Source organism: Metarhizium acridum, assembly GCF_019434415.1.
Source record: "Metarhizium acridum strain ARSEF 324 chromosome Unknown scaffold_564, whole genome shotgun sequence".
In the NCBI taxonomy this organism is placed as follows: domain Eukaryota; kingdom Fungi; phylum Ascomycota; class Sordariomycetes; order Hypocreales; family Clavicipitaceae; genus Metarhizium; species Metarhizium acridum.
In genome coordinates this window covers 1-119444 of record NW_027094040.1, presented here as the reverse complement: position 1 = coordinate 119444, position 119444 = coordinate 1, and the positions used below count along the sequence as shown (strand labels likewise).

Here is a 119444-nt window from a genome sequence, read left to right as displayed (position 1 = left end):
TATAGTAATCGCGTTCAATCGCTAATAGTCCACTACTAACCGCAATTTCCCGTTCTTCTTTGGAACAAATATAACTAGGTATCTAGCTTCTAATATAGATACTCTAATATAGCCTTTCGCTAACATCTCGTTAATATATTCCCGTAGCGTTTCAAGTTCTTTCGCGTTTAGGTTGTAAATCTTATAGAATGTTATCGACTTTCCATTTACCAATTTAATTTAATAATCCCATTAACTGTGTTCTAGTAATCCGGTATCTAATTCTTCTACAAATAATTTCTCGTATTTCCGGTATTTCTTAGGGATATTTTTAAGTCTTTCTTCTTTTATTATTAGGCTTTTATTATCTTTATCGTTTTTATTCTTTTCTCCTTTAAGCTTCTTATTTGTGTTTACGAGGTCTTTCCGTAAGGCAGTAATAACCTTTCGGATCTTAGCTCTTATCTTTTTATTATTTATTATTGTTCGTATTCCGGTTTATAGCGCTATTAGGGTCGTTACGGTGGATCTAATCGTTCGTTTCTCTGTATTCGTTATTTCTGTACTGTTCTTTTATTATTATTGGTCCTTAGATAACTTGCTTGAAGGTTCCTTTTCTTTAGAACTCTATTTATGAGCTAAGCTATAACGAAATTTCGTTTTTTTCTTCCAAAATCTACTAATTCTATTAGCCTAAAGTCTTGTTCCACTTTAGTTAGCCTGTCCTCCAGTTAATTAGTGGGTTACTCTCCCATAACCATGAGTACCCTAACACTAGGTTGTGTTCCAATACGTCTATAACATTAAGTTAAATCACTTTTAAATAATCTTAAATCTGTACTTTAAGATAATTAGTCTCTCGGTTAATAATCCCGTTATTATAGTTAAAAGGTTTTCCTTTAATATTAGTTAACTCGTATAGTGCCTCTTTGTGTTTCCACGGTAGTTAGTAACAATTCATAACTCTAGGTAAGATATAATTACCCATTACGCTACTATCCACAAGTATGCGAACGCGATGTCCTATAACTTCGGCGTCTAATACTATCTTATCGCTTCGTCCGTTCTGGGTTACGTTAAGGGTTATTAGCGTCTTTCTTTTCATACTAGCCTGTAGCCCTTTTACAGATAGCGTGCCTCGTTTTTTAAGTTTTCTAGAATAGATTCTTCTGCGATTTATTGCTTCATTTCCTAGTACCATTTCGTAGGTCTAGTTCTATTTTATAGGTGTTTAAAGCAAAATCTATCGTTAAACATTTAATATAAGCGGTTGTAAATCTGGTCTTTCATTTCTCCATGCTTCTCGTATCTTAGATTATTGCAGTTTACCGCATATTTCTTATTACACTTAAGGTTAAACTTTTATTTATTATACCACTTATCCAGCTATTGTTCGTTATAGTATATTGATTCTGTGGTTCCCCTAGGGTCTTTTTGTTCGAGTATATCTAATGCTCGTTATACCCGTTTGTATGCTACTAGTATGCCACATTGCCACTTATACTATTCCCTAGCCTTATCTACTATATGTTCCAAACAATTGGGTAGTAGACATACCATGTAGTCTTTTATTTCACACCAAGGTAACTTAAGTAACAACTCTCTTCTATGTATTAGGATTTTTCCCTTATACACATACTAATACCATTGCCTATTCTTCGTATACACGTGCAACTAGCATGTGTCTAATTCACATACATTCATAGGATCTATATAAGCTCGGCATTTAATAGGTGTGTTTAAATTGGGTTCCAAGATCATCGTTTAATCGTTATTGATTATCTTTACTCTCCATTCTAGGAGTTCCTATTTAAAGTATAGTGCTTTAATCGGATATCCTCTCATCCTAATCGGAAATGCATCTAGTCATGCCTTAGTTATAAAATGTGCCTAACACATCATAAATATGCATGATACCCATGCTAATCGTGTATGGTCCTTATATCTTAGTGAGAGTCTAGGGTCGTCCCCTTCTTCCCTCTCTAGGTACTATAGTGTTAGACTTCTTAATATTATGGTAGTGTCTACTGTAATAATAGGAATTGCGAAATACTTTCCTATTAGTGCGGGAAAATATCATTGTATAGCTTATTTTTATGTGGCTATTAGCCTTACAGGCGTTTCTTTCTCGCTTTATTTGTCTTTAGACGCTTCTAGAGTATCTAGGATTACGTAGTCGTTATTAACGCTTATTTCCTTTACTCTATCTTCCGGTTTATTAAGGGTGGTAAGGATTTACGCGTCTTGTTCCTCCTTATATTATTGTTCCCTTTAAATCTTCCTTACTTTTGCTTGTTGTCGCACCTAATTAAGGATTTCTTAGTGCGAGTCTTCGTTTAAATATTCTAGCGATTTTGGTTCATGGAGTTCTTTTCGTCCTGTTATTATAAGAGTTTTCTTTTTTATTGATTATTCGTTTAGGTCCTCTTATGCCGCTTATTACGCTGCTTGGATTCCTACGCGTATTTCCTTAAGCTCTAGCGTTAGTATCCTTTATAGCTTTTCGTATTCTGGTTTGCGTGGGGGTAGTATTATGATTCCTAATGCCTAGTTTATCTGTCTTTATGTTTTCTTTAGCTTCTTAGGTTCTTTTAGAAACTATCCGGTTCCTTGTTTACTATTAAGGTGGATATAGTAGTTATTATTATAGTAGAAGGTTTAGCTTAGGTTTTTATGCTTTACCTCTGGTTTAGAGATTTTAAGCTTCTATTAGTTAGTAGTATTAAGCTGTTTCTTACCTCCTTTTAGTACTAGCTTCCATTCTTTCTTAGGTTTCTTATATTTATTAGCGAAATGTCCTAGTTTTCCGCAATTATAACACTTCTTTTCCTTTTTATTATCTTTTTTAGTAGCGTTAAGCTCTATTCGTCTAGGATTAAAAGTGTAACTATAGGCAATAGGTTCGTTACGCTTTCTACGTTAATTAGCTTAGTAACTCTTTCCTTTAGTAGGGTTCTAGGTTCCTTTACCCTATTTCTTCTATATACGTTGCTAATACTATTTATCGTCGATTTATACCGCTATAGCAATGTAGTCTAATAAGTTATCTAGTCTGTTTTCTCTATAAAGTTCATCCTTAACTTCTTCCTTAAGTCCCTTATAAAAGGCTAATATAAGAGGTTCGTCCTCCTAGTTAAGCTAAGATGCGAGTTATTTAAAGCGAGCGGCATAATCGGATGCTAATCCTTTTTGCTTGAGTCCGTTAATATGGTACTTAGCAGCTCTGGCTTCGTTAATAGTACTAAAGGCTTTCTTAATGGCTTTTTCAAACTTATTATAACTTTCAAAAATGGTGTTAGTTTCGTTTTCGCGGTCGTCTTTTTCTTTATTAAGGTAGTTCCTCATAATAGGTTTAAACCATGCTAGTGCTACTCCCGTTATACATCCTCCCGCATGAAGTACCTTAGCAGAGAATTCTTGCATTTTATTTAGGAATTATCTATAGTAGGCCCTAAGTTAAGTGAGGAATTCTTAGAGAGTACCTAGGGATTCGTCGTACGGTCCTAGCGTTCTGGGTTTAAGGATCTCTCCTAGATCTTTTCCATTTATAGCAGCGGCCGTGGCTTATTCCTGTCGTTCTTCTTCCATTTATTAAACCCGTTCGCGGAGGCGTATAATCTCAGCAAGCATCTCGTGTGCAAAGACGGTTAATAGTCCCTCCCGAGTTTCATTCAATTCAGATGCGATAATAGTTTCGCGTGGTGCTATGTTTAACAGTTATTAGATATTGCTTAGAGTGACGCAATAGTAGTCTAAACAAGAGCTTTTAACGTGTAACGACTATTACATGGAAGGTTTAATAGGAGTCTTTAACGTGTAACGCTAGGTTCCTAAGGGATAAATTAGGTCGTAGTTTATGTTGGTAGAGCTACTAGGGCAGTTAATCTAAGCAGTTAGGTGTTACGTTAGTAATAGGTCGTAGACCGTAACCAAGTAATTAGAGTTAAAGAGTTATAAGCGAAGCTTAGGTTAATATAATGATCTGTGTTAAAAGCTAAGGAGCTAGAGTTTATCTATGAAGCGAACCTAGGGGTCCCTATATACTATAATAATCATTTATCCTAGACGTGAGCAACAGCATTACTCACGTTGCTTTTATCGTGATCACTTACACTACTCACTTCGTGTATGGTGAGCACCTTCTTACTGGTAGCTCGTGCTAACCATTGTTCCGTGGTCCCTCCTGCCTGTGCTGCGCGGCAGCTCATGCAGTTTAGCCCACTTTTGTGACCTACACCGCAGCCTGCGGCTGGGTCGTAACACTTACTTTCTCCTTAAATTTATTAATAAAATAAGTAATAATTATTAGACTTATAGTAATTACTTAACTTACGTAAGCTAAATACCTCTCTTTTAAAAGCCTTAAAACTTTATATATTTAATTAAACGTTAGCTTTTTATCATAATTTTTATAGTTTCTTAGAGTATTCTTTACTTTTTCTTAGGTAATTATTAGCTTCTTTTATAAGTTTAATAATAGCTTTCTATTAAATATAACTTTACCTTTATAATTAGGTTACTTTAATAGCTTATTTATTAGGTTACTTTTATTAAATTAATACTTAATAATAAAGTTAAAGAGTAATAAGAATATATATTAATAAGCCTAGCACTTATTTAACTTAAGTTACCTTATAAATATTTAAAGGTTATAATAATTTAATAGAACCTTAATTAAGTTTATTACCTCTTTTATATAATATTACTAGTATTTAAATAATTCTATTATAATAAATAGTTTTTAGTCTAATATTCTATAATTTCTTTTTATATTAATAAACTTTTAAGATTAGAATATAATAAGGTAATATTACCTTTTATTATTTAATTATAAGAGAATTTTAATAGTATATTTAAATAATATTTTAATCTTCTTAAAAATAAAAGAGAAATATACCTCTTATATTACTTAAATATTAGAATAAATAAGGGTAATTAAGCTATTTATAAAGCTATTTGAGTGTATCTTTTATTAAACCTTTATAAAATTTCTAGGGTTTATTCTATTAATTAATAGCCTTTTAATAGATTTAAAATAAGTATAAATTATTTAAGAATAAAAAGAATTAATTACGTATTATAAGGTATAAGTATTTTTAAAGTTTTATAACTTTTATTAATAATTTATATAGAGTTACTCTAGAATAATAGTACCCTTAAATACCTTATTAAAGGAAAGCTAAAATAGTAAGAAGCTTAGTTACTTAATCTTTATAAGAGATTTAAAAGGCTATCTTTCACTTATCTCTCTCTTTTATTTATATTCTATAATAGGTATTCTTAATATTAATCTTTAAGAAGAACTTAGCCTCTTAGTATTTATTAAGTAGCTTTAAAATTAAGGGTAATATATAATAATTCTTTTAAGTTATCTTATTTAATCCCTTATAATTTACATATAACCTTAAGGTCTTATTTTTCTTAGGTATAAATAGAATTAATACCTTAATTAAGCTTTTTAAGGTTCTTATTCGTTTATTTACTAGGTTTTCGTTAATATACTAATAAAGCTCCTTTAACTTAGCTTAAAATAGCGGGTAAATAGGTTTATAAGATAATATAATATTAGGTAAAAGGTTAATATTATAATTAATATTCTTATATAATAATAAGGTCTTAAAATAGCTATTTATAAAGATATTCTTAAAACTATAAAGCTCTATTAAAATATTATTTATAAAATTATACCCCTTTATTAGCTCTTTACCTTTTAGGGTAAGAAAGTCTTTCTTAAATATACTAATAATAACGTAAATTTAAGCTATATTCTAGTATTTCTTAGCGAATTTATAGGGGTTATTTAATAAAAAGCTCTCTTTTTAAAACTTATATTATTATTTCTAGCTATATATAATTATATGTATTTTTTATTTAGCTAGGGTATATATCTCTATTAAGATAAGGTTTCCCTTTAGGTTTAAGTCTCTTTTAATAGTAATATATAATAGTTTTAAGGTACGTTTATACTTATAAAAGTTAATAGCTTAAACGGGTACTTTATATATATTATATTAGGGAATTATAAGGGTTTTAATTAACTATAAAATAAAGGTTATTACTCTTACTTAATGTAATTCTTATTACCTTATAAAGTTAATATTAATAAGGTTAAGTATTATATAATTATTAAGATTAATATAGGTTTTTATAATATTATACTTATATATAATAACCTTTATATTAAAGTATTAACCTATTAATACTTCTTAGCTTAAGGTTAAAGTAAGGTAATTACTTTAACCTTTAAGCGTTTTCTTAATTATTTAGGTTATTTTTTAATAGTTTATTATAAGTAAGTTAAAGGTAATTCTTACTTTTATAATTATAATAATATAGCTTTTCTTATTTAATTAAGTTTAGGTTTTAATTATAGTAATTTAATTATAAGAACCTTTTATTATTAAGGTAAGCTTTTAATAAGTTACTTTTTTTTTATTAAAGTATCTTTAAAGAGCTTTTTAATTAAGATAAGTTAACCTTTCACTTATTTCTCTTTAATATAATATCCTAAAATTATTAGGTAATTTAAATTACTTCTTTTTAAGTTTTTTTAAAGATAAAGGTATATAAGTTTATATAATCTTAAAGTTTAAGTTATAGCTTAATAAAAAGAGTAAGTACTTATAACTTTTTATTAACTCTTTTTAGGTATTTCTTTAATAAATTTAAGTAAATATTAAAGTTTATAAGGCTTTAATTTTCACGTTACTTTACTTATTTTAATTATATAATTATTTAAGCCTTATAATTTTTCGCGTTCTTTAAAAGTATAAGAGTTTAATCTTAAAACGTATTTTAATTATTCTTAAGGTCTTTCTTTTAATTTATTAATTATTTATTAAGGTATTAATTTTATTTTACCTTATATCTTAAGTTTATATAATTTAAGGTAAAGAGAATTTTTTAATAATTCCTATAATACTTACGTTTTACTTTATGAAAAGTATAGTTTAGGTTATTTATTTAAATTTTATACTTTTAAGGGTTTATTAAATAATAAAGAGAGTTAATATTTTTAACCTATACTTTTTAATTATTACTTCTCTTTAAATTATAAGAGTTATACCTCTTTTTTACTATTAAGTAAGTAATTTTAAGAATTAATCTTTATAGCTTTTTTTTCTTTTTTTAAAGCTCTTATAACTTCTTTAATTAAGCGATTTAATTTTAAAGAGCTATAATAGCTTTATTTAATTATTTAAGTGTTTTCCCTTTACTTAAAGCTATTATATTCTCTTAATTACTTAATAATTTTATTAGGTTCTTTATTATTAAAGGTAAAGGTACCTATAAAATAAGAGTTCTTTAAGTACTTATCCCTATTATTTTAATTAAGTAACTTTTTAAAAGCTTTAAAAATTATAAGATTATAAGAGAGATTAAAAGTTAGGTAGCTAAGTAAGGGTAATTATATTATAATAATCAAAGCTTATTCTATTTTCTAGTTATATAAGATATAGGGGATATAGTCTTAAAGCCCTCGTTCCATGTAACGTTATTAATCGCGTTACAGGTAGGCGGGGTTTCCTAACTACCTTACAGGTAATATCGTGAAAAAAAGCATTAAAAAAATTAATAGCTAAAAAGGCACCTAAAAAGGTAGCTAATCAAGCTAAATAACACGCTATATTAGTTTATTCTAATTCCTTATTTTAGAGGGTTATTATTTAATATAATTTTGTTTTTATTAATCGAAATTTAGATAATAAGGGTAGCTATTAACTAGTTAGGCCACACAGCGAGCTTCTAATAAGCCTAGCACTAAAAACCAGAGTATTAGAAGTAGTGTAGTTTTGTAGTTTTATAGTTTTTGTAGTTTCTAATATAATAAATAATATTAAATCTAATAAAATACTTATAAGATTATAAGTTTTACGGATAAATACTATGAATTTTATACTATAAGCTAACATAAAAAAAGTGGGTCCTTATAAGCTCTTATAAGCCTAGAACTTTAAAAACTACAAAATGTAGTTTTTATAGTATAGTATAGTATAGTGTGTTTTTAGAAAATTACATAATCTAGTTTTTAGGCTTATAATTAGTTAAAAGGACCCACTTTTTTATATAAGCTAATTGGTTATAATATTAGCTATTTTATGTATTTATTATTATAATTCAAGTATTTTATTAGATTTGTTATTAATTATTTAAGCTTTTTTAAAAAATGAAAATGTAGTTTTCTTGTTAATGCTCTGCTAAAAACCCCTATATTTATAGTGAGTTAAAGACCTTATAACCCGAATTACAGGGAGTTTTTAATTTAATATAGCGCTTATTATAGCCTAGCACTTAATATAGGTCTATTATAAAGGTTATAAAAGGGTATATTTCGTATTATGGAAGAGTTACACGCTATTACTAGCTAAAATACAATTAAAATAACCTTATAAGACTAACTAAATATAGTTTAATATTTGGAAACTAAATATCTAATATTTTCTAATATTTTAGTTATATATAGAGGTAAAATTCCCGTTTAAATCGTTTAGAAGAATAAGCTTAAACTATACTCTTTTATTTATCTTTTATTATATGCCTTTTCTAGCTAGCTTTTAATAATAGTTTACTATAAACTTAAGCTACTAGCTTAGGCTTAGGCCGAACCTATTATAAAGGTAGCTTAAACCTAACCTAAATAATTTACGGGTAAAGTAAAGATATAAAGGGGGGTAAAATAAAGGAAATCTTTCTTTTTCTTCTTAAGTTTATTCTTACTTTTTAAAGATATATACTTATAATAATATAATATAATTAATTCTTAATAAAGAATAAACTTTATTATAAATAACCTTAATAAAGTAATATTTAATATAAAATAAAACTTACTTACACTTAACGCTTTTATATTAAGTAAAAGTATTTTATTTAACTTTATAGTATTATAAGAGATTATAAATATTTAAGTTAAAAGACTTTATTAACTTTTTAAATAATACTATAACCTATAAAATTAAGTAATATAAGCTATACCTATTATAAGAATACCTATTAATAATAATACTTTAATAAAATAAAAATTAATTTTAATAAAATTCTCTTTTAATAATAATAAAAACGTATTTAAGGCTTAAAAGAAACTTATAATATATAAATTAATTAAAGATATATAATTTACTAATAGCTCTTATAATTAATAGGTTTTTATTTACTAAAGGCTTTTTAATAAAGTAAAGAATTATATAGCTTTATTCTTTAAATTAAGTAAGGTAAAGAGCTATAATTTATTTTAGTTTTTAAAATACCTATTATTTATATATTTAAACTCTTATTAAAAGAAAATTACACTTATTAAGTTAAATTAAATATAATATTATTAAAATAAGTTATTTATTAACTTTTTTATTGAATTTAAGAATAAGCTTACACTTATTAAAAAGATATTATAAGCAGAGCTCTTACGAATATAGTAAATACAAGTATATTATGTATTGTATTTTGTATTATATTGTATTTTCGTGTATTATATTTAAATACATTACATTACATAACTAAAATACCTATAAATGTATTATAAGTAAAAAAAACCCCTGTTTTTTTAAACTTAAGATTATAAGGCTAATTATAAGGGTTATAAGGGAAAATTTTATATCATTTAAAAGAGCTAAATTAGCTTTTTAAAATGCTTTACTTCTTATTACTATAAGTTATTATCTTTAAAAGTTATAAGTAATTGAAAACTCGCCCCGCTTTACTTACTTTTTATTTTAAGATATAACTTTAAAGCTTAATATCTCGCTTAATCTTCACATTTTAAGGTGAATTTTTAAAGATTTAAAATCACGTGATTTTTAGCTTTATTTTAATATATAATATGCTTATGTAAGCATTTATTTCTATTATTAGATATTTTATAGCCTTATAATACATTTATAGGTATTCTTATCTTATAATGTATTATAATATATTATAATATAATACATTATAATATAGTATAGTAAAAAATACAAAAAATACAATACATTTAGAGGTCTAATTATAAGTAGATTTCATAAAACTTATAAAGCTATAATAAGCTTTAAATAAGTGTATATAAAAAGAAATTATAAGTAAAGAAATATTACGCTTTAAGTATAATATAATAATAGCTTAACTTTATAATATAACTATTAATATTAAATTCTTATAATTAAAAGAGAAGTTTTAAAATAAGTAAAATAAAGTAATTTCCTTAAAAATAAAATAATTAATAAATAAAAATATATTAATAATAAACCTAATAAAAATAAGGTTTTAAATTAAATTTAAAAGAGACGTAAGTTAAAATTACTTTAAAAGTAAAAGAAAGAAAAGAGCTTATTAGATTTTAAAGAAGGTAATTAATTAATAAAAGAAGAAAAGAAAATACATTTATTATAAATTAATAGGGTATTATATATTTAAATATACTCTTTTACTTATATAATAATTATGAACGTTTAATATAAAAGATATTATAATAAGAGATATAATTAATAGCTTAAATAAGAATAATAAGTAATTAAAAAATAATACGCTCTTATAATAAGTTTTTTAATAAAGGTATTATAATATAATAATAATTATAAAATAAAGAATAACTTACCTAAAAAATAAAAGTTAAAGGAAATTAAGTTAAGAATAAATATATTATCTCTTTTAATTCTTATATTAATTAACTTCTTAAAGTTTATAAATACTTAAGTAAATATAAGCTATAATTATTACGTAATAATAAGCGAAAAATTTATATAATATATAAGCTTTAAGTAAATTCTATTAAAATAATAGTAATAAATACGTATAATAATAAAAATTAAGTAACGTAAAGTAATATATTAAAAGTTATACTTTATAATCTCTTATTTAATATAATTTATAATAAATATAAGTAGCTAGAAATTCCAAGTAATAACTTATATAATATTAGGCCTTACTTAAAACGTAATATTAAAGATACCTTAAATAATACGTTATAATATATACGTGTAATTAATTAAAAGAGAGCTTATAATAAGCGCTATAAGTAATCTAATAATTAAAGAATCTAATAATTAAGTAACGTAAAACCTTATAATAATAGTATTAAAATTAGTATTTATAAAACTTATTTAATAAGCTTAAAGAAAGAATAAGAAGTATTATCTTATAATTATAAGCTTATAAAAAATAATAATAGTCTTACACGTATAAGAGTTTAAGGTAAATTAAAAGTAAAAATAAGTATTATAACTCTTTAATAAGCTATAAGACTTATAAGACTTATTTAATTAAGAAAAAGTAAATAAACTTCTCTTATATTAAAGGTAATTAAACTATTATATATAATTAAAGAAGCGCTTAAATAACTTTAACCTTAAGTTATTATAAGTATTACTTTATAATATATTATATAAATATCTATTAAAGATTAAGAAATAAGTTATAAATTTAATAAATAAAAGCTAAATTCACGTGAGCTTTTTACTAATAATAACTTTAATTTTACTTATAAAGAAGCCTAATAAAAGCTAATAATTTTATATTAATTATTATGCTTTAAATAAAGTTATAAAGTAAAACTATTACTTACTCTTATTAATTAAGAAAATATTATAGTCTCTTTTTAAGGCTAAGTAATTTATAAAGTTAAATATATATTTAATATTTTATAAGCTTTAAATTACCTTAAAAGAGAAGTACTTAATAGTATTTTAAATTAAATTTAAATTATTTAAGTAATTAATATACCTATTTAAACTAATAAGTACTCTTATAATATTTTAACGTTATATTAATAGTATTTTAAGAAAAATATAAAGGGATTTTATAATAGCTTATTTAAATAATATTTTAATTTACTTAAGTAGCTTATAAAAAGATTATATATAAAAAGTATATAAGATATTAATAAGACTTTACGTAATAAGATTATACTTAAATATTAAGAAATACGCTTTTTACGTGTAAAAGATAAAATATCTTAGGTTTATTATTTACGTAAGTAAAGAGCAGAGCATTAGAAGTAGTGTAGTTTTGTGGTTTTATAGTTTTTGTAGTTTTAAATATAAAAAATTATATTAAATCTAATAAAATACTTATAAAATTTCAAGTTTTACGGATAACTGGTATATATTCTATACTATAAGCTAATATTAAAAAAAGTTGGGTCCTTATATAGCATTATAAGCTTAAAACTTCAAAAACTACATTTTATAGTTTTTATAGTATAGTATAGTATAGTGTGTTTTTAGAAAATTACATAATCTAGTTTTTAAGCTTATAATAAGCTAGAAGGACCCACTCTTTTATGTGAGTTAATTGGTTATAATATTAGCTAATTTATGTATTTATTATTATAGTTCAAGTATTTTATTAGATTTATTATTAATTATTTAAGCTTTTTTAATAAAATTAAAAATGTAGTTTTCTTATTAATGCTCTAGTAAAGAGATTTATTTTAACTTAAAGAAGATAAAGGTAATATATAATTAAAAATCTCTTATATATTAAAGAGAGATTTAAGAATTTTTAAGGTTTATAAACTTTTATTAAAACTTTATATTAAATTTCTTATCTCTTATAAGCTTACTTTTAAGATTATTAAAAAAAGATATTTAATTTAAATAATTTAAGAAGTATAATATTACCTTTAAGTCTTTAAAAAACGCATTTATATTATACTTAATTTTAAAGTAATAGAATTTTATAAAGAAAATAATTATAAAGGTAAATTACTTAATTAATACTCTTAAAAGATATTTATTATTATTTAATAATAAAGTTCTTTACTTAATAATATATTACTTTATAAAGCTTATAGCTTTAAAAAGAAATTATATTATTTATAATAAAAAACTCTTAATTATTATCTTTTACTTAAAAGCTTAATTAATAAAACTTTAAAGTATTATATAATTATTTATTATTTTTATAAATTATAAAAACCTAAAATACTTTATCTTATTATAGAAAATATTAAAGAGATAAGCGTATTAAGTAAAAATACTTTTCTTATTTAACTTTTATCTTTATTATAAACCTAAAATATAAGTATAATACCTTAATATACTCTCTTAAAAAGACTAAAATTAAAATACCTTTTTATTACGCTTTAATAGTATTATTTAATTAATAAATATATTACTTATATTACTAGATAATTTAACCTTAACTATTAATAATAAAGAAAAGGCTAATAAAACTATTAACTCTTTACTAAAAATAAAGATATTTAATAATTATTACCTTTAAAGCTTATAAAATTAAGGTTAATATAAGAATAAAATAATAATATATTAAATTAAAGCTATTTAAGAGAATACTTAAAGGTTCTTTAAAAAGATAAATATACGAGAATAAATTATAAATTATACTCTCTTTATATATAAAATACTATTATTTTAAAGTTACACTTAAGTCTTAAAGTAAAAGCTACTTATAATAACACTTATATAACGCGTATATAACTTTTTAATAATAGATTTCCTTAAAAAAAATGGTACCTTTAAGTTACTTGAATAAAACTATTATTAAAAGAGAATATCTTAAAATATTACGTAATTTATATATAATTATTATTATTATAAGAGATATATGTTAGGTTAAACTAAGGATATAAGACGATTAGGTAAGGAACTAGAAAAGAACTTTATTCTTAGGTCTTTGAATAATATAAGACTAAATCTTATTTAAATTATTTAATAATCAAATTAATCCTTTTATACTTATTTATTAAGGGTTTTAGCCCTAATTCGTGTTCGCTTCTTACGTAATAATACTTATAGAATTTAAATTAAAATTAGTAGGGATTTATACCTCGTTTTAGTATATAAGCGAACCTAATTTAGTCTCTTTTTACCAGAGCATTAATAAGAAAACTACATTTTCATTTTTTAAAAAAGCTTAAATAATTAATAATAAATCTAATAAAATACTTGAATTATAATAATAAATACATAAAATAGCTAATATTATAACCAATTAGCTTATATAAAAAAAGTTGGGTCCTTTTAACTAATTATAAGCCTAAAAACTAGATTATGTAATTTTCTAAAAACACACTACACTATACTACACTATAAAAACTACATTTTGTAGTTTTTAAAGTTCTAGGCTCATAAGAGCTTATAAGGACCCACTTTTTTATGTTAGCTTATAGTATAAAATTCATAGTATTTATCCGTAAAACTTATAATCTTATAAGTATTTTATTAGATTTAATATTGTTTATCATATTAGAAACTACAAAAACTATAAAACTATAAAACTATACTACTTCCAATGCTCTGCTTTTTACAGGTAACTTCTTATACGTGGTATTTAATTTAGTCTCTCTTTATAAATAACTTTATATACGCGTTATAATTATCTCTCTCTTTTAGTATAGTTGTCTTTAATTATTATTAATATAGGTGGGTTTTAAAGGTGTATTATTCTCGTTAAAACCTAATAGAAAAAAGAGTAATAATACTATTCTCTTTAAGTTCTTATAGTTTTATTTCTATTCTTATATTTTAAGGTATTATTTTAGGGTTTTATACCTTTATTTTATTAGGTTATAATTATTACTCTTAGTCGCTTAATTATAACGTTTACCCTATTAATACGTGTTACTTTTCCTTATTTTTATTTTTAATAGAGCTTTTAATTAAGGTTTAATACTTTTTAAGAAAAAGCTTTATAAGTTCTTTTCTTTACCTTAATAAGTGTAATTACTTTAAAGGTTAACTTATAAATTTAAGGTAAGAGTAATTATAAGTTTACTTTAATATAAATTTTTAATTTTATCCCTTATTTTTTCTTTCTTATTTTAACCTTATCTCTCTTCTCTTTCTCCTTTTAATAGCTTTATTTCTTATTATTAAAGTATAAATTCTTTTTTTAATTTTCATATATTTTACATTTTTATTATACTTAACTATTATTTAACCTTACGTTTATAATTTATATACGTTCTTTAGCTTATAAACTATAATAATACTTATTAAACTTAAATTTTAAATATACACTTAATATAATACTTTGTTTATATTTTCTTCTAGTATAATAAAGCGTTAACGTTATAAGTTATTATTTTAACTTAAAGTTATATTAACGTTATAATTAATTAATTATTTTATTATTAGGTTAATAATAGTTTATTTAAGTGTATTAAGCTAAAATATATTTTATTATAATTAGTAAAACTTTAACGCGAATTACAAGTATATATTTATTAATTTTAACCTATTTTTAGCTTAAATCTTACTATTATTATTATTATTAGGTTTCTTATATTAACCCTTATTACTTTTAATTACATTTTATTTTACCTTTTAATTATTATATTTAAATACAGCTATTTTAATTCGTATAATATAATATATTATTAAGGGCCTTCTTATAATACCTTATTTTAGCTTTCTTTACGCTTTTCTTTACCTTCCCTAATACGTACTTTTACATTTAACTTTTACCTTATAAATTACAGCTAATTTAAGTGTGAGTTATGTTCTTATACCCTTATACTTAAAAAAGCGCGTTTAGTTTAATAGTAATACGTATTTAAACCTTTAAATGTATTGTATTTTTTGTATTTTTTACTATACTATATTATAATATATTATATTATAATATATTATAATATATTATAAGATAAGAATACCTATAAATGTATTATAAGGCTATAAAATATCTAATAATAGAAATAAATGCTTATATAAGCATATTATATATTAAAATAAAGCTAAAAGTCACGTGATCTTAAATCTTTAAAAATTAACCTTAAAATGTGAATATTAAGCGAGATATTAAGCTTTAAAGTTATGTCTTAAAATAAAAAGTAAGTAAAGCGGGGCAAATTTTCAATTGCTTATAACTTTTAAAGATCATAGCTTATAGTAATAAAAAGTAAAGCATTTTAAAGAGCTAGTTTAGCTCTTTTAAATGATATAAGATTTTCCCTTATAACCCTTATAATTAGCCTTATAATCTTAAGTTTAAAAAACAGGGGTTTTTTTTACTTTTAATATATTTATAGGTATTTTAGTTATGTAATATAATGTATTTAAATACAATACACGAAAATACAATATAATATAAAATACAATACATAATACACTTGTATTTACTATATTTGTAAGAGCTCTATACGTATTAACGTTTCCCGCTTATTTCACAGGTATATTTTTCCTAATAAAGCGAATTTAATCTAGTATTAAATTACCTTTTTAAATAGTTTTATTAAATAAGATAAGTAATTTATTATTATTCTCTTAGGTTTTAATTTTAACGTAATTCTCTAAAGAACGTTATAATTATTATAAATATTATACTATTCTTAAAGCTATTAACTATTATACTTATAGTTCTATTAGGTTAAACTTTAACTTATAACCTCTTTAAAACTTTAATTAAACGTAAGGCCTTAGAGAGAAATATTATTAAAGTATTTAATATTAAATTAAAATAGGTTTTTACTTAAAAGACTTTATATTAGCTTAATTTTACGCCTATTAATATTATTATTTAAGCTTAAATAACCTAAATAATAAGAGATAAGTTTAGCTTATCTTATAAGAGTAATAGTATAATATTAGAGATTTAAGCTTACGTTAAAGCTTAATAAAAAGATTCTAATATACGTGGTAATAATTAATAATACTATTATTATATAATCTAATACTTAAGTAAGTATTTATCTAAGATTAATTCTAATTTTAACTTTACTCTCTTAATTAAAATTAAGCTACGTTATATTTGCTTTATTAAAATAGTTAAGAATAATTATAATTATTATACCTTTTAAGAAGGTCTTTATATTCGTGTAAGTATTAGATTTAATTTCTTTTTAATTCTATTATTAATTAAAGATAAATATTACGCGGCCTTATAGCTAAGGATTTATTTAATTTAATTTAAGTCTTAAAGTTTATTTAAGCTATCTTCTTAAAAGAATAGATTACAGGTAATTTTAATTATAATTATAATATTTATACGAAAATCTTTACTCTTTTACTTTAACTTATATTTAAGTTTTTATTAATTTAAAAGGCTTATTAAAGTAATTATAGCTTATCTTTAAGTAATAAGTTACGTAATATTATAAGTGATTCTTAAGTTTATACTTTCTTAAAATTATTTTTAACTTAAATTATAGGGTCTTTTTATTTTTATAAAGAAGGCTAATAAAATTAGGTTTAAATTAAAAAAGTAGTTTTTACTTTTAATTAATACTATATATATAAGATTTAAATTTAATTTCTTTAGGATTTTCTTATTAACCTTTCTTATTTTAAAGTGCTAAGCGTTATTTTAAATATACCTTTAAGCGTATTTCTTATTTTCTTTTTAAGAATATTTATTATTACTCTTAATATATTATCTTAATAGATTTTTATAATAGCTTACTTTTATACTTAAAGAGGTTTAAAGGTACTAAAAAGGCTTAATAAATTATAAAAACGGTTTTAATTAAATTAAAATAAAATAATATTATTAAGGGTTTTAAGAAAAAAAAGGCTTATAAGAGCGCTAATTTTAATATTAAGGCCTAATTATTTAATACCTAATTTCTTTATCTTAGGTTTAATATAGCCTAGAATATTTAGCTTATTTTAAAGAGAGATAAGCTTTAATATTATACTTCTTATTTATATTATTTAGCTAGTTTAATTAATATTTATTTCTTATACTTTTTTAAGCTAACCTTTTCTTTAGGGTTCTTACGTAGTTTCGTTTCTTTTTATAATTAAGAGTAACGTAATATAATTACGTATAATATTAAGTGTATTTATAAGGTCTTTACTATTAAGCTATTAGTTATACTTATATAGTGTGTGGTAGTATTTATGCTTATAAGTTAAAGGAAGTTAAATAGTGCATTTAATTGTAGCTACGTTATTAATATAAGAGGATAAATACACGTATAAGTCTTTAATTTAATAAGTTTTACCTTTATAATTAGTTTTATAAGGTCTTTTATTAATATTTTATTAAGTCTTTTAATTAGTATTATATAAGCTTATATTACGTAATTAAATTACTTAAGTTATTTAAGTACTCGTTTATACTTATAATAGGTTATAGCTTATAATACGTGTAATTAAAATTATTAGTATTTTAAAAGCATTTAATTACTTTAATTAAATTAATTTATTACTTATTTAAAGATCTTATTATTCTTAAGAAGTAAGTTATAGAAATTAAAAAGTAACTAGATTATAATACTATATATAAAGTTATAGGTATATATATATATTACGTTTAAGCTAATAAAAATAGTGGTTTTACTTAAGTAATATTTCTATTAAGAAAGAATTATTTAATCTCTTATAAAAGGCACTTTTTAACTATTATAAAAATAAATTTAAATAGGTATAAAAGCTTAATAATATTTACGTTTAAAAGAATATAAAAGGATTATAATTATAATAAAATAAACTAAAACTAAGAAAGAAATTATAAGTAAATTATAAAGATAATTTAAATTATTTAATTAAGTAAAGAGAAATTATAATAAGATAAAAATTACTATAATTAAGCTAAAAATAAAGAGTTATCTTAAAGGTCTTTAATTAAAATAAAGATATACTTACCCTTTAAATATTAATAAACTTATAATTAAAAAGAAAACTTTTATTAGAATAGCTTAAATTAATTAAAAAAGAACTAAAAAGAGAAAAGATTAATTAATTAATTAAAAGAATATAATATTTCTTATAGTATCTCTAGTAACTATAATCTTATAATTAATTATAATAAATAATACTATAACGTTTATTATCTTAGCTTATAGAATTATCTTTATAATAAAATTATCTTTAAAAGAGATATAAAAGGTTATTCTTAAGTTAAGTAAACTAATATAAATATTTCTTAAATATAATTAATTAAATAATTAAAGAGAATTTAATAAAAGAAAAGATTTTATTAATTTATTTACTATTAATTAATAAGAAGTTATTAAGAAGATCTTATATTCTTATTAATAATATTCTCTTTAAGAATTTAACTTAAAGAAGAAAGAGCTTATAATTAAAAAGCTAAACGTTCTAAGATTAATTAATTTTATTATAACCTATAATAAGAACTTATTTAAAGCTATAAGCTAATAGAATCTTACCTTATTTATTAATATAAGCTTTAACTTTAAGAAATTTATTAAAATTCTTAAAGAAGCTTTAAGTAAATAAAGGATTTTAATTACGTTTTAAAAAGCCTTTAAAGTTAAACCCTTTAATAAAGAGAATATCTTTAACTTCTTAAAGAAATTTAAGAAGAAGATAATTACCCTAATTATTTTAAAGAAAAAGTAAATAAAGATATTAAAACGTAATATTACTTCTCTTAAAAGAACGCGCGTTAAAACTCTTATAATTATTAGTAATTAAAACGAAGCTAAAAAGAAACTTCTCTTATAATATAATATAATTAACTAGAATTAAATAAAGATTATAATAAATAAGCTAAAAAGTCTTAATATTTAGTATTTAAGAGAGATTTTTAAGACTCTTTATTAATTATACCTTTATTAAAGCTTATAAAGTAAAGCTAAATCTTTTACGTAAATAAAATCTATCTCTTAATTAAATATACTATATAAAGCCTTACTTAATTATTTAATTATAAGCTTTATAAATAAGAAAGAGTATTTATAAAGTAAGATTATCTTAAAGAAGTATATTATACTTTAAAGTAAGTTAAATAAGCATATATAAGGTAAGCTTAAGCTTATAAATTATAACTTAATTATATTAAAATTAAGGCACTTACTTTAAGATTAAGAGTATACCTTAAAGATTATTTATAAATTAATAAGGGGTATTTTTAAGAGTAACTTAAATAATTATAAGAAGTAAAGCTAATATTAAAATAAATCTATAATTAAAGAAGTAAATAAGAATTAAAGAGAGAGTAAAGAACCTAGCTTTATTATTAGTTCTTCTTTTAATTAAATAAATAAAACTATAAAGTAACTTAAAGAGATAAAAATCGCGTTAATTAAGTAAGTTAAAAGGTAAATTAACCTAAAAGAATAATTTAAGTAATATTAAAAGAACTTACCTTAAGAAAGTAATAAGCTTAATTAAAGTAATTAAAAATTAATCTAATTTAATTATATTTAATTTAAGAATAAAGAATTAAATAATAATAGCATTAATAATTACTTTAAAATTAATTATATTTATATAAAGGGACGTTAAAAGATTTAATACTATTATTATAATAGTATAGAATATTTTTTTAAGAAATACTCTTACTTAAATTATAATTAAATACTTAGCTTTACTTAATATAACGTAAATGCGCGTGTTCTTATAATTAATATTAAAGTATAAGAATATATTATATTATTATAACTCTTATTTTAATTTCTTACTATTAAAGGCTACGTAAAAAGGCTTATTATACTTTAAGTTAAATTATTTTTAAATGTATATATTTATATATACTTAAATTAAGTGAAATGCTTTAAAGATACCCTATTAAAGAAATAAAATATATTATAAGAAGAGATTAAAATACTATAAAAGAAGTTAAAGTAAATTAATATATTTAAGTAAATATTAAAAAAAAGTAATTCTTATAATTTACCTTTAATTAAACTCTTATTTATTATAATAATTATAACGTTTAAAATATATATAATAAAAAGCGCTTAAGCTTATAATTTTAAATTTAAAGTTAATTTTTTAATAAACGTAAATACGTGTAAGTAAGTAAAGCTTAAAAATAATTAAAATAATACTAAGAATAAAAATAAGAAGAGTAAAATTATAGCTTAAAATAATAAAGTTAAGTTAAAAATAATTAAACTTATTAAAAATAAGGCTAATAAGTAAGCGTAAATAATATAATTAAAGGAAAACCGTTTAATTAAGAGAATTATAATATAATTATATAAAGAAACGCTTTTTAAGAAGATTAGCGTTTTATTAAGAGACTTATATTAATTACTTTTAAGCCTTATAACTTTAATAAGAAATAAAATTAATAATTACACTAATAATATTAATAACGTTAAATAATATAATAAAAAATTAATAACCCTTTTAAAGAAACCTATTGAATTTATAAATAAAGATACTTTAAGATTAAATAAAGTAATCTTAATATTTAATATAATATTAATTATAAAGAATTACATTAAAAATAATTAAAACGTAATAAGAACCTTAAATAAAGAAAATAAAGTACCTTTAATAAGCGTAAACGCGAAACTTTAAGTGTTACTTATAAAAAGGCTTTAAAATATACTTAAATTAATTAATTATTAAATTAACTTTTAAGTGAATTTAATTTTATAGCTTAAAGGGATTTTTAGGTATACGTAAAAGTTATTATACCTATAAGTATAACTTAATTATAAGAGAGTATCTCTTATATATACCTTAATAAATGATAGCTTATAGGGAAATATTATTAATATAAAGTTTACTCTTTAAGTAAGTTTTAAGATATATACGCTTATAAAGAATATATTTATAACCTTATTTTCTAGTAAGATTATATATATATATAAGAAAATAAGAACTTACTTTTACCTTAAAAACGTATAAACTTTAATTTATTTATATATTACATTAAATATTATTTATATTTTATTAAACTTAGGTATATTATTTATAAGACTTATTTAAGTATTATTTAATTATAATAAAGAGAGTAAAGAGTTACTTATTTAATATAAATTTAATATTATACGTATTATATCTTAAGTAATAGAATTAATAATATAAGAAGTACTTAATATAATTAATAAAATATAATTAAAGACTTACTTACTAATAATAAAAACATTAAAATTTTTTAAATTATTTAATTTTAATAATTAAAAGACGTTAAGAAGATAAGAGAATACGTAAGTAAAAAACTATTATTTACCTAATATAAGAGTATTAAATAAAGTTAAATATAATTAAATGCTACGTATATTACGTTAAATATAAGAAATATATAATAAGATATTAGCTTTATTTAATTTAAGTAAGTTAAACACGTTAAGATAAGTGTTAAATAATAATTAAATAGTTATAATATAAGCTAGAATAAACCTAATAATAGTTAAATATATTAAAGATAAGTTAAGTTACTTAGCTTTTAATAGTTAAGATAGATCTAAGATATATAAAAAAGGGTTTATATTAATTAATTTATAAGCGATTTATACTATTATATAAACTATAAATAATAAGGTAAACTTATTCTTAAATTTAAGACTTTATAAAAGTAAGGTTAAACTATTAAACGTATCTTATAGTTTTATATACGTAAATATATAATTTAATTATTATAATTATAAACCTAACGTTATTAAAATCTTAATTAAAAACCTAAATAAAAAGACTAAAAAGGTAAAAATTTATAGTAAAAGAAATAGTATAATAATACTAAAAGAGATATTAAAAGAGAGAAAAGAGAGAGTTATTTACGTGTATTTAACCTTTAATAAAGAATTTAATACTTATAATAAATTCTATAAGCTATTAAAAGAAGAACTTAAAGAAGAGTTTATTTCTTTATTTATTAAGAAAGAAAAGAAAATACTAGCTTTAATAATTAAGAAAGTATATTAAAAATAAAGTAAGTAAATAAAGGTAATAATAAAGAAGCTTTAAAAGATATAAGTAATTAATCTTTAAGTAAATATTATATATAAGAGAAAAGCTAATAAAGTATAATTAAAAGATAATATTCTATTAAATAAATTAACCTTAAAATGTAACTATAATTAAAAAACTAAGAAATAAAAGTAAGTTAAAGATTAAATTAAAAAAGATAATAAGTACTTAACATATATTATAAGAAGGTTCTTTAAATAATTAAGGGGATTTAAAGTAAGTTAAAAGATATTTAATTAAGTGCTTAAAGGGGTTAAAAGCTTCTTATAATTAAAGAAAGCTTATATTTTTAAGACTATTCTTAAAAACTATAAATTAGCTTTTACGTAAACCTTATTCTATTATAATAAAGTAAATTCTATTATTATACTCTCTTAAGTTATTAAGGTAATTAAATATAAAGTATAAAGGGTAAAATTAATTTCTATACTATTAAAACTTTAAGTTAAATTAATTAAATTATTAAAGAAAAAGATAAAGTATAAGTATTTAAAAGAAAGCTATAAGTTATATTAAAACCCTTACTTTTTAATAAGAAAAAAGAATAAAAAAGTATATCTTATTCTCTTAATAATTAACTATAATAAGATTATAATATAAGATACTTATATCTTATTAAAAGCGAATAAATTTAATAAAAGATTTAATATATATAAGATTCTCTTTATTATAAACTTACTTTTAAGCTATAATTAGGTAACTCTTATAAAAGTAAGTAAGAATATAACTATAATCTTTACGTTAATAGATTTATTATAATTATATATACTATTATAAGAAGCTATAAACTTAATAGCTTAATTCTTAAGAATTATAAAAAGAATTCTATATAACCTTATACTAAATATATACGCCTCTTTTATAAATAATATAATAATAAGAGAACCTATAATTACTTATAATAATAAAAAGATACTATTAAAAGTAAGAAAATTCGTGTTAAAATATTTAATTAATATTAATAAAATACTTATAAACTTTAAGCTAATAGGTTATATTATATTAGCATTAAAATTAAAGTTTTATTATTAAATAATTATTATAATAGAATTTATTTATAAAACGTATAAATAAAAGCCTATTAAAGTAAGAATACTTAAAATTCTAAAATAAAAGACATATAAAGATTAAAAGAATATAAGGTTCTTTTAAGAGCTAATAAACTATTATAAGATATAAATTAAAAGATACACTTAAATAATAAGCTTAATTATTAAACTATTAAGAAAGAATATAAAATAAAAATAAGATAAAGCTTAATAAATAATAATAAAAACCTTAAAAGATATAATAATAAAAACTTTTATTCTTATAATACTTAATCTCTTAAAGAACTATAAAGAGATTATATTAATAGTTAATATTAATAATATAAGATAAGAATACGTTTTATTATAAATTATTAAAGGGAAACGCTATTTAATAAAATATAAAAGTAAAACGTAAATAAAACCTAAAAAGAAGTATAATATTATAAAATAAGAGTATAAAGCTATTATTTATACTTTAAAAAGGCTTAAAATTTATTTATATAATATTTACTTTATTTTAAAGATTAACTTTTAAGTTTTAATTTATTAAATTAATAGAGTAATTAATAATGTATTAAGCTTATTAATTATTAAATAAATTAACTATATCTTATTATTTAACTTTATAGCTAAATATATTCTTAAAGTAACTAATAAAATCGCAAATAAACTCTTAAAAAAAGAGCCTAGCTTATTAAATTAAATAAATTAAGAAGTTAAAAGAGATATAAAGAATTTTATTAACCTTTATTTAAACGTATTAACGTTTAAGTTAAAAGACTATAAAGATTACTTATTAAAATACCTTTAAATTATAAAATTCCTTTTAACTTTAAAAAGATTAATTAATCTTAAGAATAATAAGTATAAGAAGCTAAGAATAAAGGCTAAGTAATTCTTTATAGAAAATAGCTAGCTTTAAAAGAGATTAATTAAAATAATAAAGAGACTAATATTAGTAATTAATAAAGTAAACTATTAATAATTAATAATTAAAAAGATTTATAAAACTATAAGCTATAAGAGTATTAAGGTAATCTATTAAGTAGCTAGATAATAGTATTAATAGCAAATAATATAAAATATAATTAAAGAAATAATAAAGTATTATAAGACTTATTAGTAATTTATATTATAATAACTATAAGAGATATTAATATTAATAGCTCTTAAAAACTTTATAAGTAAAATATATATTAACACTTAATATCTATTATTTAATTATAGTTTTAATTACTTACTTAAAGCTAAGTATAATCTTATTAATTAAGTTAAAGTAGAATTAATTTATAAAGTAAACGTATTAATAATAAGAAAGTTTTTAAATAAAATACTTATTAAGTTTAAAGTTTATAGGTATATTATTTATAATAGTAGCTTAAAAATATAAGATAATTTAAGGGAAGCTCTTAAGAATATTAAAGCTTATAGAATTTAAATATTTAAATATAACTTAAAAGCTAATATAATTATAAAAGCTAGGTATTAGTCTTTAATCTTAGCTATATTTAAGATAAAAGAATTAACTAGAAAATAGTACTTATATTTAGCGAAAGTATTACTAATAAATAAAATAATTATTTAAGTATTTTATAGAAAATCTACGTTTTATTTTATTTATAAATAAAAGCTTATATTACCTTTAAAAGTTAAGTTTTTCACTTAAAGGCTAATTAAATAAAATTAAATAAAATTAAAATAAAATCTCTTTAAAGTAAAAGTATACTTATTATAATAAAAAGTAAAAGATATTATAAAAGCTAAGAAAAAGGTGTATAAGTTTAAGAGAAAACTAATTAAATAAATTAATTACTTATAAGTTAAGTTAATTAAAAGAGATAAAGATTAATTAAATTTAAATAATTTTATTCTTATTTATAATATTTAAAGAAGTATTAATATATTTATAATTAAAAAGCTTATTATAAGATAAAATAGCTTATTTAAAATTATTAATTACGTTATTATTTTAAAAGCTTATTAAATTAAAATATTAAATAAGGTTATATTAAGTAAAATAATCTTAAGTAATTATTTAAAGAAGTTTACGCCTAATAAGAATAATTAATAGTTCTTTATAATAAATAATTAGCTATTAAAGAAATAAAAAGAGATAAACCTAAACGTTATAAAGAGTAATAAGAAGATTAAGAGACTTTACTTAAGTTAATTTACTTATAATATAAGTAATTAAATAATTAAGATAAAAGATAAGATTAATTTAATTAAAAATTAAGTAAAAAAGCTTAAAGATAAGAAGGTAAAGATTATACTTTTACTTAAATAATACTTATAATAATATCTTAAGATTAAATTACCTCTTATTATAGCTAAGAAAAGAGATAAGTTTATCTTAATAAATATATTAATTAATTAAAGCTAGGAATACTTATTTTAAAGATAAAATTATTATTCTTAATTGTTTTATCTTAAGAAGAAGATTATAATTAAAGTAAAAGATAAAAGCTAAAAGAAAAAAGATTAATAAATATATTAATAATATTTAAGTACTCTTAAAAAGTAAGAAAACGTTAATTAAAGAAGAAATAAGCGCTTAAAATAAGAGATAAGATATAATACTTATACTAAATATAAGTAAGCTAATAAAAGGACTATTAAAATAGCTTAAAAACCTAAAAACTTACCTTTATTTTAACTTATATAAATTAATATTAAAAATCATAAAAGTTTAATAAGAAATATGTAATTTTACTTTAAAAACTATATAATTATTATATAAAACTTATATAAGTATAACTTTAATATAAGTAATTTTAATTCTTTATAATTAAATAAAGCTTAAGAGTATTAGGTTTTAGCTTAAAAATAAAAGCTATTTTATTATTATTTATAATTAATAGCATTAATTATTAATAGACTTAATTATCTAATAATTAACTCTAATTATAAGTACTTAAGGCTAAGATAATTAAGAGTATAAAGAGATTAAATAATCTAGTATATTATAAGAATAATTATAGGTTAAAGAGGTAATTATTAAACTAATCTATTATATTAACCTTAAAGAGAGAAGTAAATAAGCTTTATTATCTTAAGATAAAACTCCTTATTAAAAAGCCTAATATTACCTAAACCTCCTATAAATTACGTCTAATAAAAGGTATTATAGAGTCAATTAAGTAAGCTAAGAGAAGTAAAAGGTATTAATATTAAGAAAAGATAATATAAGCACTTAAAAGAGAGATAAAAGTTAATAAAACGAGATATAAATTAATTAATTATATAAAGTAAAGCTAAAGTATTAATAAAATATAGCTTTATTTTACTTATACCTTAAATTTAATATTCTTCTTTATCTTCTTATTATGTTTTTTAATAACTTTACGAGTAATAGCTTTAATAAGCTTCTTATTACTATAAGAATAAGAGTAATTAATTATAATACGTAAAGCGTTCTTTAAAGTAATATAAGAAAAAATATTTAAATTAATATATACCTTAATAATTAAAAATAAGTAATTCTTTTTAAGAAAAAGCTTAAATAAGAAACTATAATTAAAATTATAAGGCTTATAAGCTAAGTATAAGTATTATTTATAAAAAGTAATATAAGAGTTATTTTAAACGTAATTATTATAAGACTTATATAAATATATCTTAAAGAACACGTAATTATAAAAAGAAGTTATAATATATTCTTTAAATATAATAATAATTTTCTTAAAGAAGTTAAAATAATTAAAGTATAAAATACAATTTAATCTCTTATATAATAAAATAAGTAAAGTATAAATACGCTTAAAATAATCGGCTATAATTAAGAGAAATTAACTATTTAAATAGGCTATTTTAATAGAAATAAAAATCACGTTATAAGGCTAATAATAAAGTGTTTTTTAGTATAAGAGATTATTATTCTTAAGCTTATTAAGAATAATCTAATAAAAATAATTAAAGGGTCTTATTTTACTTTAATAGCTAGCTTTATTTAAGAGAGCGCTTTTTAAAGGCTTTATACGAATAGCTATTTTAATATATATAAAAGCGTTACCTTATTTAAGGTTATACTTACTATAAACCTAAAAGTAAAAGGTATATTTAAGTTAAAAAAGATTAATATATACCTAAAAGAAACCTTAATTAAATAAAGAAAAGTAAAGTACCTAATAAATAATAAGAGAATTAGCTTAAGGGTTATTATTATAATCTTATTAAATCTTAATAATAATAAAAAATATAAATTTATCTTTAAGAATTATCTTTAAGATAATTAAAATAACGTTTAAAAGGTTCTTATAAATATAATAAACTTAATTACTTATAATTAAATAATTAAGAGATAAAAAAGAGAGATATTAAAAGAAGAGAGTTATAAAAGAGAAAAACTAGTAATTAAGTAATATTAAGTAAGAAATTATATAATAATTTATTATAAAGTTTAAATAAAGTACTTAAAGCTATAATACTATATATTATAAATATAAAAAAGTGCTTTTTATATCTCTTAAGCATTTAATTTTCTTACCTTTTATATATATTAATATCTTTTCTTCTCTTTAATATAATATAACCTTTATATCTTTTCTTTTTAAAGCTTTATAACCCTTAATATTATTATTATTAAAAGTATTATAAAGCTTCTTTACTTACTATTACATGTAATATTAGGTTTAAGCTATTAAAGATTAAATCTTTTAGCTTACTTACCCTTTAAGTCTCGCTTATAAGGTATAAGAAACCTTATAAGAAGATATTTAAGTATTAATTAAATTAAGTATTTAAGCTTTTTAAGTGTTTTTAATTAAAAAAGATACCTTTAAAGAAACTAAACTTATAAAGTATTTAATTATAATCGCTTAAATATAAGTATAAGTTAACGTTATTAAATTAAAAAAGAATTAAGTATACTTATTTTTAAAGACTAAGAATATAATTATTATTATATATAAAAGAATATACTTTATATATATTAATAAGTTTTATATAAAAAGAGAGAAACCACTTATTAAATAAAATCTTATTAACTTTTACTTCTTTTAATTATTATTATATTAACCTTAAAAGTAATAAAATTATAAGTGTTAAGTTTATAAGAACTTAAAAATCCCTAATAAGTATTATAAAGAATTATTACCTATATTTATAATAGTATTTAAAGAGTTATAAGATAATTACTTAATAAAAATTTATAAGTTTATAGCTAAAAGCTACGCTAAGAAAGAGTTAAACTATTAATTAAATTAATTTAAATTAATAGTAATAGGTTATATTATAAGAAGAGAAATTAAAAAGGTTCTTAACGTTATATTACACTTATTTATTATATAAGTTAAGTAACTTATTAAGTAAAAATTATATAGATTAATTAGTAATAAGGTTAAAAGACTTAATAATACTCTAATAAATATTATATATAATATCTAATATAATTTATAAGATATTTATATATACTAAAAGAAAATATAATTCTTTATAAAGTTCATATACTTTTTAGGCTATTAAGTATACTTTACATTTAATTATAAGCGTAAGATATTATACGTATTTAACTCTTTTATAAGAGGTAAAAACTAATACTTTAAGTAGTTTATTAAGAGATAATAATAAGTGCTTTAACTATTAAATTACCCCTATAAATTTAATTATATTTTAATATTATATATATTATAAATTAAAAACTAGAAATATAATTACGCGTGCTTAATATTCTTAATTAATTACTTTAAAGGACTTATAAGCTATTACTTAAACAAAATAATAGGAAAATAAGTTAAATTAAAGAATATTTATACCTAAGAAATAATAATACTTAAAGAGAAGACTTTAATTAAAAGTAATTATAAGTTATACTTAAGAGATTAATTATATTTATTAAAAGAGAGTCGCGTTATAAATAATAAAAGAGTAAATAAGATTCTATAAATCTTATAAGATATAGCTGTAAATAAGCTTAAAGTATACCTTAAAGTAATAAGAGAAAAAGATAATAACCCTAGATTCTTAGGTTAAAGTCTTTATAAAAGTAAAGGTAAATTACACGTACTTATAATAAAGAAGAATATTATTACGTTAATTAAAGGCTTTATTCTAGGAAACACTTATATTAACTAATAAAGATATAATTATTTAAGATTAATTAAATAAACTATAATTAATAAGAATATAACCATATTTAAGATATAATATTATATAAAAAGAACGTAGCTTAGAATTCTAAGAGAATACTTAATTACTTATAATAACCTATAATAATTAATTATTAAACGTAAGGTTAATATAATTATTAAATACTTTAAGGTTATAAGAGATTAAATAAATAAGAAAGTTATTAATCTTATAAAAGTCTTAGGAAAAGTTAAGAAGAATATTATTATATTAGACCTAAAAAAGACGCTTTAATAATAAAGTTTTAATAACTTTAGCTAAGAGAGTAATAATAAAGAGAATAATATTTAAGGTCTTATTACTTTAAAGTCTTTAAGATTAATATTAAGGAAACTAATAAATTAACTCCTATTATTTAATATTAATTTATTTCTCTTTTTACTATTATCTTATAAAAGTTCTATTAAAGAAGAGAAAATAATAATATTAAATTAGCTTTTAATTATTAAATAACTCTTTAATTACTTAAAGAACCTTAAAGAAATTAAAAAGGCTAAGAAGAAAGTAAAAACTAGCGTTATATTATTAGCTATAAAAAATAAATACTTTAATTATAAAGAAAATATTTAAGAGGTAATTTTAAATATAATAACCTTTAATTAAAGTAAGGCTCTTATAAATTAAGTAAGATATTATTATCTCTCTCTTACTTAAAAGACTATATATAATATAATAAACCTTTTATAAGGGCACGTATAAAAGTAATTAATATATAATAGCTTACTTATAGGTATAAGCTTTATAAACTTAATTCTAAAAGAACTAATATAAAAAGAGTTCTAATATAATATTATTAAACTCTATTAATTATTCTAAGAGATAACTATTAAATTTATAAAACGTTACTTTATAAAAGCCTTTAAGAGATTAAAACGTTTTAACGTTATAAAGAAAGAAAAAGAGAAAATTAAGCTAATAATATTAAAGATCTTAAAGCTAAGTAAAAAGATAAAAGAGCTAAAATTATAATTAAATAATTAATTTATAAATTAAGGGATTATATAATAGATTTACTTAATTATTACCGCTTATTATTAACTTATAAAAGTAGTAAGCTTTACTTATTTAAGAAGAATTTATATAATAGTATTTATACTTATAAGTTAAAGAAAGTTAAATAATACATTTAATTATAGCTATATTATTAGTATAAGAGAATAAGTACACGTATAAGTCTTTAATTTAATAAGTTTTATCTTTATATTTAGTTTTATAAGGTCTTTTATTAATATTTTATTAAGTCTTTTAATTAGCCTTATATAAGCTTATATTATATAATTAAATTATTTAAGTTATTTAAGTACTTATTTACACTTATAATAAGTTATAGCTTATAATACGTGTAATTAAAATTACTAGTATTTTAAAAGCATTTAATTACTTTAATTAAATTAATTTATTACTTATTTAAGAACCTTATTATTCTTAAGAAGTAAGTTATAGGAATTAAAAAGTAACTAGATCGCGATACCGCGTATAGAGTTATAGGTGTATGTGTGTGTCGCGTTTAGGCTAATAAAATAGCTATCCCTTTTACTTTATAAGGTAATATAATTAGGCTCCCTTTTAAATATAATTCTTAATGCTTTTTACCTTCTATTTATTCTTATTATCTTTTAGCTCTAATATTAGAAGTGTTTTTAACTTATTTATAATACCCTTACACTAATACTATTATTTTAATAGGCTTATATAAAAGACATTATAAAGTTTCTTATATTAAATTAAAAGTATTAAATAATATACTTATTATTTAACTTAATTAAGGATTTAAAAAGGGTTAATATACTTTAAGATTACTTTATTCTTTTTATACTTAAATCTTATATTCTTAATTTAAAGTAATATTAGACTTTTATTTTAAAATTATATTAGTTTATATTTATTATTATAATATTTTACTTAAAATACTATTACTTACTTTTAATATTCTTTTATTTTTTATCTTATTTAAAGCATTTTTTTAACTTAATTTCTTACTTTTAACACTCTCTCTTCTATAATATTATCCCTAATATTATAGTGTATATAAGGCTTAAACCCTATTAAAAGTTAATTTAATAAGGTATTAATTATTAAATTAATAGTATTATTACACGTGAATTATATTATAAGTAATAAAAGTAATTAATATAATTAATTCTCTATTATAAAGGCTTAAAGATAATAATCTAATATTTAATTAACGCGTTTTATTTATTTATTTATTTAAGAGTAATATATAGTAAAGAGTTATCTTTAAATCTTTATTAAATAATATAAGTTTAACTAAAAATAACTAATAAATAAAGATTCTCTATTAAATATAATTCTAATAAAGATATTATAGGTGTATTTAACCTATTTATAAAATAATATTACTAGTTTATTAGCTATAATTATATTTAATATTAGGTAAAATAATAAGTACTTTATATAATAGTCTACTACTATTAGAATAATATTAACATTTTATTTATAATACTAGATCTCTAGTAATCTTATTATAAAGTCTATTAATAATTTAGCTTATAAGCTATAAGAAATTAATAGTAATTTTAGTTTATTATAAGGCTAATATCTTTACGCTATAATTCTTTAATATACTATATAAGACTTTATATAATCTTTTATATTTATATTTATATATATTTAATAGAATTTTCTTTTTAATAGCTTAGCTATTCTTTTTATATTAAAGTATTTAATTAATAGGTTATTATAATATAACTTAAGTAATTCTTAAATAATACCCTTATTTAATAGAATTTATATACGTTATTAATATATTAAGATTTCTTAATTATTTAGGTGTTATTTATTAATTAAATCTTAATTAAAATAAATTCTTATATATTTAGCTTTTATTTAAGAATCTCTTTTTTATATAATTAAGATTATATCTCTTAAAGGTATATTTACGTTTATTTTATAAGAGTTCTCTCGTTTTATAGTATCCTAGATTTTCTCTTAAAGTAAGGGTAATTATAACCTACCTCTTAATTTTAGGTTAAATTAATAGCTTAAGAGAGGTAAATCCCCTTATAAAAGCGTTTTATTACACCTATTAGATTTTATAAAGACTTATAAACTTTCTTTTAGTAAAGGCTTTTTATTATATCTCTTTTAATTAAGTGCTTTATTTAAAAATAATAAATTATATTTTTATATTTAAATAAATTTAATAAGCGCTTTATTTACTTGCGTTATCTTTATATAAATTCCTTTAAGAATTATAAGATTTTTATATAGTCTTTTTATATAGTTTAATTACCTTAATAGCGTATTAATAGGATTTCTTTTCTTTACTTAATACTTAATTATAAAGTTAAAAGAGATTAAGTATAAATACTATTAAGATTATCTCTTATTTAACTACTTATTACTTATAAACGTTTATAGATTATAATAGTTTATTAAGACCTTAATTAGCTTTATTATATCATTTATATAATATTATTAATATTTAAATACGTTTTTAATTACTAGTATCTCTTCATTAAGCGTATTATAATAGGTCTTTATATCTTATAATTTTTACGATTAAAAGGTAATAAAATACTATTTCCTATTATCTTTAAATTATAATAAAATTATAGTAATTATAAAGATTTATACATTTATTTTAATTTAAGTTTATTAATTAAAATTAAAATGCTATAATCAGACCTCTAAATGTATTGTATTTTTTGTATTTTTTACTATGCTGTATTATATTGTATTGTATTGTAATATAATACAATACAATATATAAATGAAATACCTATAAATGTATTATTAGGATATTTAATAATAAATTTTAAAAAATATATAATAGTAATAGATTTTTTTCTCATTATAATAATATAAAAATTATACTTAAAAGTCTACGTATTAATGAAATATTTTACTTTAAAAATAGAATAAATATAAAATATTATATAACTTTTTATATAAAATAAATAAAAAAATAAGGTTTTTTTAAGCTTTATAAAGACTTTATATTATGTAAATTAAGTAAATATTTTTTAAATAATTTTTTTTACTTATATTATATATAAAAAACTAAAAAAATATATAATATATATTAATTATTTTAAAAATAATATTAAATAATAAATAAAAATATATATATAATATAAGATAACTATATAATAGTATATTCTTAATAATATATATTTTTTTTATTTTCTTTTATTTATTACTAATTTAAATTATTTATTATACTTTATATTTTAAATATTTTTATTAATATAATATAAATTATATATAAATTATATATTATAAAATTCTCTAGCTTTTTTATATTTATTTATATATTTTATAATTATAAAATATTTATATATACTTATATATATTATAATATATATATATATATACATTAAAAATAAATTCTATAACTTTTATTATACTATATATTTAATCTATTATAACCAGAGCTCTTACAAATATAGTAAATACAAGTGTATTGTGTATTGTATTTTGTATTGTATTGTATTTTCGTGTATTGTATTTAAATACATTACATTACATAACTAAAATACCTATAAATGTATTATAAGTAAAAAAAACCCCTGTTTTCTTAAACTAAAGATTATAAGGCTAATTATAAGGGTTATAAGGGAAAATTTTATATCATTAAAAAGAGCTAAATTAGCTCTTTAAAATGCTCCACTTTTTATTACTATAAGTTATTATCTCAAAAAGTTATAAGCAATTGAAAATTCGCCCCGCTTTACTTACTTTTTATTTTAAGACATAACTTTAAAGCTTAATATCTCGCTTAATATCCACATTTTAAGGTTAATTTTTAAAGATCTAAAATCACGTGATTTTTAGCTTTATTTTAATATATAATATGCTTATATAAGCATTTATTTATAATATTAGATATTTTATAGCCTTATAATACATTTATAGGTATTCGTATCCTGTAATGTATTGTAATATATTACAATACAATACAATACAATACAGTATAGTAAAAACTACAAAAAATACAATACATTTAGAGGTCTGATTATAACTCTATAAAAAAAACGAATTTTATTATAAAATTAGTATTATTTAAAAGCTTATAATCTTAGCTATTTAAAAATAATATTTATATTTATTTTTAATTAATAATTATAGAGATATTATATGCGGTATTTAGTGGTGTAAAGAAAGTAGAGTATTTAAGTTACCCCGCGTAACCTCGCTTTAGTAAAAACGCTACATTATATAAACTAGAATATCTCTACTAATAATAGACTAAAATAGATAAAAATAAAACTAGTTAATAGCTCTTAAAAAGCTCTATCTTTACGTACTAGGTGCATCTTTATAAGTCTAATATTTCTAAAGTTATCTTAACTTAAAGTTTAAAAATGTAAATACTTCTTATAGTATATATATGTATGTTTTAGGTGAAAAAACGCCTTAACGTAACACAATAAAAAGCCCTCTATACATTGTAATTACACCGGTATATTCTACTATTTTATAATAGTTGTATTTTATCTTGCAAATGTTTCACCGATTTCTGTACGAATATACACGTTTTAGGGGTAAGTTAGGCATTAAAAAAATGCCTGAAATTTAAGGTTTTTATAACATCTTTCATTATATTTAAACTCTATATATTAACTATATTATCCCTCTTTAAAGTTTAGAATTCTCTTTTTCTATACTAACACTTAAACACCTATAACTTAACTAATATCTTACTTTTAATAAAACTTTTTTTTTCACTAAATAACCCTACTTTTAGGGTATATAGTAACTACTTTTTTTACCTTAAAAACCTATCTTATTTATCATTAAAAATAGCTGAAAATCCCTTTAATTCTAAACCCGATTTATCTACGAATAATAGCTCTACTACGAGTCTTCTAACGCTAAATTAATATTAAAATAACCCTAAAAATGATAAGAGCTATTAATTTAATTTAAAATTATATATCTTTTAATATAATCTCTTTAATTTTCGATTATTAGAGATTAATTTTAATAAAGAAAGATTAATTTATTGTTTTTGCACTTAATAAGACTATTTATTTACTTTTTATAGTAAAGCAAAGCGTTTTTAATCTTCTAATAGTATTACACATTATAAAAAAAAACATTCTTCTATTATAACCTTAAAAAACGAAGAAAATTCTAAATTAACGTGTAAGTTATTATCTTTAAACTATTCTTTTAACATATTAATATAATATTATAATATTTTAAAGATATTAATTACTAATTTATTAATATATAGTGCCTATTTATACGAAATCACCTTTATTATCCGAAATATCAGCTTAATCTAGTATATCTAGCAATAAAAGAGGCAATAAAAGACCTAGAAATAATACTATTATTAGTGAATTTTCTAAGGATACTGCTTTTATGCTAGCTATTAAGTTTATGCTTTAAAATAACCTATCTTTTACTACTATTACTAGTAAAAGCTTTAAAAAGCTAATAAGCTATTATATTAAGTAAGTTTATAATATTATATTATATATTTAATAATATTAACTTATTTTAGTTAAGATACGAGCTTTTTTCACTATTGAAATATACTTTCTCATATAGATATTTTATATCTAAAAATGAAGAAGAATATAATTAATATAATTTAAAATCAAGTTAATAAATTAGGTTATATATCTATTTAACTTAATATTTAGACTTCTATTAATTCTAAATCTTATTTAGGAGTTATAGCTAATTAGCTAAACTCTAAATTTAATTTAGAATACTATTTAATTAGTTAGTTTATTATTTTTCTTATTTTTATTATTTTTATTATATAATATTATATTATTATTTAGCTTTTTAAACTAATTATATTTAGGATTTAAATATTTACCTAATACTTACACTAGAAGTTCTATTAATCTTTGTTTTAATCAATTATTATTAGAATATAATATAAAACTAGAAAAAATATTAAGGTAAGTTAATTATAAGGTTATTTTATGATATTTTATTAACTTATTTTAAATTATAATTTTACTAGAGATAATAGCTCTAATAATAACACTTTTCTTACCTCTTTTTTAAACTTTTATACGGAAAAAACCCTAAAACCTTTTAATATTCGTTGTACGGCTTATATTTTAAATATTATTACTAAAGATATTATATCTACGTTTATTACCGAATTAATAACATTCGAAAATATTAAAAAATACAAAAATAGCGAGCTTTTATACTTTTTAATAGAAGAATTTAACTAATTATCTTCTAAAAAACAAAAATAATTTTCTAATTTACTTCCAGGTATTTTAAGGTTTTTTTTTATTATATTTATATATATTTTAAGCTAATTATTATATAGGAATTATTAGAAAAGTTAAAAAAATAGCAATTCTTCTTAAAAATAACTAATAACTTTATTCTTAATGGATTAAAGCTTTAAAAGAAGCTAAATCTAAGGGCTTTATAGCTAAAAATAATAATATTATAAAAATACTATTAGGTAAGTTATATAATATATTTAATAGCTTTTATTTCTATTATTAAGACCTTAAAAATCTATTTAAAACTATTAATAATTATTACTAACTATTTTTACTTAACTTAATAAACGCAATAAGATGGAATTCAACTTTTAGAATAATAAATACGACTATTATACTTAAAAAAGCTATTATATTATTACAAAACGTTACAAATATAGCAGCTTTTAAAGATGCTAATTTAACAACGTAAGAATAGCTTAATTTAGAGACTTTATCAAGCATTTTAGAGGTTTTTAATAAGCCTACAAAGAAATTATAAAGCTAAGCTTATAATACTATAAGCTTAGTATCTTTTTATATCTTTAAAATATACTTTCTTCTTGAAAATATATTAAAAGATTAAGAAAGTTAGCTTAAAAACGTAAGTTTTTATATTTTTAAACTTTTTATATTAAGCTTTTTATATTAAAATAAATTATAATAACTATTTTAACTTATTTATAGAAAAACGCTTATAATCCGTTAGCTAGAGCTTTTATTTTAGCTTTAAATATAGGTTTAAAGAAACTAAATTACTATTTTCCAAAAAATATTAATAGTAATTATAGTTTTTAGAAGCCTTATTTATTTACTGCTATATTAGACCCGAGATTTAATATTAAAACGGTTAAAACTCGATTTAATATAAATTTAATTACTTTACATTTATTATTAAATAATTTAAAAATAGAATATTAAGAGTAAGTATAAATAATTATTAAAAATAACCTTTTTTTAATATCTTATAACTAATTATATCTTAGAACATATGAATTATATATAAAAGACCCTAAAAATAAGCTTATTCTAAATATAGAAATAAAAGAAGATTCTTCTTCTAGTTCTAATTTAAATAATAATCGAGTAATAATTAATTTATAATAACCAGCTAAGAAATTAACATCTTATAAAGATTCTAGGCCTAAATTAAAGCCTAGTTTATTTAATAACTTATTTCCTAAGCAAAAAAATAAAGCTATTAAAGAAACTAGAAAAAACGAGATTTCTAGTTATTATAAGCTTAACTTAAAAGATAATAAGGTATTTTTAACTTTTATTATAATAACCTTAACTTTATAAGCTTAATTATATAAAAATAAATACTAACTTTTAATAGGAAGATATATTTATTTAGTAGGCTAATTCTATTAAAGCTTTTCTAATTCTTTTAATAATAACACGAAAATATTTAGCTATTCCAGCTACTTTAGGAGCTATAGAAGGGAATTTTAACTAAGGAGGTAACGTGATTAGTAAGCGAAGAACCTCTTTAATGCATTCTAATATTTAAAAAATTTTATTATTAAAAAACTAGGCTAAAAATAAGGAAAAACGAGTTAAAACAAAGAAATATTATAATTTATTCTCTTATTTTAGCTTAGATTTAAAAATATCTAAATCAGATAAAAATTCAGCTTTTTCTGGTAGTAATAAAGCTATTTCTAAAGTTAAATTTGTAAATAGTACTAAAAATAGGGAAGAAGAGGAAGATAGTAATATTTATAATGTATAATAGCTTTATATTAGTATAAAATAAAGCTTTTAATATTTTTTTTAAATTTTATAATAATAAGAAGAGCTTAAGCTTTATAAAGATATTTATATTAATATTATAAGTTATATATTAAAAAAGTTACTTGCATTTATATTTTTTTAAATTTAATATTTACTCTTAAGTCTTTTTATAGTATATTTTTAGATATATTATTAAGAATTAATTATATAAAAAATAGTATTATATTAATATAATATTAAGGTTTATAATAATATATTATTTATTATTATATTTTTAATAATTATTAAGATATTAAATAATAAAGCTTAAAAATTTAAGTTTAATACTATATAAATTAAGAAAAAAGGACTTAAAAATAATAATAATTAAGTAATATAATTAATTAACGCGTTAATACCTTTAAAGTATTTAATTTTATAAAATTTATATATTTAAAGTTTAAACTTTATATTTTAAATTTTTAATAATATATTTTAAATAATAAAAATATAAATAACTCTCTTATTATATAACTTATAATAATATAAATTAATGCATTTTAAAGGACTAAAATAGCTTTATTTAACTATATAAAAATATTTCTTATAAGCCTTATAATTAGCCTTATATATATAAGTAAAAAATTTACTAGCGTTTTTCCCTAATAATACATTTATAGGTATTTTAAGAATGTAATGTATTGTATTTAAATATAATACATGAAAATACAATACAATACAAAATACAATACACAATACACTTGTATTTACTATATCCGTAAGAGCTCTAGCTATAATAATAAAGCTTTTATAAAGGTATTCTTTAAGGTATAAAACGCTTTTATTTCTTTTTAATTAAGTTTTATACTTTCTAGTTTTTACCTATTTTTACTCTCTTTTAATAAAGCTATTAGCGGAGCTATTATATAAGAGTATACTTTAATAAAGCGTTAATAAAAGTTATAAAACCTTAAGAGTACTTATATATTATAATAGCTTTTAGGTTTTAGCTAAGACCTAATAGTTTTAATTTAAGTGGAATTTATAGAGATCCCTTTTACTAATAAGATAAACCCTAGGAGTTCTACTTAAGGTTAAAAGAATTTACACTTAAATAATTTAGCGTATAACCTTACGTTTCTTATTTATTTTTAGACCTCTAAATGTATTGTATTTTTTGTATTTTTTACTATACTATATTATAATGTATTATATTATAATATATTATAATACATTATAAGATGAGAATACCTATAAATGTATTATAAGGCTATAAAATATCTAATAATAGAAATAAATGCTTACATAAGCATATTATATATCAACATAAAGCTAAGAATCACGTGATTTTGAATCTTTAAAAATTAACCTTAAAATGTGGATATTCAGCGAGATATTAAGCTTTAAAGTTATGTCTTAAAATAAAAAGTAAGTAAAGCGAGGCGAATTTTCAATTGCTTATAACTTTTGAAGATAATAGCCTAAAGTAATAGAAACTAAAGCATCTTAAAGAGCTAATTTAGCTCTTTTCAATGATATAAAATTTTCCCTTATAACCCTTATAATTAGCCTTATAATCTTAAGTTTAAAAAAACAGGGGTTTTTTTTACTTATAATACATTTATAGGTATTTTAGTTATGTAATGTAATGTATTTAAATACAATACACGAAAATACAATATAATATAAAATACAATATATAATACACTTGTATTTACTATATTCGTAAGAGCTCTGTTTATTTTAATACTTATATTAAGTGTTTTTTATATTTCTTCTTTATCTTAAAGAATACTAAGATATTATTAAGGTATATAATATAAATAATATTATTTAGGCCTTATAACGCTTAATTATATAACTTTAAAACGTAATAGGTATATTAGTTAGCTTAAAAGGTATTATTAAGTATTTAAAATACCTATATTATATTTAAAAAGCGGTCTTTTATTTATTCTCTTCCTTAATTTTAATTGAATAATAAGCTTTCTTAATATTTAGTTTTAAGAATACCTTAGCTTCTTATATTTAGTCTAGTATCTTAATAATTAAGGGAAGTAAATATTAATTCTTAATATTAACTTTATTTAATTCTTAATAGTTTATATAAAGGTAAAGCGTCCTATTCTTTTTTAATATAAATAAGATTAATACCTTTATTAGACTTTTAAAGTGTTAAATTTAACTTACCTTTAAGTTTTTATTTAAATAATCTTATAGTATTACTAGCTTCTTTAATAAAAGTAAGTATATAGGTTTATATAAAGGTAATTCTTCTTTTACTAGGTTAATTATATAATTAATTAAGTAATATAATAATAATTCTCTTACCTTTTTATCTTTAAAAACGTTAATATATTCTTATAATATTAATAGTAAGAGCGTTACTTTTAGAAAGAGTTTAATATCGTTTTCTTATAATAGTATTACCTCTTTTACTTTAAATATAGTAAAAATATATACGTGATTTTACGCTTTTCTTTTAAACTTATATATTAAAATTACCTTATATTTACTCTTCTTTATATTATATTACTATTATTATAACCCTACGTTTATAATAATATTCTTAGTCTTAAAAGCTAGTATTTTAAGTAAAAGAAGATTCTTACTTATATTTAATATTATATAATAGATTTAAGTAAACTCCCTTTATTTCCCTTATAAATTTATAAGAGTTAAAAGTATCTCTTATACTTTTAGCTTTTATAAATAAATATTATTAAATACCTTAAGGCTTAATAAAATCTTATTTAAGCGGTATAATTTTACACGTTATATTAAAGTAATATTAATTAAGTTTACTTTAACTTTAATATTTAAGGTTACTTTAATAAGTATTAATTTTTATTCTTAAATTATAGCTTATATTATAAGGCTAGCTTTTACTTAAATATAACCTTTATTAATTATAAATTAAGTATTATTTATAATTAATTCTCTTTTTTTATAATATTCTTTTTATTTTCTCTTTTCTTCTCTTAAGCTTTTATATTATTAATCTTTTCTCTTTTAAGGTATTTATTTTAAAGATATTTATTATTATTATACTTTTAATAAGTGAAATTCTTTTTCTCTTTATTATTAGCCTTCTTTTTATCTTTATTTTAAAATAAGTTTTAATATAAAAAGCGCTTTTAATTAAATTCTAAGAATCTTTTTTAATTACTTTCTCTTTTAAGAGAAAAGTCTTTAAAGTTTCTTTAAGATACTTTAAAGAGCCTTTTATTTAAGTTTTTATTTTAAGGTTACTTATTATTTTACTTATCTTTTATATTATTTTAAAAATAAGTAATAAAAGTTATAATTTTCTTTTAAGTTTTTAATATACTTAAAGTATATATTTTAATAGAATTTTAAAGGTAAAAGTAAAATTTTATAAAGAAGTTAAGTACTTATTATACCTTTAAAATATAAGAGAAGTACTTTTTTAATAAGTTTAAGTATATATAAAAGTTTTAAGAAAATTAATCTTTTCTTTAATATATATCTTTTAATTATTATATTATAATTATATTTTAATTAATAGAATCTTAAATAAAATTTAAGGTTTATACTTTAAATTTTTTTTAATTAATATTTATATTAAATTATATATCTTTACTTTCTTAATATATTAATTTTATTAAGAGTAATATTTATTTTTTATTTATATAATTATATATAAGATTTAAAAGTAATTTTTCTTAAATTTCCTTAAAATACTCTTAAAAGTATATTAAAGGTTATTTAATGAGTTATCTCTTTTTTTTTAATTTATATTAAAAAAAATAACTTAAAGAGATTCTTAATTTAAATCTTTAAACTTTAATTTTCTTTTAAGAAGAAAAAGTCTTATTATTAAAAAAATCTTCTTTTATTATTTAAGAATAAGTTTTAAAGTAACTTTTACTTTTAAGCTTTAAGTTCTTAAATTTATTTAAATCTATATAAGTACTTCTTTAATTATACTTTTTATATAATAATAATAAAGTACTTAATAAGAGTTAAAAGAGTAAAAAATTTACGTATAAGAGATATAATAAGTATCTCTTCTTTTAATATATTATTATATAATATATAGCTTTATTTTTAAGTTTTTATTATCTTTTTAAAGATAATTATATGAAGAAGTTTCAAGAATTATTAAAATAAACTTAAAATATAAAATAATTAAGTAAGAAATTAAAAATAACCTTTATTTTTAAATCTTTTAATAATATAAGATTAAAATTTATTTAAATTATTTAATATTTAAATTAATTCTTTTAGACTTATTTATTAAGGGTTTTAGCTTTAATTTATACTTACTTTTTATAAGATAATACTTATAGAATTTAAATTAAAATTAATAAAGATTTATACTTTATTTTAATATATAAGTAAACTTAATTTAATCTCTTTTTATAGGTAACTTTTTATACGTAATACTTAATTTAATCTCTCTTTATAAATAACTTTATATATATATTATAATATTATATATAAGAGTAAGTAACTTTAATAAAAGCTTTTATAATTGATTTTAATTATAAATAAGTATTAATTATAAATTTTAATTAACTTTATAATAAATCTTTTTACTTATAAAAAGAGAAATATTAAATACTTAATAATTATTATAAATTAATTTTTTAAATACGTGTAATTAAAGATTATAATATAATAAAAATTAAAGTATATATAAAACGTTTTAAGTAATATTAATAATAGTTTTATAAATTCTTAAAATAAATTATTATAAACTATAAGTTATTTTTAACTTAATAAATTTTAAATAATACTTTATAAACTTATTAAAATAATTTAACTTCTCTTTATAATATATTACTTATAAATAAATAATACTATAAAATATATAAATAAAAAGATATAAGTAATTCTTTAAGTTATAATTTTATTTAAGTAATTTAATTAAATAAAATATCTTATAGCTTATTAATTAATCTTAAATAATTAAAACTTAATTATAATTAAAATAAGCTTAAATAAAGTCTTATATAAATTTAATATAATTATAATTTAAAAGTTATCTTATATATAAAAATTAAAGACTTTAATAAAAAGAAAAGTAATAATATTTATTAATTACTTATAAAAAGAAATAAACTTAACTCAAGTTATAATTATATTTACTTAATAATATACTTAAAACTTAATAAGTAAATAATAATATTTAATAAAAAAGTTTAAAATTAAAGATAATATTTAATTAAACTTATAAAATATTAAAATAAATTAATTAAGTAAAAAGTTAAATTAAGTTATAATAAAATATAAGATTATAAATATATTAATATTACTTATAATAAAGTTAAATGTTTTAAATAATATTTATTTAATATTTTATATTAATCTTTTAAAATATATAACTTATAATTTACTTTTATTTTAAAAGTTATAAAACTTTAAATTAAGCTTTAAGTTAATATAAATAAATAAAAAGATAAGTAATTAATTAATAAAAGAATTTAAAATAAAGGAAATTCTTATAATAAAAAATATATTAAAAAGAGATTAAAAATAAAAAGCTTATATAAAATAAATAAATTATATATAATTAACTTAAAAGTTATTAAAAAATATATAAGAGATAATAATATTAAAGTATTTTAAAAATTAATAAATAAATATAAGGTAAAATAATAACTTTATATTACTTTTATATTACACTTAAATTATTATAATTATAATAATATTTATATAAAAAAAAAAGATAATAAAAGCTTATAATAAATTAAAATAAAAGTAATAAAAATAATGATATAATTAAAAAGCCTTAAATTATATAAGTAAAGCGATTATAAAGAGCTAATAAATCTTTTTAAATTAATTAATTATAAATATTAATATAAAATAATAAAAAAAAACATTTTATTTAATAAGTAATTAATATAATTAAAAGAGATAATATATAATTAATTTAAATATAAAATACTTATATAAAGTAGCATCTAAATTATAATAAATTAATAATATAATTAATATTAAAGAGAAGTAATTCTTATTAATTAAAAGATAAGATAAAGTAAGCTATTAATAAGAAGTAATAAAGACTTTTATTAAAGTAAATAAAAGTAATATTAAAAGAAAACTATTAAAGTTTTTAGCTTTAAATTAAGTAAATAAAAAAGAGCTTAAAATAAAATAAGTTAATAAAATTAATATACTTAATAAATAAGTAAATCTTTAATAAAAGACGCGTAAATTAAAATTAAATTAAAAGCTTAAAGTAATATAATAACTATTAATATTAATATTATTAATATATAATAAGAAATCTTAATAAAATAATATATTATAAGTATAAAAGTTAATTTTATAAGAAAAAAAGCTATTAAATAAAGCTTAATTAAAGGTATTTTAAGAATAATTATAAGCTTTTCTCTTATACTTATTCTTACTTTTATTTATTAATAAAAAATTATTAAGATATTAATTTTAATTAATATTAAATCTCTTTCTCTTAAAAAAATATTATAATTTTAAAATAAGTATAATTAATTATTTAATTATAAGAGATAAAAGTATATTTAAGTAAAAAGTAAAAGTAATTAATAATTAAGTTATAAAAGATAAGAGTATAATTAAGTAAAAAATAAAAGTAATTAATAATATAATAAAATTAATAAAAGAAAGATTTTTAATTAAAATAAGCTTATTAGAATTATTAAGAGATTATTTAAGAAGTTAATAATAAGTAATAAAATTAAAAAGAATAAAAGAAAATTTTAATAAAGTAATATTATAAGTGTAAATAAAATATTAATTATAATTAATAAGAGATAAGCTAATAGATTTAATTACCCTTTTAAAATAAACTATTTACGTAATATCTTAATCCTATAACTATTAATAGGCTTAGTCTAAATCTTAAGTTTATATAACCTTTCGTGAGTTAGCTCTTCGGTTACATAATACCAAGTGCCATTTCGGGCCCCTTCTTCAGCCAAGACGAGGATCCAGTAACGAGCTCCGCCGTTATCTTTGCAGATGGTGAGGTAGAGGTTATAGACGGCCATTTTTGATTCCCGGAGGTGGTGTGCAGGGTTTGTATGTGTGTGGTTGTTTGGCGCGTTAACAAAGTGATATTTTTTGGGGTTAGGACAAATGAAGGAGATATAAAAGCGTTGAAGTAAGGAGATTTTCAAATAGGATTCTTGATGGATTGATGAGTATTAAAGGCAGAGGACGGGAATCATGCTTCCTTTATACTCAAAAGCTCCCGTGTATGCCTGGTATACATAGCCACCATCATCAAGGCAATGTCACCACCGACCAACAGATTGACCACAGCCTGCTCAAAAGTCCTCCGACACAACTTGACTGGATGAGCCAGTGAGTTCGATAGCCACAGAAGGGGCCAACAGCGCGGTCCGAGGATAGTGGGTGAACTGTCTGCCTGAAGATCCTGGTCGGGTGTTGGGCCTAACTTTTTATCATGCTACGGAGTGCAGTCATCATCCCTAACTTGTCCTTTGCTGGTCAATACCCAGCGGGCAGTACACCATGAAAGGACCATTCCTAGATTTCTAGGTCTTTCTACTACAGGCTTTAGACACAGGTTTTTGGATGCACATGTGGATAAGGAACTATGACAGGTGGCATAAAAAGGCGCCTCAAGAGGGGACAACATGCATGGGAGTCTCTCGGTTCAGGAAAACGATTGCCTACGGCGAAAGCCGAAAGGAGACACGTAAGTTGGGAACCCGAGGCTAGGCGATGCTAGGAGACGTGCGTTGGTCGTGATCGCAGCACTTGAGGCGCTAAATCAAACAAAAAGGGCTGGCCGCATTTGCCAGGGCCACTGTCCCAGCGCGTGCGGGGTAGGACCTCGAAATTGGCCTCTCTATCCTAGGCAAAGTAGTGTAGTTTTGTGGTTTTATAGTTTTTATAGTTTCTAATATAATAAATAATATTAAATCTAATAAAGTACTTATAAAATTATAAGTTTTATTAATAATTAATATTAATTTTATATTATAAGCTAATATAAAAAAGTGGGTCTTTATATACTCTTATAAGCTTTAAACTTAAAAAACTATATAATATAGTTTTTATAAATTATAGTATAGTATAATATAATAATTTTTTTATAAAATAATATAATCTAGTTTTTTAGCTTATTAAAAGCTAAAAGAACCCACTTTTTTATAAGAATTAGTTATAATATTAGTTAACTTATATATTTATTATTATAATTCAAGTATTTTATTAAATTTATTATTAAATATTTAAGCTTTTTTAAAAATTCGAAATGTAGTTTTTTCGCTATAGCTTTAAATAAAAGTAATTAAGCTATTATATAAAATAATAAAAGCTAAGACTTACTAGTAAATAATTACTTTAATATTACTAAAATATAAACTAATAATACTCTTAATCTTTATAATAATAGATTCTTTAAATAAGAAAAGAAAGAGCTTTAAAAAGCTAAATTTATTATTAAGATAAAGTAAAAGCTTATAAAAGAAACCCCTTTAATTTTTAATAAATATATTCTTAGAATATACGCTAATAATATAATAGAGCTTTATTAGATAGAATACGCTAAAAAGCTTTATTTAATTAACTTAAAATTATTAATACTAAAACTATATTAAGGACTAGCTATACTATACTACTATAAGTATACGTCTTTAAAAAGTAAGAATAAACTTAAGAAGAAAGAGAAAGAAAAAGAAAGGTTTCTCTTATTTTACTCTTCTTTATATTTTTATCTTACTTATAAATTATTTTAGTTAAGTTTAAGTTACCTTTATAATAGGTTTAACTTAAGCTTAAGCTAATAGCTTAAGCTTATAATATACCCCTTTACTTATTTAAGCTCTTATAATACTTAATTAATAATTATATAAAGCGTATTATACTCTCTTTTTACTTCTTATATTTATTTATTTTTATTACTTTATAAGAGTAATATAAGTTAAGTATAAATTAATTCTCTTATAATATCTTTTTCTTATTCTTTATAATTCTTATTTTTACTTTTACCTTAAAATAATTTTAAACCTTATTATACGCGTTTCTTTATAGTATTTATTTATTAAACCCTTAAATTAATCTTATATTAATTTGAAAGAAGAAAATAATAATATAATTAATATTATTAACGCTCTTTTACTCTCTTTTACTTTACGCTTTAAGTGCTATTTAAGTAATTTTATTATAAAGAGTAACTCTAATAAGAATAAGATTTCTAATAGTAAAAAGCTTATTAATTTTTATACGTAATATTATAATTAACTCTTAAATACTAGCTATTATAAATACGTATTTAGTTTTAATTTAGCCTATTAATCTTATTATAATACTTAAAGATAATATAATTAAAAGTTATATATTTACGCTATAAACCTTAAGCTTTATTATAGACTAGCTATACTATACTATTATAAGTATACGTCTTTAGAAAGTAAAAATAAACTTAAGAAGAAAGAGAAAGAGAAAAAAAGGTTTCTCTTTTTTTACCTCTCTTTATATCTTTACTTAACCTATAAATTATTTAAGTTAAGTTTAAGTTACCTTTATATTAAGTTTAACTTAAGCTTAAGCTATTAGCTTAAGCTTATAATATATCTCTTTACTTACTTAAACTCTCTTAATATTTAATTAATAATTATATAAAGCGTATTATACTCTTTTTTTACCTCTTATATTTATTTATTTTTATTTCTTTATAAGAGTAAAGTAAGTTAAGTATAAAATAAATCTCTTATAATACCTTTTTCTTATTCTTTATAACTCTTATTTTTACCTTTTTCTTAAAATAATTTTAAATTTTATTACACGTATTTCTTTATAAAATTTATTTATTAAGCTTTTAAATTAATCTCTTTATTCTCGTATAAATTTAAAAGAAAAAAACGATAATATAATTAATATTATTAGCGCTCTTTTACTCTCTTTTACCCTATACTTTAAGTATTATTTAAGTAACTTTATTATAAAAGGTAACTTTAATAAGAATAAGATTTCTAATAATAAGAAGCTTATTAACTCTTATATATAATATTAAAATTAGCTTTTAAATATTAACTATTATAAGTATACCTTTAGTTTTAATATAATATATTAACTTTATTATAATACTTATTAATAGTATAATTAAAAGTTATATATTTACGCGATAAATTTTAAGCTTTACTATTAATAAAAGAAAGTTAAGTGTATTATTACTTATAATAATTATATTATTATTAAGGCTATTAAAAAGAGTATTAATATTAAGGCCTCTTAAATTAAGTTCTTACGTAAGTTCTTCTTTATAATAAAAAGTTTTTAATTTATACTTACTTATACTTACGTTAATTTTAATTTAATTTAAATAATTAACTCTCTTATTAAATTTAATTAAAACTTTTTATTTATAGTCTAATAAATTATTATTCTTAGTATATCTCTTACGCTTATTATTTATTATAAGAGTGCTATTATTTATTAAAATTCTAGCTATTAAGTAATAATTATAGATTTTTATTATAATTAAGCTAATATTACTTAAGCTTTTAATTAGCTTATTAATAATTAACGTATTAATTATAAAGAGTATATTACGTAAATAGTTTATTTTAAAAGGGTAATTAAATCTATTAGCTTATCTCTTATTAATTATAATTAATATTTTATTTACGCTTATAATATTACTTTATTAGAATTTTCTTTTATTCTTTTTAATTTTATTACTTATTATTAGCTTCTTAAATAATCTTTTAATAATTCTAATAAACTTATTTTAATTAAAAATCTTTCTTTTATTAATTTTATTATATTATTAATTACTTTTATTTCTTACTTAATTATACTTTTATCTTTTATAACTTAATTATTAATTACTTTTACTTTTTACTTAAATATACTTTTATCTCTTATAATTAAATAATTAATTACACTTATTTTAAAATTATAATATTTTTTTAAGAGAAAGAGATTTAATATTAATTAAAATTAATATCTTAATAATTTTTTATTAATAAATAAAGGTAAAAATAAGTATAAGAAAAAAGCTTATAATTATTCTTAAAATACCTTTAATTAAGCTTTATTTAATAATCTTTTCTCTTATAAAATTAACTCTTATACTTATAATATATTATTCTATTAAGGTTTCTTATTATATATTAATAATATTAATATTAATAGTTTTACTTTTATTAATATTACTTTAAGCTTTTAATTTAATTTTAATTTACGCGTCTTTTATTAAAGATTTACTTATTTATTAAGTATATTAATTTTATTAACTTATTTTATTTTAAGCTCTTTTTTATTTACTTAATTTAAAGCTAAAAACTTTAATAGTTTTCTTTTAATATTACTTTTATTTACTTTAATAAAAGTCTTTATTACTTCTTATTAATAGCTTACTTTATCTTATCTTTTAATTAATAAGAATTACTTCTCTTTAATATTAATTATATTATTAATTTATTATAATTTAGATGCTACTTTATATAAGTATTTTATATTTAAATTAATTATATATTATCTCTTTTAATTATATTAATTACTTATTAAATAAAATGTTTTTTTTTTATTATTTTATATTAATATTTATAATTAATTAATTTAAAAAGATTTATTAGCTCTTTATAATCGCTTTACTTATATAATTTAAGGCTTTTTAATTATATCATTATTTTTATTACTTTTATTTTAATTTATTATAAGCTTTTATTATCTTTTTTTTTTATATAAATATTATTATAATTATAATAATTTAAGTGTAATATAAAAGTAATATAAAGTTATTATTTTACCTTATATTTATTTATTAATTTTTAAAATACTTTAATATTATTATCTCTTATATATTTTTTAATAACTTTTAAGTTAATTATATATAATTTATTTATTTTATATAAGCTTTTTATTTTTAATCTCTTTTTAATATATTTTTTATTATAAGAATTTCCTTTATTTTAAATTCTTTTATTAATTAATTACTTATCTTTTTATTTATTTATATTAACTTAAAGCTTAATTTAAAGTTTTATAACTTTTAAAATAAAAGTAAATTATAAGTTATATATTTTAAAAGATTAATATAAAATATTAAATAAATATTATTTAAAACATTTAACTTTATTATAAGTAATATTAATATATTTATAATCTTATATTTTATTATAACTTAATTTAACTTTTTACTTAATTAATTTATTTTAATATTTTATAAGTTTAATTAAATATTATCTTTAATTTTAAACTTTTTTATTAAATATTATTATTTACTTATTAAGTTTTAAGTATATTATTAAGTAAATATAATTATAACTTGAGTTAAGTTTATTTCTTTTTATAAGTAATTAATAAATATTATTACTTTTCTTTTTATTAAAGTCTTTAATTTTTATATATAAGATAACTTTTAAATTATAATTATATTAAATTTATATAAGACTTTATTTAAGCTTATTTTAATTATAATTAAGTTTTAATTATTTAAGATTAATTAATAAGCTATAAGATATTTTATTTAATTAAATTACTTAAATAAAATTATAACTTAAAGAATTACTTATATCTTTTTATTTATATATTTTATAGTATTATTTATTTATAAGTAATATATTATAAAGAGAAGTGTAACGGTAGCTTAGGTTCTAAGGCATAGTAGGTCTATTTCTTAGAAAGTAAGTTAAGTTAAATGCTATAAAGTAGCTTTTTAAGCAGTATTATAATAAGGCCGTTAAGAGTATAACTCTTAATAGTAAAACTATTACTTAAATTAATTAATAAAGATCTAAACTATTTAATTATAAATATACCTTCTCCTTAAGTACTCGTTTATCTCTCTATTATAGTTTTAGATTAATTAGCTTAACTATTAATCTCTTTAAACCTTAATTAATTAGCTTAAGGTTCGGTTAATTTAATTCTTCTTAGTTAATATATTTAAATATTAACCTCTTTAATCGCCTCTTAGATTACGTGGCTAGTTACGTGCCCTTACCTTCTTCTTATACTTATAGGTTATACCTGTTTTAGCTAGTGCGGTCTTATTTTATGTCTTATATAGTGTTATTTATAATATTATACCCCTTCTTTATTAGTCTTATCCTTAAGGCTATTAAAATAGGCCGGCTTAAGTGTTATACGTTTTCTTTCTTCTATTATTATATACTATTATATTAATTAATTGTATCTTAAAATAGCGGTTTAAAGCTTTATTTACTTCTTCCCTTTATTAAAATAATCTTCTTTTTACGATAATTAATAATTTATCTTTATCCCTTATAAAGGCTTATACTTATTATACTTGTATAGGATTTTCCTAATATAAAGCCTTTATTTCTAATTTAAGTTATTATATAAAGTGTATAGTAAATAAGTAAGGGAATTATAATATTATAAGAGTAACCCCTTAATAGCTTTATAGTATTACGAATTAATATTATAAGCTTAAAAGGGAGCTTAAAGAAGCTAAGAAGCGTACCTTAGCTAAGAATTAAAAGGTCTTACATTTATAGAAATAAAAGAAATTATAGTTTAAGAAAATAATACGTGCGGTTACGCGTGGTATTAATAACGTTAAAGAGTTAAAACGTGTGAAACGTAAGAAAGTAAAATAGCTTTAAAAGACTATAAGGGTTCTTTTTACTCCTTTTAAGAATTTAAATCCTATTTTAGTTTATTTCTTAAATACTAAGTTTAATATTAAGTTATTAAGTAATACTTAAAAGATTAATTAAAATGCGTTTCTTAAAAATAAAACTATTTAAGTAATGTTAAGTAATTTATAAGATTTTTTACTAGTTTTTAGGTTTTTTTAGAGTTTAAATATCCCTTTTATTTAATAAAATAATAATAATTCTTTATATCTTCTCGTGCTTTAAGTATTCGTTTAACTTTATATTTATTAGTATCTTTTATTATAATATTTATAGTAATTATAGATTTATCTAGTGCTTTCTTTAATAGTAATATATAAAATATAAAATAGATTCTTATTTTATTTAATAATAATAGTTTATAGTTAATATTTAAGATTTTTCGTTTAATAAGAAATAGTTTAATCTTCTTTTAGTTAAGCTTATTATTAGGTCGCTTAGTTTTAATATTTTTACGAATAAGGTATACTTTATATCCCTTCTTTAGAATTAGCGCTAGTAATCTCTTTTTATTCGCGTAGTATTTTATTTAGTTCTATAAAAATATTTATTTCTATTATAAGTGTTTTTATATTTCTATTATAGTTATTACATGCGTTATAGCTATTAGCGCGTTTATATTTTATATTATATATGTTTTAATAATAGGGTTAAATCCGTAATTTACCCTAAATAGTAATATCTTTATATTATTAATCTTAGAGCTATTATAAGCCTATTATACTAGTAATAGCTATTCTACCTAATTATTTTATTAGTAGTTAATATAGCTTTACAGATATTATTCGAGTATTTAGTTTAAGATTTCTATTTATTTATTTAATTATAAGTGAAATGCCGTTAATAAGCTTTATTTAATCTTTATAGTTTTTATAAGGTATTTTTAAAAGTTTAAGGTAAATAATTTATTACGATCTAATATAAGCTTTATTAGTAATTTATATTATATAATAACTATTTTAAAGAATATATACGCTAAGTCCTTAGTATTACTTAATTTCTTATATAAAATATAGTAGGCGTATTTTGAAAGTTTATTTATAATAATTAGAATATTATTATAAGCTACTCCTATTATAGGTTCTTTTAACTTTAGTAGTTTAATAATAAAGTCTATTATAATAGTTTACTATACTCTTTTAGGTGGTAATATTAGTTATAATTCTTTGTATAGTGCGTGTTACGCTAATTTTACTTTATTACACGTGTTACATTTCTTAATAACTTCTTATACTATTTTTTTACTTTTTAGGAAGTTATATAATCTTCTTAGTCTATTAATTGTTTTCCTTACACCCTAATATCCGTATAGTAGGTGCTTATATATTTCTTTAATAAGCTATTCTTAAAGTATACTAGGAATATACTATTATTTATTATATAAGAAGGTCTTACCTTTCTTAAATAAATGCGTTTTCGTTTCCTAATTATTTAAATAACTATTATTATTAATATATAATATAATTTAATACATTTATATTTTATTTAACTTAACTTATTATATTATATTAATTTCTTAGGTACCTAGTATAAGGTTTTTATTCTTAATAGCGCGTAGTAAAAGTATATTACTTACTTACTTATTTAATTTTAAATTCTCTTTTTAGTTAAGTGCGTTTACTCTTTCGTTTTTAAATCCTTTATAGTATATAATCTTAAAGTTATAATTTATAAGAGTTTTATACCATTTAATCTATCGTTTATTTAAATCCTTTATAGTTAAGAATAATATAAGATTCTTATAATTAATATAAACCTTAACTTAATACTTTACTCTTATAAGGTAATATCTTTATTCTTTAAAGCACTTAATAATAGCTATAAGTTCTTTATTATAAATCTTATAATTAAGTTTAGGTTCGTAGAGTTTCTTTAAGAAGAATATAATTAGGTGTAATCTTCCTTAATTATCTTATTATTTAAGCTATTCACCTAATATAAAGTTTAAGGTATTTATTTTAAGCTTATAAGGTCTATTTTAATTAAATACTCTTAATATAGGTTTTAACGTAACTAAATCTTTTATCTTTAAGAATACTATAGCTTTTAATTCGTTCTATTAAAAGCTAACTTCTTTCTTTATTAGGTTTATTATTTATAAGAGGTTATAAAATATCTTTATATTCGCTTAAGAACTTATAGTAAAAGTTTATAAATACTATAAATTCTTTAACTTCTTTTAAATTCTTTAGTATAGGCTATTTCTTAATAGTTTTAATTTTATTTAAGCTTATTTGTATTTTTTCGTGTATAAGCACGTACCCTAAAAAGTGTATAGTATTCTAGTAGAACTAGTATTTTAAGGCTTTAATTAAGAGTTTATTATCCTATAGAGTTTATAATACCTTATATATATGTTATTTGTATTTCTTAAGGGTATTTAAATAAATAAGAATATTATTAAGGTATATAACTATAAACACTTTTAATTGTTTTCGTAAGATTATATTAATTATTCTTTAAAAGGTTATTAGTGCGTTAATAAGCCTAAAAGGTATTACTAGATATTCGTAGTATTCTCTACTAGTTTAAAATACTATTATCCACTTATAGTCTTCTTTTATTCGTATAAGGTTATAGGCTTCTTTTAAGTTAAGTGTAGTAAACTATTTAGCTTTTTTAACTTTATCTCTAATTTCCGTTATAAGCGGTAATAGGTATTAATTTTTAATTATAATCTTATTTAAGTATTAGTAATTAATGTATAGTTATAATTTCCCGTTTTTCTTTAATACCTATAGAATTAAGTATTCTACTAGAGACTTTAATAGTTATATATATCCCTTTTATAGTATATCCTTTAAATACTTCTTAAGCGCCTTATTTTACTTAGGGTTTTAAGAATAAATTTTATTAAACGTTAGTTTAATACTAGGCTAAAGTCTAATCTTATAGTTTTAGTGTAAATACTCTAGTAGTCTTATTTTTAGCTCTCTATTAAATAGCTTATTATATTATAAGTATTTCTTAGAAATCTCTATTATCTTAGCTTTTAGCTCTCTAGTAATTACATATATTTCTAGAGGCCTATTATAGTTTAAATAAGATGCCCTTTATAGGCTACTCTTAGCTTTATAATCGTATTCTAGTAAATTCTATTAAAGTTAACTAGTTCTTTAATTAACTCGTAAATTACTTGCTTATAACTAGAGTATTCTTAATATAATATCGTGTTTTAAGATTATTATAATATTTAATATAACTTGGTGTTTCGTGCCTTATATATTAATAAGAAGTTACGTTACTTTTATGTTAACTACTTCTTAGCTATACTTTACTATAGTTTCTTCTATAATTATAAGTTAGTAAGGCTTATCTTTAGGTATTTAAGGTAATTATAATCTATTAATAAGATTTAACGAGATAAAATTTCCTTATACTCTACTATTAATTATTACCTAAATCCTTTATCCTATTATAGTTATATTAATTATAAGGTATACTATACTACTAATATTTGTAGTATATAAAGACCTATTAGATCTTCGTTAAGAAATTAGTTTTAATTATAATAATAGCTATTATTTCCCGACTTATTAATCTTATTCTTATATTATTCTTTAGCGCGTTATTTTAGGCGCTATTATTAGCGGTTATCTTTTAACGTATTATTAAAGCTTTCTTAGTAATCGCTTAATTTACTATTTATATTAATTAAACTTAGGCTAAGCGAGTTACTTATAGTTATATAGTTCCCTTTCTTCTTATATTATAAGGTTATAGCTTAGGTAGTATATACGTTATTCTTAGTATAGTATAACTTCTCGTTTAATATCTTTAAATTAATTTATTGTAATTTTAGTTATATTATAAGGGTTATTCTTCTTCCCTTTTATTCTTATAGAAACTATCTATTACCTTACTTACTACTAAGATACGTATAGTAATTATTATTATAATAGAAGGTTTAATTAAAAAGTTTATGTTTAATTTTAAGTTTATTTTTCTTAATTAAATAATTCTCTTCTTCTTAAATCCGTTCTAATAAAGGTTCGCTTTTTAATAAGAGCGTCTAATATTTCTAAAAGTTATTAGGTATTAGTTAGGTTTTAAATTTTTAATCTTTATTTAAACTAATATTATTTATTAACGTGTAGTTTCCTTTATTGCTTATTATACTAAGATTTCGCGTAGGTAAGTCTTCTTTATTTATAGTATAAAGCTTCTTACCTTTAGGGATTAGCTTTTATAGCTTTTTTAGAGCTTTACATTTATTTATAAAGTATTTAATCTTACTATAATTATAATAAGTCTTCCCCCTTTTCTTATTTATAACGTTAAGTTTTATAGGTCTAGCGTGGTACTTATATATTATTAATATTTAGCGTAGCTTATTATTATTAGGTTTATTAAACCTAGTATATAATTCGAATTTCCTGTGACTTTTTTCGTAATATTACTCGTATAAACGATTATTTACCTTAATAACTATTTTAATAAAGTTATTAAATAACTTAAAATAATCTTCTTAATAAATGTTATTCTTTACTTCTTCTTTAAGTCCTTAATAAAAGACTTTTATTTTAGGTTTAGTATTTTAATTAAGTTTTATTATAATACGTTTAAACTCTCTAGTATAATAAGCTATAAATTCGGTTTACTTAAGTTAAGTAAGCTATTATATAGCTTCTTTATACTTATTAGGGTTTTTAAATATAGTAAGAAGTTATTCTTTAAAGGTTTCGTAATTAAAGAAGATATAAATAACTTCCACTTTAGCTTTAACGCTATACTTAAAATATACGCGAAGAGTTAGCTTCTATTATTCTATTACTTTTTTAGTTAAGAGGTTACTAATATAAAGAATTTATAACTTAAGTGTTATATAGATTTTTTCGTTAACTTATAGGTAAGCTTAGGCTTATATAAGGAAGTTCCTTATATTACCCTTATAACTATTATATAATTTAAGCTTAGGGAATTTTAGTATATTATTATTATTAATAAAGAATATAAGTGTAAGATTTTAAACTACTATAAGTTTCTCTTCTTATACCTTAAGTTTTTTATAGAGATTATTTTATTAATTAAAAAGCTATTAATTCTACTTCTTAAACTTAGTAATCTTATTATAAAGGTACTTTATTATCTTCTTAGGGTTAATAGTCTTTCCACTTAAAGTAAATATCTTAGAAGTTATTACTACTTAAAGTTTTAAGGTAACTTATTAAATAGAATTAATTAAAATATAATAGTAGCTTAAGTTTTAAGGTATAATAGGTTTATTTCTTAGAAAGTAAGTTAAGTTAAATACTATAAAGTAGCTTTTTAAGTAATATTATAATAAGGCTATTAAGAGTATAACTCTTAATAGTAAAACTATTACTTAAATTAATTAATAGAGATTTAAACTATTTAATTATAGGAATACCTTCTCCTTAAGTACTCGTTTATCTCTTTATTATAGTTCTAGATTAATTAGCTTAACTATTAATCTCTTTAAACCTTAATTAATTAGCTTAAGGTTTAGTTAGTTTAATTCTCTTTAATTAATATATTTAAATATTAACCTCTTTAATCGCCTCTTAGGTTACGTAGCTAGTTACGTGCCCTTACCTTCTTCTTATACCTACGGGTTATACCTGTCCTAGCCGGTACGGTCTCGTCCCGTGTCTTATGCAGTGTCGTTCGTAACAAGAAGTTAAATTATTTTAATAAGTTTATAAAGTATTATTTAAAATTTATTAAGTTAATTTAACTTATAATTTATAATAATTTATTTTAAGAATTTATAAAACTATTATTAATATTACTTAAAATGTTTTATATATACTTTAATTTTTATTATATTATAATCTTTAATTACACGTATTTAAATGTTTAATTTATAATAATTATTAAGTATTTAATATTTCTTTTTTTATAAGTAAAAAGATTTATTATAAAGTTAATTAAAACTTATAATTAATACTTATTTATAATTAAAATTAATTATAAAAGTTCTTATTAAAGTTACTTACTCTTATATATAATATTATAATATATATATAAAGTTATTTATAAAGAGAGATTAAATTAAGTATTACATATAAAAAGTTACCTATAAAAAGAGATTAAATTAAGTTTACTTATATATTAAAATAAGGTATAAATCTTTATTAATTTTAATTTAAATTCTATAAGTATTATCTTATAAAAAGTAAGTATAAATTAAAGCTAAAACCCTTAATAAATAAGTATAAAAGAATTAATTTAAATATTAAAAAATTGAAATAAGTTTTAATCTTATATTATTAAAAGACTTAAGAATAAAGTTCTTTCTTAATTTCTTACTTAATTATTTTATATTTTAAGTTTATTTTAATAATTCTTAAAACTTCTTTATATAATTACCTTTAAAAAGATAATAAGAACTTAAAAATAAAGTTATATATTATATAATAATATATTAAAAGAAAAGATACTTATTATATCCCTTATATATAAATCTTTTACTCTTTTAACTCTTATTAAGTACTTTATTATTATTATATAAGAAGTATAATTAAAGAAGTACTTATATAAATTGAAGTGAATTTAAGAACTTAAAGCTTAATAATAAAAGTTACTTTAAACCTTATTCTTAAATAATAAGAGAAGATTTTTAAAATAATAAGACTTTTTCTTCTTAAAAGAAAATTAAGGTTTAAAGATTTAAATTAAAAATCTCTTTAAGTTATTTTTTAATATAAATTAAAGAAAAAGAGATAATTAATTAAATAACCTTTAATATACTTTTAAAAGTATCTTAAGAAAATTTAAAAAGAATTACTTTTAAATCTTATATATAATTATATAAATAAAAAATAAATATTACTCTTAATAAAATTAATATATTAAGAAAGTAAAGATATATAATTTAACGTAAATATTAATTAAAAAAAATTTAAAGTATAAATCTTAAATCTTATTTAAAATTTTATTAATTAAAATATAATTATAATATAATAATTAAAAGATATATATTAAAGAGAAGATTAATTTTCTTAAGACTTTTATATATACTTAAACTTATTAAAAAAGTACTTCTCTTATATTTTAAAGGTATAATAAGTACTTAACTTTTTTATAAAACTTTACTTTTATCTTAAAAATTATATTAAAATATATATCTTAAGTATATTAAAAACTTAAAAGAAAAGTATAGCTTTTATTACTTATTTTTAAAATAATATAAAAGGTAAGTAAAATAATAAGTAACCTTAAAATAAAAACCTAAATAAAAGGCTTTTTAAAGTATCTTAAAGAAACTTTAAAGACTCTTCTCTTAAAAGAGAAAGTAATTAAAAAAGATTCTTAAAATTTAATTAAAAGCGCTTTTTATATTAAAACTTATTTTAAAATAAAGATAAAAAAAAGGCTAATAATAAAAAGAAAAAGAATTTCACTTATTAAAAGTATAATAATAATAAACATCTTTAAAATAAATACCTTAAAAGGGAAAAGATTAATAATATAAAAGCTTAAGAGAAAAAGAGAGAAAATAAGAAAAATATTATAAAAAAAGAGAATTAATTATAAATAATACTTAATTTATAACTAATAAAAACTATATTTAAGTAAAAGCTAGCCTTATAATATAAGCTATAATTTAAGAATAAAAATTAATACTTATTAAAGTAACCTTAAAACTATAGCGCTATAATAGTTTAATCCTTATACATATATACCCTATAAATGAGCCCGACAATATCTCTGAATTTAGCGAGCTCAAGAAGTGACCTTCACGTCGTGCTATTGTTGCTACGGAGTAGTTAGTTACTAACTAGTTAGTACGCCATTCAAACAAGAAAAACGGAAAAAGGTTTATCCCTTTAATGTCTTATGTAAGCAACGTAGACAATGAGAGGTGCTAAACTCTGACCAAGCAGCAGCCCATCCACCGTCTCTTCTTCCCTTCTATTGTTGGATTCTTCTATTCCGAATAAACCCACTCCCGTCATACTACGACCTGTGCACTGCCACAATGGCGCGGAGAATTACCAAGCACGATCTAGCTGCAGCTACTCGGGTTGGGCCATTCTGTGGTGTTCATTTCTTAGCAGACGGCAAGACTATCGCCAAAACCGGGCAGAACACTCGTCTGGCTGAAGCCAACACCATGAGGTTCATTCGTGAGAATACGAATATCCCCGTCCCAGAGGTTTATGATGCATATACGGATGACGAAACCGGCCATGTATGTATCGTTATGGAGAAAGTTGAGGGTCAAACGCTCCATGAGGCATGGCCTAGCTACAATGATGCAGATAAAGAGACAGTCGTCCAGCAGCTTCGAGGGTACTTTAACGAACTGAGACGCTTCAAGAGCCCTATTATTAGCTGTACTGATGGATCGCCGTGCGATGATCAATACTTTGGTGATGATATCGGGGGCTACGGACCGTACTCTACGGAAGAAAGTTTCAACCACGGTTTAGTGCGGGCATGGACGAAGGGGCGGGAGGACGATGCCTTCATACGATTTCTCTGCAAAATTCTACTTCACAATATGCAGGGCCATGAGTTCGTTATGACTCATAATGACTTTGCGCCTCGTAATATTCTTGTCCGTGGATCTCAAGTTGTTGCTATTTTGGACTGGGAGCTCTCTGGTTATTTTCCCGAGTACTGGGAGTTTGCAAAGGCAATTTGGAGACCTAAGTGGGATAGTCCTTGGATGAAAGATGATCTTGTTGAGAGGGTACTTGACCCATATTATCAACAAGCTTCTCTAATTCTGAATACTTCATATACTATTTGGTAAAGCGGAGGTTAGTGGAGCAGAACTGTGACCCAATTCTTGGCTGCGACTGAGCTGCCTGAGCTGTGGCAAAGTGAAGCCCTGAGCAAGCCTGGCACGGCTGAGCTCAAGCTGAGCCGAGGGCAAATTTGTCACGCCGAGGTCACGTTGTGGAGGCACGGCCGACCCCTGAAGCTGACGATGGTTAGACAGAGGCGCGATACCAAGTTAGCTGAGGCCTCAGACCCAAGGCTCGCTTGCTCACCGCTGTCATGTATGAACGAGGGTTGTCTGTTCTAAAGGACTTGAAAGAAATATAATTTTTTTTATATTAAAAGATATTTTTTAATAGAAAATTACATCGTGACATGTCAGGTATATTGGCTGAAGAACTAGCAAAAAAATAAACACCCCAAGCTAGTTTATCCTCATTCCAGAGGGATGCATAGAACTATGAAATGCAAAGGACAAGACAGCGTTCGGGAGCATTATTCCGGGTTCTGGTGTAGGTCTTCCTGTTTACACATTTGCCCCCGTGTTCTCTTGCAAATGCAAACTTAATCTTCTATTGCATTGAAGTCTGTGCCTGCCTATTGTCCCTATAAGAGAATCATGCTGGCTTCAGCTACAATGAATATGGGACGTCTTGCCAACCCGTTAGAGATATACGAATCAAAGGAAAACCCAAAAATACCTTGTATCTGGTAGTTCTACTCTCTAAAACTAAAAGCTAATCACTAGAATAGCAGGTTTTGATGTTAAACAAATCAGCGAAATGCAATATCTTACCTAGATGAGAGAGCAATGCAGGACCGAGCCTTATCTCCATCAAGTCCTTTGCAAATGAATCATTATTAGGTCTGTATGCCGGATGTCACCGCTATTCCTTCGCCAAACAGATCCTTTTGACATGGTATATTAATATATACTAAACAAATGAAGGTGCCAGATGCAGTCTGCCTAGTATTGTCCTAGCACCATGCGTAGCACTCATTGTTGACCCAAGCTGGAGCCTCGTCTGCGCCATCACCCTCTTCGCTTACCCACTGCGCAGACGCGATGCTGTCCTCCTGTCGCTCAACCCAGGTAGCGTCGAGGCTGCTCTGCTCGAGAAGTCTCTGCAGCAAAGGGGACGGCTCCCACAAGTTCACCTGGTCTAGACGCCACTCCGCTGCTTCCGCCTGGGCGGCCTCGAGTACGGCGTTGAGCGCCGCTGCCTGCTCCGCGTACGCATCTGTCGGCGGCGTCATTTGATCCCCGTGAGGCTTGTTGGCAGTTTCATCGCCTTCTACCACGAGACGGAGGATGTAAAGAACATTTCTCGCATCCTCTTCCGCCTTGTCGTGCTGATCTGGGTGCCTGTAGTAACGACGCACCCAGACGGCCCAAACCTGCTTTCCAGGGCTCCCGGAAATCGCACCTTTCGCCTGCGGTATTTTCCCAAAGATGTAGTTGGTGGAAAAGTCTTCCTTTCGGATATGCCATAGCATGTGGTCCAGGTCCGGCAGGACCACCACGCGTTTCCGCGCCGTGCTAGGTGTTGCCATGGCTCTACGGATCATGGCCTCGTCTCTGAGGCAGAGTGCTTCAAGTTCCGACTCGGGGACTATCCGTGCCATCGCCGGCTTCTTCATCTTGGCGGGCGGCAAGACAACGTGCCCGTTTCTGGGATTCGGCAGCCAGCCTAGCCCAGCATAGAATTGCCTCCCAATGTCCGAGTATAGGATGCTACCAATGCTCTTGCCGTAATCAGACTGCCATCCTGGCAGAACCCGAGCTAGCTCCTTCATATGACGAGTTGCGTAGCCGCGATGCCGGAGCCCCGGTGGGCAGAAGACGCTGGCGATGCCGTGAATAACACCCTCCTCGACGTTGCCATCGCTGTCGCTGGTGAGAGACCGCTTCCGAAAGCTCTCACATGAGCAGAAGATCTGCCGCTGATTGGGGGGCAGGTTTTTTTCCACGAGAGCCCACGTGGTCATGCCTCCGTCCTTGACAAGAGGTGCCGTGGCAAGGTACTCAGACTCGGCGACGTAGAGAGATGTGGTCAGCGAGTCCTTCCACGAGACCGCGGTGTTGGTCCAGATCTGGGTGCATTCTTCCGGCGTGGGTTGGGTAAGGTACAGATCAGGAGAGTCGGAGTTGGGGAGTCGGCTGGTTGACCCCATGACTGCTCGTAATGGCGTTTATGGAGTCGACGGATTCCAGCTGCCCTTGCGGCAGTTCTTCGAGGGCCTTCAATATAGGCTTCGAGTGAAGTTGGAGATAAAGTCACTTCTCGTGAAAGGTTAGGGTCGGTCTATTCACCCAGTATCCGCGAGGGGTCACACAAGCTGATAGAAGGTCGGGCAGGTAACCTGACACTAGACCCGCCTTTTACAAACGTGAGGCCTCTAATCCGCCCTTATAACCTTGTCATATCTTTGCGGTGTGAGTCACGGGCACAAACTATATTCTACTTCACTTAGTTAGTGGCTGAGGCTATCTTGAGATAGCCTTCGCCGGCGGGCGCTGCATCGGCAGCAAAACATTGGATAGGTGTAGCATGGGTGAGATGGCGGAGTATGAAGGACAACCCCATGGGGAAGCCAATTCCCGTAATTGCCACGCTAATAGAGAGAAGTATATTTGCCTCGAGCGACGTTGATAGGCCGCTTGCACACAATTATTAGCACAGATTATGCAGATATAACAGACCTTATAAACTACTAGCAGAAGTCCAAGGTAGCCAAGTTAGACAACGAGATGCTCTACCTCTGCACCAAGCCATTTTGCCCCTGGTGTTCCCCAAGCAACACCCACAAAGACTTGACCTAGTAGACTACAGTACACTGCTCTATCTAGGGCTTAATTAACAATGTTGAGAAGCAAAGGGAAGGCTAATTGAATAAGAACTGTCGCAGTCCCGGGCTCGTAATACGGCAATGAAGCTGGTGTGCGAGATTCCTGCATAGTGGGGAGTGGTTAAGGAGGTTAAGGTATTATCAAGAGCGAGACTTTCCTTGGTAATGCAAATAGACAGTGGCGTTCTCTAATAGAAGAGATACGCGACATCCGGAAGCAGGTCGTCCTCGAGAATTATGAAGAACGAAGTGTTCTCACTTCTATGCATAGTGGAAGCGGCCTTGGAGATATTTCCGACGACATCTGTCAACATCTGACAAGAGTTTTGAAGCAGTGCTGGAATCGTGACCCGTTAACAAGACCCAACGGCCGTGCAAGTCACCAAGTTGCCCCAGGACGCCTAGCTGTTCGTTAACAGGACCCGGTCCAAGGTCTCAATCAACTCATGTCTAATAGTGATCCTATTGGAAAGGCAAAAACCAGGGCACTATATCCTAATCGTTTTTGCCGTCGGAGAATGCAAGTTCTCACTGGTGAATGCATTGTGACCATGCCAATTCTACAAGTCAACCTCTCAACAAGCCACCGCTCGGCTCGGTCGCCAACTAAACACGGCACCGTTTGGCTCCCCGTCTTGTCACGGGAAAGCGCAGACAATGCATAACTACAGGTTGATGTATTCAAGGCTGTGGAGAGGCAGATAGCCCCCGACCGATGGGAAATAACATTCAAGGCAGAGGCAAGTCAACATGTCCATGACGATGGACGGTTGCACACCCAATGGAGGAGACCACGATGCAACTACGGCAGAGCCTCGGGGTCATTACATCATAGACCAGGATAGGGATCCTGGAATTCAGGTTTCTGCATCGTCCCCCGCATCAAACTTCAGCCAGATCTGTGGCTCCAAAGTCTTCCGCGTTCCCATTTATGAACCTTCGGCTTAGTTTTGCCGCTGGGGCCGTCGCCGCCACTCTGTTAACCTTGTGAAACCCGACCTTCCTCGTAGCAGTAGTAATGATGCTCTCGGAAATAAGTGTCTTGGACAAGCCAACAGTACCTTCGACAGACGTCAGGTCAACAATGTGATTCTGCCGTGCAACATGCCGCATTGGGATATGACGTAACTTTATGACGAAACGGCCTCCAGTGTGGCTACATTACACGGTTTGGGCAGAGTTTGCATCTCGTCAATCCAATCCAATCCCTGCAACGCTCGCATTGAGTTTGCAAAATGTAAAGGGACTAACTTATGGCTGCCCGGCTGTCTGTGATCTCCAGAAATCCTATAGCCGTAGGATTCAAGGTGGCTCTCATCCAGCGAGGAATACGTCGGGCAGAAAGGTCGCACGTACAAGCTGCCGGCGCTCAAGTCTTATAAAAACCCTACTTCCACCCGGTCCACCAACTTTTTTTGCCTATCCATATGATGATATTTTTTTGGTCAACCTTAATTATATCAAGCTGAACAAATACAACATGAAGCTCAATCTCACGTACTCGTTTATTCTGGCCAGCGCGGCTCTTGTGAGTCGGGGTCTTGGGCAAGCGCAAGCCGTGGGTTGTCTGTCCCATGTAAGTCTTGAATCTGGATCAGACAAAATTGGTAATATTAAGCTTATAGCCGTGGATTTTAGGGCTCTAAATGTGGAGGATGGTTCGATTCTGACTGTTGCGCGCCGTATCAGTGCCTCAACTCTATCTGCAATGTAAAGCTGTCCCCAGGGTGCATAAGCATGAAATTACTCGTGGTATGCTAACATGGGAGGAAATTCTAGCCGAGGTAACTTGACGTCTCAATGCTGCACACTCGTGGCCATGTCTGCTTGTGTGGGAGAAAGCTTTCGGTCGTTGCATGGAGAGTTCTCAACTAGAGTTTAAGCTCGGCCGGTCGTTAGCGGGTTAATTACAACAAGGTTTAGCAAAATCATAGTACAGCTTTTTCTGTATCAAAATGTCTCATATGCAACAAGCTGATCCGAACTCTGTATTCAGCTATTTTCCACGTGTAATTTGATTGCTTTGCTGAACAAGTACTCCGTATGCCAATACAGGAGACCGGCCAATGGGGGTGTCATTGCCTTGAGGAGCGAACTCGCGCGGGAAGAACAGCTGCAGGACTCGTCCTATGTGGTAGCGGCATCTAAACAATAATTCAGAAGTGTTCTTGGTACCTTGCCTAATACACTATTATATATGGCTCATGGTCTAAAGAGCGTAGCAATAAATAGTTGGTAATGACTTTAACCACCAATCCTGTCAACGGAAATATAAGGGGGAAAGTTGCGCGCGTCCTTTTTGTGCCAAATACAAGTTCATAGCATAGAAACATATTGTATATATACGCTAATAATTTCAAGCGTTGTTATTTAAATTCTACAAAATGGCCAAATTCCTCGATTGTCTTCTATGCCCAAGCGATAAAGCACAAACAAATACACGGTTAAAAAGGATAAATTGCCATTAGCCTTTACATAGCCAGATAGCTTAGGCTGGCTAATTATTGCCTTGCGATTTACTTTTCCAGGTCAAGTCTATGTGTTGACATTGACACAGAGATAACGCTCCAGGCTCTTGAACAAGACGCGCCCTTTCCTGCAATATATATCTGTTTCAAACTTATGAGTACTAGGATGGCAAGACAAACTCGAGCTGAGGCAGGCTTTATGACACAGTTTAGCCTCGCACAATCCTACCAATATCAGGCTTCCAGGGTCCTGACACTGTTCGTTGGCACATGGGCCGCTTCGCAAAGCACGGGGGTGTCGTAAGAGAGGCTTTGGTTGGGCAGACAGGACAAGGTTTACCTCCATCCTAGGCCACTGTGAGGTCAGCAATTACGAGCACCCGCCGCTTTTATTTGAGGGACACGAGCTGATTGCCGAAATCGAAATGGCGGAGAGGGTGGGCTTGTGATGCCGCCCGAATTGGTCTATAAGTAAGCAAGTATTAGGGCGTCGAGAACGCATAATGCATGCTGCCATGCTGTATGCGTCAGCCTCCTCTATGAGAACACTTGGGGGCGAGACACTGGGGTATATTTACTTCTGCACACGAGGCAGGCAACGGATGTCTCGGTTGGTGAGAATCTTTTTATTGGCTCATGTTAAACGACTGCAACTGGTATCCGGTTTGTGACTATGAAAGATGAAAGCATCACGCCAGTCCTAGAGTAATGTAGTGATCAATATTTCCCGCAACAGGGCATTGTGCTCACGAGACCTCTCGGCATCGCGTATCCCCGCTGTCAGTTTCCGAGTTGCCGATCCTCTGCGCCAAAACATCACCAAATAATTGCATATTGGTGTCATGGCCCCGCCGGTGGTGTTGAGGTTTGATCCATGAACATCAAAGAATGAACGCGAACTCTGGCTAAGATATGGAAACAAGGTATTACATAGACTATTATTGACAGCCTCTGTTGATCAATGCTCAATGGAAGCAAACTCATCATTATCTAATGTTCACACAATAAAGCTCACGAAGCCGTATTGTGATTCGAAACTTGCGGAATATCGGACTTTTGCCAACGGCTAACAGACGGCAACGATACACAACCAGATATTTTGAACGTGGCGCAAGGTAGCAATCCGATGCAGGTTTCAGTTTGCCGTCAGCAATCCCCCGGCCAAGCATATTCACTCAGGATACGTCGTACGATATATTATCAGCCACAAGAGTCCACCAATAATCTGTTATATTCCACAATTTACTCGGCAGTAAAGTCAAAAGAATTGCCCCTATACGTGGACGCAGACATTTTGCCGAAAAGAGTTAAACGGTGGCCCCCCCCAACATGGCATGATTACATCCTTTGAGGCCATGTTTACGTTTACATATGCCGCGGCAGGCATCCAAGCGCTTATCCGGTTCTCTCGGATTGCTCGTGCAACCCACCCCGGTTCCCCATGCTTGCCGAGTGTCAGCAAGCTGTAAGACATTGGAACCACGGGCCTGTCAATGGCCACATGGTCCCAGCTGCGTTGAAGCATGCATAGGACTCAACCTCCATTTGTCACCGTCAGCTAAATGAGCTGGCTGAGTGTGGCTAGCTGAAAGGGAGGCCTGATGAATACCCGAGCATGCGTGCCGTTTGTTACTCCGAATAACGCACGGGTTGTCGGGCGTATTGTCTCTTTACTCTGCTCTCAGCTCGCCCATTCCCGGTCCAGCTGCCATTTACAGCCTGCCAATGTCTCAGCAAGCAGAGATATCCAGTGTACACTGGAAATCTAAATGGCTATGCGGCACAGCGGAGCTGTCAATTCTCAAGGATCAAGATCATCAGCTGCCGTGGTAGAGTATGATTTCCAGATCTGATTGGCTTCGACTTCAAGCGCAATGGCAATCGTTCAGAAAAGGCCCCCGCCTCGAATATTATTGATACCTGATCTGTCACGTATCGTTGGGATGAACAGGTTAAGCTAAGGCTATAAAAGACATGTCAGCCTTCCGATTGATGCACTTGAATGGATATTTTATTTCCCACAACGCTTTCTAGGACTTCATTCTTGTCCTCCTACTTGGTTTTGACAGTATTCTCGCTGACCAGATCATCTCGTCATGAGGTATCTGCAGCTTGGTCTGGCTTTTGCCGGATTTCAATGCCTGCTCGTTGGGGCCGTCGAGGTTGTCCAGGTTGGCCCCAATGCCAAAATTGACCACGGTAAAATCAAATATACGAGACCTGGCTCGGACTTTGAGGAGAGCTTCGGTTGCGCCGAGGGCAGCGGCAAAGGCCTTGCTTTTAGCCGTGACAAACAGTACGTTGCTTGCTGTGCTCCTGGTCAGCATCTTGGGGGCAGCCAGTCCACTCAGTTCATTTGCTGTGGCGAAGGGCATGACGTTTCTGGCTCAGGTAGCCATGGCTATCACTGCTGCCCAACTGGGCAGAGTTATGACGGCAGAATATGTCACGAAAGCCATGGCCAGGGAGGTAATCGTGACCATTCCCACGACAGCCATACCCAACCACAGACGATACTAACTAGAGGCGGAGGCGGCGGCGGAGGGGGGGGGAGGAGGAGGAGGAGGAGGAGGAGGAGGCGGTGATAAGAATAGCGGCGGTGGTGGTGGTGGTGGTGGAGGAGGAGGAGGAGGCGGAAATAAGAGCGGCGGCGGTGGAGGGGGAGGTGGTGGTGGTGGTCATAACGGCGGAGGCGGCGGTGGAGGAGGAGGAGGAGGTGATGATGGAGATAAAGGAAACGGTAATGGCGGAAATCCCCCAGGAAAGGGACAGAATCCCCCTGAGAAGAGAAACCCAGGCTGGTGCCAGAGTCCAGAGACCTGCAGCTCGGGAGTCGATACAGGTATGCCACAGCTGGACAACTCGTCTCCATTTTAGGATAATCAAAGAGACATCCATATTGAGTTTCTTTCTCTGACATATGTATAGGAAAATGCTATCTTTTCAAGATGGAAAACGGGCAGTATCTCGGGTATGATAGCAGGCCTGCCGTCAACGCCTACACGGCCGGCCAAGACAGTGCCACTCACCACATGGGAAAGTTCCGCTTCTGCAAAGATCAAAACTGCACCAAAGGCTGCAGCGTGAACCCGGGAGAGGGCTTCGCTATTCTCGATATTCACGGGGCATCCAACACCGGAGCTGGGTCCAACACCTTCCTCGACGCCAAGCCCAACGGTGGCCACATCGGCAAGACGCCAGACTATAATACGGCCGGGCTCTTCACCATCACCAAATGGACATGTGGCAAGTACTGTCTCGGTGGCTTTGATAACAAGGGAGTTGGGCCAACATGCCCGAGCCTGGAGCCGGCGCTCACATTCAACACGCTCGACCCGCAGTCGTGTCTACCCCTGGAACTTGTCGAAGTGCCATGCGACATCCGTGACCGGAAAAACAACTGTCGATGGAAGAAGACTCCGGGGAGCTGCGGTCCCGGAGACAGCCGTCACTTTCATTGTAACAAGTCGTAGACTATCTGACCAAGATGGTCCTGTCCTGGCACAGATGTAAATGCCCGATCGAGGTGTGGCCATGTCTCACGTTGATATCTTTCATAGCTCAGCTGTATTTCGTCACTCGGGCAGTAACCTCTCTTGTGCCTTTGGAGAAAGGGTGTAATGATCATAGCTGGCTATAGTTTGGAATACATTTATTTATCTAGCCTTTTGTTTTTCGCTCTTATTATATCAGGAGCTCGATCGTATCCTTCCATAGCATGCTTCCAGATTGTCTTGGCGTTGAGTAACACATTCGACTGATGTAGATACAAAGTTACAAGCGCGCAGCGGTGCCACGCCATGTCTTTGCTATGGATCACAGCTTTTAGCGCACTATGATACGTGTATTTTACTATATGACGTAGTTTATTACACATTTTTTTGGTTTAGTGCACTTGACAGTCTGCTAGGTGACTTGAACAGACCTTTCGCCAAACCCTAAAAAGGCTACACGTTATATGTGTAATAGTTATAAATACTCTCCACGCCAAATACTGATAGATGGTTGGTTTTATTCCTCTAAAAATACACTACAACACAATCTTACCGCTTTCATACACGCAGCTTCACTACTCTTTTTTACAACTGAATAAATTACTACCAAGAGATACTATGGCTATAATGAGCATATTACCCATCATTCTTTTAATTATACGAGGTTTTTGTTTCTATATTCTCCCTTTAATAACCTGGATATATCATCAACATATGTCATCCCTTCTCCTGCCGGTATCCTCACCTCTTGGGTTGCCCTCTTGGCTCCTGCCGCCGTTAATATGTTTTACCCTGCGTTCCTGCCTCCTGTTATTATCATCACCGGGAAACCACGGCAGTCCATCTACGTGGCTACTCGCCATTTCTGGGGAATTGTTTTTTTCTTTTCTTCTTCTCTGTCATTCCCTAAAAATGAACATGTGAGTACATGACGTGGTCATCTTATATGATTGGCTTTCTGGCTAACACGATGTGGTGTTATAAACTCCGTCTTACAGTTTTACTCGGTTCTTCTTGTCGTGGGCTTCGTGGGATTGATTGCCTTGCACGTCAGGGCAACCGTCCTCCGCCCTCCTGGCGAAAGGTGGCAATTCTTTCGCGACAAATTCTTTCGGGGGTTTGTCGCGCCATACCTTGAGCTAGTAGCGGCGTTGACGTACGGTGCAGTCTTGCGCGTCAAGGCAACCGTTGGGAGTGAGTACGCCAGCATGACTAGGCACCTCAAGGAGGGCTAGACTGCGAGTACCGTCTCTGTCAAGGTCGTCCCACGTCAAAAAAATTTCGTCAAGCCCCGACGCCCGGTTACTTGGGCTCCAGCGGGGGACCCCCCTTCTAATTCATGTGGCCTTGCCGATTCTTTGTGGACAGCCAAAGCAATCTATTCTCCCTGGAACTTCATTCCGTCTCCCTTGGAAGTCAGCGTCAGGGTCATTAATGTCATGACAGGTTGGCTATCCTGATGTTTTGGTTAGAATCGACAGCACGAGATCGACAGCACGACAACAGAGCCTCTGAGCCCTATCGATTCGTATACTGGTCAACTTGACGGGCATTGTACACGCGAAGCCATGCCACGAGGCCGAGAAAGCCAAAAGGGCTTACTTATAAGCTGGATATCAGGGGTACTGTCAGACCGAGGTCACACACTCTCGACGTACTGGCCGAAGTGGCCGCCATAACAGACGACCTCCAGTGCCATAATGCTGTCAAGTTCGTCACAGATGCATGGCTGGAAAGGCTTCAGAGAGCCCACCCGACAGAGATATGCCCAGACCTTTATAAATGGATTCTCATCGCGTCAGTCTTTGGCCAGCCCGACTGTTTCCGATCGACAACTCGCGTGGCAATCATGCAGTGCACTGGCTCCCTGTCTCCAGGCGACACTCCTATTCATCCTTCAATTATTGGTAGCGTCTATTCCTCCTCACTCACATGGTATATTCTGGGCTAATATGCGGTAGAATCCATTGAGTCAAACAGGAGGGATCTCCTGGGTGACTTGATCGCGGAAGCAGAGCAAGTCGTACAAGGCCTGAGCCGAGGCAATGGACCTTGCACATTCGATTGCCGGTCCATGTTGCTTGGAGCCTTGATGCAAGAGATGCGCCGTGCCGGATAGTATTCGCCAGGTCCGTCTGTACCATTGCCGAGCATCTCTCTAAGCACTGCACTGCATCGCATGCGCAGCTTTCGGTCGCCATCAGTCAACACGCCGCAGTCCGATGTTGACGATACTAAAGATGGGTACGAAAGCTACGAGCCCAATTTGGTATGGGTACCGGAACAAGTCCGTCCTGACGATAAGTTTGGATATAGCCACTCGAGGAAATATGAAAAGCATCGTAGAGCTGTCTCGGTGTCCCGTGGCAGGGAAAAAGAACTATACGGTGGTCCAACAACCCTATATTTGCACGAGTGTTCTTTGCAAAGGCTCCTTGAGCCACTCATACACGCAATGGAGGGGAAAATCACTGGACTTGATGTCAAGGACTTCTCCAGAGTGTGTCAGACAAGAAAATCCGTGTAGCTATGGGTAGCAGCTCACTTTCCTGTCTATAATAGTCGTGGCTCAATTGTGTTGATAGCGATGCTCCCGTATTTCTTGGGCTTGTTAATCTTAAAGAGATTCTCCATCTTGACTCGAAAGACGTCGATTTAAGTTGGTGTGCATCTTTTGCAACAAGACCATACTATGGATCGGATAACACCGCGTCTGCAAGGGACATGCATTTCGTAAGCTGCAGTACGTCGCGTTCTGTCTTTGAGCCGTGTAGATGAGACAAATCCCGCCCTACGTACGTTGCGCAGAAGCCGATTTTGGAGGTCTTTTCTGTCCCTCAATGACTCTGGCCCAAAACAGCGAGAGATTTTTGAGATTGGTGGAAACCCACCACAGCAGAGGCCCATTTCAACCGGGAGTCGGTTAAAGTCACAAAAGCGCGGGAGAGAGAAATGATCAAATGTTCAGGCTATTGTTTGTGAGGGCTTTGATCGAGTGGTTTATTTCGCTTCAGAGTCGACAACGTTGGACACCTCATTTTGCTGATTTCCCCCTCTCCCAGGCTTGTGGTACACTGGTAGCAATGAATCAAGCTCGTGCGTCGTAACATGTCCAATGATTGTATCCGATTGAGTTGAACAGTGATATGGAATATTATACCAAAGACCAGGGATATAGCAAACAACTTGTAAAGAAAATAAGCTCTTTATAGGGTAGGCCCAAGGAAGTGCTTGAGGCATCCCTCACCGCCTAATTCTGCCTGACAAATATCGGCCCCACTATTTCTTTCGTCTTGACTCTTGCCTCCAAACCTGCAAAGCAAAAACACCAAGTCGAGGCAAACATCGCAAATCGATCCAAAAATCCTATACATCTCACACCGCCAACATGCCTCGCGAAGAATACCAAGTCCCTTCCGCCGGCGCTACCGCCGGCGCTACCGCCGTCCGCGGCAACACCCGCGACGACCACGCCTCCCGCTCAGTCATGACATATCTCTGCGGTGACTGCGGATCGAGCGTCTCTCTGGGCAAAGATGCGCTGGTTGCCTGTCCTCACTGCGCGGGGAGAGTGCTGTACAAGGAGAGGACCAAGAGGTTTGTTCTCTGCTCCCTACTTGTTCTCTGCTCCCTACTTTTTCCTTGTATATTTTTGGATACAGATGCTGACAACTTCGCAGAATGGTGCAGTTCGAGGCTCGATAGACGGGCTGTCCACAGCCGATGAGGGGAGGATTGGAATCATGACTTATGGTGTTTGGAGTTATGGGTAGAACATAGGCATCGCGAGTGCACGAGGCAAACAAAAATGCAGTGGTATTAAATCTCTTGAGGTAACATCTAGCCGTACCTAAACTCCGTGACCCTTGTTTTTGCTTGGAAATCATTCGTAGCCTCGGGCGAGCCCAAAACTACCGTTGCTTATGGAGATATTTGGCAAAACTGGCATCTGCCAAGATTGAATCCTCATTATCGCCCATCGCGGCCTGGTAGCGCTCCTGCAGGCCTTGTTTGGCTGCTTCTTCGTCTTCGTCCGAGTCGTCATCGTCGCTTGCCACCTCGACGTCAGAGTCGTTTCCTGCGCCGCTCTGTTGAGCCGCTTGACCGGGAGCAACAGACATGTCGGACATCATCTTGTCCAACTCCTTGTCGCGCGACTTCTTCTTTTGCTTCTCCCTTTCTTGGCGCCGCTTCTCTAGCTCCGGCAGGTAATCTCGTAGGAACTCCTGCTTCTTCTCCTCCACCGCCTCAAAGAACTCATCCACGCCAGTGCCCACCCTTGAACTCACGCCAACCATGCTCAAGTGTGAATAAAATTCTTCCAACATCAAACTCATGGAGTTGAGCAAACTGCCCATGTATCCGCTTCCTCCGTGCCCACCGCCCTCAACCCCGCCCAGCGCATCCGACTCTTCATCCTGGCGAAGCGCTTCCTGGAACGCCTCGAAATCTGTCATCCATTCCTTTGCAAAAGATGCGTCCTTCACATCCGTCTTGTTGAACACCAGAATCATGGGAAGTTTCGTCTTGTATAGGATCGAACAGGCGTATAGCATGTTGGACATGAATGTAGATGTGGACGCTGTTCTCGGCGTGTCGATAACATAAGCGATCACGGTTGGGAACGAAGACGCTAGAGACTCTAGCAGAATGGTTCCCGATGCAGACCACACAAAGGCTTCGATTTGTCCGGGAGTGTCGACAATGATTCTGTCGATGGGTTTGCGGTCGGGATTTTCCGCATCAGGCTTCGCTCTCTTCTCTAATAGGTTCACAATCTGGTCGACCTTGGTGGCGAACAAGTTGAGAGACGTGAGAATGCCTCCATTGGGACCAAGGTTGTACTGCTTCATGACTTCTTCGTAGTTGACCGAGTCGCGGATGTCAATGTTTGGGTCGAAGGGGACATTGAGCACTGCCGGGTCGAGGTTGATGACATAGGGAGGCTGGTTCTTGCCGTGAAGATGCGCGTTAATGCGCTGCATAAAGGTCGTTTTGCCAGAGCCTGCGACGTCAAGTTAGGGCGAGCTACTCGATGAAATACCCATGTAGGCAGGGCGAGGCTTTGATAATGTACCTGCCATGCCGACGCACACGATCGCGACGGGCGGCGATGCATCGTCTGAGGATGCCATGGCGGAGCGGGCTCTGATATTACTGCGGCTGGAGGGCAGATGGGATGATTCGCAGTGGCAAGGTTCCAACAACTACTATTGATGGAGGTTTGGAAAAAACGTTTAATAGTTGGGGCTAATGCTCGATGCTCGATGTTCCGACTTGGAAATTTTGACGACGTCGGAGCTGTCAACTTGCCCCGCACCCACTGAGCACCAGACCCCGCCACTACCTGACCGACCATCAAAACTACCAAGTTGACGTCTCAGTAGGACACAGGTGAGAGGTGCAGACTCTGGAAAGTTTCCCATGAACACCCCCAGCGATCTCCTCACTCTACCTTAATTTCTGTCTCCATTTACCCAAAACGTCTCACATATACACGCATGCGACGGTATGTAACCTACGTACGGAGGAGTCATGGAAGTTAGTATTGAATCCGTCGACCACCTCCAATCGACGCCTCTATGCACAGCAAGCCAGGGTAGTAACCCTTGAGCTACAGGTGCCTGCAAGAAAAGAGAAACATTACATTACCCCTATCTGTTCATCCTTTGATTGCTGTCCGCTTTTTCCATCGTCCGCGTATTGGCATGTCTAACCATCAGTTCCGCTGCTGCGAAACGTAGCACATAACGCCGCGTAGTGGTGCGTCAAGTCTAGCACGGTCTGAGGCAGACTGGTCGCCTGAATGATGCTCCTGACCTTGACTGCACCTTCATCTTCGATCAGAGTCCGAATGGTGTACAGAAGTTCCGGGCTGAACTCGCTGTACCATCGGTACTGCCACGTTACCAACCTGATCACTGCTGCTACAGTATCCCTTGTGTTCTTAGTCTTTTGAAAAACCCTCAATACACCAGCAAGGGACTTGGGGCTGAATCGCAGCGATAGACACGCTCGGTAGGCCTCGACAGCTTCGTCAAAATGCTGCAGACGTTCAGCAAGGGCCCCGAGAATTTCCCACTCTTCTGCCGACTTCTTATACTGCATTTGCTGCGCCCGATATTGGGCCATTTGTGTCCGCCAGATAGTGTACACACGCAGGTCTTCATACAGAACCATAAACAGGCTGTCCAGCCATCTCTCACAGAGACGCTTGGTGTTAAGCTTTGATAAGTGTTCTTCATCTGGAGTGCTCTGCGCCGAGATGTTACCAAGAATGTTTATCTTGTGGTACGCATGGCATAACAGTACAACTTACGTGGTCGGAATCAGCCTTTACTTCTTTTGGATCAATGGCGTGAGGCGGCTTCTCGACGCTGTTGGTCTCGCCGTTGGTTGCCGTCTTTTCTGCAGGATCTCTGTCGCTCGGGTTTTCGGCATCTTCATTCTCCGATTCACCTTCACCATTCGTTATCGGATCGGGAGCACCTCGGAGACCATCTATGCTGGCGTTTCGTTTCGAGGGACCAGAGTGTGATGATTCTTGTTTCTCCGTTCGATACTCATCCTCCATGACAAACACATTGCTGCGAATCTTGAGCAACTGATCCCAGCCAATCTTGGCGGTCATTTCTGTTAGAATGTTATATGCCTGCTTGAAAGTGCCACGGTAACCCGCAGCTCGAAGCCCCAGCAAACTGGCGTCGACTTGTTCTGAAAATCTGGATTCCGGTTCGCTGTCGATCTCGTCGAGTCGCGTCTCGGGGAGCGTTGGCAGATGAACATCTCTCGGTTCGGGCATGATAGGAGTATCCTTGTCCTGATAAGTAAACATTGGGCATGAGTTTAACGTGGTAAGCGCGTTCTCCCAGTCCTCCATAGCAACATAGACCTGTGCCAGCCGTGCCCATGTGCCAAACTCGCTTGGAGCGGCGACAGTACTGCGATCTGCACAGCCAAGTGCCATCTTTAATCTCTCTTCTCTCGCTTCCGGCGTTTCGGCCTTCTGCGCCTTCTTGAGCAAAATTCCGCTTGTGTGTCGAGCATGACATAGTCCATGGGTGTCTCCTGTAAGGACTGATACAAGTTCTTGACGCCGGAAACCTCCTCGTTACCCATGAACATGACTTTTGACAACAATGATGACACCTCAATGCTCTGTGTGCGAAGCTTCTCGAATAGGTTGATGCCCGATGCGTATCGGCCGGTAGTTTCAAGGTATTTGAGAAGTCCCGTGGTGAGGTGGTTAGAAACATTTGTGGGAACTTGAACAACGGAATCGGATCCCAGCTGCCAGCCTCTGAAAAAAAGTTGCTCTGCTGCATTGAGAAAGCGTTGCTCTGTCTCGGTGTTGGTCACGGGGTTGAATCTCCTGACGCCCATGATCTTTCGAATCGTGTCACCACTGCCGTCATCCGCGTAGGAGTATGCTCTCAAGACGCTGCAGAGATATGTCTCCAGCCACAGCTCGTCTGAGGCCTTTCGCTTCTCTCCTCGCTCATCGACGCAATAGCTCTCGACGGTACCGGGAATGGACACGTGCACGCGCATGTCCAGCCGAGAAAACGCATTGTAGCAGCTATAATGATACAAATATATAAGTTGCTACGTCATTTCGTAACTCATAACAACCTGAACGCACCAGTATACGCCCTCTACAATCTTTGAAGTGGCATTCGGGCCGTTGTCCTTGTACGTGAGCGTGTTGATGTAGGCTGCAAGACTGGCGGACGAGGAAGCATCGACACCGGTGACATGATGGTAAATACCAGTCTAGACATGTTAGTTATTAACCACAAGAAACCTCTTCAGCTACATACCTGCTTTCCTGTATTGCGCACACCTTGCTTCAGGAGATGTACCAGGTCAGGAGGCCCAAGCTCTCGCAAGGCAACCAGGGATTCGGTTCTGGCATCAATCGACTCGTGGAGGACCTCCTCAGTAACCCTACAGTCATATTAGAATCCGTCATGGTCAATGTATTATATTCTATTCCATACTCTGGCACAGCCGGGGCGACCATGGCTGCGGGAAGCTCGTGAGAGCTCGATTTCAGGGACTACCGCTGGCTTCTGGGCGGGAGTGGTCAAGGTGGCTGACAGACCGGCGGCTGCGTGTCTGCCCGGTTAACGTCGACACCGAAGTCGTATTTGAGTGCAGTCGATCGTCGCCGTTGAAATGCGCGAGCCTGAAGCGACTTGCAGGGCGTGAGCTGGGGAAAGGGACGAGAGCGGGATGATGCAGGATATGCAGTGTGGCCAGTCGCTCGAAGCTCTGAGCCGCCAATCTGCCCACACTTGTGCATTCAAGCCACATCCCCATCCAATTCAAGCCGCTGGCCCTGAACCGCGCCACTATTACACGTGGTTTGACCAAACCAAGAGTGGGGCTCTATGCCGGCTAGCCAGCCAATCACGCCTGGTCTCCAGAAAACGCCACACGCTAGTTAAGTGACAGGGATACGTAAGTAATTGAGCTGGCGCGACGCGATGGCAAGCAATTAAGCATTCCGCCATCTAGCTTGGATGCTTCACCCCGACTGCTATCACAACCCTAACAATGACTCCTCTGTGCCACAACTGAGGCCATTTTAAACAACAGCATCATCATAGTCATCTGAAAAATACCGCTACAATGGTAAACTGATTTGAAAGTGTATGCAACGTAACCTCTAGCTAATGCCACTCTTTCAGCCCGCCTTCCAGGCGATCAATCTTGAACCCGAAGAAAACGAAGATGAGCAAATCGACACAACGAAGGAACTGCATGTATGCCGCACAACTCCCTCACAATAAGTCAGCCATGTACTGATGCATATTCTAGGTCGACAAAGCTCTGCAACGGTTCCAGGCTGCCCTCAAACTCCATGCTCAGGGCCTGAAGTCGCGAGACGCCGCCGATGCTGCATATCAAGAACTCTTCAAATGCGAGATATTCGAATACCGCGAAGCAAAGACCGACTATGAACGGGCGGAGCGACAAGCAGATGGCCGACCTGAAGCTTCTTCTGTCGACTCCTTCTCATCCGCCTTGGGCATGGATGCCGGCGGAGCGGATGGAGTTGCAGCAAGTCTCGCCCAAGCCTTGTACATGTCTTACAAGAACTATGGTCAGTTTTTCTTGGACAAGTTGAAAGACAAGTGTGAGGCAGACCCAGAATGGGATAAGAAATTACGCATCAAGTACTGGGCCGACAATAGTGACAAAGTCCTTGACAACTGGACAGCCGCCCTTGACCAAGACCCGTCAGATCCAGAACTCTGGAGAAAGATGGCCCGTTTCGCAAGTTCTTTGAATTCTGGTCGTGTGAAGCGATATTGCCTGGAGTCCGCGATCGAACTTGACGATGATCCTGCTATCATGGAGGTTAATCCTCCGTCTCTCGCAGAAGGCTTTGCTGGCCAACAACTAAAGGAGTACCTACAAGTTCTTGATGATGACATGGCGCTATCGCATCCCATTATGGCGCCTTGGTTGAAGAGAGAAATGCCTGCTCTGTTAAAACGTCACTTAGACCCGATTCCGTTTCTCCCTGACCCCGTTGCCGTTTTGACCCCCCCACCTTCCAGCCCCGAAGTCGACGAGGCTGCCGACGATCCAAATAGTGAACAGGCCCTCTCCCCCACGCATGCGACCGAATCTTCGATCGAGCCGGTCAAGTCTTGGTCAGAGCTCGGAATAGAACTGATGAAGTGTATTCAAGATACCAGGGGAGCTTTGAAAGCTTGCCGCTCAGTTCTGGATGCGGCGCAAGAGGATGTCAAGATGGTTACGGAAGCTGAAGTTGAACCTGTAATTGCACCCGAGCCGGAACCAGAGGCAGAGAAAAAAACCAGAGCCCAAACCCAAGACTGAAGAAAAAGTCAAACCGACTGTTGAAGGACCCCCCGTAGTACGAAGATCAACTAGACAAGGCTCTAGAGCCAACACCAAGGCTAAACCGGACACAAAAGAGGACAATCCTCCTAACCCGCCAAAAGAAGTGCCGAAGGAGCTTCCAAAGGAACCTGACCAAGATCCGAAAGAAAGATCTACCTCAGTTTCGACGCGAAAGCGGTCCCAATCGGTCGCTGGGTTGCCCGAGGGCGTGGATGATGAAAACGCGGCCGAGAAGAGGAGCAAACGCGTCCGCCGACGCACAGAAACAGCTCTTACTGAAGAAACAACTGATCCCGTCACCTTAATCTCGGCACAAATTCAGCCATATCAAGAAGCAGACCGCACTTTGTTCCAACTCACAAAGAATATACTAGAAAATATTGGGGTAGAGGATCACCTGACTTTAGATTGCCTGCAGGAACTTTTCGACTCTTGCTCCACCGAAAGCAGACCTCCAAAGCTGAGCCACAAATGCGCGACAGATCTACACGGAGTCATCTCAACTTTCAATGAAGACGTGGCGCAAGTTCTCCTGAACAAGAACGAGCAGGCCACGCTGGGCTTATCATCTTTTCTCGAACATGCCAAATCGGGCTCGCAGGACCATGATGACATCCCTTCATTTGCTGAGGCCCAGGGTCTCAGGAAGTTCGCAGAAATGGTTGTAAATGAATCGGACTGGTTGACAAGTGACGACATCGCATTTGAATGGGTTCGCGCTATCAGTGCTAGTTATTCGACTTCAAAATGGTCTGATACTATGAAAGTTGCTGTTGTACAGATGCTCAATAGGGTCGACACGATTTTGTATACCCGAATCAACCATATATTAAATGAGCCTTTCGTTTCTAGGGAAGAGTTGGTCGACCTCAACTCCATACTACCTATGATTTTCGAGCTACACATCGATATTTATGAACGCATTACGAACCCTAACAGCGCCGTCGATTTTGCTACGCGGATGGAAACCAAGTATCGGCTTGATAGGTGGCTTAACGCAACGTCAACTTATCTCCACTTGCTAGATTTGTCTCACAAAGACCCTCTTTGTGTCAGATTCATCTGGGCATCGGTGATGGTATCATCTCTAACCGAGAGCCCCGTTCGGGACCACATTCTTCTCTTATGGACTTCTCTTCGGGACTTCTTGGCTGCCGAGGACGTAGAGGAAATCATCTTGCCTAACAACGTTGTTATGCCTGTGATTTCTCCGGCTGCTGCAGATCGAGAACTTTCGAAATTGAATACGATGGACTTCTTTTTGGGTCTTTTCCAGGATGAAATGAAAGATCCGTTATTAGTCATTGAGACACTTGAACCCGTCCTAAATCCAACTTCAGTCTATGTATCTGAACAGAAGTCAAGTAGTTTGGCGGCAGAGAAAGTGGATGACGACGAAACACCCAATGACGTGGATAAACACGACGCAATCAACATTCGCAGCAAGGCCGATGAAGATCAAAACGATAAAAAGAGCGATGATGCGGTACCGGAGGACGATAAACAGAACAAGAGTGAACAGGATAGCAGTGGAAGGGATGATGTATCGGACGGCTCCGAAGATTTAAGTATCAACCGAAAGCCAATATCGGAGAATGCTACCCAGGGCATGAAAGACGTGTGGAAATTCCTTACCAGCAGTAGTACAGAGTTACGACTTTTCTTGTGGTCGCGTTTGGGCGATGCGTACGAAGCTATTAACTATCCCACGAAGCGGTTTTCATGTCTTCTCAAAAGTATTGAAATGGTGGTCAACGACCTAGAAGGGGAGACGTATGCCAAGATGCCAGATGATTCACGGAAACACCTGTTTATGCGAACTCTGAAATCTTTGGATGAACTTGTTATTCAGGCTCTGTCCATGTCATTGAACGATGGCACATCTTTTGATATCATCGATGACGAGCATTTGAAATCGAGCTCAGCCACCATTGCGAAAATATGCTCATTTCTTCACGTTGTTGCTCTTTGCGAAGACGAATCTCGACTTGGCGTCACCAGCCTGGCTACGAGCAACAATACATTTGTGGCCCTAATCAACAAATTGCGAGATATTCAGGTCCGCGCCTGGTGCCTCCTGTTTACAATGTTTAAAGCCGGACTATCACAAAAGAAGACGGCTATGCTGGAGAACGATGTGGCGGACTATCTCGCCGCCATTCATAGAGTTCTTGGTCTCCGCAAGTTCTGTAAGGCCTCAAACAAGATCTTCCTCAAGGTGATGCGCATAGAACTCCTTAGGATGAGGAAAATTGAGGCTTGGGAAGATCATCTGGAACAAGTTCTTTATGATTTATATGGCTTGAAACTTGGCGTAGGCGTCTGGGAGGTGCAAGATCATGGCTGCCCATATGAGAAACTCGAGAAGAGACAGGCCATGCAACTGGTTGAGAAGGTAATGATTCTTGCAAATCGCATGACGATGAAAGATTTGCTTAAATCAGACCTGAAAACCACCATTGAACACATGCAGCAAACCATTGGACAGACCAAATCGACACCGCAGATGATTCATAACCTACGTAACTTCACGGAAATGCTAAAAAAGCCAATTCATCCGCTCAGACTATACCAAGCTCTCGCCGGCAAAGTATTTGTCGACGCAGTGACCGTCAACATTCCAGAAGGCGCTCTTGCTAGACATGGCTGGTTCTTCTTGTTGGGAATGATTGCTTTGACCAAGTTCAAAGGTGTAGATTTAAACCGTCGGCAGACTCCTGGGGCTACAGATGATCTTCGAATCGGAGCTACTTTTTTGAGATTGCAACTACAATTTACTGCTGACAGATGGGATGCCTGGTTTCGACTTGCAGAGTGTTTCGACTATGAGCTAGATGAATCCGTTTTGTGGACAGCAGATAAGATGAACAAAGATCGGTCGGAGCTGGTCAAATTTCAGCGAAACGCAATTCACTGTTATACCCTAGCCCTGTCGCATTCTCGACATGAACGCGTAATTGCTACAGATAGCGATCCGCTGCACGACCTATACCACAAATTCGGCATGAGACTTTACTCCTCCAGTCGAGAGCCATTTGCCATGGAGCCCTTCCAGCATTCGGATCAAGAACGATTCTTCATTGAAGACATGGGTGCCGGAACCTTCAAGAGGATTCTGCACGATCAAATGTCACAGTACAAAGTTTGGAAGTTTGCCGCCGGGTTGTTTCGAAAAGCGATGGCAAGGAAACCGCTTAACTGGAAGTGCGTAAACCCCCGATTCAATATGAGAACTCAAAGACTAACACGCAATAGGAATCCGTACATGCTTGGAAAATGTCTCTGGAAAATGTATCAGACACCCCGGGATCGCCTTGACAGCAGCGATCAAAAAAGCCCCATTACCATGGCGATGGTACTGGATACGCTCAAAACATCGATTGAGGTAGCACAAAGCGCCAGGAAGAGTAAGAACAGCGACCCGATTCTGGAGCCGCATTATAAGTTGGTCTCTATCCTGCACAAACTCGTCGATCGTGGGGATATTCCCGCAGCAGAAGCTGCATCGCTTCTGGCGGATCAGCCATTTGGCATTGTTGTAAATTCGAATGACCATTTCGCGTCTTTCTCTGAACCGGAAGACTGGGAAGAGTACATTATCCGCAACTTGACTAAGCTTCGTGAAAAGGATAAGTCCAACTGGCAACATCGAATCGTCATGCGCCATGCCAAGATTCTCTTTGATGAGAAGCACATTGCGCCGGACAGCGACGGCACTGTAGAAGCCAAGGCCGCATTTGCCATCCTGAAGGAGAACATGTTCACTAAAACAATGGTAATGAATGTGTGGAAGTGTGACGCTGAGCGGCCTGGTCGTCACCACGTCTTTACTGAGCAATATGTTCGCTTCATGACAAAGCTTCTGGTTATCATGTCGGACCGAACAAATCTGGAGCTTCTTTTGAGACGACTTCGCAAAAAGGGTGCGGACTTTTACCATTTTGCAGACTTATGGCAGTATAGCTGCACTGAGTACGTGAAGCTGTTGCGTGCAGCGTACAAGGTGCCAGTCACCACCGATGAAGCATTCAAGCACATGTCGAATGAGGAGTTTGAAATTATGAGCGAGAGGATCACCGATTGGGCTGGTGGTGATGGAGCTCCAAATACAGCCTTCGAATGCATGAAAGAGGCCATTGAAGTCAAGAAGCTCAATGGAAACCTAATGAAGGTCGCACCAATTGACGATCTCATCAACGATTGTTACACGACAATCTATGTGGACGTTGCCGGAACTCTTCCAGGACTAGAGCCGGGGAGAATCATAGAGGAGCGCAACCACGCCAAGGAAGTCGCAGCTCAATTAGAGGCCGTAGCCCAAGCTGAGCCGAAGCCAAAGAGCTCACTCAGTAATCTCCTTAATCCGCCAAGCGGAGGAGACAGTGCAGCTGGATCCGCTACGCCAATGGAGACCGATAAAGCAGAGGCTATTCCGCGCGCGAGGAGACTGGCCGGTGTGCGCCGGCCCGAGATTTTACGGAAGGCAGAGCAAGCTGTCGTGCGTGCTATGGAGGCACCAAAGTCTGTTACAACTAAGAGTCGGGTTGGAAGCATGTCAAGCACGAAGCGTGGTAGTCAGACACCTGCTAGACATGGTAGCATGGTTCATAATGACGATGAATGTGTTGAGGGACCAGATGCTCAGGTACGCCGAGAGGCTGGCGAAGATGTTGACGAAGAAATGGGTGAAGGAGAGGACAATGAAGAAGCAGTCGAAGACGAAGAACATGGTGACTCCCGAATGGAGGACAAGGATGAAGAAGACCATCCTGGTAGTATCCATGATTCTGCGGATGATGAGAGTGATCTTAGTGACGTGCCGGAAGGGTATGACGACGATGTACCGCCCGGACTCTTGTTCCCCAATCTTCGAAGGTCTGAGTCGGGTGGGGACGAAGCAGACAGCGAAGACGCGGAGGACGATGAAGAGGAGCCCGACGAGGAGGAGGCGGAGGCGGAGGAAGCAGAGGAGGCGGAGGGTGACGAAATTGAAGTTGGAGAATTAGAGGCAGAAGGGGAGGAAGACGAAGGACAGTGAGGGTGAGGAAATAGAAGTTGAACAGGAGGTAGATGAGGAAGATCATGACGAAGAGGAAGGCGAGCACGAAGAGGCTGAAGAGGAGGTAGAGGAGGAAGAGGAGGAAGAGGAAGGTAATGATGATACGGAGATGGCTGGTATAGAAGAGGGTGAGGGTGAGGAGGGCGAAGAGGAGGAGGATGAAGAGGAGGATGAAGAGGAGGAGGAGGAGGCAGAGGAGGAGGCAGAGGAGGGTGACGAAGAAGTAGACGAGGAAGTAGACGAGGAAGCCGAGGAGGAAGAAGGCGACGCAGAAGAGGAAGAAGACGAAGACGGGAATGAGGAGGAGGAAGCCGAAGAAGAAGAAGAGGCTGAGGAAGAAGACTAAGGCGGAGCATGCCTTTAATTGCGTTCAGAGGATATTGCACACAGGGCAGGTGTGTGCGAACTTGTGATGTGTGTTTTTACATTCGGGACAAACGGCGCTGCTAGGCTGGGAACATTGTATAATGAACACGTTTCACGAATGCACATTGTTGGTCCATCGTACGTGTAGCGACTATTTGACTTGCTCCAGGATTGCAAGATGGAATAACTGTTTTGGAACACCCAAAATCACGAGGACTCGTAGCCTAGTAGATGACAGGGGCTGGGTAGTGTTGTAAACTGGCAGCATGCCGTACTGTAGGGGAATGATACTACATTGTGTAAATACTACGGTTGTCAGGCCAGGATTTGAATTCTTACCAGCTTCGTGGAACAGGTCAAGGAGCCTGTGAAGCCAAGGACATGCCTCAATTGAATGTCTGGTAGCTTCTCGCATGTCCTGGGTTCACCAGCGTGATACCCATCAGGCTTCTCTCCAACCCAGTTTTAGAAGAAATGAGACGTCAGCTAATGCCCTTGCTTGTTCTTGTTCTTTGGGTGAGGGTCATTTCTGGGTTGGAAGAGCGTGCAGTTGGAACAGTGTTTACGGACCAGCACACCGCCGGATCCCGAAGCCGCTGCTTATTGTATGCATCTACTCACTTAATGGGCCATACATAATTTCTACTGCGCATGGAAGCAACGTATTAAACTATGGATTACGTGGCTAGCTATTTTAACCCTCTTCTTTGTCCATATCGTCGCGATGCCTCTTGCTAGTGCCCTTGGCTCTCTTGCCCTTGCCGTGCCTTTTCTCGGACAAGTTCTTCATTTCGATTCTCGCGTGCCTTTGCGCCTCTTCGACGCGGTGCTGGAACGCCAGGACTTCTTCCTTCTCGGTGGGGTAAATGTCCAGCTTCTTGCCCAGCGCGGCCTCAATTCGCTGGAACACTTCGATGTCGTACTGCGTCACCAAGCTGATTGCGATACCAGACTTGCCCGCTCGAGCCGTTCGGCCCACCCTGTGGATGTAGGTTTTCGAGTCCTGCGGCAGGTCGTAATTGAGAACGACGTCGACTTTGGAGATGTCCAGACCACGGGCTGCAACATCGGTGGCAACGAGGATGTCGCGGGTTCCGGAGCGGAATTTGTTGAGGGCTCCGAGGCGAGCAGATTGTGAGAGTTGGCCGTGTAGAGGAATGGCGCCGAATCCGAGAGTTCGGAGGAGGATTGCTATTCTTTGTGTTTCCCACACGGTGCGTGTGAAGATGATGGTGGACTTGCCGGTGAATTCGTTGACTAAGTAGATGAGATACGTGTCCTTGCGCATCTGTGGGATGACAAGGAGGTTCTGCAGAAGCGTTGAGACAGTCTGGTACTTGTTGCTGCTGACGCTGACGCGAACGGGGTCTCGCAAACTGGCCCGCTGCAAGCTCTCGACTTTGGAACTAAGCGTCGCGGAGAAGAGGTAGGTCCGTCGTTCGCGCGGGATGAATTTGAGCAGCTTGTCAATCGCAGGACCAAAGTCCATGTCTAGCAGACGGTCGGCTTCGTCCATGACCAGGTATTTCAGTGTGCGCAGCGAAAATCCCTTTGTCTTTTCAAGGTGATCCACTAGTCGTCCAGGCGTGGCCACGATGATGTGCGGCTTCTTTCCGAGCGCAACGGCTTGGGGGACCATGTCTAAGCCGCCGACAATAACGGCACATCGTAGTGATATTGATGACCCCAGAGCTTCGAATGATTGCCCAATCTGGTGCGCCAGTTCTCGGGTCGGGGCGAGGACGAGGCCGAATAGTGGCTGAGGTTTGTCGAGGAGAGCTTGCAGGATGGGAAGCGCAAATGCAGCTGTCTTTCCGCTACCAGTTTCAGCGAGACCGATGATATCACGATTCTGCAAGGCGACCGGGATGGACTTTTCTTGGATGGGGGTCGGGAATTTATAGTTGAGAGATTCACAAGCTTCGCATAACGAGTCAACGATTCCCTAGATTGGTGAGCAGTGAGAGCAGAGGCCTAGGGCACGAGCATCTGCTATGCTTACCAGCTGTTTGAAAGTCTTGGGTTGAGTATCAGATTCCTCTAAAGCAGCTTCGTCGAGAGTTGCTGATTCTTCTTGATCACTTGAAGCCTCGGGTTCTGAAGATGGAGCGCGTGGGGGACTGCTCATGGGCACATGGCGTTTGGTATGTGCGCCATGGGCAACCTTTCTCCTTTTGATGTCAACCATGGCTGTCAAGAATGCTTATGACCACCAGAGACAGAGAAGACGTATCAGGGTCGCCCAATCAATCGGCAAAAGAATGGACTGTTGATGTGGGAAGAAATAATGTGATGGGAGTGGTTGGTTATATAACTACTTCCGAAGAAAGCCTCTGGCGATGCCCCATTTTTTGTGTGACAGACGGGACGGGAAAATTTCAGCGGGGCCAGGCTTATCGCGCGTGTGGATTGGCCCAAAGGAGACAATTTGCTGCTTATCGCCCATTGCCCCACTCAATTTTTTCTCGTCTACGAAACCTTCATTTCTATTCATGAATCATATATTACAGCATCAGGTTGTCACTATCAAAACATCTCAGTCCTCTGTCACGAGCCAACAATCATGGCGCGAAAACGAACAAAGAAGAGAACACATGCTGGTGCCAACAACCCGGAGACAGCCTCAGCCGGCCATGCCACTGCCCGCGACCCCAAGAGCATGGTCATCCGGATCGGGGCGGGTGAGGTCGGTTCCAGCATCAGCCAGTTGGCCGCCGATGTGCGCAAAGTCATGGAACCCGGTACGGCCAGTCGGTTGAAGGAGCGAAGAGGGAACAAGTTGAAGGACTATGTTGTCATGTGCGGACCTCTTGGTGTTACTCATCTGATGCTGTTTTCCCGCTCAGAGACGGGCAACACAAACTTGAGGATGGCGCTTGCGCCGCGCGGTCCGACAATGCATTTCCGCGTCGAAAAGTATTCGCTTTGCAAAGATGTCCAGAGAGTTCAGAAACACCCCAGAGGTGGTGGGAAGGAATTTTTGACACCCCCGTTGGTATGTTCAGTTGCTCGTATTCCCGCACGCAGAATGCAAAGGTCGCTAACTTGAGGTAAAAATTTTGTTATAGCTTGTCATGAACAACTTCGCCACACCAGGTGCCGACGCCAAGTCCAAGGTCCCCAAACACCTCGAATCTCTCGCCACCACTGTCTTCCAATCACTCTTCCCCCCCATCAATCCGCAACAGACCCCCCTCAAGACAATCCGACGGGTCCTCCTCTTGAATCGCGAAAAGTCCGAGGAAGAAGACGGAACCTTCATTGTGAATTTCAGACACTACGCCATTACCACAAAGTCCACCACGGTATCGAAACCTCTGCGGCGAATCAAGGCAGCTGAAAAGTTAATGACGACCAAGTCAAGCAGGCAGGGACGCATGCCCAACCTCGGCAAGCTCGAAGACATCGCCGACTACATGATTGGGGGTGAAACAGGCGACGGATACATGACGGACGCTACCAGTGGCAGCGAGGTTGACACAGACGCGGAAGTCGAGGTTGTCGACAACGCCCCCAGAAGAGTAATGTCAACAAAAGCCCGTCTGGCTGCCGAACAAGCCGGCCAAGAACCTGAAGAGGAAGCAGAAAACGTTGAGCGAAGAGCCGTCAAACTCGTCGAGCTGGGGCCCCGCATGCGCCTACGACTTAGCAAAGTTGAAGAAGGACTGTGCGCCGGCAAGATCATGTGGCACGAGTATGTGCACAAGAGCCGCGAAGAAATTCGGGAACTTGAGAAGCGATGGGAGAAGAGAAGACAGGAGAAGGAGGCCCGCAGAAAAGAGCAAAAGGCCAATGTGGAGAGGAAAAAAGCCGAAAAGGAGGCCAGGAAGAAGAAATCTGGCGACGGAGACGGTGAAGAGGATGAAGACGACGAGGATGAGAACTACAGCGACGTGGACTTTGACGACTTTGACAGCGAGGGCTTGGCGGGCGATGCCGAGTTCAAGGCGAATGAGCAAATGGAGGAGGATGGGGAGTGGGAGGACGAGAGGGGAGAAATCGGACGCGAGTGACCGTATATATATATATATACATTTAGCTGGATGATGATCTTATTTCCATGGTCTTGGTTGCAAGATTCGACCCGACTATGCTCGCCGTGACTGCTGACCACATCAACTCTCCCAGCACCTACCTCACATCTAAGACACTGAAAACCTCTATGCCAAGCTGCGCAGCGCACTCATCAATACTCGTATCCCGAATATGGCGATGCAAATCGTCACGCTCAACACCAAGCGCGGACTGCAAGCCCTTGACATCCACCTCTGCATCCAACGCCCGTGCCGCCCCGGCACCCGCATTCGACTGAAACATTCCCGCGGCGGACAGGGGCAAAAAGTCCTCGTATATCGTCGGGCTCACTTCCACGATGCTTCGCCGCACAAGCTCGCCGACCGTGTACGCCGCGCGTGCCAACCGCCGGCCTCCCCCTGACGCGGTACGAGAAGTACACCAGGTCCTGCGTCCTCAGGTCCTCTCACGTATTGGGATACCTTTCAAACACCCTCGCCGCCGCGTCACCCAGCACCTCTGGAGATGCTCGCGCGCTGGCCATGGCGCGTCGTACAGCCTTCGTCCGCGGGGAGCAACGGCCGCGCCTCGCTCCCCGATCTCGCCGAACCCAGTTCTGTGCAACGCCTGCGCTAGCCTGCGAGCACCCTCATCGGCGGCAAACCGAGCCGGTTCCTCGACGGCCAGAAGCTCGTCTCAAGATGGGGCATTTTCTCCTCGTGGGGCTGGGGGGGGGGGGGCGCGTCCTCGATACTGGCCTTGACCTCCAGACCCTCCCGTCTCATGGCCTCCTGGGCGGGAACAATGGCCAACGTCTGGGGGCGTCAGGTGGCTTACATGGGCAGATGGAAAACACGCCACATCGGCGAGGATGGAGTGCGCCGCCTTGAGCGACGTGTAGTCATGGAGGGAGGCGGCGGCGACGAAGCGCGTGCTCTGGGCGGGTGTGAGACGGCCGTTTTGCGAATCCGTCCTGTCGAGGATGGCCGTGAATTCTGGGGTGAACTGGAAAGGGGGTCCAGGGCGAGGGTCTCGACGGCGGCGTCCTTGATGAGCTCTGGCCGGAGGACTGAGATGAATACTCTGAAGGAGTCTTTGGAGAGTGATTCTCTTGTTTTTGGTCGGAAACAGGCGGCGTGCATGGGGGAGTCGGGCGGGCGTGAGGTCGTAGTAGCCGACGGGGTAGAGGCCGATGATGGCCAAGATGCGTCTGACGGTGTGTAGCTCGCGGGCGGTGCCGAGACGAATTGCGCCGTGGCGCTCAATGTCGATCATAGACGAGGGGCCGAGGGCGTCGCCGTAGCGCATTGAGAGTGTTTTTGGATCGAGGCTTGATTATAGTGTTCCCTGGTTGACGTCGGAGACGATGCGGACGAGGTCGCCGTATAAGGGGACTTGGGATTTGTACATGGACGACATGGCCAGGGTGAAGCATGTTCGAAGGTCGTCTGATCCGCGAATGAGCCTCGGATGACGTTGGCGGGCATGATTACGGAGCCTTATGTTTTATTTTATGTAGCTGGGATTTGTTGCTCATGTAAGGCGGCGGTGGCATCAATTTGTGTTTTGTATGCAGGTTGGTCCATTTGGCTCAGTTATCAGGATGGCAGATGGAGGCACTTGGAGATGTATCCTATTTATACGCGGACGTAACCCATGATACGCAGAACACGTCGGCTCATGATACATCATGTAATGACAGCTTACAAGCACTCCGGTTTCGGGTTGCCGGCTCGTCACCGATACAGAGCACACGGGCAGATGTTGACACCTAGGTTGTCGAGAGATAAGCGCCGGCGAGATAAAGAAAATATGGACGGGAGTTGTGTACGGATCGTCTCGATTGAGAAGACGGTGGGACCACATAGTGGGCTTATTCCTATTCTTTCAGAGCTATCGTCGAAACCAGTGATAAATAGGACGGAGATGTGCCGTCTCTTGCATGTAACTCTTATGCCAACGAACAAGAGGCCTTGGCCATGAAGCCCTCGACTTCTTGACTCGAGCCAGTGGAACCAATCAAGTACACGGAGCATCGTCAATACCGCGTCATATGCCGGTGGTCTGTGGATGTCAAAATTGTCACGGCACCGGCGGCATTGGGGCCGGTCCCCGGATGGATCCGTGATTCGCCGGGCCGACCCGGATGGGACCTGCTTCTTGCGCCAGAGTGTTTTTGCTGAGTGTTTTTCCAGCAATTCGATTCTCCATTTAAGCTCCTCAAAGGAGATTGTTTTCTTCTTTGACGCGGACACACTCGAGCAAAGTCCCAATGGTGATATGGCCTACCATGCTGGTAGTTTTTGCATTTTCCACACGAACAATCCGAACCAGAGATTCCATAACCATTTATTACATGGCTTTCATGTGGGCCTGCCTCCCGTCCCCACCGCCGTGAGCCAAGGTCGGATCGGAGGGCGCATCTTCCCCTCGCGTCAGCAAACACGGATGCTCTTACACGGCTTCCGTCAACATTCAGTGAGACTACACTGCTCGGCCGTGCCACTTGCTCTGAAACACCACACATCATCCATGCGTTTTTCTTCCTATCATACAATCTTCACAACACCAGCCAACCATGGCACCACCTGCAGCCAAAAAGCCTCGGTTGGTCATAATGGGGTCCAGAGAATACCACATCCAAGACTTTGTCGCCGACTACCAGCAGGATTTTGAGTATTCCGTATACCTTGTGCCCTTTTCTGAACAAAAGCAGCACGAAATTGCACGTCCTGACACACGCAGGTCCTCGACGCTCAAAACCGCAAGGAAGCACTCACCAAACTACCGCAGGATGTGGCGCAAAACGGCCCGATAGACGCCTTCATCATCCGCGTAGGGACCAGCGAGTTTGAGCCGTTTGACGAGGAGCTCCTGGGCCCGCTGGCGCCCAGCTGCAAGATCATCGCCTCGGCGTCGGCGGGCTACGACGAGTTCGACGTCGACTGGATGTCGCGCAGCGGCATGTGGTTCTGCAACACGCTCGACGCCGTGGCCGAGGCGACGGCCGACATGGCCATGTTCCTGACGCTGGCGGTGCTCCGGGACGCGCACCGCGCCGAGCGAGGCGCCAGGTCGGGCTCGTGGAAGGCCGGCCTCGTGCCCGCGCGCGACCCGTCCGGCTCGACCCTGGGCATCGTCGGCATGGGCAGCATCGGCAAGCACCTCGCCCTCAAGGCGGCGGCCTTCAACATGCCCGTGCGGTACTACAACCGCCGGCGGCTGCCGCCCGCCGAGGAGGCCAGGCACGCCGCCACGTACTGTCCCACGCTCGAGCGGCTCCTGGCCGAGTCGGACGTGGTGTCCATCAACTGTCCGCTTACCGCGGCCACGACGAATCTCATTTCGCACAGGGAGGTCGGGCTGATGAAGGACGGCGCCTTTCTCGTGAACACGGCGCGTGGTGCCATTGTGGACGAGGAGGCGCTCATCCAGGGGCTGGAGAGTGGCAAGATCACCCGCGCGGGGCTGGATGTGTTTGTCAACGAGCCGCACATTAATGATTATTTTAGGACCAGCGACAGGGTCATTTGCCAGCCGCACATGGGGGCCGTGACGACGGAGGCGTTTAGGAGGGGAGAGAGGGAGTGTTTGGAGAATCTGCGGGCCTTTTTCCGGACAGGGAGGCCGCTGGCGCCTGTGAATGAGATTACCGGCGCCGCTACCAAGTAGGCGCGGCCGGTTTTGCAGAGTGGCGCACTATTTGTGTAGTTTTGTTGGCATATATGAGGTTGAATTCTCGAGTCGTCGATGCCAATGGGGTTGCTGCGGTTTGTTTTTTTTTTTTTTTTTTTCATAACTTGTATGCTCCCCACGGCAAGTTACACAAAGCCCACCACTACGCAATTAAGACGAGCGCCTAAAAACAAGCCAATGGTCCAAAACAGCCAAAACAGACCGACACACGCAGCAGCCAGTCGTGCTTTTCACCTGTCCTCTGGGGTTGAATCTCGGGAAGCCCCCGCATCCCCACTTTCGCCAATCTCAATCTCGCAAACGAGCCGATGCGGACCAACGATTGGCCAATTGGCGCGAGCTTTCCAACTCGCCCGTATGTCGCTACAGCTTCTTGCTCGCGTCCCGTCTTTGCACGTTTGCACCTCGCATCCAACTTCCATCCCGACGGCGCCAACATTGTCCCAGCGAAGCGACAGCGTGTGGAAATGGAAGGCCTCGAGCCTCTGATCAACTGGGCACGCACCCGAGGCGTCGAGCTCGACGGCGTCGCGCCGCAGCAGATGCCCGGCCGTGGAATCGGCGCCGTGGCAACACGGTCAATCAAGGTTCCGTCTGCGCACACCGCGAACCCTCCCAGCGCGGCCCTCTAATCAGCTTCCCACAGGCAGGCCAGGTCCTCATGACGATCCCCGCCAGGGCCATCCTCAGGCTTGACTCGGTGCTCGCCTCCATCTCGTCCAGACTGCCGTCGGCATCGTCGATCCACGGCCTGCTGGCCGCGCAGCTCGCGGCCAGCTCTGACGCCGAGACGACCCTCCGCAGAGACGCGATGCCCTCGCTGCAGAGCTTCGCCGCGACGACGCCCCTCTTCTGGCACCGGCGGCTCCAGGACCTGCTGCCCGCGGGGGCGCGGAGGCTCGTGGACCGGCAGGAGGCGGCGCTGGAGCGCGACTGGGCCGCGTTCCACGAGGCCTTCCCCGGCGTCGCGCGGGACGCCTACCTGCGCTGCTGGTTCCTCGTCGGCACGCGGGCGTTTTACCACGAGACGGACGCGACGCTGCTGTACCCGTGGGAGGACCGGCTCGCGCTGCTGCCCGTGGCCGACATGTTCAACCACGCGGGCGTGCCGGGGTGCTCGGTGGCCTTTTCGCCCGAGGCGTACACGGTGACGGCGACGCGGGCCTGCGCGAGGGGCGACGAGGTCTTCCTCTCCTACGGCGAGCACTCCAACGACTTTTTGCTGGCCGAGTATGGGTTCCTGCTCGACGACAACCAGTGGGACAGCGTTGATCTCGGCGCCTTTATCCTGTCGAGGCTGGGCGCGGAGCAGCAGGCAGAGCTTCGGGCCCGGGGCTTTGACGAGTGTCTTGTTGGGCCGAGCTCGCAGTGGGATCTACCTGACGGCGCGCTGGATGTTCTGGGACGTTGCTTTGCCGCGGAGCCGCCGGAGAGGGCAGCGAATGGAGGACAGCAGGGCAAGCCTTTGGAAGAGCGCGTGTTTGTGGCCGTTTTGACACGCTTCCTGGACGAGATACACGACGTCAAGAGCGCGATTCGGGCCGTCACAGTCGGAGACGATGCCCAGCGCGCAACGCTGCTAAGACGCTGGGACCAGATAGAAGCTCTGGTCAGACGAGCCATCCGGGGGTTACCCAGCTAGCTCGCATTCCGGTATCCATGTGTCATTTTTTGATCGACCACGCGGGGGGAAGGGGGACAGGGGACATCCCCGCCAGCCCATGACGGCTGCAGTTGCCCAGAAACTAAAACCCGAATCTCGATACGTGTACGATTATTACCTCTGGAAACCTTGTTCAAGGCGTCGTCCCAGGGGGGAACGTCATTGGTGCTCGCCGCCGCCCAGGAGGGCAGGGCGGCATTATATCTGACAGGCCAAGAGTCTCAACCAAACATGAACATGCGTCTGGTGCCATTCGAGCATGAGGCAGTTCCCGCTCTGCCCTGGACCCGTAAGTCACGCAGGAAAACATGGATAGCGTGCGCCCAGCGAGCCGAGTTCTATCGACACGGCCATGTAAACAGCTGGCGCATTCTTGTCAACGTGTCGTGGACCGGGCATGACATTGACAACCGATGCGTCAAACACTTCAACTCCAACTACACGCCTCGGCCCTCCGGGTGATGTCCACAGTCAATTTTGCATGGTTACTCACCAACGAACACGCAACGTACACTCCAGTGGAACAATCGCACCGTGCCAAAACGACAGGCAACGCACCATCTCAACAAGACGACACATCTCCCGTCTCCAGCTACTCTAAACCCACAGTAGCACCACAGTCCGCAAAATCAACACTGCGGCGTCCCCAACAGTCTTCATCCTCCAAACCACCAGGGCAAGCCGCCATCACAAGAACCCCCAGCCTCAGCTACATCATCCCCGTAGATTTCACACGTTCCCTCTCCCCAGCACATAACGTCCACGTCAGCCGTCAAGAAAAACTGGCGGTCAGCCAAACCCTCCGGACAGGCCGGACCTCGTCCCGCGAAGAGAGGGGGAAAAGAGACACTGGTTCGCAAAACCGCATACATAATGTCAGACGGTGACGACAAAGGGGGCAAGATGACTGCCAAGCTCAAACCAGGCAAAACGCAAAGACGTATGCGACGACACCGGCCGGCCGTCGACATGAGTGGCTGCTTGGCGATTTACCTGCTTACGACCGTATCACACGCCGAGTGGCGATGCGGCATCGGCGTGTCTCAATACAAAGATACAAGTGCCAGGACAGTCTCAAACCAGGTCGTTATCGAGCTTGACCCCAGGGAAGACGCTCCCCGCGCATTGCCTCTTTGACGAGGGCCCCCAACTGAGACGACACACCTGATATAAACGACACATTAGTACACACGCGTACAACACAAGAAAATATAAACAATAGCCATGCACATTTGGCGGGCGTTACACGCGCAAAGCAAAACTGACTCGGGGACAATGCGTGCCGATTCATTTCTCCATCTACTCTAATAACTCCTCTATTGCCTGTTTTACTGTGCTGTCGATCCATTTTCCAGAGAGTTCCCCAAGGCGCAAGACGAACAAGAAAAAGAAGAACAAAAACAAAAACCATCCAAATGACTGTATCAGATGCAACTCCAGCCCTTGGAGTTCTAGCGCGAGCCCAATAGTCCCCCCCAGGTTCCACCAAACACGTGTACGGCCACAATGCCCCCCTAGCATCACATGGATGGGACCTAAGAAGCCAAGAACGCAAAGGAACAATAAAAAGCAACCCATGCAGCGTAACCCAAGCCAAACACTCTCTGGGAAAGAGAGCCCGAATAAGGTTGTAGTCCCCGTCTCTGTAGGAAACTTGGCCCACATTGGAGGGGAAACTTGCGTCCAAGGTTCAAGTCTGCGGTCCAGCTCGCCCTTGCTTGGGTTCAGCGACTACCGAAATCTGGCATGTAGGACCTGCGGACCTTGGAAAACCTTGTTCACACAACCAGTGTTGGAAATTGGTTGCGTTTGGTACGGTACTGGGTTTTTTTTTTTTTTTTTTTTTTTCTGAAAAGAGTTTTTGTAGTTGAGACACCCTGCTTGTAAATGTATCCCTGCCCAGAATCCCCCCCCAGGTTTCTCTCCCCGTTTCTTAATTTCTTTTTTTAGTCGTCTTCTTGTTTTTTGTCTGTTTCGGCATCACCCGTGGAATACCATGCATCCCAGCAGTGTAGCCCATTAGAAAGGCTTCCTGTGGCGATTGGGTCCGACACGGACGGACGATCTCCTGTTTCGACCAGGGTGGGTTGCTGGCGCAAAGGGTCGTGCATTCTTGGCGCAGCTTGATTCCGTGCGATACCTTAATACGATATTGAAGTTGCCTTGCCATGGCGCTTCCCCGACCGGCCGTACTGCACCTGCTGCATGCCTTGGCTGTAATAAGTCATGCTGTGTTCCCCATATGTATCCATACACATTGTAGGATCGAGCATATTCTGCGTCCAGCCCGAGTCCATAACCACTTCGTCAAGCATCACGGGGTCAGGAATGCTTGACGACCCGTCAGACCATACTGTCGTGGCGTCCCAGGGTGAATTCTGCCCGTTGCTGCTGCCATCTTGGTGCGACCAGTGCTGATAGTACTCGTTGCCCGCGTAGAAGCCTTGTCCCACAAGGTCCAGCGCCGTGTCCAGGGCTTCTGTAGAGGCTGACGACGAAGAAAGGTCGAATGACATTTCGGGCGCAGCTAGTGATGATGACGAGCCCTGCTGCTGGTCTACGGCGTCCGTTTCTGCTGAATGGTTTTGCTGCACCGAGAATACATCCATCGACCCGGAGAAGGCGGGATTGGGTCCCAACCCGAATGCTGGGTTGAGGGGCATCTTTACGCGAGGTTCTAATTTGTACTCGCAAGGCACGGAGCGGTTTACACACCTGCTACCTGAAACGTTTCGTCAGTACGGGAACTAGGCTACGGCAACCAAGGTCGTTGGCTGCAAGAGTTGAACCTACAAGAGGGCTTCTCGTAGCCGCATTTGACTTTGAACGATATGCACCGCTCGCAAGACCGCTTCTTGGTCGGTATAATCTTCCCAATCGACTTCTCGCACCGCCGTCTATGGCGTTCCCTCAGGTCTCCTGCTCCCCAAAAAAAAGCGAGGCGCATACATTAGCACAGTCGTCCCAGCGCAGTGGTTAAGCTTGAGGAGAATATTCGTAGCAGCCCAAAAAGGCGGGAAAACAGGCTTAAAGGTAAACTCACTTCGACTGAACTGTTTTAGACAGATATGACATACATGGACGTCCCCCGTATCGAGCTGTGCGGATGAGCCCGACCGAGAATGAAAAGAACCAACAGATACCATGATGGTTTCTGGCGTCCGGCCTTCGTGTCTTTTTGGTAGCACGGCAGTCGGTGGTGGCAGAAGTGGCCGTAGCGAAGCAGCAGAGGCAATGTTGAATTGACGTCCCAAGTGAGTCTAGGTAACACGGCAGAGCAGTACCCGTTCAACGGTCTCAATGAAACGTAGAGTTGCAAAGAAAGAGAAGTTTAAATTTTGTCTTGCAGAAACAGCTTGTTTTCTCCGCGGAGAAGGGTGGCAAGAGCACGAGATTCTGTGTGATCGTGCCCCGAACGGCCCGTGTTCTGTGTGTGAAAATGAAAGTCCACTTCCTGCATATATGTATGTTGTTCAGAGAGCCAATGCGCCGCGTGGGTCCCGTGTCTCTTTTTTTAAATCGTCTTGACGTCGTACGTCGTCTCGAAATAGATTGAAACAAGCCAGGTGGTTGCCAGATGGATAGGAAACGTGCAAAGATTTGAAATGGCGGCCAAGATGCTATGGCGAGTAATAGTTTATTACAACATGAGGACCCTAAGTGGGACAGGGAGTTGGTGGGATCGAATCCTTCTTATTGACTTCTCGCCACGAGCTTAGCAACAAGAAACGCATGTATGTATGGGTCTCCTTCTCTTGATTCGGACTAGGAAGCAAAACAGAATACATGAAATAATAAAAGGCTGCGTATATTAAGCGGCGGAGACAAGCCAACGAGGCGCCGGGCTAGTGATGTGTGCCCCCATGCCTATAAGAATCCAAGTTTTTTTTTTTTTTTGCCTATCCGTACATTTGTACAGTCCTTCAGGGCGGCGTTTACAACGCGATGCCCGTCCGATGGGCATCACGCAAGCGAATAATGCGTGACGAAAGGGGGGGCAAAGAAAGCAGAAGGGGAATGACGGACAGGGTCGCAGGGCCAAGAACGGGCAACAGGGCAACAGGGCAACAGGGGCGTGTGTGTTCTCTCATCTCAGTATCCAGTTGACACCTATACGGTGCCGCCTCCGTTCGGCGGCCCAGGAGAGGGCAATGAGCGAGCTCCGTAATCACGGGTTGAAGTAGGACCGCCACGTACCCTTTTGTCAACCTCTACGGCCTCTGTAGAGGGCAAGTCCAGGAGCATGGGTACTATTTTGCTTCGTCTTGGCGCACTAGGTCCAGGTAGCATGTGTCAACTTGGTGGGAGAAACATAGGTAGCTAGCTACTCCATCCACTGGCGCAGCTAAGGCCGGCCCCCATGCGCAATCCGCTATTCGTCTGGTCGTTCCGGTTGTCAGATGTATCAGGCAATTAGGCCTGTCGGTTTGGTTGCATTATGCCCATTACCCAGATAGTGTTACACCAGGGGGGGCCGCTGCGAGTGTCACACAAAGTGTAAGAGCCAAGCAAGGGTTGTGTTGTGTCCGTGTGTCCATGTATGGTCATGTATGGCCATGTGCGTCGACGGAACACAAAGTCTTTTGTACAGGCCAATACTAGCATGTACTTGTAGTTCCACCTGGCTAGCACATTGTGCTGCGCATGCGGAGGAACTCTCAAAGACTACTCGAGGCTCGGCTTGCCTCAAGGGTGAGTGGGCCGGGGTATGACGGCCCGCAGATCGTCGTGGCAGCCACAGGTATTCTGTTTGGCGCTGTTATCCAATCGGTATAGGAAGTAGCTAGTTCGATGTGATGTGATGGCCATATGCCTACTATGTTGAGAGCGTCTCTTCGTCTCTCTCGGACCGAGCCAGTTGTTCTGCCTTTCTGTTTGCCTCACAGGCAACAGGGAGCGGGGAATGAATTTTCCATCAACAGACCAAATGCATATTGGGGCAAAATAAGAAGAAAAAGATGCCATCTTTCCGTCGCCGTCTCCGTCCGGGAACATATCGACAGGGTATCAACTGCGTGGGAATCGCAAGTGTACCTGCTGTACTTCCGGGGCGTCCGCCTCGAGTCGATCCCCAAACAGTCGGCCTGCTTTTCCTACTCCAGGCAATAACGTCTGTATGAAAAAAGAATTCATCTCTGTCGCTTCAAGACGTTGCCCGCAAGAGAGAGAGAGCCATGGGCAACCCACAGTGGGGTGTAGCCCTCGGCCGCCGGCCGAATTTATCGACCAGAATCTCTTTTACCCTAGCTGATTGTGACAACGTTGGCCCAATGAACCCCAGCGGGTGGTCCTTGGCCTTGATTTCTGTACCCTCCTCTGGCTGCCTTCTTGCTTGACGCGAGCCGGCTACGCGGAATGCAGTGTGCGGACATGGCCAGCCGGACAAACCTATGGCTGAGCTGAAAAGCTTAGTAGCACCAGACCCTTTAATTCTCCGTATTCCGCCCGCCACTGTCGAGAGCGCACCAAAGTCTTCAGCCCGAATCTGCCTCCAACTGGGTAATCAAGCTCTATCGGAGCCGAATATTGCCTGCCGGGCCTCAACGTGTACCTCCTAGGTGTGCCAGTGTACGTGATTGGCGATGGCGCTGCAGCCACCTTGTGATGTTCCGCCTCAAGATTCCTTGTTGGTTGTACGTCAAGCCCTGACCTCGGCTGGCCACCCCCAGAAAGAACTTGTAGTTCCTGGTCACACCAATTGGAGTTTATGCTTGCGCCAGCTTATCTGAAGTTTGACAGACGTGCAACATTAGATACTTCAGACACCGTACGGTGATCCACTGTAATGGGGAGCAAAAGCTACCAGTAACCGGCCTGGGGCAGCTTTGACGAGACAAGCAGACACCATCGGGTGAGTAATGTATTGGACTGAAGAAAACCTAAAACCCTCAATGAGCCTCAACCCTGGTCCGGCACTCCTAGAGTCCTAGTACTGTCGCTCCACTCCTGCACTGTTCCGTGCCTCCATTTGTTTATTTTGTGACTGTTTCAGAGGGGCCTGGGTGCCGTAGCTGTCTAGGTCCAAGAGCCAGCCAGACCCCTAAGACCACCTGATGTCTAGGCAGTACTCCGTACTTTAGCAGGTTATCAGGGGTGTGGTTGTCCTATTTCCGGAGTTGAATCGTGAATCTGGACAAAAATACATGAGACGGGCATCGTCGATCGGAGCCTTCTTTCGACGTTCCAGATGTGTCGGGGCATCCGCTATGACATGCTAAGATACCATGCTTAAAAATAAGATGACTACCGTGCCTGAGTCAGCGCAAAGCGAGGACACCATGTCACCATGCATGCGGTACCAGTGTGTCCTGTCCTGTCCTGTCCTGTTCTGTTCTGTTCTGTTCTGGTCCTGTGTGCTGCCTCACGGCGGATACTGCGACGCTTACGCCAAGTCCGCGCATGGGTAAATGCGCAGTCCATCGGCGTATGCTTGACAAAAGAGCCAAGTTTGTTCGGGCCCTGTGCCGTCTTGGCGCCGCCAAACAGCTCGCTTCTTACAGATAATGAACCGCCTCCAGGAACTCGACCCCCGTGTTTTCCGTGCGACCAATAGGGAGAGAAGATTTTAAGTTCGTGGAGACGGAATAGCATTGCCGCATGTCGCGAGCCCTCAAATACCTCATGATGCGTCATGGAAAAGACGAGAGCGGATGATGGGAAGAGCAAGACGAACTGCGAATATTTCGCCCCGTTCGTCCGGTCTGTTCGGCACGAAATACCCGAGGGCACCGCCCGTATAGGAAAGAGTTTATATTTTCAACACTTTTACTCCGTACAGATGATAAGAGCGGGCAAGATCTCCGGGAGACATCGATTTATCAGGGTCTCGTGGTTCCACGGTTGGTATATCTATAGCTGTGTGGAGTAGTTATTCGCGCCGGCATCATGTAAAGTGACAGAGAATTGAGACTTTTTAGAAAAAGTTCAAGGGTCCGGGGTTCATCGTTCAGACACCATCCTCTCTCGAACTCCCAAGAACGTACTCCGTACACGAATGCAAGAGCGCATGTCGTTTGTGACTCGGGGAACAGCCGAGCCAATTCGCTTTGCGAAAGCCAGCCACTCGCACCGTTTTGGACAAGTAGACGACTGCCCAACAGGGCAACTATACTAGGTGTTGTGGCGTGCAGCTTAACTGGCGCAATCGATCCGTACATGACGAACACGGTGATCCGTAATCAATGATAAGCGGCGGTCGCCAGACGGAGAGTGAAATTGTCAGTATCACTCTAAGTCTTGAATATGCCGAAGGCACAAGAGACAACCACCAGACTGTCGGTGGCACTGAGTAAGAAGCACTTGGACAGGATATTGGCTGGCCAGCTTTTTGCGAATCTCGTTATCTTGGCCCGGCACCCTCAGAGGCAAATCGGACCCACCGCTTATTGACTACCACGAGAACTAGGACATCACATGCATCCAGATACAACCAAGCCTGCCAAGGGCTCTACTGAGTCCGATGTAACATGCTGACAAGCGCCGCGGGTCAGCACGGTTGCTTCTGAGAAGCGAGTCCTTGAACGCGGGGCACGTCTAGATAGTTGATCGATATGCAGCAAACGGCAATTTCTTAGAATCCTTGACTGCGTATTCCATGTGGAGAAAATCAATGCCGGACTTGCCAAAAACAACTGGACTGACTGTCTGTAGCTACTAACGACTAAGCGATGCACGGTGAAAGTTGACTTGATCGGTTTTCTTTTCCTTTTTTTTGTATGTGTATGATGTGTTTTATTTTGCTCCTTTTCTTTTGGTCAGAAATCGGATTATACAATCGAGTTGCAATAAGGAGCAACGAGAGAATACCAAGACAAGCTACTGTCGCAAGTCTCAAACTAAAACCGTCCAATGGTGGTTTCATTCCGTCGGGATTATTTCGCGGTACTACCAGAGGGGTCCTGAAAAAAGACGACTTGAACGGTTACACCATCTCGGATGTATCGGCTGACGGGGCTGTAAGCGGTCACGGAACCACAAAACAGAGTGTGGCGGTTTGCCGCCCAATGCATTTCTTCACAAGGCGGACGGCCGCATTGTCAAGATCCTCAATTGCAAAGAACTCGGGAGTCGCTTTGTAAGATGGCCATTCGTCCTCTCCAACCGTCGGAACCGTCCTGGCGTTGATAATGGTCTCGGGCTTGCCAGCTTTTTGAGCAGCTAACCATCTTGAGACGCATTCTATAGCATTATTTTTGGAAATTACATCCCACAATCCATCCGAAGCCAGAATGACAAAATCCTTTATGGCTACCTTGCGAGTGGTAACTTCAGGCTCAGCGCTCATATAAGACGGCGACTTATACTTGGGGCGACCGGCGAAGCCGTAGAAGCTCCCCTGGAGTGACGCCACGGCGTCTTTGGATAGCTTCCAGCGATGATCCCCAAATCCTCGAGTTATGGCAATGCCCAACAGATGTCCGGTTTTGGGATCGATCATGTCCCCAATCTCACCGGGGTGAGCCTTGTCGAGACGCCTCACCTCGTCCTGGTTAAAGCCGGTTTGATCCTTGCTGAGAGCTACAGCGCTGTAACTGCCAGCCTCATCAGACCAAGATCCGAGTACGGCTCGAGAGTCGCCAGTCACAGCAGTTCTGACTATTGAAGAGGTCGGGTCGTACATGGACAGCAGAGCACAGGATCCCGACACGGCGGGAGCAATGGCGGCGAGGACAGCGGCGGAACCCGGCTCCGCGGTTGCGGCTCCTTCAGCAGCATACTTGGCCTCGTTCATGGTGCGAGCATCGAGGTTACTAAAGGCCGACTTGATCGCTGAGTCAGTCAATGACGTCGGGGTTGGCTAATGCTGCAATGCGGCTGACGGCGTGGGAAACATAGGGAATCAGCGCCTGTTGTCGGACTGCTGACGTCGCCCAACCACTTAATGGGGCCAATAAGGCAATAAGCATAAGCAACTCAGGATTATCGTGATGGGCCGTGGAGGTGGGGTTTTCGAGGGGAGAGGGGAATCTGAAGACACTGGTACTCACGCGTGACCGTCATATACACCAGCATACAATGTTTTGCTGCCTCCAACCCCCTTCCCGACAGCCACGGCCCATTCATCCTCGACGGGGTTATTGCTGGCTACACGAACGACGTCGATTCTTCCGTTGCCGTTGTTTCCGCCAAAGGTGAAGCTGGTTGCCTGTTGTCGAGTTTTGGCGTCTGCCGCTTTGAGACTGTGCACCTCGACAGGGGACCTGACGGGAATGTGGTCCTCATCTGCAGGCTCGACGAGGGACGGCACGCTGTGCAATGGCCCGGACTGACTGAGGAAATAGAAACCGTAGGCTCCGGCGATCAAGGCTCCAAACGTCACAGCAATGGTTCCAGGCGAGTCTCTTGGGGGCTGAGAAGACGACGAGTAGGCCTTGGTGTTGAGGCAGGAAACACGCGGATGCGGGGGGTGCTTGTGGTGCGTCGAAACATGATGATGAGCACGCAGAACAACGGGAGGGTTACACTGTCGGCCCAGAGGCTGGGTCTAGGTCTGTCTGGAACGCATACGAAAAAGCTGGAGCTGGTAGTTGAGATCGGGCACGCAATTGCAAGTGTTGAGCGCCGACAGGCAAGGGGAATATTGAAACGTCAACTGCACATGTGAACGGTTCCAAGGTTTGGAAAGACCAGACGCTAGAAATGGCCGTTGACTTGACCAGTTGACGTCTCAAGCTAGCGCGTTGCAGTGTCCTAGGTGCTGCCCGACACCAGTTGACAGCGATCCGGAGCCCGGACGCCGTACATGTAGCGCATTTAGTGCATCCAGATGTCCATTGTGGTGCCAGCATTTAGTGTGTTGGGTGTCTGGTGCCTCTCAGCGCTTCGGGTCTGGTGCGTTCAGGCCCTAGTTCGCCCAGCTGGCACCGTTGACCAGTTGACAAGCCGAGTCCGCTGTGACCCGAGCCTAGCGACCAGTTGACGTCAACTGGTGCTGGTGCCAGTACATCAATCTTGGGGCAACCTTGAATATCGGCAAACTAAAGTACCAGACCTCAAAGTACCTCCCGAGGTTCTCTCCGCCCTGACGCCACCTGGTCGTGTGTCGTCTTGCTCAATCCGTCCTTCAACGTCTCCTTTACTATCTGTAGATTAATTTCCATGCCATCTTGGACCCTCTCACCAAGAGGCCTTTCACAAACTCTCACCTACATGAACCTGACTAGTCTGGGGGATGACGAGGTGTGCTTGTAGCACCAGGCACCCTGCCACGCTGCACCACTCCTGCACCCTTGCACCAAACCAGACACCACCGGCGACTTGTGGCCCCGCAGCCGCCCTCGGCCTTGAGCGGTGGCCGAGCTACCGGTTCTCAGAATCCATCTCCCGCATTTCCCTTTTCTCTTCACATTTTGTATCCATGGCCATAGAAGCCTTCTATTATCAATCGTAATATCCTGCCCGACTTACACCTGCCCAACATAGTATCCCATGGGTTCCACGACCCACTGCCCAAACGAGCACAAGTAAACTGTCCCACTCGCCCGATTAATGAATTTATTCTGCTGCATAGGAGCCCCCGCGGCCATGCCAGTCAATAATACAACTTGTCCGGTTAGTTACCACGACGTAGCCGCACCGTTATTCTGATGACTATGAGGCATTTCCGATGGAGTGAGTGGACAGCCCTAAACATGTTCTAAAACTTAGCAAGGTTTATGATTTAGTTCGAGATACGGACATTAGCCGGTCTTGATTCGGAAACCGGTATTGACCGACTGCAGGGTAGCTCGAGCCTCGACCAGACATGTCTTAACAGCTGCCAGCCAGCCAGTTTCGTTTCTATCTTATTTCCTTCTCCCCGCCTCTCTCTCTCTCTTTCCCCCCCTTTGCTCAATAAACATCTGTTCTTCTTTTCCACTCCTTTTTTCCCGACGCTATATTTCAATTGACCCACATCTCTTTCCAAAAAGTCCCCTCTAATGCCCTCTCGTATTTGTCCCCCCGGGGAACCTGCAACGGCCATCTCCGTTGCAAAATTCAAGACACAAAATATGTAAAGGCGTAGTACAGTCGCAGCAATTATGGAACATTCTAGAACCGCATCTACGTCTGCATCTCCCGAAACATCATTATCCATCCTCCCGCGTAAGCACTCTCCATCCCGAAAACTTATGCTTATCCCACCACCTTGCAGCCGCTACCCGCACAACCGCGTTCCCCACGCAAAGCACCAATTCTCTGTCACAACCCCGTCCCTAATAAAGCTCTCTGTACGAACGAACGGTCCCTCCACAACCCCGTCACGACATTTCTCCGAACAAAAGAGCCCCTTATCCGGAACCGGAGGGGTGTACATATCTTTTTCCCCGCCGGAACTGTGTCCCGCGGCTCGCCCGTGTTGCACAAACGGCTTGCGATGCTACCGCACGTGCCCATAAACGTCTGAAGTGAAGAAAAAAGAAAATTAAATCCCGGCATCTTGGTGTAAATTCCACCGACACTCGGCGATGTGTTACACTGTGCTACCCCATAATCGGACGGCCATGTGGTCACCGAACTGTTGGCCGAAAAATGCGACGGTCGGGGGAAGGAGAAAGGGGGGTTTACTAAACGTCAGGGAGATACGGCAAGAAAATGACATGTCGGAGACTCCGCAATTGGCTTCCTGTCCCTGTTTACGAATCCTGATGTTAATGATACCATAGCAAAGCTAAATCACTTGATCCAATAATTGACAAACTCCAATGGCATCACACCGTCTGTCCAATGCCCTCACGGTCATCACGATTGCGCGGACTCCCATAACTGGCCGCCCTGGCCGCCTCGACTTTTGCCGTCGTCCCCAGTCCGCCTTGCCATATTTGCTGCAGCTCCGTCTCTTCCCATGGAGGTTCACTCGTATTATTTGTGTTGACACTATATTCGCTTCTCTGCCATATTTGTAATGTTGATGCTGGTTTTGATACATTTGCCGCAATGTTCTCCGTGCTTTCCGATGACTTGGGCTTGCTATGCCGAATGGCCTTGTCGACGGCTACTTTATGCTTGTTGGCACCGCGGTCTTCCCTATGCTTGCCGGATGAGGCGCGCTTTGTTTTGAGTATGCTGCCAACGAGGCTGCTGAATGCCTCGAGCTGGAGTGCTTTTCGGGGGAGCGCGTAGCAGTGAGGCACGTTGGTGACAATGATGGCGGTGCTGGCTTCGCGAACGTACCAGTAGATCCAGAGGATGCTCTCAGGATGTGCGAAGCAATAATACCTGTTTAGCACAGCGGCAAGAATCTAGCCAATGGTCAGAACGAACGCTCGTATCGTTGAGCTTGTAGCGACGTACGACAAAGATGCCCAAGCCGAATATCCCACAAATGGTCGCTTTTCTATGGCTGGTCAGCGCCGATTGTAATTATTCAAGGTGGGGGAGATTACGCACTTCTTCCAGGGCAGCTGTGACTGCAGCAACATTGATATGGGAGCGGCGAGCATTAAAAGATCAGATGAAATGTTGAAAGCAAACGACATAATCAGATGGTTCTGCGATGTCGTACAGCCGGCTACATCCCCATGGCAACGCTCAATGTTAGTGCTCATTGCTCGCTCCGAGAATATGACTCGGGACGTACGTGTGTTTCCCGCGAAGACTCGAAAGTAATTGCGAAATGGTTGACACCAAAAGCCGAAGAAGAAGGCCTCAGTAACGACCCATCCCGCTAGAACGTAGCCAAGCAACAGCTTGACATGCAACTGTCGCTTCAATCCCAATCTGGGTCCAAACTCTTGTCAGTAAACAACTGCACCCTATGGCATTGAATGTTGTCGCAGTGCTTCCTCACGTCAACTTCATGAACAACAAACACATGCACACCTTGCATAGCATTTGCAAAACCACCATGGACTCCTCAATTGTAAACGTAATCTTGCTTCCGTAGACACGATCACGCATCTCGGCTCCGCTCATGCCACTGGTGCCCGTCGACGGCAGGATATTGGTGTGGGGGTGCTTTTCTTGAATATTGACCCATACAATGACATTGGTGTAGACACCCTGTCAGCTGTCAGTGTCAAAGTGCGGGAAGATCGCCAAGTGTCAGCGCCACATATCGGCTTCCTCCGCGAGTGGGTCAAGCGGCGGACATGACTTGACTTGACTTTTCATTCTTGAATCAAGACGTATTTCCTTACAAAGGCAAGAACCATGACATAGTCTTCGATCTCGAACTACCTAACTCCACCCAGTCGGATAGACCTCGAGACGCTGCATCCTAGTTAGTCCTGGTGCTGACACTGACACTGCTGAAGATAGAGTTTTTGGCACACGAAGCACCGAGCCATATCCGCGGAATAATGCACGTACAAACGGCAGAGTGTGAAGAGGCTGGCGAAGCCATACCATGTCCACGACTCGACTTGCCTCGAGTCGGCCATCTTTTGCAGCTAAACGTTCGATCTCCGACCCGCGTTTATCCCGTCATTTCTATAACAAAAGTTCTCGAGGCTCGGAGACGCGTGGGGAAAATCTGCTTTCGGTGAGCGGACAAAGGCAGTGGCTGTCGTTACGATGGTGGATTGAAGAAACGAACGCGCCTCCGGCTACGGATATCACATATTCGAGCGGATGAAATGCCGTGACGGAATATACTGTGTCCTGATCAGCGGCGTCCTTGAAGATCTTAAGGGACGTAACAGCTTAATGAAATCAACCAGGCACTGGGCCATTCGAGATTTACTGATCCGGCCCCTTTAGCCCAACTTGTCTCTCCATGGCACCCATAGCGGAGTGTCCTTGAGGCTGTCAAATAGCACAACAGCTGGTGGGTGACACCGAGACAAGAAATTGAACGGTATGACTGAGTATCATTCGTTGGCCCGAGTCAAACCCCTGGCATAGCGGCATTTTATTGGCAAATTAGAAGAAAGGTGGCGCTCCATGTCTTGCATGGTCTTTTCCTTTGGTACTTGTGCAAGTCGTGTTCGGTGCCCAAGCAAGCACCTTCTACCAGGCAATATTGTTCTTGTCCAGTGTGGCCTACTTCCAGGTTATTGTTTTGCCCTAATGCTCGGGTGTGAAAATCGATGTCTTGTGTAGAAGGCAAGGTAAGGCTGGGAAGTTCTCGGGCAAGTAACATTAGGGACCTCGGCGTGAGCGATGCCGCACGCATCATCTCAGCTGACAGATTGGCTGCATTACCGGCGCGCATTTGAGCATTTTACTCTGGCCCCCATGTGAGGGCCATGTCTCACGGCAGTACGAATACGACTCTGCTGGCGCGTGGATCTGTTTGTCCGTACAAGACTTGAAAGGCTCGGACTCGGATGCCTAGATGGGTGCATCTTTTTAGAGCTCAAGTTGCCATGGTATTTCTTATCTGGTGTAGCTTTGTGCATTTTTATCACTTCAGCTTTACGCTTTCACCTCTCTCCGACGTAACCAGCAGGATATGGTATGCCGGGTTTGTTGGTCTCGACGCATACCCAGTTTGGATAGACTGAAGGTGAATTTTGTGCTGAACAGGGGGAGCTGTGGAAGGTCTGCTCGACTCGAGAGTGTGGCTCCCTATGTTAGACGTAATCGTGAGTCCTATATCGCTCACCCTTGCGATAAAATGAGGTCACAATAATGTTCATGACTCAGTTTGCCTCGATAGCGGGTGATGACGCCCATGATCAGCGGCGAGCTGAAATTCCCAGTGGCGAGTTCCATGAGTGCGTAGCGAGTAAGCCAACCGATAAATTGAATCTAGTTGCTTGGCCGGATCTATCCTATTAATATGACTTGAAGTAGGAAGTAAGATATGGATTGTCAGAGGAGTTCAGCTATGCCTAATTGACGACGCACTCGTCACTTGGAACATCAATCAGGCCACAGCCGACGTCTTGCGTATAGCTGAATGGCGTTACAACGCTGGCCGCAACCTCAACAACAGTAAATAATAGGCCAACAGAACAGGACGTATCAGTTCCGTCAGTCGCTGTCTCGTTTCTGGGGAATTGACGCCGGCAACGCCGGAATAACACTATCCGTCCGGTGAATGTCGATGGTAAGCTAGGGTTTAATGATCAACAAAACTTTCGTCATACCTATCTGGACCAGCATCAACGGCCAGCCAGAGGCTTCCCTATATCCATCACTAGGATCCCGAAGCTAGAATTTGATCCCTTCCGATTGAAGATCGCTGTAACCTAGAGCAGTCAAGCCGGATTAAGGCAACTTGGGCAATGATAAATGGGTTTTCAGGCTGTTCGTGTCCTCAGTAAGACGAGAGAACCCCTCTTAAACTATCGAACTTGATGTATTGGGGGAGGGGAGTTTATGGAAAACAACCTTGGCAAGGTTGGCATGACGGATCTTGATGTTAGCTGTAGTTCGTCTCAACTTACTACTGTTATAAATGGTCCTGTCTGCTACTCCGTAGCCAGGGGAATGGATAGGATATAAAAGTCCACTCCATGCGACAAAGGGCCCGGCTCTAGTTTATCCACAGTCCGCATCCGATTTCTGGCAAGCCAATCCCAACCTAGATGAGCCCACGTGAAGCCAATGTTTTCCACTGTTAGATTATGAGGAGCTGGGCGAAAACTTCAGCCAGTCCTTGCAGGCTAAGCAAGCTCACTCGCCCGTATCGAGGGCTGCCTGTGCCTGGCCTGTGAGGCCGTAGTTTGCGCCACACCGGCCATTTGGGGATGACATTTGACGTGTAACAAATTATCACGAAAAAGAACGCGCTAATAGCAACTATACCCCTTATATTCCGTTGACACAAATGAACGTGCCAGCAGGTAGGGCTTTGCTTGCCAACACTCCAGGCTCAACTCACGGCGCGTAATAACTCGATCGTATGGAATTATTGCAACACGGGTCCTTTACTTGCGTAGTAGTAATATCAAACACCAGTTGATCTTTCTCGGACATGGACGCTCAAAACGGTCACATAGTTAAACGTTATTTGCAAGGGCCCGGCTGAGCCATTGATAAAAGCGGCGTCATGAAGTAGCGAATGGGATGATGGGATCGTTTTGCAGACCGCTACTTGAGCACGAACTAGGAATGAAAAGCATTTGTCAAGCCTTGGGTCATTTGTCCATTCGTCGACGACTGACGGGATAATTGACGCTTTTTGAGACATGGACGTAGCGTTGTAAGCTTTTAATCTGTTAGCGTCGGACACGCGCCACCTTTGGCTCACTTGCCTGTGACTGAACTGCCATCAATGGTTCCTTTTTCCTGGTGAGTTTGAACTTTCCTTCTGTCCGCCATCTTCGCTCCCTAATTCGTCATGATGAAGCGTGGAAGACCGGAGTTACGTCCATTGTGTTCTTTTTTGAAATCTTCCGCTCCGAAAAGGGAATGCTCACGTGCTTGAGGGTCGGTCGCTCCTGCCCCTTCACCTGGCTGCATCTGAGTGCGTCCCGGATGCGCCGCTCATTTTCTCTGCAACGCAACCCCATTGAGATCTGCGTTATTGTCTATACTACCTCATCTCACAGTCTCGCGTCTCAACTGGGTAGTGGACAAGTGGACAGTGGGCAGACAAGCAGAGACTACATCACCATGCCATCCAGCTCGCCACCATCCACACCTGGCGGGGGCGGCGAGATCGAGAAGCACACCACGCTTCGTCATACGAACCTGAATAGTGATGACTTGAAGGATTCGTCAAAGCAGATATCTGCCGATTATGGTGTGATACAAGGATTGATGCCATCCAGCAAAAGAACCCTGTCTTGAGGTTCCTTGCGAATCTCGAAAGTCGAATCGACCGGTTTGCCAAGTTTGAGGCCATGGGCGTGGCGAGGGTTCCAGAGGACCAAACGCAGACCCCCGCAAATACTCAACGTATGTATGTAATGTGGTAGGGCGTTACGGGCTATGGCGCTAATATGGCTATCCAGATGATCTTTTTCTGGTTTTCCGTCTTGTTCAGCCCAACCATGATTCAAATTGGTATTTGGGTCCGATCCTTGGACTCTCAGTCAACACCTCCATAATTCTCACTATCTTCGCAACACTGTCTGGATCGACTGTGCCCGCCTTTACCGCACCCTTTCACCCATGACCGGATTACGACAAGTGGCAGTGTCGCGGTATTCCTGGGCCTTTGCGGGTCAAAGTTTGCCGCTGTGCTAAACGTCGTTATCAACATTGGCTATGCAACGATTGCCGCTATTCTTGGAGGCCAGCTTCTCCGTGCCGTGTCAGGGGCTAGTCTGGCACTGGTTGTCGGCATCGTCATCGTCATTCTTGCAGCCTTTGTAGTGTCTTTTCTAGGCTACGGAATTATCCATCATTACGAAAGATATGCCTGGTTCTTTGCTTTTGTACTCATCTGTGTTCTCTACGGACAGTCAGCCAAGTACTTTTCCCGACACCAGACGCCGGTCTTAGCTCTGGAATTGATCTTAGCGGGGGCTGTTTGTCGTACTTTGCCATCATCTTCGGCGTCTGCGCTTCTTGGTGTCCGATAGCGGGCGACTACTACATCCACTACCCGGTCACGACTAGTAAGTGGTTGGTTGTTTGGGCTGACATATATTGGCTTGATCGTGCCTACAATATTTGTTGGAATTCTAGGTAATCTCCTCGGGGGGGGTTGTTCTGACAAACGAGACACTATCCGACATTCACCGCCAGAGTGGCACTGGTGGTCTCATTCTTGCCATCATGTCACCTCCTGATGCCTGGGGCAAGTTTGCCTGTGTCTTCTTCGCCCTTTCGTTTCGTAGGTTTAATATGTAGTTCAGGCGGCTGAACCGACTCTTATGCTGACTGAATTCAAAAAACAGTTGGCGACACGATGCAAATATTTACTCCAGCGCGCTTTGCATGCAGCTCCTTGGCAAACACTTTGTTGCTGTTCCACGGTTCTTCTGGTGCACAATTTTGAGTCTCGTCACATTTGCGCTCGCCTATGGTGGCCGTAATGTGTTGGAGGAAATCATCAACAACTTGCTCTCAATTCTTGGGTATTGGACTCTTGCTTTCGCTGTCATTCTCTTTATTGAGCACTTTTATTTTCGGCCAATGATTGGAGGGTATGACTTGACGGCGTGGCAGGACCCCAAAACGACTACCGCTGGGCTTGGCCGGTACAGCTTCTCTGCTGATTGGCATCGGATTTTCATTCTTAGGCATGTGTCAAACCTGGGTATGTAACCAAGAAGCTGAGCGGCTGATTTTGGGACTGATGCTAACGGCGCGATTAGTATATCGCGCCCATCGCCAAGAAGATTGGCAGGTATGGAGGAGATGTGGGTGACGAGCTACTCTTATCTCAGTCACGATTGCTTATCCTGTCTTGAGAACGCTGGAGCTGAAACCGGTTTGGACGGGTGAATGGGTTGCAAGAACAGTTGACATTTAGCTGAGCGGGCCCCTGAAAGTGGCTTGCAAGCCTGTCAGAAGAGAGATGAGCTTCGGGCCCGACACCATCTCGCGGGTGGGCCATTCAACATGGAATAGTCCGGGGCGTTGTGGCGTCCGGTGGAGATGGCAGGGAGTAATTCATTCACCGAGACCCTGAATATTAATATGATCAGGATTGTACGTACATATTGTATAGTCAGGCACCTATGTATTCCGGAGCCATTGGCAAAGAAGGCCTTTTGTATTTGGGGTTTTGTACCGGATTAGTTTGGATCGCGTCGTGTTAGATGAAATGTCGTGGGAGCCCACATTCGAAGTAGTGAGGCATACGGGGTAGGTAAATCGTTCGCCATTGAACTACATGGTAGGCATTCATGCGAGCCAACGCACGTATAATTATGCTCACTAGAAGCAGCAGGCACCACCAGCTTGATCAGGGTCATATCACAATACAACCTGGGGGCCAACGGCTCTTTTTCCACGTCCATAACTTCGAGCCACCCTCACCACAAGTGCACCAACAATTATAGACTGACCTCCGCTTCCTCCCCTCATCTGGACATTCCACATCATCCAACACTATATCTCATCCATCCTTCCGTATCCCTCAGCTCCTCTGATCTATTATATATTTCAAGCAAAACAAAATGACAACAAACGACAGGTCTCACGCCTTCCACGGCGTCGTCATCCACGCCACATCCCTCTCGAGCCTTGCCATCCTCGATAACGCCCTCTCATCGTCACTCCCACAGGCCAAATTCGCCTCGCTCGAAGCCGACCATTCCCGCCGATCAGGTCCCCTCCAAGCTGAACTCGCTCGACTCCGCCTCTTGTCCCATCACATACCTGACTCGTGGGCAGTTCCTCATGCCCGGCTTCGTAGACACGCATCACCACGCTCCGCAATGGCTACACCGCGGCCAGGCCAGGGCCCTCCACATTCTCGAGTGGTTGGACCAAGTTGCCTTCCCCAACGAAGCGCGCTTCGAGGACGCCCTCCCACGCGAAACGAGTCTACGGCCACGTCGTGGACGGCATGCTGCGCCAGGGTCGTAACAACAGCCAGCTACTACGGCTCCAAGCACGGCGAGGCCACCCAAGATCCTGGCAGACCACCTGCCTCGCCCGCGGCCAGCGCGCCCTCGTGGGCAAATGCAACATGAGCAGAAACGCACCCGACTACTACCGCGACGCAGACGAGCGCGAGTCCCTCCAAGTCACGCTCGACTGCATCAACCACATCCGGCGCATCGACCCCAAGGGCGAGCTGGTGCGCCACGTCCTCACGCCCCGGTTCGCAATCTGCTGCGAGCCCAGCCTGCTCGCGGGCCTGGGCGACCTGGCGCGGCAGTACCCGGACATGGCTATCCAGACGCACCTTCAACGAGTCGGAGCAGGAAAAGAAGGCGACGCTCGCGCTGTTCTCAGACTTCACCAACCGAAGCCGACCTCTACCAGCACTTCGGCCTCCTCAACGACCGCTCCATCCTCGCCCACTGCACCATCATGACCGACTACGAGACCCAGCGCCTGGCCGATCTGAAGTGCGGCGTCGCCCACTGTCCCACCGCAAACATGACCATAGGGGGAGGCTTCATGGCCGCCCCCCGTAAAGGCCTTTCTGCGCAGCGGCATATAAAGTAGGCCTGGGCACGGACTCGGGCGGCGGCTACTCGTCATCTATGCTCAAGCCATGCCAGCACAGTCTCGTGGCGTCGTTTGCACGGGACTACTTGGAGGCGCGAGACGGCACGGCGGCCGTGTCGTTTTGAAGAGGTTTTCCACATGGCGACGTTGGGAGGGCGCAGGTAGTCGGGTTTGGTGGGGAGGTGGGCAATTTCGAGTGCGGCAAGGAGTTGACGCCCTGGTCGTGGACGCTGCGCGGGGAGGTGGGCGGTGTCAACGCGCCGCTAGAGGAGGACGATTCCGTGAGGACGATGCTCGAAAAGTTTGTCATGACAGGCGATGACAGGAATATACGGTTTGTGTATGTCAGGGGAAGAAAGGTGCACGGCGTCTAAGAGAAAGGGCCAGCGAATATGTCAATATACTAGTTGCCCGACATGATATGGGGGGGCAAAAAAAAAAGGAAAGAGTGATGGTACCGTTTACAATACAGTTACATTGTACTCCGTATCATCTATCCGGGTATCTGAACGCCTGCATGCGCCGAAAAAAAGAAAAGCAAGCCTATGAAATATCCAACGCCCAAGCTTACTCATCATCTTCCAGGCCATATTCTGCATCCATATCGGGATCATCGTCATATCCACCTTCAAATTCGCCGCCGTCGCCACCGCCAAATTCCTCCCCTTGGCCATATTCCTCCTGCTCTTCATATGCTTCCTCCTGGGCCTCGTCGTCACCGGCAACACTCTCCTCTGGCTCTTCATTCGCGTCATCACCACCCAGCGTGCTGCCAGCGACGCTGGTTTTGCGACTCGTCGCTGCCGATCCGAGACCACCTGCATTGGGAATGTCAAAGATGCTGCGGATGGCATCGTAATTGATTCGCTTGGACCAGGCCCGGTCCTTGACAACATTGATGGCTGCCTCGGCCGCAGAGCTCGCTGGGCTAGTCTGGCCTTCGCCCATCCTGGCGCGCTTCCGACGTCGACGTGTCTGCTTTGGTCTCTCTGCCTCAACCTTCTTTCGAAACAGCTTTTCCTGGTGCTGTCGCAGCCAATCCTTGTTCTGGTTTACCCAGATGAGCTCTTTGATACGGGCCTCATCAGGCGAGAGCAGACAATTCTGCACCTCCGGATCGTCGGCAAATTCGTCCTCTGCGACCTCCTCCGCCATGGATACAGCTTTGGACGGCCGTTGCTGAAGAGCCCAGTGGGAGTGGATCCTGGCGCGCTGTTCAGCGTTCGCATACGCAAGCGCGTGCTCATAGGTCAGCGGATCGTTGAACATTTCTTCGATTTGGCCTTCAAGCTCTCGTTCATCTTCTTCCCAGTTCTCATCGATGGGAAGTCGTGGCTTGGCGCGGCGTTTACCCTTGTTGGAAGACTGCTCGCCCTCCCCTTCTTCCTGGTCCAGCTCGTCGTCAATGGCATCGCCGAATTCGTTGGCCAGGTTTTCTAGGTTCTCCGTTGTTTCGTCTTCCTCCTCGCCCTCGTCGTTGACGCGGATCGTTGGCATGTCTTTTGGGATCTGAGATGGCAGGGGTGGAATGATAAACCCTTCAGTGTCCCGGCGGAATTTGACGGCGGGTGCTTTTGACAAATCGGCGCCTCCTTCCGTCATTCTTCGTTGACGAAAAGCGGTTTCCACGCCTGAGGTAATGTCGCCATCTTCGCCGTTTTCAGTGGCTCTTCGTTTTCTTTTTCGTGACTTGTCCTCCATCATCTTCCTATACTCATCCGACTTCCGATAAAAGGACGGAGGATCATGGGAGCTTTCCAGGAAATCTTGCTTCAGGAAGTCCTCTACTGACATCTGACTCGACTCGGTGACGTTGAACTCTTGGAGTCTGTTCTGGATGGTGTGATTGGTAACCTTGACAATGTAGACAACCTCGCGGACGGTACGTCGGAAGTTGTGCATTCGAGCAGCCATCAGCAGACAAGCGCCGCAGATGCCGGAAGGACGTCGACCCATGACCATCCAATCTCGGCTCATTCGCTTGACCAGTCTGACAGCGTCCTCGGCAACCTTGGCTGTCTCTTGGTGAAACTCCATCTTGGTTGCGAATCGCCAAATAAGATCCTCGGGGTACACTGGAATAAGCCCGTCGTTCCCAATAGGGACAACTTCGTTGAGCTTCTTGAAGATGCGCCCGAGTTTGAACACATTGAGTTGAACCAGATCAGCCAGGTCAATCAACATTACTTTGCAGGGTGGTTCCGCACGGCAAGCGGCATACAGGCAAACGGCGGCGACACTAGCGAGCGTCCGCCCCTGGATGAAGTTGGCGCCGGAAGCCAGCTTGAAAACCTGCGTGCCAGCAGTCACCAGGCTTTCGCTCACATTGAGTTGCTGAGCGTACCCTTGCATGAGACCGCGGGCCTCACGGATACTCTTCTCGCGATCCTCTGTGCCGCCAACCCTCCGGAAGGCCGGGCCCATGCTGCGAACACCGGCTTGATCGGCCCCAATGAAGGAACCGTGGACCACTGCCGCACCCGATGAGGATTCGCCAAACTGGACTTCGGCCACAATGTTGCTGTCGTCGGCGACACGGCCGCAGGTTTGACAGGTACCATCCACGACATTGGGCTTCGGACAGGCCTTGTTAGGACATTGTTGGCGAGCTGGAGCCGCGACGCTGCCGCCTCGATTGGCCGATGAAGATGCTGAAAGTGCCTGTCCCGAGGCCAGCATCTGGCGGCGTTCCTCACGCTCCCTCAGAGCCCGGGCGGCATTTGGCCGAGCAAAGGGAGACTTGGTTGGGCCGCCGCCCGCGCTGGGTTTTCGGCTGGGTGTTAAAAATGAAGACATGAGGTTGAAGTGGTGTATGTGAATGTCGAATAAGGATTGATGGTGAATATGTAGTCTTGGAACCCCCCTCACAAAAAAAAAAAAAGACAAATAAATGTACAACAAAAATCTATCCCAGTAACACAGTACTACTATGGTCAAGACAGAAATATTTTTGGTCCCCCCTCCAAGACCGGACAGATCTGGAGCAATGCCACGAGCAGCAATGGTCTACCATGGGATGGGCGTCGTATGCGTGTCGACGAGTCTGCACTGTGACGATGTGTTCGGCATGGATGGGGTCGAGGAGAAGTGTAGAAAAAGGTTGAGCATGGGGCGACGACTTGGTCGTGGGTGCAGCGACGGGGTGGTCGAGTGGGGAGGGACACGAGCAAAGTTTTGCGTCGCGTCAAGCTCTCTTGCTGAGTCACCGCCGACCTCGAGGATTCGAACGCTCTCGAGGGTGACTTATTTTGGGCACCAGCTGGGGTCGTCAATCAAGACGACTGTGAATTGCTTGACGATTCCAAGGACAAAGGCAAGCTGGCGACAAAGCACTCGGCAAAATTTCTGGACAGGCTCGTCAAGATGGTCGCTTGCTCAATCGCTCTGGTCAAGCTGGCAAAGGGACGCTACTGCGTGGTTGCCACCGACCAGACGTCACGTGCCTGAAGGTTCAGGATGACGGCGGGGACACGGGCACGACAGCAAGTTGTAGGGGTAGGGTTGATTGTCACGGACTCGAGCTGTCCTGGCTGTGAATATGCAAGCACATCTATTGTTTGTGGTTCCAGCCATGGACTTTTTTCAAACTTTCAAATGTTGCATGAGCATATGTGAGAATCTGGTGCACATGTACTGGAATAGCTGACGTAGTTGACACCGAGTCCGAGGTTGGTACATATCTCATGGCAGTTCAGCACACAAGCTGCTTTACGTCAAATTACGTGCCCGTGCCCATCTTTATTTGAATCGTAGTATTTGCATTACTGCTCGCCATTGCTCCCAAAGACGGAGCACAGACCGTAAAAGCCAACCCAGTCAAGCCCATTAGTTCCAGTGGACAGTAAACTCGGTAAACGTGGCCTCCAACTTGTCCGCCGTGTCCTTGAAGGGCCTCGCAACGGCGGCGGCAACCTCGACCTCCCACCCATGGCCGGCTGCCGTCCCAAACGGCCAGGTAATTTCCCTCAGGGGCGCCTTCTTGCCATCCTGGTCGATGTGGTACACCCACAGCGTCATGCCGGCCCCGTCGTCGCTGCGCTCGACAGAGATGGTGACGGAGCGGGAGGCGTTGCGAATCTCATGGCCGCAGGGGGCGTCTGAGACGCTCCAGTCGGGAGTAGTTGTCGGTGCAGACGGTGGACAGGCGGGGCGCGTCGTTGAAGAGCTCGATGCCCGACTTGATCCATTTCCTGTCGGCGCCGTTGGTGAACTTGAAGAGGATGCCGGCCTGGTCGAACTGGTGGGTGTATGTGGCGAGGAAGGTGATGCTGGCGGATTTGAAGCCGAGAGTTGGGCCCTTGGAATGGACGCGATAGGGGGCTGCGATAAATCAGACAAGATTCTCTCTTTCTCTCTCTCTCTTTTTCGAGGTTTGCAAGAATAAAATTGTGCGTGGTCTGGTGATGACATGGTGGGAGAGACGAGGAAAGTGGTTTTACCGGTAAAGACGTCATGCGTGGGAGGCTTCTTCCAGATGTCGGTGTTGGCATCGGCCGCAAAAGTAAGCGGTGTGTGCATTTTGATATTTCTTGACAGTATATAGTTATATGGGTTGTATATGTTTTCGGGCGTGTGATTTCATCCCACTCAGCTTTAAAGAATGGCAGCCGTGGTATTTATACCGTGTCAAGTCCGTTTGTATCGCGGAGTCTCGGCCACGCCAGAACTATTGACCGTCAATTCCACCCTCCTCCGCAATGGGCTCTTCTTCACAGGTCAAAATAAGCTACTAGCCCGCGTTGCCTAACTGGTGGCTAGTCGAGGCCGTGCATCGAGTCTATGGGCCCCCAGACCCTAGTCTCCCCGTGTTCTCACCATTATTAATGACTTTTATGGAGTTTTTCATCAAGAAGCTTGTAAGGAAACGGCTACTCCGCTCAAACATGCAACATGGATGGTGGGTCGACCTGGCTCGAAGAGAATGGATGCATGGGCCATCTCGGCGAGACGAATGCGGTAGTAGTTGGAACGAGCATGGACGAGGCGAATTCGGAATGCACGACAAAAACAAGGCTCATGAGCAAGTCGCAACGCAAAAAGTGGACAGAGAAAAGGCCAAGAACTGGCTGTTCTTAAATCACGATGACGGCAAAACTTGGCATTCACCACCATCAGACC

General features: G+C 35.4%; 23 protein-coding genes across 23 annotated transcripts; 10 read left to right on the top strand and 13 right to left on the bottom strand.

Moving 5' to 3' along the window:
- The first annotated feature begins 60071 nt into the window (after nt 1-60071).
- On the top strand, nt 60072-61202 carry J3458_019331 (uncharacterized protein). Its single transcript, XM_007813579.2, has one exon. The coding sequence runs from the start codon at nt 60142-60144 to the stop codon at nt 60919-60921; it is 780 nt and encodes a 259-aa protein (XP_007811770.2). The 5' UTR covers nt 60072-60141; the 3' UTR covers nt 60922-61202.
- A 666-nt stretch (nt 61203-61868) lies between these two features.
- On the bottom strand, nt 61869-63065 carry J3458_019330 (uncharacterized protein; the record flags this gene model as incomplete). Its single annotated transcript, XM_007813580.2, has 1 exon — nt 61869-63065. One exon carries the CDS (start codon nt 63063-63065, stop codon nt 61869-61871), a length of 1197 nt encoding a protein of 398 aa, XP_007811771.2.
- A 5173-nt stretch (nt 63066-68238) lies between these two features.
- J3458_019329 (uncharacterized protein) lies at nt 68239-68583 on the bottom strand (the record flags this gene model as incomplete). The annotated part of the gene is made up of 1 exon (XM_066121467.1): nt 68239-68583. The coding sequence occupies one exon, from the start codon at nt 68581-68583 to the stop codon at nt 68239-68241; it is 345 nt and encodes a 114-aa protein (XP_065973493.1).
- A 22-nt stretch (nt 68584-68605) lies between these two features.
- On the top strand, nt 68606-69681 carry J3458_019328 (uncharacterized protein; the record flags this gene model as incomplete). Its single annotated transcript, XM_066121466.1, has 3 exons — nt 68606-68677; nt 68741-69050; nt 69137-69681. 3 exons carry the CDS (start codon nt 68606-68608, stop codon nt 69679-69681), a joined length of 927 nt encoding a protein of 308 aa, XP_065973492.1.
- A 3409-nt stretch (nt 69682-73090) lies between these two features.
- RPC10_3 (DNA-directed RNA polymerase core subunit rpc10) lies at nt 73091-73429 on the top strand (the record flags this gene model as incomplete). Its single annotated transcript, XM_066121465.1, has 1 exon — nt 73091-73429. The coding sequence occupies one exon, from the start codon at nt 73091-73093 to the stop codon at nt 73427-73429; it is 339 nt and encodes a 112-aa protein (XP_065973491.1).
- Nucleotides 73430-73613: 184 nt separating this feature from the next.
- On the bottom strand, nt 73614-74837 carry J3458_019326 (uncharacterized protein; the record flags this gene model as incomplete). The annotated part of the gene is made up of 2 exons (XM_007813583.1): nt 73614-74707; nt 74780-74837. 2 exons carry the CDS (start codon nt 74835-74837, stop codon nt 73614-73616), a joined length of 1152 nt encoding a protein of 383 aa, XP_007811774.1.
- A 577-nt stretch (nt 74838-75414) lies between these two features.
- Nucleotides 75415-76504, bottom strand: BUD7_2 (bud site selection protein; the record flags this gene model as incomplete). The annotated part of the gene is made up of 2 exons (XM_066121464.1): nt 75415-75957; nt 76022-76504. 2 exons carry the CDS (start codon nt 76502-76504, stop codon nt 75415-75417), a joined length of 1026 nt encoding a protein of 341 aa, XP_065973490.1.
- A 167-nt stretch (nt 76505-76671) lies between these two features.
- On the bottom strand, nt 76672-77725 carry BUD7_1 (bud site selection protein; the record flags this gene model as incomplete). Its single annotated transcript, XM_007813584.2, has 4 exons — nt 76672-77281; nt 77345-77475; nt 77523-77649; nt 77703-77725. 4 exons carry the CDS (start codon nt 77723-77725, stop codon nt 76672-76674), a joined length of 891 nt encoding a protein of 296 aa, XP_007811775.2.
- A 1013-nt stretch (nt 77726-78738) lies between these two features.
- HIR3_2 (Histone transcription regulator 3) lies at nt 78739-79557 on the top strand (the record flags this gene model as incomplete). Its single annotated transcript, XM_066121463.1, has 1 exon — nt 78739-79557. One exon carries the CDS (start codon nt 78739-78741, stop codon nt 79555-79557), a length of 819 nt encoding a protein of 272 aa, XP_065973489.1.
- Nucleotides 79558-80239: 682 nt separating this feature from the next.
- HIR3_1 (Histone transcription regulator 3) lies at nt 80240-84986 on the top strand (the record flags this gene model as incomplete). The annotated part of the gene is made up of 3 exons (XM_066121462.1): nt 80240-82785; nt 82837-84574; nt 84648-84986. The coding sequence occupies 3 exons, from the start codon at nt 80240-80242 to the stop codon at nt 84984-84986; spliced, it is 4623 nt and encodes a 1540-aa protein (XP_065973488.1).
- Nucleotides 84987-85599: 613 nt separating this feature from the next.
- On the bottom strand, nt 85600-87295 carry RRP3 (ribosomal RNA processing protein). Its single transcript, XM_007813586.2, has 2 exons — nt 87009-87295; nt 85600-86951 (listed from the first exon to the last, which is right to left on the bottom strand). Exons 1-2 carry the CDS (start codon nt 87192-87194, stop codon nt 85701-85703), a joined length of 1437 nt encoding a protein of 478 aa, XP_007811777.1. The 5' UTR covers nt 87195-87295; the 3' UTR covers nt 85600-85700.
- Nucleotides 87296-87521: 226 nt separating this feature from the next.
- On the top strand, nt 87522-89260 carry SSF1 (rRNA-binding ribosome biosynthesis protein). The gene is made up of 2 exons (XM_007813587.2): nt 87522-88001; nt 88075-89260. Exons 1-2 carry the CDS (start codon nt 87570-87572, stop codon nt 89017-89019), a joined length of 1377 nt encoding a protein of 458 aa, XP_007811778.2. The 5' UTR covers nt 87522-87569; the 3' UTR covers nt 89020-89260.
- A 456-nt stretch (nt 89261-89716) lies between these two features.
- J3458_019319 (uncharacterized protein) lies at nt 89717-90843 on the bottom strand (the record flags this gene model as incomplete). Its single annotated transcript, XM_007813588.2, has 1 exon — nt 89717-90843. The coding sequence occupies exon 1, from the start codon at nt 90326-90328 to the stop codon at nt 89717-89719; it is 612 nt and encodes a 203-aa protein (XP_007811779.2). The 5' UTR covers nt 90329-90843.
- Nucleotides 90844-91637: 794 nt separating this feature from the next.
- On the top strand, nt 91638-92692 carry J3458_019318 (uncharacterized protein; the record flags this gene model as incomplete). The annotated part of the gene is made up of 2 exons (XM_066121461.1): nt 91638-91703; nt 91766-92692. 2 exons carry the CDS (start codon nt 91638-91640, stop codon nt 92690-92692), a joined length of 993 nt encoding a protein of 330 aa, XP_065973487.1.
- A 332-nt stretch (nt 92693-93024) lies between these two features.
- J3458_019317 (uncharacterized protein) lies at nt 93025-94358 on the top strand (the record flags this gene model as incomplete). The annotated part of the gene is made up of 2 exons (XM_066121460.1): nt 93025-93303; nt 93363-94358. 2 exons carry the CDS (start codon nt 93025-93027, stop codon nt 94356-94358), a joined length of 1275 nt encoding a protein of 424 aa, XP_065973486.1.
- A 434-nt stretch (nt 94359-94792) lies between these two features.
- J3458_019316 (uncharacterized protein) lies at nt 94793-95266 on the top strand (the record flags this gene model as incomplete). Its single annotated transcript, XM_066121459.1, has 1 exon — nt 94793-95266. The coding sequence occupies one exon, from the start codon at nt 94793-94795 to the stop codon at nt 95264-95266; it is 474 nt and encodes a 157-aa protein (XP_065973485.1).
- Nucleotides 95267-96520: 1254 nt separating this feature from the next.
- Nucleotides 96521-97525, bottom strand: J3458_019315 (uncharacterized protein; the record flags this gene model as incomplete). Its single annotated transcript, XM_066121458.1, has 3 exons — nt 96521-97101; nt 97173-97298; nt 97423-97525. 3 exons carry the CDS (start codon nt 97523-97525, stop codon nt 96521-96523), a joined length of 810 nt encoding a protein of 269 aa, XP_065973484.1.
- A 4817-nt stretch (nt 97526-102342) lies between these two features.
- On the bottom strand, nt 102343-104128 carry J3458_019314 (uncharacterized protein; the record flags this gene model as incomplete). Its single annotated transcript, XM_066121457.1, has 1 exon — nt 102343-104128. Exon 1 carries the CDS (start codon nt 103108-103110, stop codon nt 102343-102345), a length of 768 nt encoding a protein of 255 aa, XP_065973483.1. The 5' UTR covers nt 103111-104128.
- A 1941-nt stretch (nt 104129-106069) lies between these two features.
- J3458_019313 (uncharacterized protein) lies at nt 106070-107512 on the bottom strand (the record flags this gene model as incomplete). Its single annotated transcript, XM_066121456.1, has 6 exons — nt 106070-106600; nt 106653-106695; nt 106749-106869; nt 106939-107078; nt 107149-107360; nt 107498-107512. 6 exons carry the CDS (start codon nt 107510-107512, stop codon nt 106070-106072), a joined length of 1062 nt encoding a protein of 353 aa, XP_065973482.1.
- Nucleotides 107513-108210: 698 nt separating this feature from the next.
- J3458_019312 (uncharacterized protein) lies at nt 108211-108513 on the bottom strand (the record flags this gene model as incomplete). Its single annotated transcript, XM_066121455.1, has 1 exon — nt 108211-108513. The coding sequence occupies one exon, from the start codon at nt 108511-108513 to the stop codon at nt 108211-108213; it is 303 nt and encodes a 100-aa protein (XP_065973481.1).
- Nucleotides 108514-113323: 4810 nt separating this feature from the next.
- Nucleotides 113324-114189, top strand: J3458_019311 (uncharacterized protein; the record flags this gene model as incomplete). Its single annotated transcript, XM_066121454.1, has 2 exons — nt 113324-113532; nt 113604-114189. 2 exons carry the CDS (start codon nt 113324-113326, stop codon nt 114187-114189), a joined length of 795 nt encoding a protein of 264 aa, XP_065973480.1.
- A 704-nt stretch (nt 114190-114893) lies between these two features.
- BRF1_4 (transcription factor TFIIIB subunit brf1) lies at nt 114894-117122 on the bottom strand (the record flags this gene model as incomplete). The annotated part of the gene is made up of 1 exon (XM_007813595.2): nt 114894-117122. The coding sequence occupies one exon, from the start codon at nt 117120-117122 to the stop codon at nt 114894-114896; it is 2229 nt and encodes a 742-aa protein (XP_007811786.2).
- A 1282-nt stretch (nt 117123-118404) lies between these two features.
- On the bottom strand, nt 118405-118844 carry J3458_019309 (uncharacterized protein; the record flags this gene model as incomplete). Its single annotated transcript, XM_007813596.2, has 2 exons — nt 118405-118646; nt 118766-118844. The coding sequence occupies 2 exons, from the start codon at nt 118842-118844 to the stop codon at nt 118405-118407; spliced, it is 321 nt and encodes a 106-aa protein (XP_007811787.2).
- Nucleotides 118845-119444: the final 600 nt, after the last annotated feature.

Excerpts from the sequence above, each read along its gene's own strand:
- J3458_019331 (XM_007813579.2), top strand. The coding sequence starts at position 60,142 with ATGGCGCGGAGAATTACCAAGCACGATCTAGCTGCAGCTACTCGGGTT.
- SSF1 (XM_007813587.2), top strand. The coding sequence starts at position 87,570 with ATGGCGCGAAAACGAACAAAGAAGAGAACACATGCTGGTGCCAACAAC. Across the intron at positions 88,002-88,074 it reads AATTTTTGACACCCCCGTTG|CTTGTCATGAACAACTTCGC; the intron begins GTATGTTCAGTT and ends ATTTTGTTATAG.
- RRP3 (XM_007813586.2), bottom strand. The coding sequence starts at position 87,194 with ATGGTTGACATCAAAAGGAGAAAGGTTGCCCATGGCGCACATACCAAA. Across the intron at positions 86,952-87,008 it reads CCAAGACTTTCAAACAGCTG|GGAATCGTTGACTCGTTATG; the intron begins GTAAGCATAGCA and ends TCACCAATCTAG.